The following is a 138,702-nucleotide window of genomic DNA, read 5'->3' as shown; positions in this document are numbered from 1 at the left end:
AAGGGGACTGTCCAGTTTGACTGGGATCTCCCTAGGAAGCACATGCCTAAAACAGGTCATTCTGGCAAATCCCCTGCCTAGGTGCCTCACCCAGGACCCAGGGGAGAAGCCCTGGTGGTAGCTGCACCCCCGGGCATTGGCAGGAGCAGGGGTAGAGCTGGCTGAGTGTGTTTGTTTGCAGAGGCTCCTTGTTGAATCAGGGAGTTAATGGCCCCCAGTCTTCCTGACCTCCCCCCAAACATTCTTTTTCTCTTTCTTGCCTCCTCATGGGAAGAAGCTCCGTAGCCGAGCTGTTCAGTAAATGACACATGTCCCCAGAGGCCATCGTGGACCATTTGCCCTCACTACCCCCTCCTCTGGGAAGGCAGAGGCAGGATCGAGATGGCTGCTCAAGCCTCGGTCGTTGGGCTGAGGACTGAGCACCTTTGATTAACGCTTCCGCAGCCAGGTTCCTCTGCTAGCCTAGCCTTAGGCGCGCTGAGTGATTGTCTGCATTTGTCCTTTCTTCTGACCACATCCCTCCCACATAATGCGTGTTTGTGCCTCTGGTAGGGAGGGGCCATGGGAAAGGCTTCCTGTCCACGGCAGCAGTGGCCTTGTGGTCCACGTCACTGCATTCTCCTAGCTTGCCTGATTTTTGACTTAACACTTTGCCCTCACCTGCCACCTGGGATTGTCAGCCTGGCTTTGGGCCAAACGTGGTCATGAGCCCTGTCTTCTGTACACACGATGGCAGGTCTGGGCGTCGTCCCCAGTAATGCTGGGCTGGCTTCCACCGCACCTCCATAGCCATCCTCCAGAGAGGGCTGAAGATGGAGGTTCAGGGGAACCTGACGGGTAAGAAGGTGTTTGAGGCAGGCCCTTAGCAGGTATGTTGAATCTCCACAGAAGCGCACATTGGCCACCGGCCACATTGTTGCCATTTCTTGAGGTGACCTGGAGTCGTGGAAGGAGCCTTGGACTTAGGGGACACTTGCTCTGACTCCCTAGAAGGAGCTCTGTGACAGTGTCCTCATCTGTAAAATGGGTATCATTTGCACTGTCTCACAAGGTGGCTGCAAGGGAAATGTGTTTGGAATTGGAGCTGACATCATGTTCGTCGCTGTCCTTCCTTCCCCATTGCAGCTTGAAGCTCCTTTTTGTCCGGCAGGCAGTCTTTGTGACCGCAGCCACCCTGCTGATGAGTCTTTCTGAATCTAGCCGGGATGCTTCTTGAACCTCACGCCGACTCAAGGCCTTTTCTGCTGGTTGTCCCCAGGGCCCGCCGCTGCCTCCCGCACATGGCTTCTGAGGAACAGGCAGGACTAATAAGGGCAGATATTGGTTGGATTGGGTTTTTACTCCCAAGTGTGGAAATTGGCATTATTGTCAGTAATTTTAGGAGACTTGAAGTAGGTCAGCAAGCATTTATGAAGTGCTTAGCAGCTTCCAGGCAGTGTGCGAAGCACTGAAGGCTATACCTGGCATCTTGGTGGTGCAGTGGGTAGCCTGCCAAGCCTGGAGTCGGGGCAATCTGAATTCAGATCTAGCCTCACACACTTAGTAGTTACTGTGACCATGGTCAAGTAGAATAGAATGGGGGTAATAATGCCACCTACCTCCCAAGGTTGTCTTGAGGATTGAATGAGATAATATTTGTAAAGCGCTTAGCACACAGTGCCTGACCCATCATAAGTGCTATATAAATGTCAGCTGTTATGGACAGCAAGTACATATCTAAGTCCAAAAAGAATAAAGATAATAAATACAAGGTAGTGGGGGAGGAATCAGAAGGGGCCAGTGTGGCTGGGTCAGGGAGAGCAGAGAGGAGCAGGCTGCGGGGAAAGCCAGTTGGTGAGACTGGGGCCAGGAGAGTCTCTGCGCCTCCGATGTCTGCGTCGGGGAATGCGGGCTTTGGTGTCTGTTGGGAAGAGGCTGAAGTGGGAAGAGCTGTGAGGCAGGGAGGCCAGCTAGGAGGCAGTGACCCACGTGGGAGGGAATGAGGGCTTGAACTAAAGCAGTGGCTGTGCGTGGAGAGGCATTGGGTGGGAGAGATGGCGTGCAGGGAGGATGGCCATGTCCTTGTGCCCTTAACTCCCTAACCACCCAATTCCTCCTTTGCCTTACATTGTATTACCTGGCCTTCTCTCCACCTTGATCAGGGAAGGGAGAAGAAGCATTTATGTAACACCTGCTGTGTGCCAGGTGCTCTGTGCAGGGCTTTTTACAAACGTCTCATTTGATCCTCACGACAGTCCTGTGAGGTGGGTGCTGATGTCATCCCCATTTTACAGTTGAGGAAGCTGAGGCTAACAGGTGAGGTGACTTACCCAGGTAGTAAGTATCCGAGGCAAGATTTGCGTTCCCGACTCCAGGCCAAGCACTTTGAGCGCTGTGCCATCTAGCTGCTGACCAGCCACCCACTAGATGTAACCATTACTTACAATCGTTCTGTTTCCCTAATTTAAAATATGGGCATTCTTCTACCCCAAACCTGCTCTCATTCCATTCAGTCTCTTCCCTCTGCCTCAGCCCTCTGGAACCCTGCGTTTGCCTTCATGTGACACCCCGCCCCCCCCCACCCCTCATGCTCAGTACTTGCTCAGGCCATTCCACGTTGTGTGCATTTCCCTCCTGCTCTGATCTCACGTCACTTCTGCACAGTCTGTCTCTTGCTCATTCACCCCTATGTCATGTCGCCTCTTGACCTCTGCCAAACCAGGACCACATTCTTCCCACCCTCAATCTCTGTGCCCTCCCCTCACCTTAGCCAACTTGAGCTGGGCCTGCAGTGCTTTCCTCTTTGATTCCCCACAGCTTTTCCAAGCCTCATCTCTCCCCCTTTAGCCAAGGACTTTGTCCCCCCTTTCTTGGGAAGGGTGAGCTCTCCCTTCAGTCTGTTCACAGCCCCTTGACCTCACCCTCATTTTGTCTTTCCCCCCATCTCCGTGTGCCCTTGATCCCATCCCCTCAATCCTTCTTTCTCAAATCCTGAACCTTTTCCAAGTACTGGTTCCTTCCCTGCTTCTTTCAGACTGCCACCATATCCCTGATCCTTTTCCCAAAAAAAAGTAAAACCACCTTGGTTCAGCCCCACCATCCCATGCCCTTAAACTTTCCTCCTCTCCTGCTTTTCTCAGTCAGACTTTTAGGAAGGAAAAACCTGTCCCTATATCCTTTTCAGTCCTCCGTAGGCTGGCCTAACTTCTCTCTCCAGAGTTGCCAGACTTCTTTGTTATCACATCTAATGGTCCTTCTTCGTACTTCATTCTTCTCAACCTACCGGCTACATTTGACCCTCTTGGCCATCTGTGGGAATTAATAAGGTCACTGAGGAGGGCAGTGGGGGAGAGAAAGAGAAGGGAAGAGAGGCTTGGACAGAGATGCTAGGAATAACCACTGTTAGGTGCTTTGATATAAACGCTGAACCAGGCAGGAAACCTGAGGAGGAGCAGACAGGCAGGCAGGATGACCAAGGGAGAAGTGTGGTGTCAGTAGAGGCAGATGTAGAAGGAGGACTGAAAAGACCAGCAGGTTTGCCAGGTAGGAGGTGACTGGCAACATCGGAGAGGGCAGTTTCAGTTGAGGAAGGAGGCGGGGAGGAATTTGGCTGAGAGAGAGAAGAATTTGAAGGGCTGACATGGGTTCTGTGGTAGCTTTGGGCATGGCTGAAGGTAGTAGTCAAAGAAGCCATCGATGGGGAGAGGAGGGAGGAGGAGGGTGGGATGATGGAGGTAGTGGTCCGCTAGGGAAGGAAGGGATGAGGTCAAGAGCACAGAGCTAGGGTGTGGCCTTGATGAGGATGAACAGGTGGGAAGGGAGGGAATGAGCTCCTTAGCTGGGGGGAGGGAGGGAGCACAGTTGCAAAAGTAGGATTGAGGTGTGAGATCTAAGGGAAGGAGGAGGAAGGTGAGAGGCCAAGGGGAAGTGGGTGAGGGGTGTCTGGTGATTAAGGAATACAGGGAGAGAGAGGAACAGATGGTTGGAGAGGTCTTTCTCAGTCTCAGAGGCTTATGAAGTGTCCGTGTGGAGGACACTCATTACCAATTACTGTGTGTTCATTCAGGGCACAGGATTCTTTGTCCTTCCAAGAATTCCAGAGTATCTCGAAGAGCTTTTTTGTTTGTTTGTTTGTTTGTTTTACTTTACTTTGCTATTCAGGGTTTTTAATGCAAAGGTTTTCTTTTTACTCTTCCATAAATCTGTTACAGAGCAGCCAACCGTGATTGTTAAGAATAAAAATGAGGCAGTGAGATGCCTTGTAGTAATGGTATGACTGTTCATCCGTTAAGGTATTCCATGTTGCTTTTACATTCCTTGAATTGATCAAATCATCTTAGACATTAGAGCTCATCTGGTCCCAGCAGGACTGCAGCCAAGGTCTCCTGACTGTTGAGCTCCTGCTTTCTCTTTTTTCCACTCCTCTGCATCATCAGCAAAGCAAAAACTTTTGTATCCTCTGTGTGATCCAGGGCAGCCTTCCTTCCTTGTCTGATACACTCTGCCTCCCCCCACCACACCAGAGTGACACCCCCAGGGCTTACCATGGCCTGGAGGCTTTCAGGGGAAGCCTAAGGAGGGGTCTGGCTAACTGCGAGAGGAGAAAGGAGCAGTCTCCATGAGTGGCACCAATACCCACTCACACTGTCCTTCAAGGATTAGAAGGCCATAAGCCCACTCTGTGTTAGGCACTGTGCACATGTTAGCTCATTTGCTGGTGAAGCCGTCCTTTCCTATTTCTGAGGTATGCAGCCTGGTGCAGGTGGGTCGCTTTATCCTTGGAGCTTGGGTGTAAATCCTAACTCCAGTCACCGTCCCTCTTGCTAGAGCTACCCAGCTCTGTGGTATTGGAGCCAAGGAAAGAAGCCAGCAGAACTTGGAAAGAAGATGGGACCATGAGGGCCCTGAGTGGGCACGGGAAGGACACAGAATGGGAATTTTCTTTAGCTTGTTGACTTCTTCATTCATTTGGTTCCTCCTGAAAGCTCAGGGTAGAATTCTGTCACCTGTTCTGTGTGTTGTTAATGAAGTCTTGGAGCCAGACCAGAGTGTAGATTTCTTAGCTTAGAATTAGTGCCCTCCCCCAGATCCCCTTGTGATGGAGAAAAATGAGTTTGGTAATAGAGTAATGATGGCATTGTTCTAGCCATCACCACCGCCAGTGTTGACTAAGCTTTTGGAAGGCTTTTCTGTATGGCCTTCTGATTCATCTGATATTCTAGTGAGATACTGCTAGGTCTTGATTAGTACAAATAATGAATCTCTTCATTCGAATTCACACTGAATATTTCCATTGGTCTGGAACCAATTAATTTATTTTACATAATTACAACTTCCAGTAGCGAGACTTTGAATAGATGCAGCCACTTCATTGGATTCCCGTTGGACCTAGCTGTAAAGGGTTGAGAGGGAAGGGGGCCGCCCCATCCTCGTTTCACAGCTGGGCTGACTGAAATGACATATCGATGGAATGAGAACTCGTTCAGTCAGCCTGGAATGGTGCTTGGGCCTTTGGATTCCTAGACCTGAGTGTCCTGACTTCAGGTGTCTAGAAATCCTGTTAACTATCCTCCTAAAAGCAGAGGCCATTGACTGGGCCCCTGGGGAGCTCCCTCCGCTGCTTAGAAGGTGGGCTCAGTGCTACTGTGCCCGGCCGGGGGTGGGCCCACTTGCCCAGGCAACATGGTCTTAAAATGCCTCGGTTCATTTCAGAAGCTGAGCATCTATGGAGACTTGGAGTTCATGAATGGACAGAAGCTGCCCAAGTGCCCGCCTTCCTCCCTTGTGGCGCTTCGATGCCAGGCTGAGGAGCGTGAAGAAGCCGGGCCTCTCCCTGCCAAAGTGAATCTCACTCATTCAGAAATCTAACGTTTTTTAAAGAAAAATTAATTTAATAGACATTCTAACTTTCCGTTCCTGGTGTGGCTTTTTTTTATTGGTTTCTTTGGATATGGGGCTTAAGAAATTAGCTATAAAATGCAAATAAAGTTACCGATCTGGGACAGTGGTATTGTCTGTCACTTCACCATGTATTCTCTAGTAATTGGAGAGAGATAGACATCTGGGATCTCACGACTTACTATCTGTAACTACTTTTCATTGATGTTTGCAGTGTGCTTTTATTTCTCCCTTGACTAAATTCTGTAAGCATGTCCTCTTGCCCTCAAACCTTCTACCATGATCCTGGCAAACATCCTAATTAATAGAAGGTATGTGATAGGATATAATGTCAGTGCTCAGAAATGGCTCCATAAACATGTGATTGGAAATTAGAAGTCAGCATGAGGAGCCTTTCTGAGGCCCTTAATTTTCAGTTGTAGCGAGCTGATGTCATTAAAGTTTTATTTGTATCACTCTGTGCATAAATGTTGTGTTAATACATTACAGACTCACAATGTTTTCCAGGGTTAAAAGAAACGTAAGGCCCATCGAGTATATAGAGTTTGTGCTGGGAGGGATCCCCTCTGAGAGGTGAAAAGGAGAGACTTGCTCCAGGCTATCTCTTTTCCGGAGGTTTGGTCCTTGGGTAGTATTGACTGCAACAGCTGGTGGGCACCATCGTTCAGGGGGGGATGCCGCATGGCAAGAATTGGCCGAGACTCTTGGGGAAAAGGCATCTCCAGTGCCCCTCGCCATGTTGACTGATCCTAGCCAGAGGGGTCATCCTTCCATCTTGCAGCCTGGGGCCAGTTTTCAGGTGCTGAATTATGCACTGTAAAGTGCTAACTAAGCATTCTAGGTTTCAGGCAGTTCCAAATTAGAGGCTCATGATTTGGAAGAAGCTGCTCCGTCCTGCTCAATCAGAAAGCAGTGTGGGCGATGTGTCCTAGGGAAGGAGGAGTCCAGTCTTTGGTGGGTTATAAGTGGTGAAGAGTTTACAGAAAGGGACTTGAGAGCTCTTTGAATCTGTCCCCACCCCCTCTCACCCTGCCTGGGGGCAGGAAATAACGCCAAGAGAAGCAACCTCCCTATCATGGCCCTGGGCCCAGGGGTTTATTCCAAATCCAGTTGTGGTTCTTGTTAGCACAGACTTACTGACCTAAATCATGCAGGAGGCTAATTGAAAAACCTTTTGTGACTCAGAACTTAGAGGCAAGAGTATGAGAGGCGATTTTTTTTCTATGCAGAGCTATATCTCAATTCCTCTTGAGGCTCATAAAGTCTTAGTATTCAGAGTCATGTAGATGGAAGTTATATGACTCATTGTCTACATGCAGACAGTTTCTTAGCTCATCCAGCCCAGAGAGGTAAGAAACTGTCTTGGGACCTGTCCAGTACGCTATCGGAGTAACTTCTGTCTTTTATTGCCACCTGGTCATTCTTCCTCTGGGTTTCAAGGATGCTAACGAATGTGTTTATTTGGCATTCATATGACATCAGTGTAGCTTATTCTCCATCTCTCTCTTGCTCTTTACACCTCCTTCTAGAACCCTGGTCATTGTTCCTCACGAGGCAGATCTAATCCAGCCTCTCACCTGTCACAGGTCCCCTCTGCAACCCCCTTATCCCACCTCTTCACACTGCTTCCCACATGGGGGGGTGGGAGGGGCTCGAGTTTCTGGGCTCACCAGGTAGCCTATCTGATGCCATTCTTCCAGAAAATTTCATCCTTTTGGCCAAACTAATTCCTTTCTGTTGAGCAGGCGTTTGTAATGTAAAGGACAATATTTGAACTTAATTCTTCATCGTTTGAGAAGAGCAGTTTTCTGTTTTATATCTATCCCAGCTATGCCACCTACTAAAGTCTATCTCTAGTACAGATGAAGGCCCAGCCCTCTAGTGGGGGCAGTACAGCTGTGAGCAGGTGCAGCAGCACTTGTCCATGGTGACAAATGGGAACACATAGCTAGTATGGAAGAGAGCCCTGAATTGAGCAAACATCTCTTTACTTCCATATCCAAAGACCACTTGAAACCCCTAGAAATTATCAAGTTAATAGTTAGACTTGAACTCATCCATTTTTGACTTTAGGATGTTTCTTAAGGGTCCTTGCAGAGAATACCTAATCTTTTTGGATACCTGTATCTAGGATAGTAGACCGTAAACAAAATAGAGAGCTTAGGGTCCTTCTAGTCTTCTCCTCAGTTCTGGTTTTCACTCTGTAGTAGAGATGTCCCCGAGGTGCTCAGTGCTTCCCCCTAGCCCGAACCTTTTTACAAAGCCGACTGTCAGGAAAACCTGAAACTCAGACTCAGCTAAAGAAACATCAAAAGAGAGTCCCCCTGGGGAAAGTATTTGATTTTCAGCAGGAGTCTAAGACTTTAAGCTAATTCAGTTAGGGAACCAGCCAACGGGTTGAGAGCTGTTACGGGTTGTGGGGCAGAGGGAAAGAAGAGGAGTACAGCTAGGCCCTCCCAGTACAAAAATACTTATTTTAAGTAGATAATCTAGCTTTTGCTTACTGCAGCGATTTTTTAAAAATGGTTTCTTGGACAAGAGGTCTCCCAGTACCTCCTGGATATGTGTGTTTGTATTTCCTCGATATAAATAAAGTATGGTGTTTCCTAGGTCTGGTTGAATGGATCCAGATCTGCTTGGATCCTAGTAACTGAGAAAAACTTGCAAAAAGTTGTTTGGAGGCTCTGGTTCATGTTGTTCAATAGTATAATTTAATGTTCAGATCATATAACTGTATAAATCATTGAATGCTGAGAATCTGTGGTATTGTTGCCATAATGATTCACTATGTGTTTATATTTTTTTGTGTGAAAGTATATTTGTATTAAACTCCAATTCCTCAGAGGCAATGGAGCTGGAAAGGACCTGAACAGATAATCTAGCCCACCCCACCATGTTACCCAAGTTTTCGTAAAAAACCAAGGCCCAGAGGGGAAAAGTGGCCTGCCGCCTCCTTCTACAGCATGTAGCAAAACTGGGATTCTAACCAGCCCTGTCATTTCTAATCCAGTGTCCTTTCCCTTATATTTCGGATTGGACTGAGAAAGCTTTAAAAAGCAACACTTCCCTCGAGGGTTTTTGCTTTGTCCCAAGAATCACTCTAAACTCAAGGAATGAAGCTCTAAGGGTAGAATTTGAGCAGTTTACCAAATACAGTGTGAAAAGCTTGGATTTGAAAGAGTAAGTGCAGATTTCTGTTCTTTGGATCTTTCTACTCTGTTTTGTATTCAGCCTCAAGCCTGAATGTCTCTTAGGCGCCATCTTAACCTTTGAGCTGGAACTCTGTAGGCATTGATGCCGTAGCATTTGAGCTCTGGGTCCCTGTATTTTGTCTTTGTTTTTCCTTTGCCTCCCTATGGTGGTAACAGTTTCACTCTGGGACAAGGCTTGGTAAGGAACAAAACCCGTTTAGCTTGGAGAAGAGAAAACTTTCATACCTTTAAGTGTTTGAAAGTCTCTTTCTCATGAGCAGGGAGAACCAGTGTTGTTCCCCAGGCTCCAGAGGCCAGAACTAGGACCAGTGGAGAGATCTGCAAGAGATTTACCAGCCCTGCTTATCTGCAAGGGAAGGTGCCACAGAGAGGGAGAGGGAGTCAGGGGGAGGGTGAATAAGCCTTGTCTATGAAAACAGTGCATCAATAATTTTGAAAAGAGAGGCAGAGTGACTCTCTGTGTTAGCAAAAACTCCCTAATCATTGGAGCCATCCCGAAGTGAAAAACTGGGGATGTCTTAGGAGAGGCTGAATGGCTCACTTTGTCCAGGATTCCTGTTTTAGTACAGGTTCCTCTAAATGTTCTGAGGTCCCTTCCAGTTCCTGAGAGTCTGATTCTAGACTTACAGGTTTCCTTCTCTTGTCATGGTAAACAACATTTCTGTTCAGTTCTATTCTGAATGATTTGGGTTAATTTTTACTGCCTCTTGTTCAGTGTTTCTAGTATTGGAATTGTTTTGAAATAATGGAAGGTTTGGATGGGAGGGAAATCAACAACTGATTGAGAAAAAGATACTTTGACAAAAGACCTTGATGATTGTTACCTTGAAATAAATCACCCGCAGTCTTTGTTAGAGGCCAAGGAATGTTAATTTCCCAATTCTGAAGTGTGATGGACCTAAATAAAATTTGGATTGCCTGCATCAGACTTGTTAATATTGTGATGTTAACCTCTAAAAGTAATTGTCTACACTCCTTGGAGCCACCTGGGCTCCCCGTTTTCCCTGTCAAATGAGAAGATTGGATCACATGATCTCCAGACTCCCTTCAGACTCTTAGTTTCTTTAGTCAACAAACATAAGACTTTAGCTCATTGCAACATTAATATAGATGAGTCAAGATTGTGATATGGCATCTGAGAAGATGATTAATGCAATTAAAAAAGGAATAGCACGTTGAACAAGGGAGATGGCAGTCCCCCTGCCCTCTGTTCTGGTCAGAGCACCATGAGGGTCTCATGGTGAGTTCTAGGTGCCACCAGCCAGGACAATGAAAGGCTGCAAGGTTATCTTGGAGAGGATCGACTGGAGAAGCTAGAAGTGAAAAGGGGAGACAAGACAGGAGGGTGCAGTTGGGGAGAGTGCATGGCCTTATGACCGATTTATTCATTGGAAGGGCAGTCATTTGGAAGAAGGACAGACTTGGTTAACCCCCGTGGCCCCAGAGGGAGCTACGAGGAAAAACAGGGAGAAGAAGCAAATTTAGGTTTGACCTTAGGAAAACGTCCTGCTTTGAGCATCATAGGATCCTAGATTCAGAGCTGCAAAGGGGCTTTGAGGGCGTCTAATTCAGCCCCCTCCCCCAGACGGCTTAAGCACCTCAAACAAGGTCACACAAGTTGTAAGGATTTGAAACCCAAGATCTTCAGACTCCAAAGCCAGGGATCCTTGGACTGGCCTGGAAGGAAAGGCTGGCATATGGGGCCCAGCGGATCATCTTCATTTGGATGCCAGTTTACTAAACGCTTTCACATCCACCATTTACAGATAATAAACCTGGGCCAAGAGGGATGGCTCATCTACTGCGTGATGGAATCAGGATTTTTTAAAAATCTTGAAATTAGAAAACTAAAGATAAAGTTGAGTAGGGATAAATAAATGTAGTCTCAAACAGGTTCAAGATTCAGTTTCACAAGTACAAGGCAGAAGCATGGCTAAACAACAATTTTTTTTTTTTTAAGAAGATTGCCGAATCTTAGAGGCTTCATGCCCAACACGGCCTCCAGGAAGGCTAATGCCATCTTAGGCTGTGTTAAGAGCAGCGGGCATTGCCCTGCACCAGGGCAGTAATTCAGTCTGGTTAGACTATGTTTGGAGTAGTATGTTCAGATCTTGGGGTCACATGATTGTCTAGATGTTGGATCTGTTGACCAGAGGAGGATAACCAGAATTATGGGGGATCTTGGTTTGCTTCCTTCTATGTGGAAGTTAGATTGAAGGAACTGAGATTATCCAGTGTGGAGAAGAGAAAACAGGGAGTGGACACAACAGCTGTCTTCCAACTATTTTAAAACCTATCATGTAAAAGAGGGATTAGGTTTAAGCTCAACATTGGTTAAATGCCTCCTCATTGCAAGCCCCTGCTCACATTCCAGGAACTCAGTTCTGTTGGAGGGATACTGCCCATGGCCGGGTAATTGCCATGGAAGAGCTCTAAGGACCGTGAGGTGGTTTGGGATGGGGGATGGAGTCAGAGAAGGCCTTCATGGACTCTGCTTCAAAGGAAGCCAGGCGTTCTAAGAGGTAGCAGTGAGGAAGGAGGGCCTGCCAGATGTGGAAGACCACTTGTGCAAAGACACAGGTGGGAGTGCAGAAAAGGAAGCAATAGGGGGGATTGCTGAAAATTTCTCTGGGTCATATGGTTACATCTATGTCAGGAATGTCATTCTTGGCATCTCAGGAAGACAGATGGCAGAAAGGAGAAACTAGAGGCAGAGTGACTCATTCTCTTTGGCTGGGCTGCACAGAAGTAAATTTAGTGTGAAGAAAACCTGCTTAAACCAGTAAAAGCAGAGAATGCCCCTGCCCCCACTGCAGATCTTCAGGCAATGGTCGTTTCAGGGCTTCCTGTTGAGGGTGCATCGATGGCCTCTGCCCCCTTTGAAAACAAGGTTCCAAGCAGGATCACTTTATCAGTTAGGCCAGCAAAGACACTGAGTGAGGTCTGAGAGGACCTTTTATGACAAGCAAGATGAGCAGGCAAACCTGAGTGTCTCTTCTGATGGGCTATCAGTGACATAGTCAGAAATGACATTGCATCGTTTGGACCTCTCCTTCTGAAACCCCCTTAACCACAGCCGAGACATGATTCAAGTCACAAGACAAAGGTTCCCAGGTGTTGGTAGTTGCTACGATAGGTTAAATGGATAAGATTTTACCTTTGAGATTAATCAGGTTTCTCTGGAAAGTGAGTAGTGAGTGAAGTTTACAAGGGGAAGGAACCTCCTTGGAAAGGGAGTTTTAAATCTAGTTTGATTAAGTCTTAGCAACATAGAATTAAAATCAAATTTTAATTTTACATCTCTGTACCACATCACACCTATCAGATTAGCTAATATGACAAAACAGGAAAATGATAAATGTTGGAACAGATGTGGGAAAATTGGAACACTAATGCAATGTTGGTGGAGTCATGAATTGATCCTACCATTCTGGAGACCAATTTGGAACTATGCCCAAAGGGCTGTAAAAATGTACATACTCTTTGACCCAGCAATAGCACTTCTAGGGCTATATCCCCAAAGAGATCATAAAAATGGGAAAAGTACCCACATGTACAAAAATATTTATAGCAACTCTTTCTGTGGTGGCAAAGAATTGGAAATTGAGGGATGCCCATCAATTGGGGAATGGCTGAACAAATTGTGGTATATGAATGTAATGGAATACTATTGTGTTGTAAGAAATGATGAGGAAGCAGACTTCAGAAAAACCTAAAAAGACTTATATGAACTGATGCTGAGTAAAGTGAGCAGAAGCAGGAGAATGTTGTACACAGTAACAGCCACGTTGTTCAATGACTAACTTTGATAGCCTTAGCCTTTCTCAACAATGCAAGGACCTAAGACATCTCCAAAAGTCTCATGATAGAAAATGCTATCCACATCCAGAGAAAGTACTATGGAATCTAAATGCAGATTGAAGCATACTATTTGCTCTTTTTTTTTCTTGTTTTGTTTCTTCTTTCTTGTGGTTCCTCCTATTGGTTCTAATTCTTCTTTACAACATGACTAATGTGAAAACATGTTTAATAGGAAAATATATGTAGAGCCTGTATCAGATTGCATGCCATCTTGAGGAGGGAGGTGGGGAGGGAGGGGGAGAAAATTTAAAATTCAAAAGCTTATGGAAGTGATTGTTGAAAACTAAAAATAAATTAATTAAAAAAAATTTTACACCTCTGAAGTTCTTTGACCCCCTCTAAACACACTACCAGAGAACCCTGGCCCTAGCCTGCCATTGTAGCCTTACTCCCTTTCATACACTCTGGTCCAATTATTATTTTTCCCATCTTTGTCCTTTTGCATTGGCCATCTCTCAAGCCTGGAGTATCCATGCTCCTTTCATTTTCACCCCTTAGAACCCCTAACTTCCTTCAGAAGCTCAGCCCAAGCACCACCTTCTACATGAAACCTTTCCTTATTCCCCACCCCCCAGCTATGAGTACCAACCCCCCATCCTCTTATATCTTAGGTATATTCTATAATAGCCATCTTTCCCAATACAATGTAAACTTTCCAAGGGCTGCAATTATTTTACTTTATATATAGACAGTGCAAGAATTATTTTCCCCATTTTACAAATGAAATAAGTCAGACTTTGAGGAAGGAGGATCACACAGGTTGAGTCAGAGCTGAGACTTGAGCCTAGATAGTGGTTTGTCCGCAACATCACAATGACTTCCTTTTAGTACTTCATACCTACTCCTTCAAGCACACACAGATAGCCTAAGGAAAGAGTAAATCATTTTCTATACTGGCCCTTGAAAGATGGAGGGAGTTCATATTTTTTTAACCACATTCTCAAGTTAGTTTTCCGTGTAGCAAACATATTAACTAGCTGTTGGACAAGTAAATGCATCGACTATGCCATTTCTTAGATAGGAGACACAGGCGAACTTCTAGCACCTTCCTCACTAGCAGGTTTGCTTTTGATCCAGTCAGACGGGAAGACAGGAATGGAGTCATAATAAGGGGTTAAATAAGCTTACTTTATTCTAGTCTAGTCTTCTCCAAGGGAGTTTGCTGATAATGGGAGCACCAACTCCTACAGCATTCCCTAACAACCCTTCTCGCAGGGGCCGGCGTGAGGGTCAGTCGAGAGCAGCACAACTTGAGCACTCCCCTAAATCCCCTCAAGTCTCAATGAGGGCTGGCTGAGGCAAACGCACAGATTCCCCCTCCCAAGCCTCGATGGGGGCCGATCAAGGCACGCACAGCATTCCAGCTTGTGCATTCACCCCTCCGGGGTCCCCATTCACTGACCAGTACCCACTTGCTTTTTGAGGAACAGACAAAAGAAGGCATATTGCCAGCAGTTGCCTCACAGTTGTGTATTACTTCACCCCTATATCTACTGTGACCGCGCAGTAGAACCTGTTTTGAACCATGATCGTGAGAACTCATATCTAACACCTCAGAAGTAGAAATTGTTATGGCTATGGATCCTGGGAAGAAACTCTAAGAATCACAAAAAATCCACTTTATACACACTAAAATTCACCTGCCTTACACTAGCAAAATACCTTTTCAAAGGAATATTATGTCATTTGCTGGTCCTTGGCTTGACTTTTCTCCTGGTGGTGCAAAGCAAGCATTTGCTCCAGAATAAATGAAGATTGCACAAGGTACAATGGACTGCAGCCTCTGGGAAGTGGGAGTTGGTTGAAGATAAAACCACTTCTGTGAGCAAGATCTAATCAGGAAAGCAGAGGACTCCTTGCCCTGACCCAGCAAATGGCTCTTTCGAGTGAACCGCCATGGGGAAAGCTACCTTGGACTCCTGGTGCTCCCACCACTTAACTGCCAGTCAGTCACCGGGTCCTCTCCAGCCATTCGTTCACTTTTTCATTCATTAAAGAAATATTCAACACTTGCTGTGTGCAGCTGGTGGGCACTTGCTGATTGAATGATTGATTGATTGATTTCGGGGCACAATGCCAAGCACCGGGATGGATAGAAAGTTTAGACACACATCCTAGTTACCAACGCAAACAGCTATAATACACAAAAGTTATATGATGTGCACGTTTCTAATACTAACGCCATCCTGGTGTTGCTATATGTAAGCAAGACATGGAACATAGCTACCTGAGAAGAATTATAAGTGAATTTCGTGCAGGGCCCTGAGGAAGCAACTGGATGTGAACAAGATGTGACAACCATGAGGGACTCCAAAGAACAGCAGCAAAAAACCATCATGGAAGAAGAAAAAACGGGCAAGAATGAGAGATGGCTGGCAGGTGGACAGCTAGAGTGTTCTCCACTGATACCCTCCCTAAGCTGGAGAGGACCTCCGATCCTGTGGCAAACTTCTGGGAGGATGTGGACAAGTCACAGGATGGAAAGACAAGCGTGGATGGGTTGCGATCTGCAACCAAGGAAACTCCCCATCTGATGAGATCACAGTTCAGTCTGAGTTGGTGTACTGTTGTCATTCCAATTATCCTACTTTATGATGTCCTACTTTAACATTCCACTCTCCTATGATGAATGTGGTTTTTTGGGGGGAGGGGTGTTATTTCTAGGAGATGTTGTAGGTCTTCATAGGACTGATCAACTTTGGCCTCTTCATCATCAGTGGTTGGAGCAGAGATTTGTATCACTGTGATGTTGAATGGTTTGCCTTGGATTCAAACAGAAATCACTCATTATTTTTGAGTTTGGCCTTAGATCGCAAAGTGAAGCAAGACAGAGACTAATAGAGTTTTGTCAAAATAACTTGCTGGTCAGAGCAAACTCTTTCAACAACCCAAAGGTGACTCTCTACCAGATGATCCATGTAGAAATCAGATTGATTCTATACTTTGCAGTCAAAGGTGGAAAAGCTCTTGGCAGTCAGTTAAAACAAGGTGACTCAGATCATGAGCTTCTTACTGCAAAATTCAGACTGAAATAGACCACATAGGTGTGACCTAAATAACAGCCCTTATGAACGTGAAGTGGAGGTGATGGATTTAGGAGATTTTATCTGGTAGACAGAGTGCCTGGAGGACTATGGACGGACAGAGATTCACAATATCGTACAGGAGGCAGCAACAGAAACCAAAATTTTTTCTGAAGAAAAAGAGCAAGAAAGCAGACTGGCTCTCTGATGAGGCTTTATAAACAGCTGGAGAAAGAAGGAAAAGGAAAGGAAAAAGGGAAAGATATGCCCCACTGAATGCCGAATTGCGGAGAACAGCAAGGAGAGATAAGATTTTCTTAAATGAGGAATGCAGGGAAATAGAAGAACAGGATGGCACCAGGTTATGGAGGAACTTGAATCTCAAGTAGTTTGAACTTTACCCAGGAGACACTAGAGAGCCACTAAAGATTTTTGGGTGGAGGAGAGACCTGACCAGACCTATGTGTAAGAAGGACCCGAGTTCAAATCCAGCTTCAGTGCGTGATCCTGGGCAAGTCACTTAACCCTGATTGCCTCACCAAAAAAAAAAAAAAAAAAAAAACCACCAGAGGCAACTAAGGTGATGCAGTGGATAGAGAGCCAACCCTGGAGTCACGAGGACCTGAGTTCAAATCAGACCTCAGACACTTGATACTTACTAGCTGTGACCCTGAGCAAGTCACTTAACTCCATTGCCGAGCCAAAAAAAAGGAAAAAAGAAAGATAATTCTGGAAGTGGTATGAAAAATGGATGGGATAGGAGAGAAGCAGAAAAACATGTTAGGAGGCTATTGTAATTATTAACTCAGTGTCTTCTGGGGTGTGGAGTGTGCTCAGGGAAGACTAGTACCTTTGGTGTGAGGGCTGCTGAGGGTGCTTGTTCTGTGCTTTTTAGCATGGTGTTCTCAGCAGCATTGTCAGACACCTTTGATGAAGATGAGCACGACATCAAGGTCAGCTACCACACTGATGGTAAATTATGTAACTTGAAAAGGCTACGAGCCTAGAGTAAAGTGAAGGGAGAGTTGGTGCATGATTTTTTGTTCAAAGATGATTGTGCACCTGAGCAGCCTGTGAAGCTGAGGTACAACAAAGCATGGATTGATTCTCTGCTGCTTGTGCTAATTTTGGCCTAACAATCAACACCAAGAAAACACAGGTGCTCCATCAGCCAGCACCACACCATCCGTATGTGGAACCATCAGTTACAGCAATGGAAAGGTTTTGAATACTGTAGATAAGTTTACTTACCTTGGCAGTGTACTTTCCAGGGACGTACACATTGATAACGAGGTTGACGCACACATTGCCAGAACTAGCTCAGTGTTTGGGAAGTTCCAAAGGAAAGCGTGGGAGAGGAGAGGTATTAGACTGACTACCAAGCTGAAGGTCTGCAGACTCATTGTGCTGACTTCATTGTTTGGCTTTTTGTTTTTGTTTTGGTGAGGCAATTGGAGTTAAGCGACTTGCCCAGAGTCACACAAATAGTCAGTGTTATGTGTCTGAGGTTGACTTTGAACTCAGGTCCTCCTGACTCCAGGTCTGCTGGTCTATCCACTTTGCCATCTAGCTGCCCCGACCTTATTGTTGTGTGCCTGTGAAGCCTGGACAGTATATCAACGCCCCGCCAGGAAAATGAATCATTTCCATCTGAATTGCCTGATTCTGAAGATCACCTGACAAGGTAAGGTACTGGATGGAGCAGCTAGGGGGTGCAGTGGATAGAGCACCGGCCCTGAAGTCAGGAGGACCTGAGTTCAAATGCGGCCTCAGACCAAACATTTGATATTTACTAGCTGTGTGACCCGGGACAAGTCACTTAACCCCAGTTGCCTAAGGGAAAAAAAAAAAATAAGGTACTGGACACTGAGGTGCTTTCTCAAACTAAACTGCCAAGCATTCAAACCCTACTGCAGAGAGTGCCGCTTCAAGGGGCTGGCCACGTTGTTCAGAGGTCAAATATATGCTTCTCTGAAAGACTATTTTACAAAGAACCCACACAAGGCAAGCACTCACATTATGGTCAGAAGGAGCGATACAAGGACGCTCTCAAGGTCTCTCTGAAGAACTTTGGGATTGATTGTGTGTCAAGGGAGATGCTGGCGAAGGACCGCCCAGCACGGTGTGCCCTCATCAAAGAAGGCGCCATGTTCTATGAACAAAGCAGAATTGAAATAGCTCAAAAGAAATGCGAGACAGGGGCAGCTAGATGGTGCAGTGGGTAAAGCTCCAGCCTTGGAGTCAGGAAGACCTGAGTTCAAATGTGACCTCAGATACTTGACACTTACTAGCTGTGTGACCCTGGGCAAGTCACTTTAACCCCTACTACTTCACCAAAAAAGAAGAAAAAAAGGGAAAAAAAAGAAATATGAGATGTGCAAATTTAGAGAATCCACCCCAAATATTAACGTGGATTATTTGTGCCCAACCTGTGGTACGTAGAGCCTTCCAAGCTCCTAGTGGTCTGACCAGCCATAGTTGGACACACTATAACTTGACTCTTAACACAGTGATGTCACTTTGGTCCTCTTTGAGAACAAAGGACAACCACCATCTCTGATCCCTTTCACACACTTCTTGCCTCAACTTTCTCACCTCTGGCTGATTTCTCAGTTCCTTGCACCCCAGACTAAATTCAGTCCAGCTGAAGGAGTGGTGCGGGAGGTGGGACTGATAGGGGTTGAAGTTCAGACTAGTTTCCCTTCCGTGGCCCTGACAGGTCACAGTGACAACATCGTTATTAGTGATACTCACTCTAGAGTTTTACCAGGAATCAAAGTCAAGCTCCCTGGCCTACAGTAGCTCTCAAACTCCATTCCCTCCCTTTGACAAAGAATCAGGACATTCACCCTTCTCAGAGGCAGCTTCAGCGCATGGAGCACTGGGCCTGGAGTCAGGAAGGCCGGAGTCCAAATTGGACCTCAGACCCCTACTAGTTGTGTGACCTTGGGCAAGCTAATTAACTTCTGCTTGCCTCAATTTCCTCATCTGTAAAATGAGAATAACAGTAGCACCTACCTCAGAAGGTTGTTGTGAGGATCAAATACGACACTTGTAAAGTGTCAGGCCCAAAGCCTGACACATAGTAGGTGCTTAATAAATGCTTGTTCCCTTCCCTTTCCACCATCACCGACATTGGCTCACATTAGTTCTTTTAGTAAAGGGGGAACAACTCAAGGAAACTGAGGTCCAGCCCCACAGCCAGAGATGGGATGGTGGCCATGCTGTGCTCCTGATGTAGAGGGATCATGACGTCGTAATTTCTAGTGCTCTGGCTGCTACACCAGGTGGACAGGTCTCTGTGGTGAGGCCCAGGCTAGCCCCCTGCAGCTGGGCAGGGCCTTGGAGAGGTGGCTGGTGAGAAGGGGCCGTGCTGCCAGACAGACCCCAAGCAGACCTCAAATTGTGGCTGGAAGATGGTCCAGTCCAACTGCCTCCCGTTACAGATGAGGAAACTGAGGCCCATAGAGGAGTACATTGCAGAAGGTTTTACAGCGAGTCAGGGTCAGAAGCAAATCCAACGCCCTTGACCCTACACCATGGGGCCTTTCTGGGGGAAGCCATCCCTCCTTCTACAGCCAGGCCCCAGAATCCTACATGAAGGCTTCGTTGACCCTCACCTGAGCCCTTCCCCAGCTGCACCTCATCACTTCTCCCTCCTCAGAGCTCCCATCATCCCTCTTGTTCTCTCCAGAGTGTGTTTGGTTCCAGTCTTATCCTCCAGCTAAATCTGCGGGAGGACAGGGCCAGGTCTATTTCTCTTTATTCGGTAGATGCAGAATTGCACACACAGAAGACACATTACAGGTTTTTGTTGAATTACCCAATATCAATCTCTTATATGCTTTGATGGCCAATTAAGTCACAGAACCATATAATGTAAGACGAAGAATGTCAGATCCAGGAGGGACATTAGAACAGAGAATGTCAGAGCTGGGAGGAGCCTTAGAATTGAGAGAAACCTTAGAACATCGGATATCAACATTCGAAGAAATGTTAGACCAAAGAAGGTTAGATCTAGGAGGGACCTTAAAATGTAAGAGTTGGGAGGGCCTCAGAACAGGGAGTGTCAGAGCTTGGAGGGGCCTTAGAACAGAGAGTATCTGAGGTGGGAGGGGCCTTGGAACAGGGAATGGGAAGAAATACAAGAGCAAGGCAGTCACAGGTGATCTTCAAGATGGCAGCCTTCAGGGCACTGTTGTCAGGTTGTGGGCTGCTGCTGCGAGGTTCCTTAGAGGGGCTGGCTCAAGTCAGTTGGGCTCAGCCTCCAGCCTGGGGCCTCTTGAGAAGATTGAAGGCCCAATCATAGAAACTTCCAAGGTGGCACCAGATCCTCCTAACCCCTCTGGCCAGTGCCCAATCTGTCTCTGGAATCTGAAACACAAGCATAACTGTGGATGTCGTTCTGCTGAGTCAGTTTATCAGGCCCGGTGGGGGAGTGCTGCCCCAGAGAATCACAGGTCTATGCTTGGAAGAACATCCAAAAGTGGAGGAGTACGTGAAGATGGCTCACCAGTCAGGGCTGCTACCGAATCGTAGGCTGAAGCTTCCTGATGGATTCGTTCCCAAGAAAAACCCCCAAATCAATCGGTCCCTGCCTTGTTGGGCTCCCCGCTCTGTCAAGCCCGTCTTAAAGAACGGTCCAGAATGGGAGCTGTGGGCTCCCCCCGGCTTAAGGATAATGTCAGCTACCAGGCAAACCCTTAGTGATGTTCCACTGAGGGGAGGGAGTGGTTTCTAAGATGTTGGCCAATGACCCCAACCCCTGCTGTTGGGAGCTGTCTCCCATCATTCCAACAAGAAAGGACTAGGAGGTAAAGCCAGCCTACAGCTGCTGCAGACCCAACTGTTTTCAGAACTGGTTATTCCTAACCAAAATGTGGACAAAGGGAAAGGCAAAAATAATATGATCCTGATTCTAATGGAACTGCTCATGGAGTTGTGGGGAGGCCATTGGCAGCTGCCATAAGATATCATGATCAGCTCTGACTGAACCCTTGAATTGGGTGATAGAAGTATTACCCAAGAAATGTCATAAAACAAGACGTATTTGCTAAAAAGAAAAAAACAAGAACAGGGAATGTCAGGTGTGGGAGTGGCCTTAGAATTGAGACAAACCTTAGAACATAGGATATCAACATTGGAAGAAATGTTAGACCAAAGAAGGTTAGATCTAGGAGGGACCTTAGAGTGTGAGAGTTGGGAGTGCCTTAGAACAGGGAAGGTCAGAGCTGGGAGGGGACATAGAACAGAATCTTTGTTCCTTGGTTTTGTTCTAAGCACAGACCTTATCCAAAAATCAGAGACTGGGGTCAGCTAAGTGGCACAGTGGATAGAGCACTGGCCCTGGATTCAGGAGGACCTGAGTTCAAATCCGGCCTCAGACACACAACACTTACTAGCTGTGTGACCCTGAGCAAGTCACTTAACCCCATTGCCTAGCCAGAAAAAAAAAAAAAATCAGACACTTCAGTCTCTGGCAGATCTAACAAGGAACTTAGGGATCATAATATCCCCTCATTTTATAGTAGAGGAAACTCCCCTGGAGGGAAATGACTAGTCCAAGGTCACACAGAGAATGAGAACTAGGTCTTCTGCCTCTCAGTCAAGCTTCCTCCCTTCTCCACTATGAGGTCTCCTAGCATCTTCCTCTCTCAGCGATATCTGCAGTTTTAACCTCATCTCCTGCCAGGGAATGAATTAGAATTTCAGGCATCACAGAGGTATTTGGAGCCTGGGGTATGGGAGTAGGGGGAGTGGGGAGGGGGGAGGAGGCTTCATGACAGTTCCTCTGTCAGGCCAGACTTTCAGGTATTCGATTCAATAGTTCAATTTCATCAGCATTTACTATGTGGCAGGCACTGTGCTGGGATACAAACAGTCCTTACCCTCACAGGGCTTACACTCTTGGTCAAGGACTGAGCTTGTGTAATTCTGTGACTGTCCAGTAGGGGTTAGGGCACCTCCACAGATGTCCCTTTCCCCTGTGACCTAGGAGATGGACCAAGGCTGATCTGAGCTAGTCAGAGTTGGGAAAGGAGGGTGGGTGGAGAGAAGGGCAAGGGAGGGGGGTGGGGGAGCAGTTACCACGTCACAGGTATGTGCCAGAGAATGAAAGAGCCTCCTTCCTTATTGTCCTCTCCCTTAGAGACCAGGTAACAACCCAGGTCCTGGCTCTTAGTCCTTGCCGAAACCTGCAGGACCAGGAGGGAACTTAATCTGAGAGTCCGGACAGATCTCCAAGCAGGCTTCGCCTCTCTCCACTCCAAGATTACTGCTCCAGGCTCCTGTGGACACTGAGGCAGCCATGAACAGAATCTTTCCTCAGGTAACAGGCATCTGTGCACTTAGTCTTAAGAACAGTCCTTGGGGTGAGGCAGAGAGGCAGTTTCTTAACGGGAAGGAGAATAACAGAGCTGTACCACATACCAACAAGACATACCAAGGAAGCCCAAGGAGGGTGCTCCACTTTGCGCCAGCAGAAAAGAAAACTCCGTCCACTCTAGTGAAGCATTGGCGTCGGCAAACTGGCCGGGAAAGGGGGAGGCAAGGGAAGCTCCCTTCTCTGTTAGAACATCTAGTTTGACAGTGACAGCCACCCCACTGAAATCCTGATTTTCCATTTTTGATGAGGAAGAGTAACTAAGGAGAAATGTGAGCCATGTGTGCTAACCATTAGGCAGCAGGGAGGGAACTGAGAACTTGAAATGCCTGGATTGGGAGGAAACACGTAGAACATGGAATGTCCATGCTGAGAGGGAGCCTAGAATATGGGATGCCCAGTCTGGGAGCGGCCTTAGAACACAAACCATGCAATGATAGGCTTAGGCCGTGAGAGTTTTTCTGCCCTACAAACCAGTGTTTCTCAGCCTCCATTCCACTCTCTTGCCGTTAGCCAAGGACCTTGGATGGAAATCCAGCCAGGGAAAGCAAGACCTTGGAAAGTGAAGAAGGTAAGTGCCTCTGGTGTCATTGTCTTAAGCAATCCCTGGAAATCCTCTGGGGGCCCGGGCAGGGGTGGGGGACGGCCCACAGCTTTCTTATTGCAGGGATGGCCCTGTTTATCAAAGAGATCAAACCAAGCTGTTGAAGATTAATGAAGATTAATGAGTCCCTCAGGCTTATCTTCCTTCTGACCTGCCTAGGGCTGGGCAGTGCTCCCGGGGTGGTACTGTTGGGTGGCAAGCATGGGAACTGCCTGTCCATCTCAATGTAACAACAATCCCTGATAGGGCCTAGCCCTCTGAAATTCACAAAGCATTTCACATTCATTATGTTATTGAATCACCATAGCAATCCTGGGAGGTAGGAGGTGCAGACTTATTCTTTTCTGCAGAGAAAGAACACTGAGTCTCAGAGAGGGGAGAGGACTCACTCAGGGGCCCAGTGCTGGCAAATGGCCAAGCCCCAGATCCACCCCTGGCCTGAGGACTGCAAGGCCCCTGCTCCTCCTTGCCTCCCCTCACTGCCCCATCCATCCATAGTACTCTGGTGATGTGGGGTCTGCTCTGTGTTCCTGGTCCCCCAAAATTGGGTCTTCAAGCATCAAAGCATCCTTTGATTCAAGTTCCTCTGATGGAAACATTTTCAGGATGTCTTTGAAGCATTAGAGCCTCAAGGGGAAACTGGGAAAGGCGTCCTGTCTTCTAGAGAGCGGCGCAGGCCAACCAACCTTCATTCCCCTCCCAGCTGTGCTTTTGACTCCATACTCTCTAGACTTCAACAATATGGCCCTACTTGGGCACCTCCGCACAGCCTCCTCTCGCTTTTCAGCTCTCTTCTCTGCTAGAGCTTAGCTCCTCGAGGGAACAGTCCTTTCTGTTTGCTTGTATTTTGTATCCTCAGCACTTAGCCCAGTGCCTGGCACATAGTAGGCACTGAATAAATGCTTCTTGCCCTGCCTTGCCTTGAAGAAGGGGGCATTTGAGCTGAGTCTGGAAGGCAGCCAGAGATTCTCTGAGATTCTTTGAGGCAGCAGAATATGGCGGGCATAACAAGGAGGTGCCACCGGGTTCTCCCAGGCTGTGCCCACAGAGCAAACAGGCAACCCGAACCAGACTGGAAAAGCTTGCCTCCCGTGTGTGTGTGTGTGTGTGTGTCTGTATATGTGTGTCCCAATCAATGAATGAATGGAGCATTTATTAAGCACTTAATGTGTGCAAAGCACCGGGGATACAAACAGAAAAGTCAAACATCCCCTGCTGTCAGTCCCAGGAGCTCACAGTCTAATGGGGGAGATAACACATAGGAGGGGTTCAGCTGCAAGGTCCCATGGTCCTCAGGGTGCAGCAGCCAAGCAGAGGGTCTGGGCTCGGGCCTCTTCTTCTGGGGCTGCTTCCCAGGATGGGGGCCGAGGGTCCCAGGCTGGAAGCATTGCTGTCCCTGAGGCTCTTGGAGTCAGGGTCCTGGGGATGCTAGGTGTAGGAAAGCTGAGGTTGGCCACATGGGAATGAATCGTTTCAGCCCGAGCAAGGGCTGCAGACTGCACACTGAAGCACGAAGGGGCTGGGCCTTGTGTCAGCGTAGGAATCCCCCCTCCCACCCCCCAGAGGAGATCCTGCCTTTGGCAAGGTGGAAAGAGAGTTGGAGGGGAAGCTTTCGACCCAGCCCTGGACTGATGTCATGGGGTTTTGACTGAAAGCTCCCAGAGGGTGGGATGGACCATACTAAGTAAACAAGAGATGCCACGGCCAGCATGGCACCCAGCAGTCACCAACGCTTCCCCGGCTCCCCTGGGCCTGTGACAGTCGCACCTTCTCCATGTTCCTGGACAGACTGCTGCGGCCCCTTCTCCTGCTGCACCCGCCGAGGTTTCTGGATCTCCGCCTGGACCTTGCTCCTCCTCACGTTGCTGACTTTCATCATCTGGCTGGTCAGCAGCTTCGGACTCCCGCCGCCATCTCAAAGTAAGATCCCTGGCCTGCAGGGCATGGCCCAAGGCTCCTCCCATGGAGGCTAGATGACCACATGTCAAAGATGCTATAAAGGGAATCCCTGCTCACATCGAGGTCAAATGAGGTACCCCCAAAGCTCATCATTGCAAACATGGCCTGGGGGAAACTGTAAGTGCTGGCCAATGTGGCCATCCCCCTGTAGCTTCCCTCTCTACGGGGTAGCATGTACCTCAAGGTTACGGGGTGCTTTGGTGCCCTAATGTGGGTCCCCTAACTAGATGATTCACCCTGTGGAGGTTAAAAGGAATTCCTGGTTTGGGTCAGACTTCCCACTCTGACATTCTACATCCTTGCACCATCAAGGACAAGACCCATGCCTTATTATTAGAAAGACTCAAGTTTGGTTGGGAACATGGAAGACACTGGCCTCCCAACTCCCATGTTTCCCACAAAATCACTGAATCTCAGGGCAGCTAGGTGGCACAGTGGATAGAGCACTGGCTCTAGAGTTAGGAGGACCTGAGTTCAAATACGGCCTCAGACGCTTGGCACTAGCTGTGTGACGCTGGGCAAGTCATTTAACCCCATTGCCTAGCCACCTTTTGAAAGATAAAATCATTAGTGAGAGAGAGAGAAGGAAAAAGAGAGGAGAGAGACAGAAGAAAAAAGGGAGAGACAGAGGGAAAGAGAGAGAAAGAGAAAAAGAGGCAGAGACAGAGAGAAATCTAATACATGTCTGGATAATTGAAGTTCCTCATCATTACGAAGATTATATCTCTATGCCAGGTTTGTGATTTGTTTCCTACACGCCTCATCAGTTTCTCTCTTCTGTCCCAGTGGTCTCTAGCCTAGTCTACTAACAACAGGCCTTCACTTTCTTCCTCTACTGTTATTTGTCCAAGTGCTCTCCATCACATTTCCTTTTATTAGCTCCTGGACTTCCTCTCATGAATGTTCAATGCTGTCCCAATCCTGTTTCTTCTGAATAAATTCTACTCATCAGTGGCATATTTCAGGCGTAGGTCTCACCCTACCAGTCTCAGGGTACCTGTGAAGCCAAATTGGACTCCTTGCATCAGAACCTCTAGTTTTTCGTTCTTATTGCCTTGACTTGGGGCATTTGTGTTTAAGCACCTGAAGTTATGGGTTCTATTACTGCCTCCTTTCTTGGCTTCTTTCCCCCTGTGAAGTCCTGGGTGTCTCTACTGCTACACTTCCTACCTTGTGGCTACTCGTGAGGGCAGTGGTTGTCAAAGGGTGTGTGTGTGTGTGTGTGTGTGTGTGTGTGTGTGTGTGCCACAAGTTTCTCTAGATGGGCCAGAAAGTTTTGGTTGCCATGATCTTGAAGATAAAATAAAATTTATAAATCTTTTGGTTTAGTAGACATTGTACTTACCCAGCATGCGTGGCGTTTTTAAAGTAAACACAATTTGCCCATTATAGGTGTGCACTAACCTCATGATACGTCAGAGGTGGCTGCTCTTAGTGAAGCAAAGATGGGCATTCTCCGAGCGTCCCGAGGCTTTGTGGTGGTGCCAGCTTCTGAGCTCAGTGGGCCAAAGAAGCCTGTGCCCTGAGCCACAAAGAAAGGCGCTGGAGATCCTCCGCTCTGTGGCATTGACCCTGAAAGCTCCCACTTCTCCTCGGCTCTCCCCACTCTCCTCCACAGGCCCTCCCTAGGCTCTGGAGCCCTGGAGCAGGAGTGATTAATGGGAGCGTCAATCACCAGGCCTTTATGAAGCCCCTCTGGGGAGCCTGGCTACAGCGCAGATGACAGGGCACCCTGGGTTCTGACTGAGCCATTTTGCATGGCTTTTCTTCCTCAGTGACCAGGGCCTGTGCAACCACGTCCAACCAGACAGGCTTCCTGTGTGATGACCGGGACACTTGCATTCCCGCCAGCCTCGTGTGTGACCACGTCCGTTCCTGCACACACGGAGAGGACGAAGAAGAAGCCTTGTGCGGTAAGTGTGGGCTGGCCCTCAGCTTTGGACTTTGGTGGTTTCTTTGTCCAGACCTGTGAACTAGGACCGAGGCTTCTGGGTAAGGAGACTGCCCAATCAGCCCCTGCTCTGTACGGGCTAGTCTCGGGGGCTTGGAGGAGCACCGAGGGGCTGGGTAACCCTAATGTGTCAGAGACAGGACTTGAACCCAGGACTTCCTGACCCTGAGACTGGTGCTCTTACCTACTTTCCCATGATGCCTCTCTTTAGGTCACACTGCCCCATAGCCCCGTATTATAGATTAGGAAACTGAGGCCCAAGGTCACACAGGTAGTGAATAAATAGATGACTTTTGATTTAAGATTCTCCATACCCAGGACTGTCTCCTCTCTTAGTGGCCATCAGGAGGCAGAGGGTAGAGCGGGTGAAGTATGGGCAAGTGGGATGGACGGGGAGGTGCTCAAGGCTCAGGCATCTGCAGAGGAAGTCGGGTCTGGCGAAATCACCACGGGCTACTCTGTCCCCAGATACTGGAGCCTCGCCTGCTGAACGAACTGGTTCAGAGTGGAACCAGCTGTCCTCAGGCCATGCCGTCCGTCTCTGCCTTCCCCCCTAGGCAATGTCCCCCACAGCCTCCCCAGTTTTTTGGTGTTCCACTGCAGCGACCCCACGTCCTGGGTCTTCGAGGATCGGAAATGTGACGGCTTCAATGACTGTGGAGACTGCTCTGATGAAGGCACCTGTGAGTCCTCCCCCGCGCCCCCAGGTTTGGGCTGGCGTGAGCCGCCCCGCTGCCCAGAATCTGCCCAGAATCTGCCCCCAGAGAAAGCTCAAGCGCCTTTCCCGGGAGGCGTCCCCAGCTCCCCACAATCTGCCACCAGCCGGGCTACGCCTGTCCCGTCATTCACTGTCTGAGGTATTCCGGCTGTATCCTGTGCCTAGAATGCCCTCGCTCCCCCCTTGTCACCTGACAACTCCCATCCATCCTCTGAAGCCTTCCTCCACCTCCCACGCCCAGGAAAGCCGGGCAATTTCTCTGGAGCGTGAGAAGCAGCCCCTGCGGCCCACTTGCTGGCAGAGTTAAAAATTCCTAGAGAATCTGATAAACTCGTGTTCCCACAATAAGCGGGTTGGGCTTTTAGTTATGATTATTACCCATTGGGGGATTATCCTAGTTACTCTTACCCTTGGAACTCTTGGTTTGGATAAGAAACAGTGGCTTGTTCCCAGGAAGCGAAATAAGGAGATCCAAGCTGCAGAGATGGGAAGATGCCTCAGAACACACAGGGGGGAGTGAATCTGCGCGGGATGGAGGGAGGAGACAAAACTGGGGGGTTCAGGGGAGGGCCTTGGGGGAGTGAGGGGTGAGGAGCTCGGCCCTTGTCCTCGGGGCCGGGAGCAGAGGGAACAGGCTGGACGTTCTTCCGTTGCTCTCTTCTCCCTCCCCAGTGGCCCGCTGCCCACCCTGCGGGCCTCAGTGGTGGAGCTGCCCCTCCACCTGGTACCAGTACTGCGGCTGCGTCCCCCGGGACCTCTGCCGGGACCGCGTGCAGCACTGCTCCGACTGGTCGGATGAGTACATCTGCCCCGGGCCCTGAGGATGCCCGCCTGTACCTGCTGTCACATCCGGACCCCCCCCATCTCGCCGCCTCCCTGTCTGCACATAACAGAAGGCAGGGGTCAAGACCCCTCCCCCCTTCCCAAGACCCGAGCTGGCTCCCCCCAACACCTGCAGCTTCACGTCTTGACGGCTTATGCCTGGGGAGGTGGTAAAAGACACCTGCCTTGGAGTCACAAGGCTTGGGTTTGAATCCCACTTCTCCTGCTTACTGTGTGATGTTAGGCAGGTCACCAACCAACCCTCCGAGCCTCAGCTGCTCATCTGTAAAATGAGGGGGCTGGACTGGCCGGCCTCTTCCAGCCCTAAATCTGGGGTGCTAAGAGTTTCTACCAAGCCACTAACAGAAGAAGGCTGCCTGGGGTTGCAGACTGGAGTCTTCCTTTTCCAGACACAAAACCTGACAATGACGGATCTGTTGCTGACTTGGAAATGTAGACAGCCATGGAGGTAGGGTGCCTGTGGGCTGGACTGCTCTGAGGATCCATTAGCATCACGGAGGTCAGTGGACTTCGTCTACTGAAAGGTTCTTCCTGTGGCCCACCTACTCCAGGAAGGCCTCCAGCCCTCAGGGATCCTCCGACTCGGGGCTATGGTGTCAGTCCATCAAGGTTTGCTGGGTGACCTTGGGTGAGTCCCTGATTCCCTCTCTGGACCTCAGCATCATCATCTGTAAAATCACAAGGTTGGCCTGGGTGACCTTGAAGTCCTCATTTCTATGGCCACCTGTCCAGAAGACCATTAACACAGGAGCTGCCATCTTCCCCCTGGACCTCAGGAAGCTCTTGGTAAGGACGTCCCAAGGCCATCTCCTTGGTGCATTCACTGGGCATTCACCAGTCACTGCCCTGCCAACTGTAGCCAGGACACGGCCACACTGGGGGCACAGAGCCTCCTTGTTCCTGTGGTGTTCACAGAGCGGGGAGGATGGGGCAGCCCACGTCACAGAGAGGCTGCCGTGGCAGGCCGCCCAGCCGTGTGTCAGCAATCAGCTCCAGGAGATGCCTGGCTCTCGTGGGGTGGACGACTCCTTCCTCCTCCTCCTCCACCTCCTCCTCCCCTCCATTCATTCAACACCGGCAGAGGATTAGGTGCAGAGAGGACAAATGGGGCCCCCGGGGCGCTGGGTGCCCACTGTCAATATTTACCACCCCTTCGCTGGGCCGGGCCCCGGGTCCAAGATCAGGACGTTAAGCACACACACACATATGGTATTCAAACAGGAGGTAGCAGATTAAAGGGACTTAAAGTAGGCTCAGGTTATGCTCTTTGCTTTCAGCTTGAAATCTATCCCATTTAACCCTTCTGGTCCTGGCATCTGCCTTGGACTCTTCTTTGCTTGCCCTCTTAACCCCCACCTTCCCACTTCTGGACGTGGATCACAGAATCAGGATGGAGAGCTGGATCGGGGGCCTTGGGGACTCCTATTCTACAGATGGGAAAACTGAGGCCCCAGAGGGGATCTTGGAAGGGCCCAGAGACGCCATCTAGCCCAACGCCTTAGTAGGATGTCAGAGCGCGATGTACGTTGTATATTGCGTGCATCCCTGTATGTTGTTAGGTTGTCGTTCAGTCGCTTTCAATCCTTTCTGACTGTCTGTGACCCCACTGGGGGTCTTCTTGGCACAGACCCTGGAGTGGTTTTCCATTTCCTTCTCCAGCTCATTTTAGTGGGGATGATGGAGGGGCCGACGACAAAACACTCACAGCAACTCTGTCCGTAGCAGCAGCACCGGCCCTTGGCTGACCCGATCGTGGTCTGAGAATGCAAGGGACTGTTCTGTGGAGCTGACGCCACGACGAAGCCAGAGAAACACAGGAAGGAAGGTTTGCATGAGCTTTTCAAGAGGCCCAACGACATCACGGAGTGATGTCCTGATTCACGCATGCACCAGGTTTAAGTGAGGCAGAACTGCCCAAAGCCATCCGCCTCGTTCTCTCTGCCAGTCATCACGTCCCGATGCAGGACCAAAGTCAGGACGGCTGGTGACCGCCCAGGGTGCAGCGGATGGCCTTGGCGTCTGCCCTGTCGCTCCACAGCGCCTGCTTCAGCCGCCTTCGTGGCTGTTGGAACAAACTGTTCTCCTCCCCGCATCCAGCCGTGCTTGGGGTGCACACCCCCTAACTCACCGCCGGGGCTGGGGCCTGTCATTTACCCTGGTTTAGTTTGTCTGCTAGACTGTCTACCGGGGTGTGGCCACTGCACGTGCAACAGCTTCACGGAGCCACTGGCGAGTTGGGTGAAGGGGGACCCCAAAAGCGGATGAGTAGCCCTCATCCCAGGGGTGCTCCCGCTCCTAAATGCCCCCTCCATCCCCCTTGTATGAGCTGACGTGGAGAAGAAAGCACTGGGAAAATGGCTCATAGACTTTAACCGCATGAGTGGAGAAGAAGTCATTAGCTGGGCCCCGACTGCAGGCAGGGATGATTGTTGGTCAGAGCACAGATGCTAACACTACTTCTCTCCTCCTCTGGGTATCGGGGGGAGGTTGGGGGCAGAATGTCTGTGGGGCACCTACCCTCAGAGCTCTGGGGGCTGCAGTTCACCAGGCAATCTTCCTCCCCCTTCCCAACTTCCCCACTGCCAAGGGCACCACCATCCTGCGCTGCAGGACCATGAACTCGGGGTCATCCTCACCCCACCCCATGTCCCGTCTGCCTCGAGTCCTGTGGAGCTGCCTCCAACCCATCTGCCACGCACACGCACACACATGTGTACACGTGTGCACATGTGTGTGTATATGTGGGCGTATATGCATACACATGTATGTCCACGCGTTTTCATGGCATGTACATGCATGTACATTTGCATGTGTGTGCCCGCACGGCCGTCTTCCCTGGTGTAGCCCCTCCCTCAGGACTCCACAATTGCAAGTCTCCGTCTCCCCTCCCCACTCCCCTCCACCTTCCATTCAATGATCAAGTTGATGCTCTTCAAGCCCCTCCTTACGCTCAGTAAACTCCAGGGACTCCTGTTACCTCCAGGGCCAAATAGAAGATCCTCGGTTTGGTTTTAAAGGGCCTGTGAAGGTCCCAACCTTCACAATCTGGCCTCTCCCTTCTTCCAGTGACCCTTTTCCATATACTGTATAATCCAGTTACACGGGCCAGTTTGGGGTTTCTGGTACACAACACTCAGATCTCTGTGCTTTTGTACTGGCTGTGCCCCACCCCTGGAGCACCATCCCTCCTCACTTCTGCACCCTGTGCAGGAGGCCTTCTTGATCCCGTTACTCCTAGGGCCTTCCTGCTGAGATTACCTTCTGGTTACTCTTTGTGTGTTACACATATTCACACACACATACATATTACACGCATATATACGTATATAGGTTTATGTCTACATTTATGCACACACATATATACAAAACACACACCCGTTGTTTGTACACGATTATGTTTGTTTGCATGCTTAAAACAGTGCCTGGTGCATAGTAATAATCCGTGTTGGCTAAGTAGGCGCCCGCATAGGGATTTCTCATTGCCGTAAGAAATGTGAACAGGAAAAACGCAGGGAAGCAAGGGGGACTTACATGAGCTAATGCAGTGAAATAATTAAGAGCAGGAAAACAACAGACACGATACAGTGATGTACATGGAAAGACCAATAAAGTGAAGATGAATGCTTTGATAAGTGTCATGAATTGGGAAGAGCCTTCGCTGCAGAGGGAGTGGGGGAGAGGGCGGGGTGGGGGGAGGCGGGCCTCGGTGGAATAGCCCGCAAACTTTCAGATGCAGTTGACGAGCCTAATGGTTGGTTTTATGAACGTCTTTTTAAAAAATCTTTGTTACAAGAGAAGGCTCAATGAGAAGTCGAAAGTTAGGATGTTTTCAGAAATGAAGACGATGTAAAAAAAGGCATACATTCTACAAGTTTTGATTGAGACCTTCGTTAGAAATAAAAATCAAATCTACGGGGCCACGGAGAGAAGTTCAAGGCCAGAAATCTCTCTTCCACCAGTCCCAGAACCTGGGAGCTGGAGGGGGCCTTCAAACCCTTTTCTGCGCCAGCTGACATCTGAAGGTGCTGGAGGCCAGGTTCTCTGGTTAAAAATTAGCTTCTCCTAGTAAAGCAAATCCCCTTTGCTTTAGACCTGTTGTCGAGTGGATGCTTGGAAGAACACCTCCCAGGCTTCCGGCTGCTCAGGACACATGCTCCTGGGATTAGGCATTTTCCCTGTAATCGGATCATGGCTGAGACTAGTGTCCCTTCACTGACAGCTAACTCAGACGCCCCTCCTCATCTTGGAAGACTAGACAGTGAGTTACGGCCAAAAAAATATAATCTCCCATCCTCTGATGACTGGATGCCTCACACTTAGCCAGGTTGGTTGTCCCACAGGAGGTTCATTATCTACAGACTAAGGGCTTTGAGAGCAGGGCCGACTTCATTTTGTCTTTGTACCCCAAGAGCTGAGCCCAGTGCCTTAATGTCAATTGGCAAGACTGCTATGTGAGACCAGGCCAATACTTGAAGTCATCTGTCAAAGTTTGTATCCCATTAGCACAGAATTCAAAGGCCCCAAGTTATCGCTTTAGCACAGGGAGATGCTAAACCTGGGCTTCAGTGAAGTAGAGGCAGATTTACCAATCTGAGGTAAACTGAGGCACAGAAAAATGAAACGACTCATCCAAAGGTCAGGTGAATCAGACAATCAGCCAGAAGCAAACTTAGAGAGGACAACCAGGAAGTTCTTATTTATTTTGTAGAAATCTAATCATCACTAAGTCAACAGATTATCCTGCTCTGAAGATTAGTGGCAAATACTCCAAGATCACCTTCATTCATCAGGACAAGTGAGAGCCCAAAGGAGAGGCTCAAAACATAAACCTTACCTAACTTTGTATGAATGCAACATTCAGTACCACCACCCAAGTCAGCACTTCTGTCGTGAGAATATAAGAGATCAGGGCAGCTAGGTGGCGCAGTGGATAGAGCTCCAGCCTTGGAGTCAGGAGGACCCGAGTTCAAATGTGACCTCAGACACTTGACAAGTACTAGCTGTGTGACCCTGGGCAAGTCATTTACCTCACCAAAAAAAAAGGCAGAGAGAGTACAAGAGATCCTGAGACTCCAGGCAGGTGATGCTAGAGTCAGGAGCCTTGTGCTTGGGGGGCTCTGGACCCTGGGGCCACAAACCACCCCCCACCACCTGTCAAGCATTCCCTGCATAGAGTTCAGGGGGCCCAAGATCTGGGGTGGAAAAATAGTAACATTTATTTCACTTATAATTGATTTTCTTTGTAATCCTGTGTATTTTATTTTACTTTAAGCATTTAAAAACATGATTCTAAGAAGGGGTTCCTAGGTTTGACCAAACTTCAGTTTAAGGGGTCCAGGACACACAAAAGGGAGAAGAGCCCCCTGGTCTACACAGTGTTTACAATAATGCAATTGGAAGGAACCCTAAAAGGCAGCTGGGTTTGGATGAACTGCAATGAACCATCTTGGTTCTGGAGAATAAAAAAGAAACCTCATCCTTCTTCTCAGTGGAGAGGTGGGGGACTACCGGCACAGAAAGTTGCCCACACTGTCAAATTGGGTGGCTTTTCGGCTCATCTGAAAAGCAAACGCTTTTTATTTCTGTGATCGAGCAGGGGAGGGCCGTAAGTAGAAGAAAATGAGTGGGAAGGGAGGGGCACCCATTGGGAAGATGCTGACAGGAGAAAGGGAAGAGACAAGTCGCTCTCGGCTGTGGAAGTCTTCTCTGGGAGCCATCCTCAGAAAGGGCATGTGCGGGGTGGCCGGAGGCCGTGGCTTCCTGAGCCCTGCTGTGGAATGAGCCCGGGCCTTGGGTCACCTGCGCCATCGTGGGGCAGCTGTTGGGCCTCTTTGGGCCTCATTTTCATAATCTGCAAGTGAGGAGACTGGACCAGGTAACCGAACCACTAAGGACCCTCTCAGCTCTAGATCTGAAATTACGTGCCTGTGTGTATGTATGTTATATATGTAAGAGAGTATTTAACTCAGAGTCGAGAGTCTTGGGTTCAAATCCCAAGTCACTTAACCTCTCTCTGGGCTACATGATCTCAGAGGACCCTTCTGGCCCGAGGTCTATGAGCCCATGACCGTGAATCCGCCAGCCCCAGTCACAAGGCATGCTAGAGGCCTGTGGGCAATTGGGTGACTCCACGGGCAAAGCACAGAAGGTGCGTATTCAAATGCAGTTTCCGATAATCACTAGCTGTGTGACCCTGAGCAAGTCACATCACCGCATTCTGCCTCAGTTTCCTCCCCTGTAAAGCAGGAATATTGGACATCCCCCTCACAGGGCTGCCGTGAGATCAAATGAGGTGACCTGGGTAAAGCATTTCACTGGCCTGGAGGAATTCCCAGTGAGGAAACTCTCTGCCACGGCAGATGAACACTTGCTTTGCCTCCTCAGTCAGCAGAGGCTAATGGGGAAGTCAGGACTCTTGCAATGGCTGCTGGGAGACAGGGAGGGGGTGGTCTGCCTGCCTCGAATCTCTCCCCACGCATCCATCCTCCTTCCCTCCAGTCTGACCGCAACACTCCCCCACTCAAGAACCACCAATAGCTCCCTATCACCTCCAGAGCCCTTCAGGACCTGGCCCCCTCCCCCATCTTTCCACCTTACACCTCACTCCTGGCCAGCGACAAACAGCCCCCAGACTGTTCCTCAAACAAGACTCCATCTCCAGACTCCAGACACATTCCCTGGCTGTGCCCCACACCTGGAGCCCTCTCCCTCCTCACCTCCATCTCCCGGCTTCCTTCAGGTCCCCCCCTGCTATAAGAAGCCTTTCTCGATTCCTCTGCATGGATTTTGTTTGTCCATTGTTATTTGCGTGTTGTCTCTCCCGTTAGACTGTGAGCTCCAGAAGGGCAGGGACTGTCTGCTGCCTTTCTCTGTAAAACCCCCAGTGCTCAGCACAGTGCCTGGCACATAGTAGGTGCTTAACAAATGCTAAGTGGTGGATTGAATTAGACCTAGAGTCAACACCTGAGTTCAAATCTGGCCTCAGACCCTTCCTGTGTGACCCTGGATTTATTAATCAGCCTCAGTTGCCTCGTCTGTAAAAGGGAGATGATAATGTACCCACCTTGTCAAGTTTTTTTGAGGCTCAAATGAGAAGACGTGTCAATGCTTCAAAGACCATAACGCACCAAATAAATGCTAGTTATTACAGCTGCTGCCTGAGCGATCCGTGCTCCAACCTCCCGGGGGGGGGGGGGGGGGGCGCGGCTAGAGACGTGGAAGCCGACCTCTGTCGGGGGCTCCAGGACACCCCTCCAAAGCTGTGGCCCCACCTCAAATCTGACAACGCCAGCTAACAACAGCAAAAAGGTTTATTTGAAAAATTACTATGTATTGAAAATATACAGTAGAAACGCTGGCCTCCTCCCACTCCGGATGCGAGCGCCCCGCCACCTTGGCTGGCTTGACCAGGCCGCGACCCAATCCCAAACCCAAAGCCCAACGTCGCCCGGCCCCTGGCGCTCCGTGGCACAGCTGGGGCCAGAGGCCACCCCCCCCCCCGCCCATCAGTAAGAATTAAGCAAGTTCCAGTCCTCCACGGTGAGGCAGACATACTTCTGCCTGGAGGACGGTGAGCTCGGTGCTTCCTTCTCGGGCTCCTCCCGCACTCTCTTCTTGGCGCTCTTGAGTTCCTGGCTCGTGGCCGCCTCCCGTTTCAACGACGGCCCGTGGCATTCCGCCACGGCCTTCTCTTTGTAGAACTGCAGTTTCTCACCAGAGTTTGTATCTGCTAAGGGACACTTGGAAGGGGCTTCCGTCCGAGGCCGCTTTCCATCTAGGTCAGAAGCAAAGACAGAGATTCAGTCCGCTGTGAGAGTCTGAGGGGACATCAAGGCCCACCCTACCCAGTGCGAGAACCCTGCACAGGGCTCATCTATCTCCACTCCACAACCTCCAGTGACAGTGAGCTCACTACCTGTCACAGCAGGCAATTCCAGGTGGGGATGGCTCCAAGTATTATGACTTTCCTCCACACACCAAACAGCCACCGGCCTCCCTGTGACTGCCCCTACTCGGCCTGGTGCCCAGGGTTCGCTGCTGGCCCCTTTTCATTTCAGTTTGTTGTAGAGAGTATTAAGGAAGGGTCTGGGTACCCTCCAGGTCACTCTGACACATGACAGGCCGTATGGACAGAAGGCCGCCTGAGGCATCAAGCCTCGTGGACCAAACCCAGACCACGCTGGTGCCTCTGAGTGCAGCAGGCCCCACACTCCCAGAACAAGCCAGTCCTCTGGTGGGAAAGCTCTGGGGTCCAAGACCTGGGTGTGAGTCCTGGCTCAGCTACTTACTAGCTGTGGGGGCACCCTCGGGCACCCACTTAACCTGGGCCTCAGTCTCCTACATGGTCCTGGGCGATCATCTCTAGATGACCTCCCAGCTCTGACACTGTGCCTCTGGCTTTCCTGCTGAGCACAATAATCAACAGGTTTAATCACAGGGCAGAGGCGAAGCTGCGGCCAGAGGTACGTACAGAAACGCGACGCCGCCGTCCGGGGCTTGTCCTGGCCTGCGACAGCTCCAGAGATCACGCGCTCCCACTGCAGGACAATCTGGAACAGAGAACACCATGGAATCCACTACCATCCCACCAAAGGGGTCCGGCAGGCAGCACCCCACCCCACCAGGGACCCAGAGTACCCCTGCCCCCAGATGGGCATGGGAGCCTCTCAGAGACCTCCTGGCCTGGAAGGGCCAGCCACGGGGCCCTAGGCCCACTGAATTGAGGACAGCAAAGCTCCGGGAGGGGCGTCACTTGTCCAGGACCGTATGACCAGCCAGAGGCAGCAGGGGAGGCCTCCTGACGCCAGGCCCGGAGCCTTAAGATCATGTGGTTTGTCCTCCCCCATAAGATGTAAGCTCCTGGAGGGCACAGACTGTCTTCAGCCTTCACACCTCCTGGGCCCAGGACAGAGCCTGGCACTACAAAGTGCTGGTCCCCCATTCTAAGCTTCCGACGTCTCCTATCCACCCTGGTGGCAAGCAGCCAAGTGACCCAGTGGGAAGAGCACGAGGTCTCAGATGCTCACTAGCTGTGTGACCCTGGGCAGGTCACTTCACCTCTGTCTGCCTCAGTTGCCTTATCTGTAAAGTGGGGATAATAATACCCCTCCCTCCCAAGGCCGTTGTGAGGATCGAATGGGATGATACTTGTAAAGCGCTTAGCACAGTGCCCGGCACATAGCAGGTGCTACATAAATGTTAGGTGCTGCTCTGCCACAAGGCGGCACAGTGCAAAGGCGATCACGGACGTCCATGTGCAGCAGCAGCACTGGTGCAGGGGGGAGAGTGCTGGCAGCATTTATGAAGTGCCTACTGTGTGCACGGCCCAGGGCTAAGCACCGGAGACAGAGAAAGGTCCATGATATTCCTTGCCCTCAAGGTGCTCCCATCAAAAGGGGGAGACACATGACAAAACCTATTTACAAACACGGTACAGGCGGGAAGGGGGCCTGGGAGAGGCTTCCTGGAGAAGGCAAGGTTTTAGCTGGGACTTGGTGGAAGACGCAGATGCAGGAGGCAGAGATGAGAAGGGAGAGCACGAGGAAGATGGCCAGAGGAGGGCGTGTCCTGGATCACGTGGGGGGGGTGTGTGTGTGTGTCTGTGTGTGTGGTGGAGGAAGCCTGCAAAGGCAGGAGGGGGCCAAGCTATAAAAATCCAGACTGAGGATTTCAGATTTGATCCTGAAGGTAATAGGGAGCCATGCATGGAGGGAAGGGAGGGAAGGGAGGAAAGAAGGGACAAGGTCAGAGCCAGGAGAGCCTGGGGGGAGGCTCCTGCACTACACTAAGCAGGAGGCGGTAAATGAGGTTCTGAACCAAGGGGGCTGCAGGTGAGAGGACATCACAGGGGCAGAAATGGCCTGACCAGCCCTGGGTGGCCGGCAGGATGGTGGCGCCCTTTCAAGTGAACAGAAGAGTCAGGAGAGGGGAAGGCCTGAGGAGACAAACAGGTTCAGTTCTAGACATGCTACATTTGAGATGCCTGTGGGACACCCAGGTCAGAATGTCTGAAAGACACCTGGAGGTGGGGAGGGAGATCTGAGAGTCACCCACATGGATGTAACCGAAACCATGGGAGCCGAGATCACCCAACGGAGTCGTGGAGAGGGGCCAGGATGGAGCCATGAGGGACTTGTTTCCCCATCTATAAAATGGGTATAACATGGCTATGAAGAAAAGACATGTTCACACCGCTCTGCAGAGGGTCCAACGCTCACTCGTTAAGCCTTCAGTGGGGGCCAAGTTCGTGCTGGGCCATGAGAGAGACGCTAAATCCCGCTCAGATGAGGTCCCCGCCTCCCGGGGCTCGCGGTCTTGAAACACACTAAGGCTATGTTCAGAGCACAAGATGAAGGTGTTCCCCAGGGTACCTGGTCTGCCCAGCCCTCCGTCTTACAGCCGCTGTGGTCGAATTCCTTCAAAGGCACTTTGGAGTGAACGAGGCCAATGTGAGTCTGAAGCTTGTGCATGACGGCCTTCACGTCCTAAGGAAGGGAGACACGGGTCAGTACGGTGCAGATTGCCCCCGCCAGGGCATCAGCTGACACGCGGACCTTCCCCCAAAGGAGGACCGCGCTCTCACCTGAAGGCCGGTCCCAGAGATATCCAGACAGTTCAGTTTTCTGAAAGAGAAGAGGTAGCCGATTCCTGCATCGGTGATCTCCGGATTACCTAGAAAGTGAACCACAGGGGCCCATTTCTATGAAAATCAGACTTTGGGCCAAACGCTAATCACGAGTCCAAGAACTACTAGAAAACACAGTTAGCAAGCAAACACTTATTGAGCACCTACTGTGTACCAGGCACACAAAAGGCAACAAACAGCCCCTTCCCTCAAGGAGCTCTGGTCTAATGGGGCTGACAACATGAAAATAACTAGGTGCAAACAGGAGCCAGTCAGGATAAACTGGAGGTGGCCAATACACGACGATCGTCAAAGCCCTCCTTCATGCCCTGGCCCCTTCCTCACTGGTCCACCGCTGCTCCTTGCACCTGGCACTCCCTCGGTCCCTGGGATGCTCCCCATAGCTCCCCCTGGAAATCTCTGGTCTCCTGAAAGGCTCGGGTCAGATCCTGGCTTCTTCAGGAGGCCTCTCCTGCCTCCCCCAGACGCTCCAGTGCCCCTCTGAGGTGAGCTTCCATTCACTGTGGATAATCTGGACTGTGGCCCATCCCCTTTCAGATTGTACGCCCCTCGAGGGGCATGGCTGTTTCAGGACTTTCCTGGATCCCCAGGATTCTGCACAGGCCGAGCATAAATGAGTGCCTGCTGACTGGCTGACATTAAGTGACAGTGTCTACTTTGGAATCGTGTAGGGAACAAGAGAACTTCCCCTGCACCTCTGCCAGTCTCTGGGGCATCCATTCAAGCTCAGCGGCAGAATCGTGAACATCTGACGGAAACAAGGGGGGCTGGTGGGGGCAGTGGCATCAGGAGGCCCGAGTCCCAGCTGCGATGCCCTCCCTAAGCCTCACTCCTCGTCCACAGCACGGGACGCGCTCTGCGGACCTGGCGGAGCGTCATTCACAGCACGGGACGCGCTCTGCGGACCTGGCAGAGCGTCATCCACCACCGGAGATGGTCCTTGGCTGGGGCTTACCGCCCAGCAGCCCCACAGCTGGACACAACGTGCCCGGCAGGAAGCCCAGGGTCCGACAGGTCCAACACCCACCAAAACAGCCACTGCTGGCCCAGGGTCTGTGGGCTCACCACCCTACGGATCCACTCAGCCCTCAAAGGCACTGCCAAGAACCAAGTGGAATGGCCGAGCGATGACTGGTGCTAGCGGATGAGAGCGGGAAGAGGAGTTCAGGGAACCTCGAGATTACCCATCCGAACACAGGCAACACCCAGAGAACAACACGCCCAGGAAGCCGAGGAATGAAATCAAAGACCAAGGTCTGGCCGGGGGGAGCCTGGATGGAGACAGACGATCCTACGCCAGCAAGAAGCCAAACGGACACCGGAGAGATCAACAGCTGAGCTCCCACCAGGGGGCAGCAGGGAAGGAGGCAGGGCTGACACGTGGTTCTCCAGGCCGCTCCTCAGGACGCTCCAGGGGGTAGGCCCTCCAAAGGGCCAGGGAGCAGCAGGGCCTGGCCACAGGGTCACAGGTGCCCAATGCAGCCACAAAGTCTGGAGAGGAGAGGAACCTAAGAAGACCCCAACCCCTCTAAGCAATGACTGGAGGCTCTATACGATCTCAAAAACAGGGCCAACAAAATTGTGGATTGACTGAAAAATAGCAGAGTTTCTAGAATCTCAGCACTATTGTTCTCTATCAGATTCATTTCTCATTCAAACATGCAGTTTTTCTGACAGCAAGATTAGATAATTGACTCAGAGTGGGGGGATGGGGCGTGGGTTCAGGCTACCAAACAGAGACCCACACCTTCGCCAGTTCCAACCTTTGGCATGAAGGCACATGGAAGACACCATCCTTACTGCCACTGGGACAAGCTGCTCATGTACTTTTCCATCGCTTAAGGGTCTTCTTCCCTGGGGGCAGGTTTGTATTGGGATTTTACATTTTAATTCTCTGGCTCTTTGCTGCTGCTATTTACCTATAGCATTATTTTAATAAGCATTACAATACCAACAAAAAACATAATTAATGACTCCAAAAAACTAACCTAGAAGGAGAGCCTAACTCCCTAACAAAGAGGGCACACAAAGGAAAAAACAGAATTTCCACCAGGACTGCAAAAGCCCCGGAAGAAGGAATTGTAAGGAGAAAGAGTAGGAGAGGAGCTGGTAATCTCAGCCAAGCAGTGGACTCCCTGACAACCTAAAAGCCTGAAGACTCTCTTCAAGAATTCATCAAGGAGGGGCAGCGAGGTGGCACAGTGGATAGAGCACCAGTCCTGGAGTCAGGAGGACCCGAGTTCAAATCTGGCCTGAGACACTTACCAGCTATATGGCTAAGCCACTTAACTGCAATTGCCTCAAAAAAGAAAAAGAATTCATAGATGAAAACTGCCCAGATCTCCTAAACCAGGAGGCAAAGTGAAGACAGAAAGAATCCACTGATCATCTCCTAAAAGGAGACCCAAAAGGAAAAGCCTGGAATGTCACGGCCACATTGCCAGAGCTTCCACACTGAAGAGTAAATATCCAAGCAGCCAGAACTAGAGTCCAAGGAAGACTGTGCCTGCAAAGTTGAGCACACTTCTACAGCAGAAAAATGGACCTTGCATAGAAGAGAAGACTTCCAAGCATTTCTGATGGAAAGGCCAGAGCTGAGCTGGGATTGTGAAATGCAGAAGCAAGAGAAACCTAGAAAGGTACATTTACTGGAGCAACTGGAAGGAGCAGTGAGATAATGAAGGCCTGACATCCTAACTGGGGAGAAGAAACACGTGTCACCTCAGAATCTTAATGTCTTCAAAGGAAATTAACAGAGTTAAATGAGAAAAACAGGGCGTAAGGGTAGAGGGGATCTGTCCTAAGGGTTCTAATAGGGGCAGGAGAAGGAAGGGTAAAAGGAGGCATCCTCTAGTGCAGAAAGGAGGAAGGGGACACAAACATGGGGGGGCTTCATTCTTCTCTAGCACAGCCAAGGGGAGGTGGAACACTCCACCCTCACCCACCCTTATAAACACAGAAGGAGGTATGCAAGCTCAATGAGCAGACGGGCAGGGATGAGGGTGGCATCAAGAAGGCGGCCACTGTGTGGGCAGAGATTAGTCACAAGCAAAACAAATTTTCTTGTCCTCAAGGAGGGAGCAGAAGACAAAAAGGCTTAGAACCTAAGGGAACGTCACGTATAAATGTAACGAAACATTACTGGGCTGGAGGAAAGCACCAGGAGACCATGCCAGGGACCCCTGACACAGAGTGGTAGGAGCAGGGCCGGGAGGACCCTGCTACAGATTCCCTGATGGAAGGAGGAGCTCTGGCACAGCGTGGACATTACCAGGGGTCTTTCCTGTGTTTAATTAGGGGAGGAGTCTGAGGGGGAGAAGAGGTAGTGATGGGGAGAGGAAAGCAGGAAGCAATGAAGGAAAGGAAAAGAAAGGAAGAGAGGGAAGAAAAAAGGGAGGAAGGAAGAGAGGAAGGAAAGGAAAAGAAGAAAGAGGAAGGAAGAAAGGGAAAGAAAGAATGGGGGGGGCACTAAAACATCTGAAAAGGGTGCAAGGAGAGAAGGAAGCTCAGACAGGAGCAGGGCAGCTTTGAATGGACTCAGGAGAAAAGAGATTCACACATCACACACACCAGCCCTCTACAAATTCTACTTTGCACCCAGAAATGCTCTTTCTCGGTGTTGCTCAAGTTCAGAATAAAAAAATCCTAACTGGTTCATTAAAAGTTGACAGAACGGAGCCCAGCCTGAGCTGCTGCATGAGCCAAATCTGGTCCCAGAGAATGGACGATGCACACGAGCCCGGGGCAGACTCCAGGCCGGCGGCCTCCCACTGTGACATCGCCCAACTTACAGGACAGGTCGAGTAAGGCCAGGTTTTCCAGTCCTCTTCTCATCACCCGAACGGGAGCCGTCATTCTCCGCACCCCGGCATCGGAGAGGCAATTGTCCTTCAGGCGGAGCTGGGTCACGCTGTGGGGGCGAGGCCACAGACGCCAGAATTTACTTGGGGTTGTGCTCGCAAGGGGCTGCGCTGACCCACCTCCCTCGAGTGGCCCCAGCACTGGCTGGACAGGCATCTGTGCCCTGCCCTCCCGGACTCCTTGAATTTACTCTGCAAACATTCATTCCACACACGTGCGTTGGTCTCATTCAATGTCATCCGCTTTTCTGTCTTTATACCCAACTGCCTATCATGGCGTCCAGCACACAGGTGGAATGAACCAAACTGACTGAATTTTTTTTAACGAAGATTCTCAAAAGTGATGTTTTTGGTTACGTATAACTAACTGTTCAAACAAGGTAAAAAATGACGCCCCTCCCCATTCCTTAAGCCCTGCCCGCACAGTCGTCTAGGCCATGTGAGCACTGGACAGCTCTGCTAGCCCACCGAGCAGTGGCAGGTCAGACCAGACTGGAGGGACACTGCCGCGAGACCAGGACGGCTGAGTTCAGCAAAGCTCCATGCCACGCTAGTTGCAGGGCTATCAATTTTCCCCCAAGGAACTCAAAGATAATTTGCCAAGAGGATGAGTGGGAGCCAGCTCCCCAAAGCATCTGTGTGGTCTACGAGAACAGCTGAGTAGCTCTGTAGCTATGGAATGGACAGGAAAAGTCAGCACCTAGCACAGTCATTCTCTGCGACCTCACACAGAACACCTCCAGTGGCCAGCCTGGCGTGCATGGCAGGTGACCTAAGGCATGGTCTTGCATTTAGTAGCACGGGCAGGAGAGAATGGACACAGCCCACGGAGGCCATCAGAAAGCACCAAGTCCTCAACAGACGGCATGGGACAATGCAAAAGGCCCTGGATTCAAAATCCGCCCCTGCTACCTACTCTCCGTGTGGGACCTCGATGGCCCCCGAGGTCCGAAGACTCAGTGGTCTCTGGGGCCTCTGTGTGGCGCGGATGGCAGGCCCTACCTGGACAGGGCCTCGTTGGTGAGATGCTCCAGGAGCTCATGCTCGTCCCCAAGCTTACAGCAAGAAAGATCCAGGCAGGTCAGCTCCCGGAAAGACTTGATCTCTTCGAGCTTTTCCGAAATCACCAGATACCTGCCGAGCATGGAGAGGGGTGAGCGTGCATTCTCTGGGCCCTGGCAGATGCCAGGCCCAAGTGCTGGGGGAATAATGGCCATGCTGCCATGCAGCAAAGGGCCTGAAAAGGTGGTGTGCTAGGACCAGCCCTTGGAGTGCGGAGGGCTGAGGCCTGCAGGGCGTGGCAGGGGAGGAGGCAGGACCCAGGGCCAGCTGCTTCCCTCCCCCAAGCACCAAGAGAAGTGCCCCAGGGGCAGATGGCTCAGGGCCTGGAAGCCCCTAGCAAATGCTGAATCAAAGATGACAGGCTCAGCTGGGTACACAGAGGAACCTTATCCAGCCAGTCACATTTTAATTGCGCTGTAAATAAAGCTGCAGTTTTCCATCTTCCAATAAGAGTTAATGGGGATTTGGGGGATTACTGGGCAATCAGAGAAAGAAAACATGCAGCCTCCGAGAAATTAATCAAGAGATTTTTGTAGTTCTAGAACAAGGATTGTCAGTGAAGAGCATGAGAGTGGGCAAACATGATTATGGGGCTTAGCAAAGTCAAGGTCAGGAACCCAGCCAGAGAGGAAAGGAATCCCTGTTGGGAACCCCAGGCGACGGCTCCCCATATGAGAGGCCCAGAGGGAAATCCGGGGGTGGAGGAGAGGAGATGACTGGGCAGGCCAGAGCAGCTCAGACTCCTGCTGGACAGCGAGCCTGGGCTACGCTGTTTCCTGCACTACAAAGCCCCCGTCCTTGCAATTCCCTTCCTAATCTGGCCAAAAAACCTCGTCCCTTCAGTATGGGATTTTCATGATGTCACCCCAGACCAGAAATACCTCAACACGACCTTCACAAATAAAACTAGAAACCTTTGGCCCCTTCCGAAGAAGAGGTTGACCTCTCTTTATAGATAGCTGTTGAGGTCCCTCTTAATTCTGGCTTGAGAAACCTACATTCCTAAGTCATTTTCTCTCCCTGGGCCTCAGTCTCTCACCTGTAAAATGGGGGGCTGAACGAGGAAGGCAAACCCATCCAAGAAGCTCAGCATCCTGGGGCATCACCTGAACCAGACTGTCCTCCCTTGATGGGGAGCTCACCCCATCTCCCGAGAGCCACTCTCATTCTTTGGGAAATCATCCCTAACCAAAGCCTACGTCTGTCGCCTCCCTGAGTTTAGGACCCCCACTGACCTGTTCCGAAGACAGAGCGAGCAGAGCACCAGACGCCCGTAGGCCTCCGTAAACTTCTGCAAGGCGCGCAGCCCCGCACCCGGCTCCGTGAACTTGTGCCTGGCTTCCGCGGCACAGAAGAGCTTCTCGGCGATCTGCTCGGGGAAGCCGATGAGGGAGTCGATGTGGTCAACGTTGTCGGAGATGAAGCCCAGCACGAGGCTGAAGAGAGACTTGGCTGAGTACCGCAGGTTCCCCTCCCTGGTGTAGGTGAAGATGAAGTGGTCCGTCTTCTCCTTCCGGGCTGCGTCGTCTTCCCGGTTCATGCAGAGCTCCACGGAGAAACCTTTGGGAAACAACCTCAAAGGCCTTGGCTCCCGCAGACCGCTCGTGACGCCATCGAGGGCAAGGCTTACCATGTGCAGGCGGCCATTTTCCCTGACATAGAGAGGACCCGGGTCCGGGCAACTTCGTGATCTGAGGTAGCAAGACATTCCTCTGGCTGCACCTACAAAAAGTAAGACCCAAGGGAGGAGGCTGGCCCCAAGGGAGGAGGCGGGCCCAAGGGAGGAGGCTGGCCCCAAGGGAGGGGGCGGGCCCCAAGGGAGGAGGCTGAATCGAAGGGAGGAGGCGGGCCCCAAGGGAGGAGGCGGGCCCCAAGGGAGGAGGCTAGACCCATGGGAGGAGGCGGGCCCCAAGGGAGGAGGCTGAACCCATGGGAGGAGGCTGGCCCCAAGGGAGGAGGCTGGCCCCCTGGAAGCCATAACTCTATAGCAGGTATGGTCCAGAAAACATGTCCTATGCAGGACAAGGGGAATCATGCTCGGGTGCCAGGGCCTCTCTCTCTCTGAAGCCAATGACAAGCTGTTCTAGTTGCGTGGGCATGTGGTAACTGCACGTTTCTGATGCCCCGTCACAGCAGTAAAAGCCAATTCCAATCAGGGCCTTGTCAACAACATCCTTCAAGCCCCATCCATGTGGCAGGGAGGGAGGGGAGGTACAGAAGCACACAGGCAAGGCCCTTACCCTCAGGGTGCTTACAGCTCAGCTAGAGATGACCCAGACAATCACTAAACAGACATTCGTTAAGCTCCAGCTGTGTGCCAGGCCCTGTGTCAGGTTCCAGGGGAGGGACAGAGAAGACCTGCCCTGGAGACACGTACAGCTCAGAGGGGCGAAATAGAAGAGACACAGGCAATCAACAAGCATTCATCACATCCCTAAAGTGTGCCAGGGAACAGAGATGAAAAGACAACAACCTAAGAGATGACGCCCACACAACAGGATGTCTGGTTAGGTCATTTTAGTCTTATCTGACTCTTCATGATCCCATCTGGGCTTTTCTTGGCAGACATACTCGAGAGCTTCACCATTTCCTTCTCCAGCTCATTTTCAGACGAGGAAACTGAGGTAAACAGGGTTAAGAGACTTGCCCAGGGTCACACAGCTAGTAAGTATCTGCGGGTAGATTTGAACTCAGGAAGATGAGTCTTCGTGACTCCAGGCCTGGCACTCTATGCACTGTGGCGCCACCCAGCTGCCCCAATAAGTATATAAACACTGTATCCATAAGACCTGGCGATTCAGAATATGATGTCCAAACGGACTAGATGTTGAACAGGCCTCAGAGGGAAAAAACAAAGCAAGTGTCAGCCCTGGACGTGGCTCTGCTGCTGCTCCACCATGTGACTGTGGGCAAACACTTATGCGCTCTGTGCCTCAGTTTCCTATAAAATGAAGGCGTGGGACTTGGGGGGGCCTGGACACGGAGGTCCCTTCCAATTCGAAATCCTAGCGTTTTACAACTTCGGCAGCATCCAAAGAAGAAATCGCCACTCAACCCAAAAAGGTGGCTCCTGGGAGGAGACCAGCCTTGCTCCCAGGCAAGACTGACAGAGTCGCCGTGGAGCCAAGGGCCACGCTGAAGGCTGAAAACCCCAACCTTTTATGCACACACAAAACTCGACTTTTTCTCCAGAGGGGCTGTGCTTCTTTCCCACTCCCGGCGGCTTCTGCTAAAACAGCATGGCGGTGGGCCTGAGAACTGCAGCACGCACTGAGATCTGAGGCCCCGCAGAGCCGAGATCCCTCCGGCAAGGACGTCCCCGCTGCCCTGCCCGGGGCAGCTGGAGACGGCCACGCTCCTGCCAGACACAGGTGTGCGAGTGAAAGGCGCTCCTGGGGGTGGGAGGGGGAAGCGCCTGGGCTGCCAGGGAACAGCCCTGCTTCAGCAGCCTCCCCTGCTACTGGCTGAGCAATACTCCGTTGAGGAGGGAGCCGCAGCTGCCTCCCGAGCCTGGGAGCTTCAGCCTAGTGGGGACTGAGGGAGCACGAGGGATCCTCAAAGGCCTATGAGCTCCACTGCCCGTCAAAGGAGGGATGGCGACAATTCGGTTCAGCCCAAGCGTTTACTAACAAACTGCTGTACACACAAGGCTGAAAACGACCCAGGCCTCATCTTCCAGGAGAAGGCAATGTAACCCAAACCAAAGGACCCCTCTTCCTTTCCAGCCCGACACCTCACTCCCTTCCACGTACTCTCTATGACGCAGGGACAGTGGCCTTCTCGCTGCCATGAGCCACCTCCCAACTGGGGCCTCTGCAGTGCTTAGCAGAGTGCCTGGCATACAGCTGGTGCTTAATAAATGAGTGCTGACTGATCAACTGTCCCCTATTGCTCTGATGCTCCCCCCCTTACCTCTGCCTCCTGTCTTCCTTAAAGACCCAGCCCAAAGCCTGCCTTCTGCAGGAGTCTTCCCTTCCCCCTGAGATGGCCTCCCATCTACACCGCACAAATCCCGTGCACACACAGTTGCTGTCCGCTGGAGGCTAAGAACCATGTGTTTGCCTTTCTCGTGTCCCCAGTCCCTGGCACAAAGTCAACACTTGACCAGCACTTGCTGACTGACCTAGAAAATGAAGAATGACACCAGGTGCAGTGTGGTGGGGACAAAAGAGAGCTCCAGACACAGAGAGCAGACTCTTTGGGGATAAAAGGATGCTTCAGTTTTGGAGAGGCTTCCTGGAGGAGGCGACCAATGAGGTGGCCCCTGAAGGGGAGGCTGAAATGGCCCCAGCCTGGGTTCTAGCACCGACTCGGCGTCGGCTCCCTCTGGGCCTGGGGTCTCCAGCCCTCTTTGGTGTCCTAGAAGAGCAGGGGCCTCGCTCTCCCGCCCGCCTGACCCCTGCCAAGCGCACACGCAATCAGACGGCTGGGGGTGGGGGGTGGGAATTCAGGAGGAGGCCGCCATGGGAACTGTGGGTAATGCAAAGGAATGCATTAAGAAGCCGGATGCCATGGCCCAAGGAGTGCTGGGCCCGGGGCTGGGTTCACTGTCTGCAGGGCAGACCACAGGGCCTGGGCTCTTTGGGGTGAGCACTGAGAGTCTGACTGGGCCCAGGGACCCAAGAACTGGAAATCCTGGAAGTGCCTCACAAGCCTGAAGGGTTCACAGAGTCCAACTCTCCCATTTTACAGATGAAGAACAGAAGTCCACTGAGGCTCAGTGACTTGCCCCAGGCCACCCAGGCAGTAAGTGGTGGAGCTAGCATTCGAACCCAGGTCCTCCAATCCAGCACCCCGCCAGTAGGGTCCAGGTCTGGGGGTGAGTGGAGCGGGCGGCACCTGCCCGGGCTCCACACCCAGCGCTCCTCACACAAACCTAACTGGCAGAGCTGGGCCTCTGGCTGCTTGCTGCCCTGGACTCCTGCGGCCCAGCAAACCGTCTACATGAGCAGGAAAAAAAGACAAGTTCCTCCTGTCCTGAGGTTCTGGGCCCCAACAACATGGGCCATGCTGTCCCACACCTCAAAGTCCAAAGCGCCTCCATCCTTCTCCAGGATCCCCTGGCTGTGCGGCAGCCCAGCGAGCCTGGATCTCTCCAACTCACGCACTCCCCCAAAGGAAGCTCCGGGAGCCAGTGAAGAGGAGGGCCCAGGAGACTGCAGACCTGCCCGGGGGCTCGGGCAGGATACCTCGGCTCCCACGGCTCCCATACGCAACTCAGTCATCTCCCCACCAGAATCCAACCCCTGGGCTCTGGCCCTGACTCCCCCTGTGCACTGCAGAGCTCAGAGATTCAGTGCTGAGAGGGCCCTCAGAGGCCTTTACAGGTGAGGAGACGGAGGCCTGCCCCAAGGGGGCCCCCCCCAGCTCCGTAAGCGTCTGAGGCAGATCGACAGAGAAGGGGAAGAGAGAATTGTGTCGGTGTCCAAATCCATGACCCACACTTGGACTTGTTAAAAATAATATCACTCTATACTTAGTTTCAAAGCAGCACTGCTTGTCTGGGCCTCTCTCTGAACCTTCCTGTTCTCTTCTGTGCGTTATGACATCTGAACCTATGCAAACCACTCCAGGACCGCACAAAATGCTCATTTTGGAGGCAGACAACCCAGGTTCAAATCCCAGCTCCAAGAGACCTCAGCCTCGCAGGGAAAAATAAGGTGGGGGAGGGGTAGCCGGACTCCGGCTGTCCAGGGACCTCCCTTTGAGCTCTAAGGCCTATGGCCTGGCCTCTCCTCTGACAGTCCTTCACATCCTCCACGCCCAGGACAGGCAGGAGTCACTCGCTCATCCTGACAAGCTCAGGAACCCAACAATGGTCCAGGCCAACTCGCATGTAAAAATCAGGCCCATCTTACTCCCGTGGGGGCGACCCAGAATGTCCGCTGTGGAGGAAAACAAACATTGTCCCTGCCTCTCCCTTGCCTTGCTAACAACCTGCTCTCTCCACCACCATCATTTAAAAAACTCTCCACTTGACCCTGCCAACCCCTCAAATCCCCCTGTATCCCTCCTCTGTCACTGCCCCAAGGGGAAGGGGCCAGAGGGCATGAGGTCCAACAAGGGGTCAGGCAGCCTCAGCTTCTGTCTCACTTAGCACAGCGGTAGAGAGCTCTTCCTGATGTCCACTGGCCTCTTTGCCACTGCCCTGCTGGGTTCTGCCCCGAGGGTCCTTCCACTTCCAGAAGGCTGCTCCCATGGCCTTGCTCAGCCTTCTTCTCTCCAGGGCCAGGGCCTGGAAGCCCTTCACCATCTTGATCATGCCTCTGAATGCAGGGCCCCAGAACTGAACACAAGACTTTGGAGCAGAGCCCAGCAGGACTAGTTCTGGATGCTCCAAAGGCCACCTGAGCCTACCTTCACACCTAAAGGGGGACAAGGACCCCAGACCTAGACCAGGAAGGAACCAGAGACACCGTCTGGACCCCCCCCCTTTGCATTTTACCAGGAGCACAGGCCATCTCCTCTGGGAAGTCTTCCCTGATGTCTGACCAAACCCCTCTCCATCTGACCAGGGGCTGTTCTGCGGGCTTTGCCTCTGCCCCCATCTCGTTCTGTCCTTTCTTATGGCTCTCAGTAGATGTGCACAGGCCCTGTGCCCTCGCTGCTAAGAGCCGAGAGCCCAGGGGCCGGGGACCAAGTCTTATTCATCTCTGTAGCCCCAGACTTGGGCCAAAGTCTGGACAAATGAGGCGATGGCTGTGAAAGGTCGTGACCCCATATCTTGCTGCTGCTGAGAGTGACAGAGAGTTCCTGGGCCTCATCAGCACTCTCTGCTGCTCACTCAGGCCCATCCTGCAGTGAGCGTCTCATCTCTGAAGCCCCACGGCCTCTTCTCGGGCCTGCTCTGCCCTGACACCTCCGCTCTCTTGGACTCGAAGCCACTGCTCCAGCCTTGCTCTGGCCCCTCCACCTGATGGGACCCATCCTCCCAACCCTCATCAGGGGCGTCCCCCAAGGCTCTCCTCCTGCTTCTCTCTACACCACCTTCTCTGGGATCGCGCGGGCTCCCGGGGCTTTAACAGTCACAGCCACACAGATGACTCCTGAACCTGCAGCCAGCCCACAAAGTCACCAACTGCCCGCCTCATAGGGGACTCACAGCTGGAAGGCCCCTCAGAGGCTCCCAGACACCCAGTGACTTGTTCTAGCAAAGCCAGGACGTGAGCGAAGGCCTCTGGCTCTAGCCCCCATGCTGCTTCTCCTTCTCCATCTGGATCTAACAGCATCTAAACCCAACATAAAACCTGCAGTGTTTCCCCTAAACTGGCCCGTTTCTGAGGACACCGTCCTCCTCCCTGGCACAATAACCTGGGAGGCATGCCTGATGCCTCCAATCCAGTCCCAAGGCCTATGGATCCTACTTTGCACTGCCCTGCTGGGTTCTGCCCCGAGGGTCCTTCCACTTCCGGAAGGCTGCTCCCATGGCCTTGCTCAGCCTTCTTTTCCTCCAGCCTCCAATCCCAAGGCCTGTGGATCCTACCTCCATGACACCTTTCACATCTTCAAGGAGCACCCTGGCCAACTCACTTGACCTCTCTCTGGGCCTCAGTTTCTTCATCTGTAGTACCTACTTCCCAGAGCTGTTATGAGGATCAAATTGAGATACATAAGCAAAGCACCAAAGAAATGCTGGCTATTGCTATGGCCGGTCTCATTAATGCAGCTCAAGCCATTCGAGGGCATCTCGTCTCTGTCTTCCTGAGGTTGACCACGGCACCTACTCCACCTCCTGGGGGCCTGGCTTATCCCAAGGACACGAATAGAGCCCACAGGCTGGCTGGCCACGGCCAGTCGTCTTTGTTCTAATGCTTCTCTGACCACATCCTTTATTCTTTTTCTGCCTCACTGCCCCACCCACCCCCACCCCGTCTGCCCATCCCAGGCCCCTTGGCCACTCTTTGGCTGAGCCTTGGCTTCCATTCTTCAGAGGCTGCGTGTCCCATGACTGGAAGCCATCAGCGGTGATAGACAGAATAATGCTGGGATGGAGGAGATGAGCCGCTGTTTCAAGGAGAAGCTCGGGGTCATTAAGAGAATTTTGCTATTTCCCAAAGGCCAGTTGGCCAGCCCATTCTGTTCAGCTCCGGGGCCAGCTCCCTGTTTACTTCAGGGGTCGCACTCACACACACACACCAGGGCAGCCCCCCAACTTTAGATGCCAGTCCAGACAATAGGCCCCCCTCTCCAACCACCGCAGATTGCTCAGGGGGTTATGTGTTTTTGTCCTGGTATCCCCAGCCCCTAATTCATCGACTCAACAGCAGGCACCGAATGGGTCTGTAAGGGAAGGAGCTAGGCTGTCCTCTCCAGCCCCCACCCCACTCACTACTCTAAAACAATCCCATTGTCCCATCTGAAGAGAAAGCAGACAAGATACCTTAAGGAACCCACTATTTGAAAGAAAACATGCCTTCCTTCTCTGCCAGCCACCCTGACTTTCACCTAGCCAAAAACTACTAGGGCTGAGGGTGGGGCTGGGGCAGGATGCAAGGAAGGCAGCAGTGACACCCCTCCAGGCCTCAGTCTCCCTATCTGTAAAACGAGGGTGTCAGATTCGATGGCCTCTCAGCTCCCTTCTTCCAGCTCTCCTTCTCTCTAAGGATGGAGGCTCCAGGGGCCTTACTCAGCTCACTCCACCAGGACAAAAACGGGCCACGTTGGCACAACAGGAAAGAAGGGCTACTAGCTGCAGACTCATCACCCAGAATTCCAGGGAGACTGTCTCCCACTGACCCTGTCAGGAGGGGAGTCAGTCCTCTTTCCATGAGCTAACAGCAGCGCCCCCCTCCCCAGACCTTCCAGGTCCTGCAGCCCTCCTCCGCTCCGGCCTCCCTTGACCTTGCAGGTTTCTCACCACTTTGCTTTCCGGTTCTCACACCCCAGAACCTTCAGGGCCACCCCCTTCTCCTGGGCCCAGCTGCTCCCCAATGGTCAGTTTGAACTCAAAGCCCCGGCTTCGGCACTCATACCCAGCTCGGGCCCAAGGCCTGCTTCTTTTACCAGCTCCCCCCCCATCCCTATACCCTGCCCCCCTCCCCAGGACAACCCTGAGCCCACATCCTGCTCCCAGGCTAATCTCCCCCTCCCCTCCCCCAGTCCCCTGGGCCTCCGTGCAGTCTCCCAGAATGCCAGGCACTCTCAGCTCAGGGAGGGGGCCCGTCGCGGTTCCTCCACATTCTGGGCTCCCTCCCCCCTTCCCCCGTCATTCGGGGGTTACTTTGTATCCACTGTCAGGTCTCAGGGCTGCTCCCCCTGAAGTTGCCCGGGGGCAGGGCTTCCGCCGCCAAGCTCAGCACACAGTAGGTGCTTAATGAAAGGGGGCTGAAAGATGGTCACGCCATTTTCTGCTCATCTCCCCACTTCTCGGACCCGATTCTCCTTCTTTTCCCGCCCCACCCCTCCCTTTCCAAATCGCCACACCCATTCCCCTCCCCCAGGCCCTCCTATCCCCAGCCTCTCTCAACGAATACTCGTGGACCCCCGTAGATCCCCCTCCTCAAACCCCAAGGCAACCGTGCGTAAAGTGCCGCCCCGCCCGGTACGAGCGAATAACGAGGCCCGGCCTCAAAAGACCTGGGTTCAAGTCCTACCTCGGAGCCCTACTACCCGTATGACCTTGGGCAAGTCATTCACCCTCCCTGGGCCTCAGTCTCCCCATCTGTAAACGAGGCGGTTGGCCTCCCGCTGGCTGGGTGGGGAGCCCCCCGCCCCGCGAAGCTGCGCCCCTCCCCCCTTACCTGCACCCGGCCGCCTCGGGGGCAGCTGCTCGGACCCCCGCTGCTGCGCCCCCCTGCTCTTCCTCCTCCTCCTCCCGGCTCCGAAGGCTCCGCCAGCTCCGACCCCCAGCCTCCCGCCTCGGGCTCGCTCCGTCAGTCCCTCCGTCGGGCCCCGGGACCCGGCCGAGGGCAAAGGAATAGGGGGAAGGCAAGGGGAAGAAGGGGGGGCGCGAGCCCGAGAGCGCGGCCGCGCGAACCGGGCAGGCGCGGGCCCGGGAGTGCGCGCGGGCGCGCGGGCGCGGCAAACGCGCAGGCGCGGCAGGGGCCTGGGCGAAATGCCGAAGACCGCGGGCAAGGAGAAGAGCGACCACGGCCGCGGAGACGGGGGCGGGGGCAGGGCGGGGACCCGGCGGGGACAGCGAGGGAGGCGGGGCGGGCGTGCGCGTGACGAAGAGTGCTCCCTTCTCCCCCCACCTTTCTCCTGCGGGCGCGCGCCCGAGGGGCCGGTGAAGAGGGCGAGCTTCCCACGGGGCTTAGCGGGAGATGGGGCGGGGCTGGGAGGGGGCGGGGACGGACAGCAGGCCGGGCGGATCGAGCCTAGGGTTCGCGGCAAGGGCCGGGACGTGAGGAAGACCGGGGTCTGGCTAGGGGCGAGTGGAGGGATCTGATGGGGCGGGTTGGAGCGACTCAGGACGGGGAGGGGCAGAAGGGAGGGCCGGGGTGGGAACAGTGGGTGCCCGGGCATGGGAGGAAGGGCCGGAGGGCGAGGCACAAGCCCTGGATCCTGGGGCGGGAACCAGCCAGGAGGGAGGGGCGGGGGGCGGAGCGAACGAAGGGAGGTGCCTCCAGGGAGCGGGTAGGGGATTGGCGAAAACGACTAGGGGGCGTGGCCAGGGAGGGATTGGTGAAGACGGAGGGGGCGGGGCGAAGGGGAGGAAGGTGCGCGCTGAGTGGGACAGGGCGGAAATCTAGGGCCGCCGCGAGGGCGTGTCTGTGGAGCGGAGGGCGGTCATTGGCGACGGATACTGGGGGCGGGGCGCAGTCCGACGACTGCTTTTAGCGTGAGCCTAGTTGGGCGGGGCAAGGTGTAGGCTCTTGCCTTGGATGGGCGTGGCGAACGGCGTGGTGTGGGAGGATACTGAGAAACCGTTGAGAACCTAGGACTGCACAAGGGGGGTGGGGAAAGGGGGGCCGAGGCGCTGCGGGGTGGAAGGGGGAGGGGCCTGAAGAAAGAAGGGGAATCCAATGAATGAATAAAGGGAGTATGGATTAAATGCAAGTGCTGTGCTCCTAGGGTTATGTGCTGCTGGCTGCGGATGCAAACAGAAGAGTCCCTGCCCTCAGGGAGTCCGCCGTCTAATGGGGGAGACGATACGTATAGGGGGTCCCCTGGTCAAGCTGCAGGTCCGGCTTTCGTGATGCTGTCACACCCTTGGACATGAGGGCCAAGGATTTTTGGAAGAGAACCTTCCTTTCCGGGTCTTCTCTAGCTGTGGCTGCATGGGGAGGGCCAGCAGAGGGGTGCCGAGCTCCTCTGAGGCTGGGTCCCCAGGGGTGCACCTTCCTGGGTTGTTGAGCAACTTACTCTACCCCTCCCCTCCTCCCCTGTCTCTTTTAGTCAGGACCCACCCCCCATCCCCATTTGTGTTTTGTTGGCAAAGCAACTGAAGTAGTTTGCTATTTCCTTCTCCATCTCTTTTTACAGATCAGGAAACTGAGGCAAACAGGGCAAAGTGACTTGCTCAGGGCCACGCAGCTAGTAAGTGTCAGAGGCCAAATTTGATCTCAGGAAGATGAGTCTTCCTGACTCCAGGTCCATCTACTTGGACACCTACTCAGAAATGGAAAGTGTTCTTTATCAACTTCCACCTTAGGAAACTGAGGTCCTGAGGGGTTAAAGTGACTGGTCAGGGCACAAGGGTAGGGGATTCAAATCTAAATCCTCTGAAGCCAAAATCATCACTTTGCTCTGCTGCCTTTAAAAGGAGATCTGGAACTGTCTTTCCCATCTCTTTGTGTCCCCAACCCTTAGCACAGCATCTGGCACATAGTAGGTACTTAATGAATGTCTGTTTATTACCAAAAGGGATCCTGGTATATTGGAAAGAGTCTTGGATTTTAAATCAGAGGACCTGGTACTGGCTTTGCTTAGTTACAACTGTGTGACCTTAAGTAAATAGCTAAATCTTTCTCAACCTTAGTACCTCATCTGGAAAAGGTAAGGGAGTGAATGAGAAGGTCTCTAAGGCCCCTTCAGTTTGAAACCTCTGACTATTGTCACGCTTCCCTCCCTTAGTAGAACCATAGGAAGCCCATAGAAGCAGTCATTCAAAAGTAAACTAAGTATAAATGATTATTGAATTCTTTTAAAAGGCTCAAAGAGACTTTGAATCACTGGCTGAAAGCAGGCATGCATTTGGCCCTACATCTAACTGCAAGCCTGTTCAGAACCCCAGATTCCCACAGCAGTTCAATTGAGTGGTTGTCAGTGAAAGACTCCTGAAAAGAGGTTGCCTTGAGGGAGAGAGGATGGAGTTTCTGTCCTTTCCCTTCCCGTTGACTTGCTGATGTCCTTGAGAACCTCTGGAGGTCTAGTAAGCGATGATAGCAGTGGACCTAGGGCAACAGTGCCTGCATGGGGAGCTGAGATGTACAGCTCGAGCAGACTGGACACATTGAGGGCACGGCTCCACAAGGTCACCAAGCCTCAGAGCCCCGCAGCGTTCACAAAGGGGAACTCTAGGACTCTACAAAGGGACAAAAGGATTTCCAAGAGCCTTGAGTTTATACTTTGGCCAAATGTGCTCTCTAAGTTTGAACCCACTCTCCCCAAGGATTTGTGAATGCAAAGGGAAAGTACATTCCTAGTTGGGGGAAAGTTTCTGTAACAACTTTTTGCTGTACCTGCTTCGTAAAATATCCTTTCTAAAACCTAATTAAGCCTGGCTGATAATCTGTGTGGAACACCCCCCTCTCACAATGTGAGGGCTCAGGAGCAACTGTAGTAGAAACCCCAGCCCCTCAGAATTGTCACTGGAACATTGAAGAGAAAATAGTCAGCCACCCTCTGGGCACCTAGCTTACCCACTGGGGTAGGAGTTGGGGAATTAGCTGTAGAGGACATGCTACATTATGAGTCAATCACACCTTGATTTAATTTTCAAGTGCGTGGATGCAGTAGCACCTCTCCAAAATATTCAGAGTTTTGGGTGGGTAAGAAGGTGTGCTGAGTAAGAACAAAGATGTGAAATAGAAGGGCATTGAGATGATGATCAGCAGAGGGATAATGTAAAAGTTAAACAGCAGAGGGTGAGAGTGGAATCTTGGAGTCACCCTTGCCTTCATTTAGTGTTACCCATTCACTTGTTTGACAGACTTTACATCCCTACTGTATACAGAGCAATGGGGACCATCTCCAGTCAGCCTGATCTATAGCTGGCCGCTGGACCCTGATAATCATTTAAAATCAATTGAGCCCCAGTAAGGGCCAAAAACCTGAATTAATCTTTTCTTTCTGAGTGAACTAAGAATGCCCCTTCCTGTGTCAGCAGCTAAAGTTGATCAAGAGCATTCTTATGTTTATGACCACTCAGGCACCTTTGACCCAGACACTGCCTTGATGGTGGTAAAGGAAACACAGATATCCTGGATCTGACGTTTGCCTATCTTGTTTAAATTTCCTTTCTCATACTCTGGTGAAACAAATGGAGATCATAAACTGAGTAACACGGACATCCTGGGTCAGGGTTTCAATGTCCTCCAAAAATTGCTTGATTCCGTCAGAGTTAAAGCTCTGCCTCCATATAACATGTTACATGCTGCTAACTTAAGGGAATAAAACAAGATGAATTTACTTATCACCTAGTTTGTCGTCTCTTTTACCAACTTTCAGGTCGACAACCCACATGGCTCCAGAGGAGAAAGTGAGGCTGGTGACCGTGTATGGCCCTCCCTGACTTCCGTCCAATTCACTTGCACATCACGGCTTCATCTTCCTGATGTTGGGATACTCTTCAAGCAAGAAGGACAGACATAAACACCAGAGGCCTGTCCCGATCATTGAGGGGAGATGCAAAGTTTAAGTGAGATTGTTCCTTCTGTGGAGGTTAGAGTCTGGCCAGGGCATTTGACCAAAACAGAAATAATAGAGTGAAACATTCCATGATGAGTGTATCAGAGGGGGCTTTATCCTTCCCCTCCCTCTCGTTTCTGACATCCTTCTCCCACCAGCTCCAGGTCCTCATCACCTCAGTCCTGACCAGTCTCCTCTCTGGTCTTCCAGCTTCTAGTCTGCCTCTCCGATTCCTCCTACAACACTATGGCTGGATCTGGGTCAGAAGCCGTTCTCCCCATGTCTCTCCATTGCCTTCAGATGAGGCTAGCCTAGTAACCTATGAGGTTAGCCCCTTAGCCTAGTATTTAAGGTCCCTGGCAAAGCATATTGCCCTGTGGATGCTGTTTGCATTCATTCTTAAGTGCAAAGCACTGTGACCATCACCAGTCACCAAGGGGGATATAAAGACACTCCCTGCTTTACCTTCCCTGCCTTAGCTGGGAGGCAAACAGTTAAAAACATTATCTATCAGCATCATCAATCACCTGTGACAATTAACAAAGTTCAAGAGACAGTTTCTGGATAATTTAATGATTTTATTCATAAGGCCAGCAGGTTATTAATAAAAGGATGACTCTCCTAGACACTCATGGTAAAGGGCTCCCAGTTTATATACCCTTCCAATGAGGAGCTGATGTCACATTACCCTTGCACGGAGAAAATCTCTCTATACCAGACCACTCCCAGCCTTGGGCTCTCTCCAGTGCTTCTTAAACTATGAGTCAGAAGCCCAAATGGGGTCCTGACCCACAGTTTAAGAAGCCCTGAAAGGGTCAAGAGCAGAAAAAGTTTAAGAAGCCCTGATCTAGACTAGGGCTTCTTAAACTTTTTCCACTGCTGCTGCTGCAGATAATCTTTGGAAAACTGGACAAAAGAAGAGGTGCCCTAGTCCTGGAGAAGAACAGATCTCCTGATTTTCCAGAAAGGGAAGCCTGTGTGTGTCTGCAAACCAGTGGGTTTCCTTTGTAGTTCTGGTCAGCATTTGAGCAGGCACCGCTAAGGGGAAGCTAGTGCTGAGGTGCTCACGCCCAGGTCACGGTGACTCCCCTTATTTCCTTGGCCCATCATGGAAATGTGGTCAACTTCACCAAGGCAGCTGACAGCCTCGTGCTGCAGAGCCCACACGGGGCTTGATTCCCACTCACTCTATTAGTGAGGGCCAAAGAAGAGAGAAACATTTAAAATGTGAGTAATTATCTGGAAAAGGAAATGGTGGTCACAAAGCCCAACTTTGTCACGAACAGGTCATGCCCAACTAACCTCATTTCGTTTGTGGACAGTTAATAACTATATATATAGTTTTAAAACATCATAACAGAAATTCAGAGTTTTATATGCAGCCCTCTTTTTTGTTTTTTTATTTTCTTAATATTGAAATGCTTAGGTTAATAATAAAAAGTTATTCTTTTGAAAATTGGCTGCTCTAATAGGGATAGATTTACTTGTTATTCAGTTGTGTCTGACCCTCTGTGACCCCATTTGGGGTTTTCTTGACAAAGATGTTGGGGTGGTTTGACATTTCCTTCTCCTGGTCATCTTACAGATGAGGAAAGGCAGAGTTAAGTGACTTGCCCAGGGTCACACAGCTAATGAGTGGCAAGTGTCTGAGGCCACATTTCAACTCGGGTCCTCCTGACTCCAAGGCCAGAGCTCGATCTACTGAGCCACCTAGCTACCGTTATTTAATATTTTTTATCGGTGACTTGTACGGCATGTTTACCAAATTAGCAGATGACACAAAGCTAGGAGAGATTAACTAATATATTGGCTGACATAGGATCCAGATATTTTGGCAAACTGGAACTTTGAGTTGATTTTTTTTGCTCTGGACCTACAATTTCATAGGGAATTCGCCATGTGGAAACCTCCATCCTCCAATGGAACTCGATCAGTTAAACAGCAAGCATTTATTGAGTGACTACTGTATGCTCTAGGTACTGAGGTTACAAAAATAAAAACAAAAGCAGTCCTTGCTCTCAAATTGCTCCCATCATTCTATCAGGGGAAACAACTTGATCACATATAAATCCAGTATTGTGGAACCAGTGATGGTCCCGATGGGGTGCTTGGGTGCCTGTGCTTGGACCCCAATTCCCAGACCATATTTCTCCCTAGCCTGAGAAACACTGTCCTTGGCAATTTCTCCCCAGCCCAAGGACACTATGCCTAGCAATTACTCATGACTGAGCCTCAGCAACACATTTCTCTCTCTCCCTGGTGCAATTACAAACCACACCTGAAGGAATTATTAGTTTGAACTGCCTTTGTGGCTCATAACGATATTCGTACCCACTGGACTATCTGTACTAACTCCCTACCTCATTATCTACATCCTGGTCTCCTCATTACTTGTATTCTAGACTTAAGACATACATACACATGCGTACAATTTATCTTGTCAAACATGACATTGATTGGCGGCAGACTGAGCAATCCTCAGTCAGCCCGGACTGCTAGTTAACTTAAGTGATGTGGCAGGCTAAAAACCCCACCTCCATGTGGCCCCACCTCGGGTATTTCCTGGTGAACTCTGGGTAAAATGCCTGCACAGTAGATACAAAAAGTGCATGTTCCTTTAAGAACTGACCACTCTTTAACTATGCCCTAATCCCCTGCCTCAAATCACCTAGTTAGCCTATTTGGCACATGTTTTACTATAGTTTATTCTATATAAACTTTAATTGAACCCCTCTAAGGTAGCAGGTTCTTTAAGAACTTTTGCCCGCTGAATAGTGTAACAATAAACTTTTGCCAACTTGACTTAAAGATTGCTTGAGTCAGGGAATTCATTTTTCGGTCCTCGAGGAGTCTCTAAACCTCTCAGACCATCATAATCCCAAGCGCCTATAGTGCTGCACCACTCCCTTCTGCACTAAGGGGCCCTTTTGTTTTAGACCCAGGCTTCTTGTCTGAGCCAAGATCAGTCCTGGGGGAACTTGGCCTCTAATGAGATTGGGGCCCCTTTTGTCATCCCCATGGGTTCATTAAATCTCCACCTTTGCACCCCAGAGACAAATAGGGTTGTGGTTCACATCTAGGGTTTCCCCAAAAGGGAGTTGTTAGAAAAAAGAAAAAAAAGGTACTGAATGTATAACATGAATCAGGTATGAGACAGGTGATTTCTTCCTGCGCACACAGAATAAAATGTCTCAGGGCCATCTCCAGAACCAGGTCCAGGTGGCCCAGCCGGGAATAAGACTCTTTCCACATTCTACCCTCCAGGGTATCCTTCAGCAGTAGGCCAGGCCCTCTGCATCCTGCCCAAACTCCCACACCTTGTCCAGGTATGTCCAGCTACAAGGTAGGTCCTCCAAGGGCTCCACAGGACGCAACATTGCCACCTGCCATGAGGCTGGATCTCAAGGATCATCTTTCCTTAAAAGACCTCTCTCCAATCCCCGACACACTTGAGCTCATTCCTCAATGGTTAGAATAGGCATATACTCTTCTCATCCCAATGATCCAGAACCCTCAAAGTCCCACTCCACATCTGCCTACGCTTCCACTGTGCCCTCTGGAATTCCTGCTCCATAATTAACAAACTTCCTTTCAGCTTAAACCTCTTCTTTTCTCACTCTTTCCATCTCTGGCATTCACTGAGACCTGGGTCCTCCACATGATGCCACTTCCATTGCCACCCTTTCCTGTTTGTCCCCCTGGCGCCTCACTGCTTCCCTTTCCTGCCTCTTTTTCTGTATTGCCTCCCCCTTTAAATTGTCAGTTCGTGGAGGGCAGAGACTGTCTTTATGAATTGTGTCCCCAGTGTTTAGCATAGTGTCTGGCACATTGTAGATGCATAATCAATGTTTACTGGATTGGAAGTGCTAACCCATTGCTAAAAAGGACTTGGTATTTTAGTATGTATGACACAGGAAACCTTGAGTGGTTCCTTGCCTCTGTCCTACGGCATCTTGTTCAGTGGGGTTGAGTTCAGTGGAGGCAGGGTAGCAGATGTAAAGTGGAGCGAGCTGAAGTCCAGTGCCTGCCCTGCATAAAAGAAGGCATTGGGGATGTCTGATAATCAAGGCAGAGGAGGCTGAGGGAGGTGGCATCAGTCAAGGCTTGAGTGAGTGGCGAGGTGGAGTATTTAGAAATGACCTTGTCCTGCGATGGGCATCTTGTTCAGTGGAGCTGAAACCAGGCAGGGCAGCAGACGCAAAGTGGAGTGACTCAGGGAGAGGCAGGCTGCCCAGCTCTCCCATGGTTACCTGGGACCAGGTGGTTCCACTCTGTGACTCCTCCCTGGGATGGATGAATGAAGGTGTTGGGTGAGGGGCAAGAGAGAAGACTCCAGAAGAAAAAAAATATGTACTCAACACACTTTAAAATTGAATCTGCTTATTAACAGTCTCCCCATCATATTTGTGTCTAGGCAAGCAATAAAACAAATAAAAACAAACAAAACAATAAAAATAAATCAGTCAAGCCCCGATTTGCTGATTTCTGAAGTGTAAATGCTCACAGTGGAAATTTAAGGATTGGTTAATATGAAAAGTTCTAGAACACCCCTGAATTAAATACATAGCAATGGTAAATTTTAATATGAGAATAGGAATAAACAGTAATTAGGGAAAGATGAAAGGGGAAAGGGAACGGTTCAAGGGCATTCGCAGACTACAAGCTTCTCTCAACTCCACTTTCTCATGGGGAGAAATTGAGGCAATCGTTTCCAAATTAGAGGAGAAGGGATAGTGTCTCTCCAGGACAGCTGGGCCATTCACCTAACCTAGTGTGATCAGCCCATCACATATTCGTAACCTCAGCCACAGTCAAAGCATTTGGGTCTCAGTCCCTTTCTTTGAGTTGGGCACTGGTGAGTAGAATCTTCTGACCCAAAGGCCCTGGTCACATGGCCCCAAGAAGGACCTGCTTCTCTTCTGGCCTCTTTCTTCCTGAATTCTTCATGAAAATTCTCTCATTATTCCTCAGTACAACAGTACTAATGTTGATGGATTCTGGGGGAATAGCTCCATCTCTATGGTGATTGTGATGTAGGGTTACATCTATATAGTCAGTGAAATCGACAACAAATATTTAATAAGCAAGCACTTATGTACAAGGTCATATACTAATGGCTGGGGACAGAAAAAAAAAAGGCAAAGACAGTCCCTGTTCTCAAAGAACAACGATGTACAAACAAGATACAGACAGGATAAATTGGGGGTAATCTCAGAGGGAAGGCCCTAGCATTAAGGAGAACTGGGAAAGGCTTCCTGTAAAAGGTAGGAGACTTTAGCTGAGATTGAAGAAAGCCAGGGAACCCAGGACGCAGAGACGAGGAGAGAAAGCATTCTAGGCAAGACTGGAAGCCAGGGAAAATACCTGAAGTTTAGAGATGGAGGGTCCTGTTTGGCCCAGGAGGCCAAACTGAACTTCAGAGTGTGTAGAGAGGGGTATGGTGAAAGAAGACTGGAAGGGTAGGGCTTTGAATGCCAAACAGAGGATTTAAAATTTGCTCCTGGAGGTGATGGGGAGCCAATGGAGTTCATTGAATAGGAGATGGTGACATAGTTAGACCTAAACTTTAGGAAGGTCACTTTTATAAATAAGTGAAGGATGGACTGGAGTCCCGGAGAGTCATGAGGCAGGCACACCCACCAGCAGGATACTGCAATAGTCCAGGTGTGAGATGACGGGGGCCTGCACTAGTGTGGGGGCAGTGTCAGAGAAAAGGGAGCACATTCAAGAGATGCTGCAAAGGTGAAACGGACAAGAAATCCTGCAAAGGTGAAACGGACAAGAGATGCTGCGCAGGTGAAATCGACAAGAGATGTTGCAAAGGTAAAATGGACAGGCCTTGGCAACAGCTTGATTGGAGCGGGTGTGTGAGAGGGAGGGAGGAATCCAGGCCGACTCCTAGGTTGTGAGCCTGAGGGACTGGGAGGATGGTGTTACCTCTGCTGTAATAGGGAAGTTTAAAGCGGGGAGCTTGGGGTGGGGAAACATAAGGAGCTCGGTTTGGGACATGTGGAGTTTAAGATGTCTACTGGACATCCAGTTCCAGATGTCCAAAAGACAGCTGGAGATACGACATTGGAGGTCAGCAGAGAGGTAGATATGGGAATCATTAGCATAGATGGTGATTACATTCATGGGAGCTGATGAGATCAGCAAGCGAAGTAGTAGATGACAAGCTGGTCCGGTTCAATCCCGCGGCCCAGGCAGGGCACGGAACGCTGCTGCGGATGGGTCGGGGCACAGCCGGAATCCCTTCGCTGAGGCTCCAACCCTGAGACCTCCCCTGGTCGCTAGGTAACGCCCCTCCTCCCGCTTTGGGCTGAGGGCCTCCCAGTTGCTAGGCAACGCTCCTGCCCCGCCTTCTAGCTCTGGCACCGCCTCCAGTTGCCAGGCAACGCGTCTCCACCTCCCTTCCCTCTGGCCTCGCTCTGGCGCCGCCCCCTGGTTGCCAGGCGACTGCCCCCCTCCCGCACCACCAGCCCCCCTCACCCTGGCGCCGCCATGCGCATGGTGGATTTGTGCCTGGCCTCCGAGGGCACCGAGGTCATCTTGGCCACGTCCAGCGACGAGAAGTACCCGCCCGAGAACATTATTGATGGGTGAGGCCCGGGGTGCGGGGCAGGCGATCCCGGGGCTGCCGCAGGGAGGGCTGCCCGAGGTCTGGGCAGGGAGGGAGGCCGGGCCGCCATGGAGAGGGCGGAGAAACTGAGGCCGGGCTGGACCACGTAGTCCCAGAGTGCTAGAGCCAGGGAGGCAGCCAAGGCTCATCGGCAGATGGAGAAGCTGAGGCCGGGGAGGGGTCTGACCAAGGTGCCTCAGACGGGGTCAGTGGTAGAACTTGAACCCAGAGCCCGCTGCCCTCCTTCCGGCTCTCACATCCCCTGGTGAGCAAAGGTGACCCTAGACTAGAATCGGGCGGATGAAGGAGCCCTAGCCTTGGGTCTCAAAGGGGCGGAGCAGCCCTGACCTCTCCCTTCATGGACACCCCCGCCCCCATCGGCCTTCTCTCCCCCTTCTCACCACTGAGTCCCATCCTTGATGGGACCATTTTACAGAAAAGGAAACTGCAGATGACTGCTGCGATTAGAATAACGGTAATAACACAGCTGTATGCGGCACTTGAAGGCTTGAAAGCACTTTACATAAACCATCCTATTGCTGTTACACTCACTTCATAGGGTTCTGAGGATTATCCAAGAAAAGGCATTTTGTAAATTGTAAAGCACTTTATAACGTTAGCGACTATTATTTCAGTAGCTGAGGCTGAGAGATACTAGATGTTTTGTGCCCAGCGTCACAAAGTAGCCAGGCTGGGATTCAACCTTCCCCTTTCACAGATGACAAAACTGAGACCCAGGGAGAAAGGACTTTTAGTCATTTTGATGGGCCACGGATGCTTGTCCCTCAGAGAAGGGAACCTGGCCGGTGAAGAGGAAGAATTCCTGCAGACCACCTGACCTGAAGGGCCTAACTGATGCTTTTGGTAAATAGACCACAAGCCTACCGTATCCATGTTATGCTAACAATGAAGGATTTCAGTTTTTCTGCCATGTCCCAGAGCTTTCTATATTTGCCAGGAGAAGAGCAACCAATAATTTCTTGGCTTGTCTTAATGAAAGGTAGAGGAGGCAACAAGGGGAATGGGGGGTGTAGGCTGAACCACAATGACCCCAAGAAAAATAGGCATCAGGCCCAGGCACAAAAATGACATCCATGTTATGGAAAGCATTGGTTGGAGGAAGTGCTGAGCCACCTAAAAGTGCTCAGCTAGCTCATGTCTTTCTTTCATTTTAAAACTGTATTTTAATTCATTTTGTTAAATATTTCCCACTTACATTTTTTTAAATTTAATGTTCTTTTTTTAAAAAATTAGAGTTCCAAATGTTTTCCCTCTTTCCAGCCCTTCCACCACTCCTTGAGAAGGAGAGCAATCTGATGTCACTTTTACACACGAAGTCATGCAAAACATATTTCCCTATTAGCTGTGTTGCAAAAGAAAACACACAGAAACCAAGCAAAATTATAAAAAGTAAAAGGGCTTAATCTGCACTCAGAGTTCAACAGTTAGCTCATATCTTTCACCTTCTTCCACAAGGATATCGGAAGAGACTTTGTCAGATTCTCTGCCAAAATCTGAGACCTGTATCTATAATCTGTAAAATTCCTCTGATCTATCAGTCAAGTTGCCCAGTTGAAAAAGGAAATTGGATTATTCTGGTGTAATGAAGGGATATTGTGAGGGCTCCCTTCCCCCCATCCGCAGGTCTGGGACCAACATGGTGACCAAGACTGTGGTCTTAACTTACTTTAGCAAGGGGTCCTAGCACAGGACCGCCCCTACACAGGCTCCCCAGGCCTTTCCTGGAGCCCTCTGGGCCAGCAGATGGGAGGTGGGAAGAGGAGTCCTGTTCTTGATGAAGCCAGATGGCTCTTTGGTGTTTATACCTTATTTATACCTGGTTCTGTTTGCATCCCATCTCCTCCACTAGATTGGGAGCTCCTTGAGGACAGGACCCTGTTGTTCCTTCCTTTCTTTAGGCTCTGCTCATTCCCTCACTTATTCATTCATTCAGCAAGCATTTATTAAGACCCTGCTGTATGCCAGGCACCATTCTAGGTGCTAGGAATACCAAGACAAAAGTGAACCAGCTCTTGTACTTGGGGAACTTACAGTCTAAGGGAAGGAAACAATTGACTTGTAGGTGATGGGAGCCATTGTCGTCTCTCCTTTTTTGAAGATTGGACCATTAATCCTTCTCCCCTCTTGCCAGTCTCTTCCCTCTTTCTGAGATCACTGATGGGGGCTCAGCTCTCACATCCACAACTTCTCAGTTCATTGAAGGTGGTTCTGGGTCTGGCAAATTGAACTCATCAAGGGCAACTCTCTCCTTTCAAGTTGATAAAGCCAAAAAAAAAAAAAATGAACACACAAACCACAATTAGAATATTCTCCCTGAAATCAGTTAAGCAGAGCAGTGATGTATAAATTTTAAAACTTCTGTATAATCAGTGAGTCATCTTGCATTTATTAAGCACCTACTATGTGCCAAGCACTTGGGATACAAAGGGAAGCCAAAAAAAAAAAAACCAAACCATGGGTCCCTCCCCTCCAGGAGCTCACAGTAACGAAGTTCTTGCAGTTAGAATCAGAAGAGATGCCTTGGAGGAAAAATCTTCCTGTTAAATGCCCTTGATAAAAGTCTGTATTTGAGAGGTAGCATGGCGGAGTGTCTGGGGAACAAGGCCAGGGCCAGAGCTGGGGGATCAGGGTAGGGACCTTCGGGTGGGCAGAGTCCAGCACTGCAGGGTAGGCAGCCAGCCAAGAGCCCCAGGAGTGAGAGGGGCAGTGATGGGCCCCTCCACCAAAGCGGTCAGTGTCTGGTAGAGTCAAGCCTTGAACCCAGGCCACTCTGTCCTTGAGGCCTCACATGTGAAAGCACCATGTAAATGGCCCCGTGGTGGTGGTTAGGGGCAAGGAGGGAGTGCTTATTATCTGCAATTTGTCCTGTTTATACCTTATTTATACCTGGTTCTGTTTGCATCCCATCTCCTCCATTAGATTGGGAGCTCCTTGAGGACAGGACCCTGTTGTTCCTTCCTTTCTTTAGGTCCTCCCTGCTTAGCACCATGTCTGGCACGTGGTTGAGGCTTAATAAATGTTTATTCACTGACTGACCATTGGAGGGTGGGCAGGAGATGCTCCCGAAGGAGCAGCAGGGTGGGCACTGGAAGGGTTCGTTGAAGTACTTGGGACCTACTTTATAACTCAGAAAGGACAATTAAATGAAATGAGCTAAGGGGAGAGAGAGTGGCCAGAGCCCTGGAGAGCTGACTTCTAGTCTGGGCTTTGTGACTGCTGGCTCGTCCACAGCTGTGATTGTTGTTCGTCCTTCATTCTAAAGAGGACTGATGACCGCAGGGGTGACTGCTTGAGTGAACTGGATTTGAGTGAGGCAGAGCTGTTCAAGGTTCTCAGTCTCACTCTCTCTCTCAGTCATGGGAGTCCATCGGCAGGACAGAAGGCAGGATGACGGTGATGGCCTGGGGTACGACGAGTGTCCAAGCTCTAAGCGCCCCAGAACGTCTGCTTCAGCCGCCTTCCTGGCTGTTGGAACAAATTGTTCTCATCCTCCCATTCAGCTGGGGCAGTCCTCACAGGCTCGGGGTAGATATCCCCTAAGTCACTGATGGATTTGAGGCCTGTCAGTTACTCTGAACCTGGTTTAGCCTTTTGTTGGGACAGTATTACCCGGGTGTGGCTGCTGCATGTGCTCCAGCTTCTTTATGAAATGGGGATAATAATATCTATCTACAGGCCTCCCCTGAGGGGAAGCGTAATGGGTAGAGAGCTGGGCCCTCCCAGGCCCCCTCTGTGGTTAGCTGGTCAGCCCCTCATCTTCTCAAGGACCCAGGCAGCTCTCCAAGACTTTTGAGTGGAAGAGAACGTAGAGGTGGTGATCTGTAGTGGTGGAGGGAGTTTCCTCTTTAGGAATTTCACCGGCCAAGAAGCCCCAGGACAGTCCCCACGATGGATATGAAAGTCCTTTGTCCCCCGGATACGTCTTGTGATTTGGTGGTCTGTCTTTACAGTCATCAAATAGAATTGAATCATAGACCTTTCTGGCTTCGACTGGCCTCTGAAAAAAGCCAACTCCCTTTTATCTGCAGGAATTCAGCTACCTTCTGGGCCACCACGGGGATGTTCCCCCAGGAGTTCATTATTTGTTTTCACAAACACGTGAAGATCGAAAAGCTCTCCCTCCAGTGCTATTTTGGTAAGGGGACAGGGTGAGGGGGGCAGAGTAGGGTGGCAGGGAGGGGCACAGCTGAGTGGTTCCCAACACAGACCTTTGCCTGAGCACCTTCAAGGATACAGGAAGCTCCATGCAGCCCACTCTGTGGCGGTGTTTGCCAAGAGACCTTATTAAAAAACACACCAAGTCAGTTTAACAGAGCCCTGAATGCCACGGCATTTTTGCTGAGGGTTCATTTGGCATCAGCACCAAATTCCTGTTTAAAACAGAGAGCCTGGCTCATTTACTCTGGAGTGTTCTGACCTCCATGGACACCCTTTTGTCCTCATGAGGGCCCCAGAAAGAGACCTCACCAGAAGGGAATGTAGCCAGGAAGGCACATATTTGGGGAGCCATAGAATTCCTTTGGGGGATATGGGGAGCAGAGGGGAAAGGCTGCGACCCTGGATTATCCCTTGTTCCAACTGCTTCTGCCCCTCCAGGCCACACTGCATTCCAGAGATCACCCCAAGGGTTCAAGTACGGGAAGCTAGGTGAATGAATGTGGGACCCCACAGAAAAATAGGGGCTTCAGGAGGAGAACCGGGTTTGGGGGAAAGATACTCAGCTCAGTTTGCAACCTGGGGCAGATCCTGTGGGCGTCAGAAGGGGGGTCTCTGGGCTCCAGACTAGCTTGGAGAGTTGTCCCCGAGGGGTCGTGACGTGATGGGAGCAAATGAGATTCCCAAGGGATGAGAGGGAGGGCCTGGGGAGGTGGGGAAGGAGTCCCGAGAGGGGCCTCGTGCACCTCCATCCGCAGCCGTGATTTGCAGGTGCCCCAATGCTGTGGGGAGTCTAGCTTCTTGTGTCCTCCAGCGTCACAGCCAGGCCCCTCTGAGGCAGGGTCTGCTTCTTCGGCTGCGCTTCCTCCCGAGCTGAGTTTGAGTTTTTCAGAAATGCTTTACTATATTTAAGGAGCAAACATTCCTAGTCAGGGGGCCCAGAGCCTCTTCTGGCCCCAGAGGTTGGCACAAGTCTGATCACGGTGCCAGCTGCTCCCTCAGAGGGGCAGAAGCAGGGCCTCCCCTTCCACCACGGGAGCAGCCCGAATCAGTGAACCACCACACCCCAGCTCCTGATTCAGGGTTCTGTGGTTGTGTGGCCTTAAGAAAGTGATGGAGTTCAGTGTCCTTGGGGGTGCCTCAGGGTGGGCTCTGAGACATTGACTAGCCCCCCTGCCTCCAGCTGAACCCCTAGGGCCTCTCCTGAGGCCACACTGGCATCCCTGTCTCTTGGCCCTCCCTGCTCACTTCTCCCCAGGACCCCACCTCCTGCGGTCTGCCGCCGCTTCCCTTCCCCAGCTCGTGGTGCCATCCCTACCCTCATATACAGGAGAGGCAGCTTGAGCTTTGGAGTCAGGGAGAATGGATTCGAGAACTTCCTCCAACACCTGTTTACTGTGCGACCTTGGGCCTCCCTTGGCTTCCTCTGGGTGAAGCAGCATAGTGAGGACCCAGCCTCTGTATGTACTGACTGTGGGACCCTTCACTTAAGACCAAAAGGAGAGGCCCCTGTGCAGACGAAGCCGCAGACACGCTGGCCTGACGGAGTTGTTCTTTGTCACCTGTAAAGGGGCCTTCCTGGCTACTGAGGATCCTCGGTGAGCGGTAAGGGGGAGGCCCCGTCACCCCTCCGCTCACAAGTGCACCTGCAGATTCCGTTACCGGCCCCGAAAGCCTTCCAGGAGGCACGTCCCAGGCACGGGCGCGTTGCTTGTGCTCCCCGGGCCGGCCCCAGGATGGGTGGAGGGATGGGAGAGCAACGTGAACCGACGAAGCATTGATGCAGCTCTTGGTCTCTCTCTTTGCAATGTTAGTGCGGAGTATCAGAATTGATAAGAGCAATGCCAAAGAGCCAGTTGACTTTGAACGGTGGGTGGAAAGAGGTAAGTGCATCATTGCCCGTGTCGTGAACTGCGTGAGAAATTGGTCATTACTTTATGTCCTTACATTCCTGGTCTGGGTGAAAAAGGATGAAGACCTTCTGGGTCCTTCTGACCCCTCTTATTAAGAATTCAGTTGGACAGGAGACTCTACCTGGTGTAATAGAAAGAGATTCCAGAATGAGTAGGCCCAGGTTCTAGTCTCCTCTGCTCTGTAAAATGAGGGAGTGGGTGAGGGCCAAGGCCCCTTCAGCCCCAGACATTCATTCTCTGTCCTAAGTTCCTTCTTAACTCTGGCATTCTGTGCCAGTTCTGGCATTTAGGTTCTCAGCTCCCTCTCATCTCTGTCCCAGCTTTGACATTTCCCCCCACTCCAACATTAGGTTCTAAGGCCATTCCCAGCTCTGACATCCCCTGTTCTGGAAATGCCCATAAGTCCCTTGGGTAGCATATTTAATGGGCTTGCTTTTGATAGGTTGAATTAACACATTCAGATTAAACTTTTTTTTTTACATGAAAATTTTTTAGATTAAGCTTTTAAAATTACCCAAGTGAAGTTTAAAAACACTCCCAAGGAAAAGAGATCAGAAAAGATCATAGGCAGCTTTGGAAATCCAAGTCAAACTCACCCTGAAAATTCCCCTGTGGAGGAGCTGGGTTTGGTCCTTAATCCAGGGGTCAGCAGGAAGGGCACAGTGGGAGGCAGCTCTGGTACTTTGGTCCTCACCACTGAGCTTTCCATTTCATCTGGGATCCTCTTTGATTTGGGAAAAAAACAAAACAAAACATCATTTGGCCTTTGAATTTCTTTTGACCTGAGCCAACAGAGGATGCCTTGTGGAGATGGGATGTCAGGTTTTAGCCGGAAGGACATGGATCTAAAAGGAGGCAGAAGCAGGCCTGCTCTGGGCTTCGGGCGGGGCTGCGGGTTAGATCCTTCCTGGATCAGTGGCCTCCTCCTCATCCTTTGATGGCAGTCTGTCCATGACCTTGGATGACCTCCATGACCTCGATGGGCAGTGGGTATGGGGCGACAAGCTCAATAACTCCGTGCTGTTGAATTTCTCTTGTAGACCTGGTGCACACCGAGGGACAGCTTCAGATGGAAGAGTTTATGGTAAGCGCTTACATGCACCGGCCAGTTCACAGGCCTCCATCATAGCCCTGGAAAGTCCACCTAAAGTTCTTCATGAGCCTTAGCAGGGCAGCCGCTCTTCACGCCTCTCTGTCTTGCACCAGGGAGAGCTCCATGCAGAACGTCCCTGGCACAGGTCACTCCAGGAAGGGCTGCCCGCACTAGCCGCAGCATAAAATAAGCCCAAGGACAGAGGGTCCTGCTCACAGGAGGTCATCTCAGTATAACAGGGAGTGGAGCTTTAGTCCAACCCAGAGAATTACCACAGAACCTCGTTTTGTTCAGTCTCTGGATACAGCATTCTAGAGCTCTTTGGAACGGGAGCTGGGGTGAAGACACTAGATTTGGGTTTGGAGGCACTGGCCTAGAGTCTCCACTCTGTTCTCTGTGGGGCCTTGCATAAGTCACTTCCCTTGTCTGTGCCTTAGTTTCCCCATTTGTCCAGTGTGAGGACATCCTGTGACCCCATCAAGGGAGGGGAGTGAACGGTCAGAACCATGCAGGAAAGACGCAGGTTGAGGGAAGCAGGGAAGGTCCAGAGCTTCTGGGCCAGGAGAGCTCACAGGATCCCCCCACAGGATGGAGGCGGAGCCAGGAGGTACATCAGAGTCCAGGGGCCGGCCGCGTGGACAGCCGTGACCTGCCCATGGCCTCCTGGCAGGCACAGTCTTTCAAGGGTCATCTTTAAAATGGGTGGGAAATTTGGGGGGGCTGGCAGTGCTATGCCCATCCCCAGCTGCCATCTTTAGTCAACAGATTGTTGAACAAATAAGTCTACCACTATGGCACTTCCCAGTGATTCTCTGTCTCCCACAGTTCCGGGACGGCTACGCCACTCACTTGCGGATCGTTATCAAATCGGCCTTCGATCACTTTGTGTCAGTGCACAGAGTTTCTATAGAAGGACTCGATGTCTCATCCCTCACCTAAGAATTCCTGAAAGCAGCTTGTGTGTGATTTTGTACTGATATTTGTGTAAATACACAGTTGTCCTCTTAGCATATTAAAGGGGTTTGGGTTCACTTGTGTGTCTCTGGCACTTTCGTTTCTTCTCCTGTCATCGGCCTGATTCGCCTTTATCAGCCTATGCTATGTACAAGGCTTGGAGTGGGAGTGGGGCGTCACACAAGGGCCAAAGGGACCTCAGAGGTCACCCCTGGAAGCCCACGCCCAGCCTGGTCTGGAATTCCTTCCGTTAACGGGGCCTTCAAGTGGTCATTCATCGGCCACCTTCTGAATACCTCCGGGGACAGGGGACGCGCTCCACTTTTCAATAGTTCTTAATGTGGGAAGTTTTTCCTTAGCTCAGCCTCTTGGCAACTTCATCGCTAGTGATTCCACAAGAATTTACTAAGCACCCAGGCTCAGCCAAACACCATGCTAAGCACTAAACATTCTGGGACAAGACATTAAGCGGCCCTTTCTCAATGGCACGTTGTGGTCCATTGGTGAAAACAACATGTATGTGTGTAACTAATGAAAGAAGGAAAAGCATTTCTTGAACTTCCTGTGTGCCATGCACTGTGATGAGTGTTGGGGTTATAAATGCAAAAGGGAGACAGCGCCTGCCCTCAAAGAGCTTACTTTCTTTTTTGTTTTATTTTTATTTTTGAGTTCTAACTTCTCTCCCTCCAGCCCCTCCTGCACCCATTGAGAAGGCAAGAAATATGATACCCATTATACACATGCCATCATGCAAAACATTTCCTCATTAGCCATGTTAAAAAAAATAAAGGAAAAAATGCTTCCGTCTGCACTGCTGAGCCCATAGGTTCTCTGTCTGGAGGCGGACGGCATTTTACATGAGTCCTTTGGACTGGTTGTGGGTCACTGTGGTGATCAGTTACCAAGACTTTCACAGTTCATGAGTGTTGCAATATTGCTGTTACTGTACACAGTCACTGTTCTCCTGGTTCTATTTTGTATCGGTTCATACAAGTCTTCCCAGGTTTCTCTGAAACTGTCCCCTTTATCATTTCTTATAATACAGTAGTATTCCATCACATTCATATACCAGAACTTGTTTAGCCATTTCCCAGTTGATGGACATCCCCTTGGTTTCCCATTCTTTGCCACCATAAAAAGAGCTGCTATAAGTACTTAAATATGTACATGTGCATCCTTTTCCTTTTTTTTTTTTTAAATCTCTCTGGGGTATGAACCTAGTAGTGGTATTGCTGGGTCAAAGGGTATGCACAGTTTTATAGCCTTTTGGGTGTCGTTCCAAATTGCTCTCCAGAATGTCTGGACTAGTTCACAAGGAGCTTATATTCTTTTTTTGTTTGTTTTTTGTTTTATTTTTGTTTTTAGGCAATTGGGGTTAAGTGACTTGCCCAGGGTCACACAGCTAGTAAGTGACAAGTGTTTGGTCTGAGGCTGGATTTGAACTCGGGTCCTCCTGACTTCAGGGCCGGTGCTCTATCCGCTGTGCCACCTAGCTGCCCCAAGGAGCTTATATTCTAACGGAGATGGGCCAATGGAGAGGATTTTGGTCTGGGAGTCACAGAAATAGTAAGTGGCGCCATATTGCAGTTTACTGACATCTTCCCAGGGGCAAGGGTAGCAGTGATTTGATTACAATTCCTAGAGCCAGGGGCAGGGAGGGTGGCAAGAAGATGACAGGGGTGAACAGCTCTTTGCCATCATAGTCTACCGACCTGGGCTGGCTAGAGAATGGACTCTGCATGAGAATGAGCTCATTGCCTCATTGTTAACAGGGTGTCCCAAAAGTCTTAGTGCAGTCTGAGGTAGGCGCAACAGGAACAGCAGCTGGGGAGATGAGAGAAGACCTCACGTGGAAGGGGCTGAGCTTTGAAGAGAGCTAGGGATTCTCAGGCAGAGGTGAGGAAGGAGAGACAGCCTAGACAGCCCAGGGGTGGGAGATGGATTGTCACGTATGAGGCCCAGCAAGCAGGTCACTTTGGTTGGAACACAGGGCACACGAAGAGAAGTCACGTTGAAAAGGTCCCCCAGGGTTTTTTGTTCTTTTGTTTTCAGTAAGGGAGGTAGAAATAGTGTAGAAAGGAAGCAAGAAAGAAAGGAGGGAAAGAAGGAAGGGAGAAAGAAAAAAGGAAGAAAGAAGAAAAGGGGGGAAGGGAAGGAAAGAAGGAAGGAAAGGAAAGAAAAAAGGTCATTAAACTTTTTTTAATGGACACAGAAGAGAACAAGAGGACGTCTGGGCAGTGGTGGAAGGTTACATGCTTAGTTTATTACATATTTAAAGAAAAGCAAGAGAGATCTACAGTCCATGTACAATCGTCTTTTTCTGTTCTACTCTGTACATGGAAAAACTCATTTTATTTGGTGTTTGTTAAGTTCAGAATTTTTAAAAATTAAGTGACACAGTCAGATTATACTTTTAAGGATTTCAAATTGACAGTCATCCAGAAGATGGACTGAGTGCAGAGGGACTAATTAGGAGGCCATTGTAACAGTCCAGGTGGAAAGTGATAGGGTCATAGATTTTAAGCTGTAAGGGACATTCGATGCCATCTTCTCCAACTCCCTCATGAGGAAACTGAGGCAGAGAACAGCGTAAGTGACCTGCCCAAAGTCACACAGGCAGTTAGTGACTGAGATGGGGGCAGAGTGGTTATGTTGTGAGTAGAGATGAGCCCCAATGGGTATTGTTACTACTTGTGTCTTCTCCTCCTTGTAGGATGGCCCTTGAAATACGGCAGTTATAATACAGTTTCTTGACATCCCTGCTGGCTAAATGTCCCCACGTCCTTCAACTGATCCTCGAGACTGGCTGTGAATGGTCCGTGCTGCTGGACTGTGCCCTTGTCCTAAACATCTGTCCCTTTTGAAGTAAAGGGCGGGCTTCAGAGTTCATGGTATTTTATTTTTTTTATTAATTTATTTTAATTTATCAACAATCACTTCCGTAAGCTTTTGAGTTTTAAATTTTTCTCCCCCTCCCTCCCCGCCTCCTTCCCCAAGACGGTGTGCAATCTGATATAGACTATACATATAGATTCATATTAAATATATTTTCACATTAGTGATGTTGTAAGGAAAAATTAGAACCAATAGGAGGAACCACAAGAAAGAGGAAACAAAACTCAACAGAAGAAAAAAAAGTAGCAAATAGTATGCTTCGATCTGCATTCCAACTCCATAGTTCTTTCTTTGGATGTGGATAGCCAGAGTTCATTTTAGATAAAATACAGCAGGACATGCCCGTGACCTTTGAGTCATGCACTCAGTTAAGGCACATCTTTGAACAGGCCCATTTTGGAGTGTGGCTTATCATCTGAACTGTCTTTCTGGCATTAACCCACACTGCCTTAAATTGTTGTTTATCTTGTAATTTGCGTGTCTATCTCCCTAGGCAGAATCATAGACCAGAGAATTTTAGATAGGGAAAGAACCTTGTAATGATGACAACAATGATGATGATGATTTCTATAGTGGTTTAAGGTTTGCAAAATACTTTTAAAATATCTCATTTAATCTTAGATTATGATAAATAGAGGCAGAGCTGGAAGGGGTCTTGGAGTATAGAATATTAGACTTGGAAGTCACCTTAGGAAACTGACTCTCAAAGAAATCCCACCCCCACCCTGAAGATAGAAAATGCTAGAGCTAGGAGAAGCCTTTGAGACCCTCTGGTGCAGCTCCCTCATTTGACAGGTGACCGGGAAGCGTCCATTGGAGTACTGATTCCAAACTGTTCTGGAAGTGTTGGAAATGACCCACCCAAGGGGAAGGAGCGGGAAGGAGGAGGTAATAAGCATTCATGTGGCACCTGCTGTGTGCCCGGTGCTGTGCTAAGTGCTTTACAATTATTATCTTTGATCCTCACAATAATCCTGGGAGGCAGGTGCTGTGATTATGCCCATTTTACACTTGAGGAAACTGAGGCAAACAGGTTACGTGATTTGCCTGGAGCTCCACAGCTAGGAAGTTGTACAAGGGGAGAGTGAACCTTCAGCTTGGGGAGTGGGGATGTTTCTGCAACAGTTGTCCTTACTACTCTTGGCCAGGAGGGTACAGGCTGAGGTGAGAGAAGTGCTAACTAGCTGTCTAGTCTGGCTGGACATAGAACACGTAAAGAAGAACAGAATGAAAGGAGGTCGGAAATGTAGGTTGAGGCTGGGATCTGGTGACATCGTGGTTAATTAACTAGCTCTTCTTTTCTCCTGTGAGCAATGTGGAGCCATTTGAGGTGTTTGAGCAGGACAGTAATGGAGTGACACCAATACATTAAGAAACCTTTGAGACTTAATGCGAAGGCAGGACTGGTGAGATCAGAAACTAAAGCCATAGGGACCAGTTGGGGGACTGAGATCATACCCTGGGGTAATGAAGCCACTCACCTTTAGAACTCCTTTCCTGGCTGTCCCAAAGGCTGAGAGCCCAGTGTCTCCAGCCAGCCCCAGAACACTGCCTTTCACCCCAGCCATCTGCTCCCTATCCCTCCCCGTTATTTCTAGAAAGGCTGTGCCAATAAATCGCATGATTGTTTCACCCACTATTGCTGTGACTGACTTCCCATTCCAAAGTGCCTTTCTCCGGCCACTATCCCCGGTATGTGCTAAGTGCCTGTTAGAATGTAAGTTCTCCGAGGGCAAGGACTAGCTCACTCTACGTTTGTATCCTCAACGCTGAGTACAGTGCCTGGAACATATTAAATGCTTAATAAAAGTTTTTTCAATCAATCATTCATTCACTCATTCACCATGTGCAGAACAGAAAATGAAAAGGCTACCTCCGCTGAAGTATCGTTAGATCTTTTTAATCATTTCCATGTGCACTCAACTGCCTCTTACAAACATTTTCTCACATCGAGTCCCAGCTGGCCTGAGCTTTAGGCTATGACTCTCATAAATAAATATTCACAGAAGCAGGACTGAAACACACAGGGACGTACCTACCGGATCCTTCCAAAACCGGACAGAATCCGCCGCACGTGATGATTAGAAGGCTTGCAAAGACATCAGAAAAGCAGATTTTTCTTAAATGAACTTGGGAGTAACCAAGCAAGCTGAGCCGACTCAGCGTCTGAGATGAGGACCTTGGGAGCCAATGATCCAAGCGCCTTCCAGCCCAGCAGGTATCTGGCGCATGGGGGAGGCGAGAAGCCTTAATTTCCTCTGCCACTGGAAATGCAGAACTTCCTTGTGGTTTATCGGCTGAACTTTTCCAGGACAGCCCGGACTTCTTCTGGGTGGTAATTCCAAGGGCCTGGGTCACCCTGAAAGAGAAAAAAAACACAACATCTTTGATGGGCTTTGACTGCAGGATCAATCTTCAATCCTTACTACACATTTGATACTTGAAACTGGAAGGGACCTTTAGAATTTCACTGGCCAACCCCTTTCTTTTACAGGTGAGCAAATGAAGACCAAGAGAGCAGAAGCAACTGGCCCGAGGTCACACAAGAGGTTGGCGTCAAGGCCGGGACTCCAACCTAGGTCTCCCAACTCCCAGGATTCTTTCCACTGTGCCAGGAGAAGCCAATCCACCATGCTGATAACGAACGGGGTGTTGGCTTGTTAAGGTGTCTCCTAGCTGCCCAGCCCTATGGGCTCATCGGCTTTAGAGATAGAAGGGGCTCAAGAGAGCATTGATCTTAGGCCAGCTCTCCTCATCCATGCTACATGCTTCTGAAACACACGTCACCACCATCACGTCAGAGAGAAGCAACATGGCGGAAGGGCAGAATGCTCAAGGAGAAGCCCTGGGTAATAATTCTCTGTGGGGCACTTACTAATTGTAGCAAATCATTCAGCTTCCTTGAATCTCATCCCTTACACGTGTAAAATGAAGATAACTGTAACTGTAGCCCTACCTCAGAGACTTATGATGGAGCTGAATGAGATAATGTACATAAGGGTTTGTAAGACCCCACAGAAATGTTTATTGTTTGTTCTTGCTGTTCAGTTGTTTCAATTGTGTCCAACTGTTCGTGACCCCATTTGGGGTTTCCTTGGCAAAGATACTGGAATGGTTTGCCATTTCCTTCTCCAGCTCATTTTATAGATGAGGAAACTGAGGCAAACAGGGTTAAATGACTTGTCCAGAGTCACATAGCTAGGGAACCCATTAGTCGGTATTTATCTTAATGCTTCCCAAGATTATATTAATGTTCTAGATAACCATGCCATGTTGATTATTCACCCTGAGCTTGTGGTTCCCTAAGACCCCCAAGTCTTTTTCAAAAGCCCACTCATACCTTGAAGAGGATCTTCCCTTCCAGGAGAACATAGAAGCGCTCTGGGAGTGCAGCATATTTCTTGCTGGTCTGGTTGTCCATGGTGTCTAAAACAATGGGGCACAGTGGCTTCCTGTCCATTAATAGCTGGGCAGCCTCCATGCGATTTTGGAGGGTGCGATGCTGTTTAATGTCTATATTGTTTGCAAAAGCCCAGCCATCTAGAGGAGAAAGACAAGTCAAGTCAAGTCAGCAAGCGTATATTAAGCACCTCTATGTGCCAGGCATTGTGCTAAGTACTGGGGATACAAAGAAAGGCAAGAGCCTAGTCCCTGCCCTCAAGGAGCTTATATTCTAACGAAGATACAACATGCAAACAGGTACAAACAATATACATACAGGGTAAATTGGAGATAGTTTCAGAGGAAGAAAAAAGGGAAATAAGCACTTATTAAGCATCTACTGTGTGCCAGCCACTGATCCTTGAAACAACCTTGTAGAGTAAGTGCAATTATTATGCCCACATTATAGATGAGGAAACGGAGTCACAGAGAGGCTAAGTAACTTGCTCAGGGTCATGCCTCTAGTCAGCTTCTGAGGCTGGACAGGGAAGGCACTAGCAGTTGTAGGTACCAGGCAATGGGAAAGGGAAGAAGAGAGATGACTTTGGGTGCGATGGATGATAATGATAACATTCTTTGATGGAAGGTTTTGAGGTGGTTAATGAGGGATTCAGGCTCCACAAACAGGTTCAGGATGTGCTCACTACGGCCCGAAAAAGAAACCAGGCCCAGCCCTGCAAGTTACAGGTCCCCATCCTGAGTCCCCTAGGACATCTCTAGCACAGCAGGCAGCTGAAGGCCAGCTGCAAGGGAAGGCTCACCCAGAGGAGCCGCTGATCCCTCACTCTGGGAAGAAGAAAGAGTGACTTGCAGCATTAGGAGTATGACAGTCACTGGGCTCAGCCACTTGGTGAGAAATAGGTAACGGAGCTGCCCTGTTCTCCCAGAATCGGGATGAGAGGCTGTGAGCAGCAGGGGCCTTGGGCTGTCAGAAGACCAGTCACTGATTTCAACATGGAAGGGACCTTTGGGGTTCTCCAGCTTGGTGTTTTTAACCTGGGGTCCCTGGATAGATTTCGGGGGTCTACGAACCTAGATACATAAATCATAAGAAATCTGATCTCAGTCCCTCCTCTTGGCAGACTGAGGAGTCTGGGTTTGAGTCTGGGCCTGAAGAAAGACCAAGTTGTCCTGGTCAGTCAGCAGGGACGTTGGGCCGCATGGGCAGAGCACCCAGGATGGCGGCCCTCTGCTGTGCTTAGGTCTCACGTGGAGACCTGGGCTCGGTTCTGGGTGCCATTGTTAGGAAGGATGTTGATCAGATGGCAAGCCACCAGAGGAGGGTGACCAGGATGGCAAAAGACCTGGAATTAACGCCTCATCAATCAATCAATAAGCATTTATTAGGCACCTACTATATGCCAAGTACTAGAAGTCAGCTGAAGGAAGTGGGATTGTTTAGCTGGGAAGAGAAGACTCAGGGGAATGTGAAGGCTGTCTTCAAGTATTTGAAGGGTCATCATGTTATTCACAGAGCACCCAAGGACCGAAATTGGAAGATTATGGCTCAACAGGAGGAAAAATTTAACATTTAATCTCATCAAATATGGAATGGGCGTTTCTGCCTCAGGGACAGTGGGTTCCCTATCACGTTTTGGAATGAATGTATCTTCATGTATTTGAAATGTTAAAATAGATTAATACCACCACATATTTGTGTATGAGGGGGGAGAGGGAGAGAGAGAGAGGAGGGGGGGAGAACGACAGAAAGAGAGAGAGAGAGGGAGGGGGGAGAGAGAGAGACAGAAAGAGAGAGAGAGATACAGAAAAAGAGAGAGAGTGTCATATGTAGGTAGGGATAAAAGGCCCTGTAGACAGAGAGAGAGCAAAGTGGAATCAGACATTTATCATCAAGAATCTTGAAAAGAGTCAGGGAATAAGGTTTATATAAGTGAAGCTGTACTCCAGTGAACTCAAAAGCTACAAGGAAATTAAGAGATCTATCAGAGGGTCTTAACCTAGGGTCTGTGGATTTCAAAAAACAGATTTTTCTAACTGTATTTAAAATTTGAAGCCAATCTAGATGACCCTGAAAGTAGCTTCTGTTCAGGGCTGGGTAGGAATGTGCTAATAGCTAATCAAAGGCAGCTACATGAGCTAGTATTTATTTAAATTAGATTTTATTTTTTCAACCAGTGAAAATCCACCTTGTCTCCCTCCCCCTCACTACCCCCCCAATTGAGAATGAAAGAAAAACAAAACCCCTGTTATAAACATGTATAGTTAAGCAAAACAAATTTCTGCAAAGGTCACGTCCATATTCATCGTTCAGTCATTTTCTATGACCCCATTTGGGGTTTTCTTGGCAGAGATACTGGAGTGGTTTGCCATTTCCTTCTCTAGCTCATTTTACAGATGAGGCAATTGAGGCAAACAGGGTAAGGTGACTTATCCAAGGTCACATAACTGGTATCTGAGACCAAATTTGAACTCCAGACCAGTACTCTATCCACTGGACCATCTAGCTGCCCAGCATGTCTATATACACACACACACACACACACACACAGAGGCAAATATATACATATATGTACATATATGTATGTATATGGGCATATACATATATTGTGTGTATATACATGCACGTGTGTGTGTGTGTGTATGTATGTATGTATGTATGTATGTTTCCTTCTTTACCTTGAGTCTCTCTCACCTCTCCAGGAAGTAGCTTGTGTGTTTCATTATAGTCTTCTAGAATTGTAGGTGTGATCACGCTGATCAGAGTTTCTAATTTTTTCCAAGTTGTTTATCTTTACCATATTGTTGTCACTGAACAAATTGTTCTCCTGGTTCTGCTCACTTCACTTTGCATCGGTTCATCTGCATCTTCCCAAGTTTCTCTGAAACTATTCCCTTCATTTCTTGCAGCACAATAGAATTCCATCACATTCATATACCATAACTTGCTCAGCCATTCCCTAATTTATAGGTCCCCCCTCATATTCCTATTCTTTTTTTTTCTTCCAGGCAATGGGGTGAAGTGACTTGCCCAGGGTCACACAGCTAGTTAAGTGTCAAGTGTCTGAGGCCAGATTTGAACTCAGGTCTTCCTGACTTCAGGGCCAGTACTCTACCCACTGCTACCACTGGCTGCTAACATTTCACTGCAGTGTTAGTTGGACACAGTCTGACAGGTTCCCTAGACACTGTGAGAGCAGATTTCTAAGAGTTTAGGGAAACGCAAGACCGAATCACTAAATTTCTATAGATGTGAGCCCATGAATGATGCAGACCTATCACGAATGAAATTTTATATGTAACAGCTAGCATTTATTTGAGGCGGGTAGGTGATGCAGTTGATAAGAGTCCTGGCCCTGGAGTTAGGAAGACAAATCTGGCCTCAGACACTTACCATGACTGTATGACCCTGGGCAAGTCACTTTACCTTGTTTGCCTCAGTTTCCTCATCTATAAAATGAGCCAAAGAAAGAAACAGCAAGCCACTCCAGTATCTCTGCCAAGAAAACCCCAAATGGGGTCACCAGGAGTCAGACACGACTGAACAACAACAATGCAACTTGGAAAAGAAAGGCCTTGGGTTGGGGGTGGGGTCTGATAGTAGCCTTTAAGTATCTGAAGGGCTGTCATCTAAGAGACAGATTAGCTTTATTCTGCTTGGCCCCAGATAACTGAAATAGGAGGAATGAGTGAAAGTCACAGAGAGGGGGATTTCAGTTTGGTTCAAGGTAAAGCTTCCCAATATTCAGAACGATTCCAAGTGCAGCAGGCTATTTTGGGGGGCAGGGAGGTCTTTCTTTGTTGGAGGTCTTCAAAAATGGCCGGATGACCACTTGCCAGGTATTTTGTAGAGCAAACTCAAATAGAAATGATCCCTACTTGCCACATTTTGACCTAGAATACTGCAAATTAACATTATAGATGTTATATTGTATTTTTATTTGTTTTGTTCAATATTTTCCAGTTACATTTTAATCTGGTTTGGGCAGCACTCTGGAACATTGTGGGGCCCCCCTGCCTGCCTGATGCCTCTGTTATAAAGGGTTACTCATTGGACAATTTGGATTCTGGGTGATGAAGGAAGGAAATGAGAAATGTTGGAGGGGTTCTGGGAAGACATTGTTGACAAAGCTATGACTTGCCCCAACCAATAGAATTATATGAGGAAAATGGTGGCTGTTCCATCTTCCTTGATCCAGAGATCCCTTTACTGGGTTCACCAAGAAGGTCAATGAGAGGGAAGATCCAACATATACTAAAATATTCAGAGCAACACGGGATTTTTTGGTAGTGAACAACGAACACAAGGTGGGCAGCCATCAGTCAGGGACTGGCTGAATGGCCCGTGGTATATGAATGCAATGGGATATTATTATGCTGCGAGAAAAAATGAGGATTCAAAGAAACTCGGGAAGACTCGAATGAACTGGCATGGAACAAAGAAAGCAGAGTCAAGAGACCAATGCACACAATGAACACAACTGCATACAGGAAAAAGACGCTGAGAAGACATCGGAATTCAGATTAGCGTTACGTCGAGAGGTGGTGGACGACGGGTGCAGAGGGTTGTATATGCTATCAGATGTACTGAACATGTTGAATTGTTTTACTTAACTATTTTTCTTCATAACAAAGGAGGTATTATATGGGGAGTATTGGGTGACGATAGTGGCATATTTTTAAATTTTTAAATTAAAATTTTATCAGTTAAACCTTTCTTAAAAAGAATCTCTGGGAGTCCATACAACTCCGAGAGCAAGATGTACAAAAGCCTGACAAAAAGGAGGAGGAGAATCAGGGGAAAGGCAATAAGCATTTATCGAGCTCCTACTGGATACCAGGCACTGTGGTTAATACTTTACAAATATTATCTCATCGGATCCTTACAAAACTCTGGGAAATAGATGCCATTGTTATGTCTGTTTACAGCCGAGGGAATTGAGGCAAACAGAGATTAAGTGACCTGGCCAAGGTCACACAGCTAGTAAGTGTCTGATCCTAGAGTTGAAGCCTGGTCTTCCTGACTCCTGGCCCAGCGTTCTAACCACTGCACCACCAGCTGTCAGTGACAATCTTGGAGTTGGAAGGGACCTTGGAGGGACTCAGAAACCATGTGTTCCTCCTGGGGGGCATCTAGGCTTTGTTACCATCGTGGAGGATACCCAGCCAGCCACCCATTCAGGACCACGGCTTTGTACCTGTGGCATGAGCTTCTTCAATGTAAATGATGAGAAAATCTGCTATCGAGCTGAAGTCTTCAATGAGTTTCTGGAACTGGTCGAATTTGAGGATAAATGAGGGTCAGGTGCAGCTTCCAAAATTCAACACCAAAGGCCTGCTGCCTGCAACAGAAAAACCACCATGAAAACCCTGGTGCCCATTAACACAGACTCTAGATAATGAGACAGCTCCTTGGGGGTGAGACAAATAGTGTTCACTGCTATGGATGGGAGAGGCCTTAGAACAGGGGATGTCAGAGCTGGGAGGGCCCTTAGAACAAGGAATGTCGGAGCTGGGAAGGCCCTTAGAACAGATGATGTCAGAGCTGGGAGGGCCCTTAGAACATGGAGTGTCAGAACTGGGAGGGACCTAAAACAGAGAATGTCAGAGCTGGGAGGCACCTTAGAATAGGGAATGTCAGAAGTGGGAGGGGCCTTAGAACAGGTAATGCCAGAGCTGGGAGGAACCTAGAACAGGGAATATCAGAGCTGGGAGGGACCTAGAACAGGAAATGTCAGCACTGCAAGGGAGCTTTAGAATAGGGATGTAAAAGCTTTGCGGGAATTAGAACAGAGAAAGCCAGAGCTGGGAGGAGCTTAGAACAGGGAATGCCAGAGGTTGGAAGGCCCTATGGAACTCGAAATGTCAGAGTTGTGAGGGAGCTTAGAATAGGGAATGCCAGAGCCAGCAAAGACCTAGAACAGGGAATTACAGAGCTGGAAGGGAGCTTAGAACAGAAATGTCACAGCTGGGAGGGCCTTAGATTGGGAGGGGCCTTAGAACACAGAATGGCAAAGTTGAGAGGGACCTTGGAACAGAAAATATCAAAATTCGATGGGACCTTGGGAGACAGAATGGCAGAGCTGTAAGGGGATGTTGGGTCTGGGCGGGACCACAGAATAGAGAATGCTAGAACATACAACATTGAATGTTAGAGTGGTAAGAACCTTAATTATCTTTTCCAATCTCTTTGTTCTACAGTTGAGGAAACTGAGGCTCAGGGAGGAGAGGTGGATTGCCAGTTTGTGGCATAGCTGCTAATGAAGTATTCTCTATCCTATACTGCGCATGTCTGGCAAAAATTGGGAGGAGATTAGGCACCTATCAGGGCAGCTTGGTGGGGAAGTGCATAAAGTGCTGGGCCTGGAATCAGGAAGACTCATGTTCCTGAATTCAAATGTGGCCTCAGACATTTACCAGCTGTGTGACCCTGGGCAAGTCACTTCACCCTGTTTGCTTCAGTTTCTTTATCTGGAAAATGAGCTGGAGAAGGAAATGGCAAACCTTTCCAGTATCCTTGCCAAGAAAACCCCAAATGAGGTCACAGAGAGTCAGGCACCACTGAAAATCAACTGACCAAACACACGCCACGTGAAGTTAATCAGTTCAGTTTAATTCACGAAGTGGCCACTTGGTGCGAGGTTCTGGGGACACAAACAAAATTGAAACTGTGTGTCCGGCCCCAAGGAGAAGTCAAGGGCAATGGGGGACAGAGTGGGCTCTGGCCTGGCCAGCCCTAGGGGATTCTAACCACTGGGCTACCCAGTCAGTGCTTGCTGATGCAGAAGTGGATGTCCCCAATAGGTCCCAATGACCAAATCACAGAATTAAGGTAAGCGTCTTTACTCAAAGCAGCAATGGAACATTTTGTCCTGGTCGGGCTTAGTTCTGAGAAGTCCCACAGTTCTCCAGTCTTCAGTTGTACCTCAGGTCCACCCTGGCCGCCTGCTGGAAGGGAAAGGGGCCCAGACTTGAAGTCTAGAAAGCTGGGTTTGAGTCTGGGCTCCTCACCTATAAAGTAGGGGTGGGGGTGGGCAGTAGGCTTGGGTGAGATGACTTAAGGTCCACTTCCAACGAGAGGCTAGAATTCCCCCCAAGTCAACTGACAACCACAATTCAATTTAACTAAGCGTGTCTTTATTAAGTGCCTACTATGTGGCAGATTTCAGAGACAAAAAGGAAAAGAAGTTTGCCAACCGTTTTACAGCCCACAGGAGGTTTTCATAGACATTCACTCACAGGACTGTTCAGACAGCCCACTGAAGCAGGCAGTCTCCCTAATTTGAAATTGGGGAAACAGGCCCAGATGGGCCTGCCTCCCCCCCCCCCAGCAGCCTGGGACAACTGAGATCCGGGCCAGTCTCCACTCACTGACTGATGCCCAGGGCCACATTTCCTGCTCCCCAATTCACTGACCATGCATGAAGTCCCAGATGTGGTGACTCTCCCCCTTGAGGGTGACCACAGGAGAGTTGGGGGCCAGGCCCCCCGGTAGCGCCTGGTCCTCCAGCCGCTGCCACCGCACCTTCAGGACAAAGAAGAAGTACTGGAGGCTGAAGAACGTCGGGCCCCAGTTCTCATACACAAACTGAGTGTTCTGACTAATGCTACTCCTTTGGCCCAGGCTCAGGATGTGTTTCTTCGTCATGTCCGGGAAAAGGGTCTTCAGCAGCTTCCCCACCACCACATGGCAGGCCACCTGCACCAAGGCCCAGAGCCGCCTGACCCAGAGCAGCAGCCCAGCCATGGTGGAGATACAGCCCCAACCGGTCAGGCAGGACGGAGGCTGCAGACAGAGCGGGGAGAGACAGGAGGACAAAGGTCAAAAGGACAGCGTGTGAGATCACTTCCAGCAGGCTCGGCCATCCCAAGGAGGTGTAGAGCCAGGAGGGCAGGAGGCCCAGCCATGTGCCTGGGCTGGGAGGGGTCAAATGGGCTATGTCTGTAGTTCTAAGGGAGGGCAGAGACATTCCCCTCCCTCCTCACTGAGAAGGCAAGAAGTCAGGCAAAACACATTTTTCAGATTAGTCATGCTGTGAAAGAGAACACAGACCCCCCCCAAAAAGTCTAAGAAAAATAAAGAAAGTTTAAAAAAAAAAAAGCATGCTTCAATCTGCATTTAGTCTCTATCAGTTCTATCTTGGGATGGATAGCATTTTTCTTTTTTAAGGCAACTGGGGGTAAGTGACTTGCCCAGGGTTACACAGCTAGTAAGTATCAAGTGTTTGGTCTGAGGCCACATTTGAACTCAGGTCCTCCTGACTTCAGGGCTGGTGCTCTATCCACTGCACCACCTAGTTGCTCCCTATGGATAGCATTTTTCATCCTAAATTCTTCAGAATTGTCTTGGATCATTGTATTGCTGAGAATGGCTAAGTCAGCCACAGTTGATCACTGTACAATCTTGCTGTATACTGTATACTGTATACTGTTAACGTTCTCCTGGTTCTGATCACTTCACTTTGCGTCAGTTCATGTAAGTCTTTGTAGTAAGCAAGCATTTATTAAGCGTCTACTATTTGCTAGGCACTGTACTAAACAAAGACACATATGGCCATCCCTAGGCATGTGAAGGCTATCCCTAGGGGGTATGTGGCCCAGGGTTGTCCTTAGAGGGATGTGGGACCCAGCAATGCCCCACAGAGTGTGTGGCCCCAAGCTATCCCTAGCAAAAAAGAAAAAAAAAGCCAGTGTGATTTTGGGCCGAATTAAAAGAGGCAAAATGTCCATTTCTAGGGAGGTGAGAATACCACCGTTCTCCTCTCCAGTTAGATCGTGTCTAGAGTATGTGTGGCTCAGTAGCTGGCAGTGATCTGCAGTGACCAGTGGAGTATTTGTGAATGGCAATCCTTTAGAACCAGCAGGAACGACAGGGATGGAGCAGAGAGCTTCAGTGCCCTACAGAGTAACAGCCTGGTTACCCTGGTTCCCTACATGTCTTCACTTTCCCCTGGACACTGTGTGTTTAACTGGGGCTTAGCCCTTTCGCCCCCAAACTGGCATGAAACCAAGCACTCTGCACATACTTCTAGGGCCAGACTCAGTGGCCGATCTCTCTCGTCACGTGCATTTGTGGGATGATAAGCCCCAGGTTTGTGGGGAAAATAGTATTGCTACTCGTCTTGCTGCACTATTTCAAAGTCTTTGCTTTGAACTCACTGTATCTTCTGTCTGACTAGCAAAGGGAAACCCATCACTGGGGGCTTGTGAGCAGTGGTTTTGAGTAGATGCAAACCCACAGACTATCTTGAACCTGGGATAGCCTTGTCTGGGGGCTACTTGAGATGCCTCTAGGACTTACTACCCATGGAACGATAATTCTCATACAGATTTGCACAGATGGGTAAGTGGGCATGTGAGTTGGTACTTGCTGAACTTTATCATTTTTTTTTGGGTACTATTAACATCTGTGATTGTTTCTAAACATTTAGTATTCTCCCCCCCTTTTTTTTTGCTTTTTTTTTGGTGAGGCAACTGGGGGTTAAGTGATTTCTCCAGGGTCACACAGCTAGTAAGTGTCAAGTGTCAAGTGTTGGATTTGAACTCAGCTCCTCCTGACTTCAAGGCCATTGCCCCTTCTCCCTTTTTTTCTAATATCTAGAAAGCTGATCCCTCAGCGCTTTCAAATGTGTTTCCTTGGAAGGGCGCACACCCCATTTAAAAGGAGCAGCATCAGTGCAAAGGGAGCAGAGAGCAGAGATTTCTCAGCCAAAAACCAATCACCAAATAATAATAATTTCTTAATGATAATTTTCTCCTTCGAAGGGTGTAGGAATCATCAAGGGGAATGTTATTCTGGATGTGATTCTGGGCAACAGCAGGGCTGGACAATGGAGGGGAAATGATGGGAAGCTAGTGGGAGTGGTGGAAAGAGACCCTAGGAGCAGCTAAGTGGCACAGTGGATAGAGCACTGGCCCTGGAGTCAGGAGGACCTGAGTTCAAATCCAGCCTCAGACATGTAACACTTACTAGCCGTGTGACCCTGGGCAAATCACTTAACCCCATTGCCTAGCCAAAAAAAAAAAAGAAATTAAATGAAAGAGACCCCTTCCTCCTGGAGCTAGTGACAGAGGGCAGGAAAGCCAGACATAGTGGGATGGGCATCCTGGATGTCGGAAGAATACATTTCAAAAGGTTCAGAGAAAAATAAGAATTTAATTTCTTCGGATAACAATAGCTCTTTATCCCATTTCCCATTTTTTTTTTTTTGTCTCTCAAAACCTACATTTGCAAGATATCATTAGTGTCTGTAGTCGGTTGGCAAATTCAGAGAAAGGGTCCAAAAAATCTGAGAGTGGCAGGCCCTTCAAAGCCAAGTTTATACACTGGACAAGTCAAGGCGAGGTTGGAAAAGCACCAACATTCTGGGACACATGTTCATTCCAGGGGATTGACTAAGCCATACATAGTATTTGCTGAAAGAATTTAGCTTCAGAGAAGTTAATTATCTGAATAACAAGTCTTCAAAGATACCCTGCTTTTATTTATTTTTTATGGTGAGGTAACTGGGGTTGAGTGACTTGCCCAGGGTCACACAACTAGTGAGTGTCAAGTATCTGAGGCCACATTTGTACTTAGGTCCTCCTGACTCCAGGGCTTGTTCTCTATTCACTGTACCACCTGGCTGCCCCGACATGAGACTCTTAGGAAAATGATATCTAAAAGTAGCTTTATGCTGTCCCCCTCCTATGTATATTTTGTTTTAATAAATTAGAAAATAATAATAAATCACTGTTAGGAGAAGACAGTGGCAGAGCCCCCTTCCAAGTTCTTTGGGAGTTATGAGATTTTCCTGGCCCTGGGGCCAGGGTATTGTGAAATTCTGCAGCACTGCCCCTTGAGGAAGGGGGACCTTTCCCAGCTGAAGTGGGGGCTGTTTAATATCCTTTGGAAACTCATGCAATTGTATCTTTTCATGCTATTATTCACTGTGTATGAACTTGTGGGGGAAAAGTAGAAATAGCAATGCAAGGCTAAACAGGTGTTTTAGGTCTGGGTGACTGAGGAAGGTGAGCCACTCCTCCCCAGAACTTCTATCACTGAAAAAAACTAGACTGTGTGATCCTGGGCAAAGCATGTTACCTCCTGGGCCTTACTTTCCTCATCTGTAAAATGAGGGGGTTGGAGTAGGCCATAGATAATTCATCTGTTCTGCATCACAGACCCCTGTGACAGCCCAACAAAACCTACGGACTTCTCAGAATAATGCTGTTTTGTTTTTTTTTTTTTGGCAATTGGGGTTAAGTGACTTGCCCAGGGTCACACTGCTAGTAAGTATCAAGTGTTTGGTCTGAGGCCGCATTTGAACTCAGGTCCTGCTGACTTCAGGGCCGGTGCTCTATCCACTGCGCTACCTAGCTGCCCCAGAATAATGTTTTTTAAATAATTGAAGGACATGCTATATTTCAGTCAGAGGTTAGTGAAATTAAAGAGGTAATTTTTTTCCCCATCCAAGTCCATGGACATCCTGAAATCTGTCCCGGAACGGAAGACAGAGTGTGAGAGGGTATATTGGAAGGCTAAAGTCAATACCTCTCATGAAGATTTCATGATGCTCTGCAAAAATTACAACTTTGTGCACTCCGAGGCGCGTGCCCTTATAGTAACACTTGTTCAGAGACACATGGCACCACTGAGGCGAGGTGTAAGAGTCATCCAATTATTCTGAGATAGCCTATAGCAAACCCACCACAAATTACACAAAGAAAAATCACCCGTTGTAGGACAACTCGTCTCGTCCCCCCTCATACAGCTGCCCAGTCTCTGACACATCGTCCCATGCATCCTGTAGCCCTCTGGAGATCTCTCCTCTTAGAAATACTGGAATGCATGGGGCTTCAGAGCAGCCTCTGCTGGGTTTGCTTCTCCAGGTCTGGTTACTTGCACAGATCCCCCTCTCTGTGAAAAATCTCTGACAAAACAGATCTTTTTTTTGGGGGGGGGGCTGGGCAATGGCATTAAGTGACTCGCCCAGGGTCACACAGCTAGTAAGTGTTATATGTCTGAGGCTGCATTTGAACTCAGGTACTCCTGAATCCAGGGCCAGTGCTCTATCCACTGTGCCACCTAGCTGCCCCAAAATAGATCTTAATACAATTCTAGTTTGCTATTACAATAATCAGGTCAGGTAGTGAGAGCTAGCCCAAACCTTCATAGTACTAATATAAATATCACTAGATCACAGAATTTACATTTTTAGGTTGGCAAATTCAAATAACTGAAAAATTAAAAAATTCTGAACCCAAATTTTATATTTGTTATATATAATTACCTAATCTTATCACAATTATTTATTAAAACCAACCAAAAAAAATCTTTCACTTCAGCCATTTTCCTTGGGCTGCTCACTCCTCCCCTAGGAGGATAGTATTCTGTTAGGAAACTATTACCACAACACCTTTTTTTAATAAGATGGTGACCTCTGCTGCACAACTGAATTCCTTTAAAAGTTGCTAAAATAATTTCAATTGTGACAAAAAGTTCAAAACAATAGGGTTCATCCTCTTTTACGCTTGGAATGTGCTGCGTGAGGAGGAAGGCAGGGACATAGCATTGGTTCTGTTTGATATCAGGTACCGGTAACAAGCAGCCAAGTGTATGACAGGAGTCATAGGCAGGCTCAGAACTAACCAGGTGGGAAAATGGCTTATTTAGCAAGCTGGGGATAGGTCAAGAGAGTCCTACCTTCACCCTCATGAGGTCTTTCTCTTGACGTTCCCAGGGACAGATATCCACCTGTGGCAGTCCTTAGACTGCAGGGGCACATGGCATTTCCCTTGAATGATGAAGCAGCAGCCTTATGAGGGGTCAGACACTTAACACACCTAGATTCAAGACTTAGAATAGCAGCAAATTAAGTCCCAGAAGACTCTTCCTCAAACTGCAAAATGTCGCTAATTCCAGCTCTGGGCTAGATAAGTGTTATTTTTCTCTTATATTAGCTTCAAAATTTCGTCTAGAATTTTTCAACTATTCTTAAATTTCATCTGTTCACAACTATCTTCCCCCCTCCTTGGTTTGCAGATAAAACCAAAGGGAGGAAGTCAGACCATTTCTAGAATACAACGGCATGAAAACGAGATGTGATTCCCCCAGTACAGCAGACTGTAGACAAATGGGTCACACCAGGGCACAAATTCAAGGACGGATTTGGGCACAATAATATTTTTTTTTTCCTGCAAGTGCTCAAAGAGGGGTGTAAGCTAGCAGATGGCCACCAGTAGATGTGACTTGAAAGGCCAGCTGATTAAAAGCACACAAGTTGGACCACTGGGGTGGTGTCAGGAGTAACCCACTCTTGCTTAATTAAATCTAATATCCCTTGTGTGCCACAATGACCCCCCCTTATGAACTAAAAAAGTATATCTGGGGAGCAGTGGCTTACCTATTCCATTCACCCAGACCCAAGAGACCTGTTCAGCATGTTTCTGATGCTGTTTCTACTTTTTCACAAGTTCATGCACAATGAACAGTTGGTTCAAAATAACAGCACTAAAAGACACAATTACATGAGTTTCCAAATGATCCCAAATGATCCCCACTTATTATTCAAAGGTTTCCTTTTTCCCCTTTGGTTGGGAGAGTTCCTAGTTCCTCAAACAGCAGTGCTGCTGAGTTTCACAGCACCCTGTCAGTGGGGCTCATCCCAAAGAACCTCACAAAGCTCTCCTAAGAGGACATTACCATGCTTTTCTCCCAACAGTAAATCATTTACTAGTATTACTATTATTATTATTTTCTAATTAAAATATATACTCTGATAATCATGTAACAGACATATTTATAATGTAACAGCATGCAGATTGAAAAGAGGAAGAAGTTTGTTTAACAGCTTCTCTTAGCCTTCTTGTGCTTAAAACATTCGGGTGATGATAAGTTAGTTAAATACCTTTCAAATTTATCAATTCATAGAAAGTCATTTATCTTATTACCCCTGGCATTTTCATGGTGATCATAGTAGTTTATGTAGTGCCTACCATGTGCCAGGCTTTTTATATGTCTTGAAAGTTACTTAAGTCTGTTTTTTTAATACTTTAAAATATGTAGTCTATAATTTTTAGATTTTATTAAATTCCATGCCAATTAGGAAAAAAAGTACCTATAAATGTGTGTGGGACAGCGATGACCCTTACCCAAATTAATTCAGAGGCTTCTCCAAGGTAGAGAGTCGAAAGGATTTTACTCCGATCTTGGGAGAAAGGGCCACTTGCAGGGAAAGGTAGCTCAATGCAAGACCGCGGATAGTGTGGGCCAAACGAGCATTTTTATAGGTTCCAAGCGCAACCCCTCCCTAGCCCCTACCTCTTATCGTATTGGCTGGGCTTCAGAGGGCACAATCTAAACCTGGCAAAACTACCCAGCAACAGCAGTGCAAATTACAGAATCATCACATTGTTTTCACCTGCCTTCCCCTCCTTGAAGTATCCTCTTGGTACATCCTGTTTGTTCATTTCAGTTACTGGAACAATTTGTGGTTATACTTGTCTTTGCAACAATCTGAACATATTTATCCGTGCTATTTACAAGCTTCCTGACCTGGATACACATAGATTATTATTAGGGGCCTTTACCTTATTTTACTCATTGAAGTTTAGAGTTTATGAGAGGTCTTCACCAATCTCACTCCAATGGGATAGCATTTTGTTCAACTGTATTCCTACAAAGTCTGAATAGCATAGTGCTCACCATTTACACAAGCCAAGCACTGTGTTAAGGACCTCACAACTCTGTTTCTCCAAACGATCCTGGGAGATGGCAATGTTTATCATCCCCTTTGTACATATAAGGGCTGATGAGATCTTCTCATTTACTACCATTACAATGTTTTCAGCCCAATCAATTTTGATTTACACTGACGAGTGGCAACTTCATTTTGCACAAGGTTCCATTATTTTGAGTTGGCTTCTATTCAAAAACCATTCATGGAATCCCAACTTCCCATCCCTGATGCCTTGTTTCTTTGAGCTACCCAAAGAGCCAAACCAATTCCTTTAAATTGTCCAAATTACTAATCCTTTAGCATGACTATTTAAACCAGAGCAAAGAGATAATCCTTTCTCTATAATCAATTAACATGCATTTTATGAAACTGATTTTGTAGTCTTATATTGATTAGGGAAGGAAAGGGGGCAGCAACTATCAAAGAGTCATTACTTTTAAAAAATTCCTAAATCTTTTCTACTTCGATGGGATTAACACCCTCTCTGAAATCTCCTTTTCAAAACTCCAAGGGCAGCTAGGTGGTGTAGTAGATAGAGTACCAGCCCTGGAGTTAGAAGGACCATAGTTCAAATCTAGCCTCAGACACTTGATACTGGCTGTGTGGACCATTACTTAACCTCAACTGCTTTGCCCAAAAAAAAGCAGCAAAACTCCAAACCCCTTTATTTTTTCAAACCCAGAATTTACCCTGTGTTAGCGCAAATAGATGCCAACTTTCTATATTCTTCTACTCATTCTTAACTTTTCTTATTTCTTTATGCAACATTACTTTTTCTTTCTTCTACTTACTTAATTCCTCTAGTAAACCCCTTTTTTGGTTCTTTAGTGGTTACAAATGCACTGTTCATCCCAGTTTTTTTAAGGGCCTTTGGGCAATTAGAATTAGTCATAACCACATAGTTTTTTCTAAGTGATTCAAGAAGAACTCACTCAGTACAAGGTCCTCATTGTAGAGTGTCACAGATTTCAGTAAGCAGGATGACTTTGGGGAAGAAACCACCCATCACCTCAAAGTTAATCTCTTTTCTGCTGGAAAAGCATTCTTCCAGCTATTTTAGCAATATCAAAGGGGAATGGTCAAAGCCCAACTATGGCACAGGAATTGCACTACTGGAAAACTATCTGATAGAGACTGGACTTTTCTGAAGACCTCAGGGTATAACTTTTTCCCTATTTCCTTTCAAATCACTCAAAATTAAGTCCATTTATTTTTTTTTAACCTGTCTTATTGGAAGGTATCATTTAGTAGAGATTGCAAATTACTGTTTTTGTGTTATGACTTTGCAAACTTCCAAATGATAAGCATTTCTTTATATTGTAAGCTTCCTTATTTTATCCTATAAAATGTTTATTTGTTCTGAAATAATTTTTAAGTTCTGCTCTTCCCTCTCAAAATTTCAGTTATTATACTTTTATAAGCCATATGTTTATTTTAATTTGCTCTTTTATAATCTGAGCACCCTTGATGACTATGATCATTTCTGGCTTTTCATGACTTTCAGATGACTACCCTTACTTTCAAAGCCACCATCAGTGAGGGATGCTCAAAATGCCCTTGGTGTAGCTATAATCAGCCCTCATACCATGAAAGCTACTAGGGACCTTTCTGTCCTATTAAAGGGTATCACGGTGCTCAGCTCCTCCAGTCACAGGTGGGTGGCCAGCAGCGTTGCCCTTTCCCCCTTTCCCTTTTCTATAAACTAAACTATTCCTTATATTTTTAGGATTTGGGATATAGGAGGGGTCCCTGTCCTGACGAGTCACGCGGTTCAATCCCTATCAGCCTTTATGAGAGGCTTCAGGAGATCTAGTCACAGACTTGGTGTACAGGCTCATAAGACTAAGACATTCCCAAGGAGGCCCTACCTGGTGGCACCTCTATTAGGTGTGCATGCACTTCATTTATTCCTGTATCTATCCTTTTTATATTCTTGTTTAATTCTATCTTCGGTAATTCTTTCCCTAACTTACTACAGCCTTATTTATACAATTTGAACTTATCTTCACTAATCAATTTATTTCAACACAAGTTTTACTGTGTTTTAATTTACCTGAACAATTGACTTAAACTGCTGTAGTATCATTCGATTTCACTTACCTTAGGTTGCTTTCTGATTTCAAAACAAGTTTCCTCTTTCTGGGAACACTTTGGGATTCACCTTCCTTCTGCAGTCCTCAGGTTGATTGTTTAAAAGCAATCAACAACAGAATGGTAAAGGAACTCTGATTCTACCCACTTTGATTCTTTTCTGAACATGGTCTTGTGTGGGGTACAGACACCCTTACCAATAAATCGGAGACTCAGAGATATTAGCAAAAAGAAAGTTTTCTTTATTAGCTTCCTTGAGAAAAGGCACTCTCCGTCTGCCTAAGATGGCTCTGCTGGGAGAGTGCCAGGGTGTGCTCAGCAAAGACAGATTATATTGATCCCTAACCCCAACTCCTCCTCCCTAACCCCCTTCATCTCAACTCTTTGGTGCAAGCCTTGAGGGCACAATCTATGCTCGGAAATTCTACCCCAACAGAGGAGAAACAGAAAAAAAAAAAAGTTGGCCAAAGACAAAAGAAAAAAAAAGGGGGGGGAAGTTTTTGCTAGAGGAGGAAAGCAGTTTTAAGAGGGGGGGGTGTTATTCCTCCTTGCTGCGTGCCTAAAAACAAGTTTGGGAAGGGGGGGGAGGGTCTGGTAAAGTACAGGATGTGTTGACAAGCATGTTTCTTTACAAGGTCAAACGATTAACTCTTTGAGGAGGCTTCACTCCTGAGAGATCCTCAGAGATCATCTCTCACAGTCTGAATTTCCTTATTCTCCTTCTAATAATACAAATTCCTTCTTACCATAAACTTATCCCAACTTTAAGTAGAATTTTTAAGTATACCTTTATTCTACACTAAAATGAAAACCCATTTCACAGATTGATACCTGAAAACTTCAGATTTAGAGATTGGCTAGCTGAAACCTCCTCAGGCTTAGCAAATGTGTTTCCTTTTTAAATGCTGAGTTGTGAAATTATTTGAGCTCACAAGAGTTTTATTCTTAATTCACCTATACTGTTCCCTAAGTTTTTCTTATTTTAACACTCCCTGAATTCCTCTTTCACTAAATCTCTCCTGAACATATCTCATGATTAATAAGACAGTGATTAAAATTCAACTACAGCTTTAAAACAATTCCTAGTCATTTTAAAGTTCCCTTTTAAAGAATAACTGATCTATGAATTTATTGTTGTTTTCATGAAACTACAGAGTTTGCCAATACCCCATAAGCTCATCAAAATACTTTATAAAGACATCCAGATTATAATTTAGAAACGAAAGAAATTTAATTATTCCTTTCTCACAAAATCGGTTTCCAATCATGTTTAAAAATCTTCTTAGTTTTCAGTTAATCTCTGTACCCGTCTTTCATTTCAGCAATCTCCAACATGGCCGGTGTTGGAAACGGAGAAAAAAGAGAGATTTGTCCTCTTATAAGTTTTTTTTAAGTTTATTTATTTATTTTTTTTACAGCCTTTTTCTTTCGGCTGATCACGCCAAAAGAAAAGGCAGAGGTAAAACACCTGTTAGCTATGAATTAGCACAAAGCACCAATAGCACAGCACAGACACACGCTTATTTCCCATTCTCTTAAAGATTTTCCTAATTGTATAAGGTGCCTTTCTATCTGAAGTAAAGAACCCACTATTCCTAAACTTTGTTTCATCATTTACAAAACAAACACACACAGAAAATATGACAAGACACAGCATTCAATCAGGCCTGAACCTCTAAGTTTTCTCTAGGAGATTTTGAAGTCAAGATTTTACCTGTCTCCTTTACTGACTTAAGGCCATTTTGTAGCAGGGGTCCCACTGTCAGCCTAAGATAATTCTTCCATTTTCTAATTAGGTGAATTCTCTTATAATCTCATAAAAAATGTAATTTAACAACAATACAAAATTGCTTTAGTCTAATTTGTCCATTGTGTTTACTCACCCATTTAAAGTGCACTTTGCATTTAGAACAAGTCTCTAATAGTTGGTTAAAATTAGACTTTTTTGCTCTAGACTTTTTGCCAAAGTATAATCACAGGAAGAAAAATTAGGAATGATGAAGAATTTAGCAATATCATTAGTTCATTTGTTCTAAGCTGATTTGGGGAGATGGTGCAATAAATCTCGGTAATTTTCTAAGTAATTAAAAGTTCCCCACTTTGGCCAAAACAATTCCCTAATCTCTTTGTATTCTCAAACCCAACTTTACTCAGCTTAATATCTCATTCTTTAGTCATCTCAGGACTGGGAGTCCACTCTTGTCCCTAACGGGAGACTGTAGGATGCATTTCTCCTCTTATGCAAGACCCCATGTCTCCTGAAGGTATCTCCAACCAAGAGTGGCAGTCCTTGGAGGAACTTGTGAGAGAATTGGACTAGATTCCTTAAGTACCACCTTTTGGCTTATCTGAGAAGATCCTCATTGAAGATTGTAGAGATGGTGACCCTTCTGATTATGAAATGTGGGCGGCAATCCTCTATTCGCCTGAGTTCCACCTATATGGATGTTGTTTTCCTACAGTAACACTGTAATATTCAGGGATTTAATTCAGGATTGTAATATTCAGGCAAATTCTCCAATACTTCCAATTATTAATTTCTGGGCTTAACCTCCAGGGTCCTAACCCCAGTCAATAGGGCCTAAAGGTCCTTTATAAGTGAATATTCAACATAATTTATACCCACTTTTCTTTAAACCTTCCTGAAAATTTGGCTCTGATTGTCAGTGATTGACTTAATTCTAATACAATAATATATATTATATATATTGAATGTATTTTTATATATATATATATATATATATATATCAATTAAAACCTTCCTCACTAAATGAAAGCCTTCTCCTTTCCTTATTTTTGTAAAACTAAAACGAGCCTTCTTTTCAGGTCAGAAAAGGGTGGGATTCTTCCCAGGGTGGTCCCATGCCTGCAGAGTTTACCATTGAGGTGGGAGATCTCTCCCCTAAGGCTCTCCAGTCTGGCCGAATTATTGTTCCCTCAAGGTGGTGTCAGAGAGAGCACTCAGTGCAGAATCACTCCCCGAAGCCCTACCCATCCTGGTCACAGGGTCCTCTTCTAGATGGGTTCCTTGCCCTCTGTGAGCCACTGAAAGTTCCCCCTCAACCAATTGAAGAGATTTCTCTACCAATGACAAGAACGATTTAATTTCTCTGCGATAAAAGAATTTAAAGGTAAAAAATGATTTTAACCCTAGCTAGGTGGCTAGCGGGCTGAAAATGAGGAACCAGCAACTCCACGGCTGTGTCTCCCTGATCTTAACCAAATGAAAGTAAATGGGGTGGGGGGGGGACCCACAACAGTTGCCTATTTATAAAAAGTTAATATTATGGCCGTATAATTTTTATAAAAATAGAATTTGGGTGCCCTGGAGCTTATAAATTTAGACAGATTAGTCATAAATTCAAACAATCCCTCTTAGCCCAATTGGGGACACTTCTTAAAGAAAATGAATTTAGGGTAAATCAAGGTAGACTCACCAATCTTAAATAAACTTACCTCAGGCTCAGAGAATTTGGGTGCAGATGGGGTAGGGGGAGCCCAACCTCCCAGGGCTGGTGTCTGTGGGGGAGCCATTGGGGAAAATTTGACCCAGTGTGCACTTCCTTGCAGGGGCCAGCCTAATAAGGTTGAGGTCCATGCATCACAATCCCATCTTGGGGTGCCATTAATGTGGGGATTAAAGAGACAGAGGCAGAGTGCTGGGCCAACGGCACTTTATTAAAGGGTCCATGGTTCCCTTTAATGAAGTGGACCTCAGATCTTCCTCATGGTCTGAGATGTCCCCTTTTTCCAGCACCTTGTTTTTATATGGTTTCCAAATACACAAAAGAGGCATGGTGAAATACAGGATCTCATTGGTTGATAGACTTTGCTCTTGAGGGCCAAAAATGACCGATCAGCAGTGGGGTGTCATAAGTTGGGGAAAGTATGGGGCATGTCCACTGGCTAAGTGGGCATAAGATGGTCACTTGCTCATGGTGGACAAGAGAGAATGGTCTGCAGATTCAAAAATAAATTGGGGGACTTTCCAAAGCATCAAGGCATCCCACCCATACTGGATTTGGACATGGAATTTGAGGAAAACAGGATGGAGATATCTTTGGCAGCATCCTTGTGGGCACACAAGTGAGCCTCACAACTTTAGATAAACAAGTTGTGAATATTACACAAAAGTTGGAGGCCCACGGTAAGAACCTGTCTGTCCCTATATGATTTAGGTAAGATATCAAACTGACTGGAACACAGTGGGGGTCCAAAAGAATCATTTCTCACATTCTCCCCCTCATCAGAAGACCTTGGAGACCTTTCCATCTGATTGCAAGTGAAACCCACCCTATGTGATGTCTCCTCACAGCGGGCGTGGGAGCTTCTGGAGAGCAGGAAATGTCTTACTTTTCTGTTTGTGCTCCGCACGTAGTCAATGTTTAATAAACGTTCTCTGTGCCCATTTGCGGGATCACTCCCATGGCGGGAGGCTACAGTGCCAGTTATGGGGTTAATTCCCTGCTGGGCTGGATCCTGCAGGTTGAAGCTGGGCCGTGCACGGATGCCTCACTTGTCTGCCCTGATCTCCTATCACTGGGCCTCTGGTGGCTTCTCCAACTGTTTGATGTCAGTCATTCCATCTTCAATACTCCAAGTAAGAGCAAGATGAGATAGACACAACAGTACCAGAAGTGTCCCAAGTTCCACGAAGGGGACTTTGGGAGGGGCTCTCACACCCGGAGGTTTACAGCATTTCTTCTTCACTTGAATCGTCCAGGAGAGAGAGAAGTGATCTGACCAGTTAGTGCCCTTTGTACACAAACTCAGTTCTGGTTCAGAAGTCAACTAAAAGGTTTTTCCTCACCATCGAGTACACAGACAAGGCAGTCACAGGATGCCTGTACATAGCGCACCAAAGTAGAGAGCCAGGACCCTCCACTCTGCGTCATCACTTACTCACACAGCAGGCTCAATAAACAGCCGAGTGGGTCCTTTGCTCATACTCCCAGGACCGGGCCCACACTGGCCAGTTTTGTGTTTTATGTTTACATGTTATATTAGTCTAGTAGAATGTAAGCTCCTTGAGGCCAAAAATGATTTCATTTTCTTCTCTGTATCTCCAGCACCTAGCAGGGTAAAAACTTTAAATATGTAAGCAGATAGATATAGACACAGATAGAGATAGAGATATAGACGTGTTCTGGAATTTTGACAAGAATAGAAGTTGAGTTCACTGGCCTACAGTTTCCAGACTCCATTCTCTTACTTCAAAAAAGCCTGGATATCACTCATCCTGAGCCATAATAGGCGCTTAATAAATGCTTGTTGAATTGAACTGAAAAAAGATGAATGAAGAATGAACAAGTGAAAAAAGAGAAACCTACCTTAGAAAGCTATTATGATGGCAGGGAAATTCAAGACATAAACCTAGAAAAAGAAAATGATTCCAAAATCTTCACAAGCAAGACCTCAAAGAAAACACAGCTTGGGCACAAAGTCTAACTAGAATTCCTAGAAGGGATGAAGCAAGAGATTTTTTTTAACGAGCTAAAAATACACCAAAAAAAAAATAAAGAGCTAAAAATAATTTTATAGATAAAACAAGAATGCTAGAGCAAATCATTGGAAAAGAAAAGAGCTCTAGTGGGGAAAAAAAAAGTGGAAATGAGGGTATGGAAGACAGAACTGGGACAAGAATTAGCAACTTGGCACAAGAAGTACAAAACTTTACCCAAGCAACAGATGCTTTGAAAATCAGAATGGACCAAACAGAAGTCAATGACTGTAGGAAACAATAAGACATATTAAGAGAAAGTCAAAGCATTGATAAAAAATAGAAGGTATTTCAAATCAAAAAGAAACTGACCTGGAAAACAGATGGAGGAGAGATAATTTAAAATCACAGGACTATGTGAAAGCCATGACCAAAACGAGCCTAGACATCCTATTTCAAGAAGTAATAAAAGAAATCTGCCTAGATCTCTTAGAACCATAGTGCAAAGTGAAAATAGAAAGAACATACCAATCATCTTTTGAAAGAAATCCCAAAATAAAAAATTCCAGGAATATTAGGGCCAAAATCTAGAGCTTTCAGGTGAAAGGGGAAAAAAAAATATTTTCAGTAGCCAGTAAGAAAGAATTCAAGTAGCAAGTCACCATGGTCAGGATCACACATGATCTGACAGCCACCACTATAAAGGAACAGGGAGCTTGTTATTTGATAATCTAGAATGCAAAAGATACAGGTTTACAACCATGAAAAACTTACTTAGTAAAACTGTGTAAAATGCTACAGGGGAAAAATGGATCTTCAATGAAATGGGGACTTCCAAGCATTCTTGGAGAAAAGACCAGAGCTACATAGAAACTTTGATATACAAAATACTGGTCAAAAGAAACCTAAAAAGGCAAATATGAATGAACAATCATCAAAGACTAAAGAAGGATGAACTGTCTACCTTCTAAAACGGGGAGGTGATCCATGGATCCCTTCAGAGCCCTATCCGCATCAGGGGTCATGGAAAAAGTCTAGTAAGATGGTGGGCCTTGGAGTGGGTTTTTTAATGTTTTGATGATCTTAAAAGAAGAAAGGAACGGGAGGGGAAAAGAAATATATTAGGAGGCATAAAAGAAGAGGAGGCGTGGGGGAAATCATTTCATAATTGGAAAGCATGGAAGACTATACAGACAAGGAGGAAAGGGTGTGGGCACGCACAACAGCTGAACCTCACTTTCATGTGAACTGGCCAAAGGATACCCACTCAGTTGGGTGGGAGAGGGGGGAATAAGAGGGAGGGTGATTAAGCAGAGGGTTCTAAGCAAAACAAACTCTAGTAGAAGGTGGACCGTGAAGAGCTGAAGAGCAGTGATTTAAAGGGGAAGGAAAGAATAATAAGAAGCTGTGATTGGCTCTAGGTGGAAAGAAAAGAGGGGGCAGGGCAGCCAGGGCAGCCTCAATGAACCCTAGAGCCTGGCAGCTGGGTGTGCTCCTTCTTTCTCACCATCCTCTTCTTTATAGAGAAGTCCATGGCAATGACTAATCATTTAGGACTGATGGTGAAACATGCCACCCACCTTCTGACAGACAGGTGATGAACTCAGCGTGAAGACGAATATTTTTTTTTTTTAACGACCAAATCAGAAATTTGGCTTGCTTTACTAGGTGTACGTGTTAAAAGGGTTTTGTTTTTCTTTATCTTCCAGTGGGGATGGGGTGAGAGGCAGAGAAGGAAGATTTTTGGTCAATTGAAAAAAAAAATCTAATGAAGAGAAGGTGCAACAGATATTGTTTTATGGAGAATTCCCTGACCAATTTAGCTTTTAAAAACATGTTTACAAGTTGGGAATAAGGGCTGGTAACAGGAATGAGTGCCAAACTTGTGGCACTGTCTTGTAAGGATCACGTCTAAGCCAGGAAGGTGAGGAGAACTGATAATGCAAATGTCTGGGTTTTCTCCCCGATATTGAGAAGGAGAAAAGTTACAGAAAGGATAGGGCTGCTGCTAGGGGTGGATGGGATAATGACATCTGGCGGCAGGAAGAAGGGAGACATGCTCAGTTTCTCCTTTGCTTCTGTTTTGTCACAGGGAATGATCTTTGGACTGAAAAGAACAAAAACCAAAATGGCTCACAGGGAGGCGAAACCCCAGGGAAGTAGGGAGCATAAGAGAGTTCCTGGCAGTCCTTGTTAAGGTCGCCTCTGGGGTCCCAGATTCCCAGCAGCTTTGGGTACAGAAAGGACTGAGAGAAGGGACTGCTGATTGATCTTGGAAAGATCCTGGAAAACAGGAAAGGAATCACAAGATAGCACAGGGCAAACTCTGTTTGTTTGTTTTTTAGTAAAAGAACAGGAGTCTGAAAACTACAGGCCATTGAACTTGAATTTTATTCTAGTCCAAACCATATTATTTAAAAAAGTTTTAAATGTTTTTATATCAATTTAGTTTCCAAATATATCCCACTCCTTCCTCTTCAGAGAGCCATTCTTTGTAACAAAGAATAAAAAAAGAAAATGGCTTAGCAAAACTGATCAATGTGTCATCTAAATCTGAGCACGCTTAATAGCAGCAGCAAACATGCAGCCCAGGGCACCCGTACTGCCGGCAAAACTCTCAAGTGCTGCCCAAACCAGATTATACTATAATTGGGAAATATTTAATAAAATAAATAAAAATATAATAAAATACTGATGTTAATATGTGGTTTTCTAAGTCAATATGCACCCACAGAGTTCTTTACTACGGTTTAGTGAGCCCTGTTTCGATTTGAATTTAACAGGGATGGTTAGTGACCATCTAGAAAATGAAGCAGTGATGACAAAGAGCAAGCATGGTTTCATCAAGAAGAGATGAAACTAACTTATTGAGGTTATTGACCTTCTGTTGACAGTGACTAGACTGCTGGATTAGGTGACTGTAGCTGGTATAGCTTAACTAGATTTTAGCCAAAAGAAAAAAAGGAACAAAGTCTCATGCTATTCTTGTGTACGAGTAGGAGAGAGAAGAGCTAGCTGATGGTCTAGTTAGGTGAATTCGGAAGTATTCTTCAATGGTTCAATGTCAGCTGGGGATGTCTCCCCACCATCACCCTTTCATCTGAGTGAGATCAGGTCACAAAAATCAGGGCAAGCTGGAAGGAGACGGCCCACAGCAAATCTGAGGAGGGGGCTCACAGGATGTGTCTGAGGGAAGGGAGGGATCTGGCTGAGAGAGGGAACAGTATAAGTCTTGGGGCTTTCCAAACATTTCCAGGCGGTGTTTCTGATGACATCTTCCCCAGGCACATTCTTGAGTCAATACCTGGGGCTGCCAGGAGGTCCACAGGAAAGAACTGTTAGTCCTGGAGGTAGTAAAACCAGAAAGGCAAGCCAGGTAAGTAAAAGGTCAAGTGCATAGGTACTGATAAATGGCCAGGCCAGGCCCATCCCCACCCAGGGGAGCTTAGGCATTGCCCAGGCAGGGTAGCCCTAGGCACAAACCTTGGAGGAGGAAAGGCTTGGGTGGGCTCAGGCTCAGCTGCTGGACTCTTTACCTGGACCATGACCACCACTCCTGCCCTACCCATCCCTGGGGATGGGTGCCTAGCCTGGAGTTCTACTCCCTTACCCAAACCCTTGCACCTTCTCAGTTTCCAAATTCAACACTTATTAAAAGCCTACTGTTTGCAGAGCAGCATGCTGGGGGAAGATAAGAACTCAGCTAAGACAGGGTGTCTGCTCTTGGGGGGGGGGTCACAGTGTAGAGTGGGTGCGGGGGAGAAGTAAGTCCCAAACGTTGAAAGAACAATAGCACCAAATGACAAGATAAATGCACTGGAGCCAGATAAATAAAGTTCTCTATTAGGGTGAAGGTAGGTAGGGGCCAGAATGGCATTTGACTTGGACCTTAAGGGACTGGTAAGAATGCAGCCATCACAGAGAGAGGGCACTCTAAGATAAGGGAAAAGCATGAGCAACAGCAGGGAGGGAGGAAGGCGCCTGTTAGGTGGCTATCTATCTCATTCCACCTTTGTTTCCTTGGGCCCCTGGTGCGTAGGCTTAGGCCGGGAGGAGTGACGGAGTAAAGGCGCGGAGGTGGGAGATGTAAAGGTAACCACGTGCTGCAGGATGCCCTAAGGATGATCGCGGCCAAACAGGATGTTGCCGATGGGGAAACTGAGGCCCCAAGAAGGGCTGGGGCTTGCTCAAGGTCACAATTGTTGGACTAGACCCCGGCACGGGCAGAGACTTGATTGGATTCAGAGTCAGGGGCCCTGGTTTCGAATCCTGAGTGACTCTGCGATCGAAGGAAGTCGTGGACCCTCCCTGGGACTCAGTTTCTTCTTCGGTCAAAATGACACAGTGGGATTGGGGGAGGGGTCTCTGAGGCTCCTCCCAGCCCACGTGGAGGAGGCCGCATTCAGGGGACCCCCGCCCCCCCTCCCTGCTCGGAGAACCCTCCCCTCCCCTCCGCCTTCTGCTCCGGGCAGGCGTCCCCAGCTCCGTCCCCCACCCCTCCCCTGAGGTGGGGTGCCTGTCTCTTTAAGAGGGGAGGGGCAGGGAGAACCATCTTTCCGGCTCCGTACTCCGGGATCCGCCATTGCTTGCGGGGGTGGGGCTCTGGCTCTCCCGAGGGGCGGGGCGGGAGGAGGAGGAGGAGGAGGACGTCTGCTGCGCTACAGTTTCCTTAAGAGTCCGGGTCTCCCAAGGGGCGGGGCGCCTTCCTCTGTCCAGTCCCCAGGATCTTCCTTGGCCGAGCCTCCTGTCTCTTTAAGAGGCCGGGTCTCGGGAGGGGCGGGGCAAAGAGGGGTGGGGTGTCTTTACTTTCCCAGGCCTGCGCAGTGCTCCTTGAAGGACCCAGGGAGGAAGACGGAAACGAGGCCCACCCCTGCCCCGCCCCGCGCCCCACGCAGCGTGAGCTGGAGGTGGAGGCGGAGCCAGAGCTAACTGAGGCCGAGGCTCCCCCCCGCTCCGCTCCCCCAGCCCCCCACCCCATCCCGCCCCTCCCTGCGGAATCCGAGCCGGGCTGGTAAGAGGGGGCCCCGAGGGGGAGGAAGAGCGACCAAGCCCGAGCCCTTCCCCCATCCTCTTTCTGAACAAGAGTCTCTCCGCAGCCCCCGCCCCAAATCCCCCAATTTCCCTCCCTTAGCTACGCAGGGCCTTGAAGGCCGTGACCATTTCCCTTCCTTTCTCTCACTGGCAGGATCAGCTCAGGTTCTTACCAGAGGGGTGGAGGGAGTAGGGGTGGGGGGCTTCTGACCATCCGGTCCAGGGGTCTGAGGACCTGGGTTCAAATCCCAGCTCAGCCTGCAGGTCATTTCACTTCTCTGTGCCTCAGCTTTCCCATCTGTAGGAAGAGAGGATTGAACTAGAGGGTCTCTGAGTCACCTTCCTGGTCTGGATCTGTGATGTTATGGAGCATAGAGGAACCCCCTCCCACCCCAGCTCCTTGAGGACTAACGATGATAAATGGAATCTCAGGCCCTTTTAGGTTTGCAGAGCACCATGATCCCCATTTTACAGATGAGTGTGCTGAGGCTCAGGGTCTAGGGGAGCGACCTCCCATCTTAACCCCGCCCCCTTTGCCCCTGTTACCTCCCCCTCCCCCAGTATGCCTGGATTGCATCCCCCCATGCCTAGAATACCCCCCCCCACTCCCAAGGAGGCTGCACTCCCATGGCCCCTCCTCCAGAGGCCTTCCCTCCCCCATTGATGGTGTCTCTGCTTAGAAGATACTTTGTATATACTTAGTGGCAGCCTGTCCACTAGCCCTGTTGTTAGTGCTTAATAACAATAACAATAACAATGATAATTCAGGAAGAATTTAGGGCCCCATCCTCCGGGAGCTCACGGTATCAGCAGGGGGCAGCTGCTTTTGCTGGGGCTGGGAGCAGTTTCAGAGGGAAGGCATTGGCATGGAGGGAGGGCGGCTTCATTATGGGGGATCTGAGTGAAGGGCCCAGCAGGAGTTTAGTGTGATCCTGGAAGTCATAGGGAGCCAGTGAATATTACTGAGGGAGAGGGAGGTGAGAGCTGCTGTGGAAAGTTTGGGGAGAGGTGACATCATTTGGATTAGCATCAGTGGAGAGGTGGAGAGTGAGTCCTTTAGGCAGGATTGCCTGGCCACAAGAGGGTCCGGTTGAGATTGTAGAAGGTGAATTTGTAGGGGACCCAGTTGCTGGGGTTTCCTGGTTTTCCTCAGCCGCGGGTGGTGGGAGTGGCCGAAAGTTGGGGTTCAGCAAGGTGTGATCAGTAGTAAGACAGAGGACGGGTGTTTGAAGGTAGAGCTCAACTGGGAGGGTCGAGATGGGGAAGGGAGGAGGGGGTTGCTGGTCAGGAGTCATGGCCCGAGATGGAAGGGAGGGAGGGACTGGTGGGAGGTAACAGTGGTGATGAAGAACAAAGCAGAGGAAGGGGTGGGATGGCACCTGATTGTGAGCAGGTGAGGAATTTCAGAGCTGGTGAACTGGCGGTGCAGGTGGTGGCAACATCAAGGCTGTGGCTGTCTCTGGGGTGGAGGGGGTGGTCCTGAGAAATGAGGAAGCGGTGGTCCTGGGAGGTTAGGGTCTTTGAGGGAGCACCAGTATGTGGGCCCTAGGGTGAGAGCAGGAGCTGGGGGGGAGAGAGACGGGGAGCCAGTCACCAAACTCATAGATGGCAGAAGGGCAGTGCCCTGGTGACCAGCTTGGATACGGGCCCGAGGAGGAGGAGAGGTCCCTGAGTGATGCTGGCCAGGGGACAATGGGGAGCAAGGACCGTTCAGACTGCCCACCAGGCCTGATGGGTGGGGATGAGGGAGGGAGCAGCCAGTTCTGCAGAGGGTGGTCCTGGAGCGAGGTTGTGTTACCAGGGAGAGCCGGAATGTGGAGGATGGACCAAGGGAAGGGTTTAGATGAAACCTGGCTTGGTTTTTTTTTTATTTTTTTTTTAGTGAGGCAATCGGGGGTTAAGTGACTTGCCCAAGGTCACACAGCTAGTATGTGTCAAGTGTTTGGTCTGAGGCCGGACTTCAACTCAGGTCCTCCTGACTTCAGGGCCGGTGCTCTATCCACTGCGTCACCTAGCTGTCCCGAAACCTGGCTTGTTAATGATGGAACAGGCATCCCAGAGAGCACAGAACATGGGGTGAGGAGAGCTGTGTGGGACGCTGGGGGAAACTGGACTAGTGGCTGCTCAGTACAGGGCAGAGAACAGGGTTTAGGGGTTAGTGTGAGGGGGTTCAGACTCACTGGGGTGGACAGTTTGCTCTCCATCGAGGAACACGTGAATCCAGAAGAGACTCCAGCGGGGAGAGAGTCCTAACGAGGTAGGCAGGTGGTTAGACCATTCGTGGGCCTTCGTGAGGACCAGCCTCCTGGTGGGGGTGACGGGTGGTCCTTCGAAGCCCAGGAGGCTCCCCTGCAGCAGGAGAAGATACGGGGTTTAGGGAAGGCCAGGCAGGAGCCAAGAGATGGCTGGGGCAGTGGGGGGGGGAAGGTGGCTCAGGTCCAGGATGGCCCCTGGACAAGGCCCTGGTTGGAGACCATATCTCAGAGTGTAAGCTCTCTGAGGACAAGGACTGTTTGATTTTTGTTGTATCCCCTGTGTTTCGTACAGTGTATGGTCTAGAATAACATTTCTTGAATTGAATTGAGATTCACACTCAGGTTTCATCTGGGCCTCTGGGACACCATGAGGTTTCCCCAATCAAGCGTAAGCCTTAAAGGTATGATTATTTCAAGGGGGGAACCACAGAATGGGCTGCCTGGGGGGCTGGGAGGAAGGCCAGGTCGCCCCTAGGGGAGTGTGGGGCATATAGATTCTTGTTGCAGTGTGGGCAGGACCCTGAGCTCCCTTCCATCTCTGAGATTCTGTGATCTTCCCAGCAGTCAAATTGTGCCAACTGGAGCTTGTCCATCTCTGAGTTTGGAAGGGGAAGGGGCCTCAGAGACCCTCAGACACTCCAGGGCTTCTTAAGCTGGGGGCTGAGAACCTGTTTTTTAAAAAATATTTTGGTAACTTTCGATATTATGAGAGTCCTTTGGAATGAATTTTATTTTGCACATTTAAAGCCTGCTAGAGGAGGCTAGGACACAGTTGTCCGGTACACAGTAAGTACTTAATAAATGCTTGTTGACTGACATAAAAAAAAAGACAAGAACCGCTATTCCAGTCCACCTCCCCCCATGTTTTTTACATATTAGGAAACTTGACTAAGACAGAAGAAGAAATGACCACACGACTTCCTCTTCCTTTCCCTCCTTGAGCCCTCTCAGCTACAGGCCTCAAACTGAAGCCCCTTAAACCGAAGCTTTCCTGACAAGGTGACAAGCCCCCCTTTGGAAATTCAGGTCAGCCACCTCAGTAGAGAAGGCCCCGCAGGCCCTGCCCTCCACAGTTGACGCTTTCTTGGGGCAAGAGTGTAATCACAGCAGAGAATGAGGGAGATGTTGGGAAAGCTCTGTGGCTCCCAACCACAGCCCCTTGCCTGCCCCCCAGCTCCTGGTGCATCCTCACCGCTGGGGCCTAGACCTCCCCCGTTCATTTGGCTAGATCTGAAATGGAAGGACAAGAGGAAGCAAGGAAAGAAACAAGCATTTATTAAGCACCTGCTGTGTGCCAGGCACTGGGCTAAGTGCTTTACAGATACAGGAGGTGGATTGGTGAAGGGAACACGCAGGCAGTCAGAGCTCTGCCATTGGGGATGCCCGGGGCATCATCAGCTGCCCAGGGAGAGCTAGAGACCCTGGGGATGTCCTTAGGGTTAGGGATTAGGAGAAACCACCTGGTCTGGGACAGCGAGGGCTCCTCTGGTGACAGCTCTGCCCTTTGTGGTACTGAGCCCCCCACATCGGAGGTCTTCAGGCAGAGGCTGGAGTGTTACACAGGGGGTACTTTTTAAGGTGTGGGCTGCCCAGATGGCCGCTGGGGTCCCTCCCAACTCCTGGTCTGGTTTTGTGAGGGCGTGGGCTATGGAGCTGGAAGGGGCCTTAGAGCCTAGAATGTCAGAGCAGCAGAGACTGTGAAAGATGCAAGGGCCCCCCCACAACACAGGATGTCAGAGCTGGCGGGGAGGGGACTCCTTCTTCTTTCTTTCATCTAGTCCAGTCGCTTCATTTTACAGAGGAGGAAGCACTGGTCTAAAGTAAAGTGACCTATCCAAGGTCATTCAGTGGATTCTCGGCAGATGTTGAAACTCAAGCAGGTCTCCAAATTCAAGTCTAGAAGGTTGTTGCCCTGCACCCCGCTACCCCCCGACCACCGTAGCTTCCTCATTCCGGGCCACTGTGGCCCTTTTTGGAAGTCTGGTAAAGCCTGTGAAGGCCTTCTTTGCATCATGTTTTTAAATGCGTAAAATAACACATGTAGGATTACAAAGAAAACCAGTTACACCGAAATGCAGTTTGCTGAAGCCAGCGTGATGGACATTGGAGCCATGGTCAGTCTTTCCTCGTTAATTTGGGGTGGGTGGCACCCTCAGCCCTCACCCTCTACTCTCCAGCCATCTCCTAGACAGCCTCTCGCCTCGCTCTTGCTGCCCTTGTATTGTCCTTCCCCTCCCCCAGTGTTAGCCATTGTTCCTGGATGGGGCCTGTCAGTCTACTCTTCTTGTGTTGTCTTTCCCATTAGAATATAACCTGGTGGCCAGAGACTGTCATTGCTTTTGTTTTTATATCCCAAGGGGGCAGCTAGGTGGCGCCATAGTGCACAAAGCACCAGACCCAGAATCAGGAAGACTCATGAGTTCAAATGTGGCCTTAGACACTTACTAGCTGTTTGACCCTGGGCAAGTCACTTAACCCTGCTGACCTCATTTTCCTCATCTGCAAAATGAGCTGGAGAAGGAAATGGCAAACCATTCTAGTATCTGTGCCAAGAAAACCCCAAAGGGGGTCACGGAGATTTGGGAACGACTGAATCACATTCATTCGTTCATTCAGCCTCCTTCCCTCTTCTCACAGTTTTTATAGTAGTTATTGAAAGGAGGGGCCAGTGCATATGGGAGAGCTAATTCCTTGGGATCCCCATTTTAAAGACAGTACTTGGGGGTCTCAGACTCTGGTTAGAAATAGGCAGAACACTGAATGATTGGCCAGGAGGTTTGGCCGCTGATTGGGTGACCTTGGGCTGGGCCTTCTCCGGCCCTGTTTCCTGGTATGTGACGAGACTTTGATGGGTTGATGACACTTTGCGGTTTGCCACTTTTTTCTCGATTACTGTGCTAGAGACAGCCGCGTGGCTTGGGGCAGGGGACCAGGAGAGGCCTGGGGTGGGACTGAGGCCTGGGCCAAGGTTCGAGGGCGCTCGGAATGCCTGGCAGGCACCAAATGGGACTGAGCTGGTGTGGGCCTGTGAGCGCAAGTCCCTGCCTAGGGCAAGCGTGGCACAGAGCTGGCCTCCCAGTGGGCACTAAGTGCCTGCCGGGTGATCGTCAGTTGATTGACCTTCCTGAGCCTCAGTTTCCTCTCCAGGGAAATGGAGATTAACCATGCCCCCTCACAAGGCAAATTCGGTCAAGGCATTTTATCAACTTCAAAGGATTCCCCAAATGTCAGCTGTTTTAACTCGGTCCTTCGATGTTCTGGACCATTTAAACACGTTTGCCTTTCTTTATTTAGACCTCCCTGCAGCTGTTCCTTTCGATCACTGGACAGGAACCTGCTGGATGAATGGCGGCTGCAGATGACTTAAAATTTGAAGGTAATGACCTCCCAGCCACACCCTGCGGGCCCTTGCCCTGGAGCCTGCCCACAGGCAGTGCCTGTTCTCTTAGCCCTGCTGTATGCAGCTGCTTCCTGGGAGGTGGGTGAGGTTCGGGGGTGAAGTCAGTAATGACCTCCCAGCCACGCCCTGCAGTCCCCCCTGCAGTGACTGTGCTTTTAGTGAGTGCCTGTTGTATGCAGCTGCTTCCTGGGAGGTAGGCGAGGTCAGAATGACCATGATGAGGTCCCTGCCCTCCTCGAGCTTCTCCCCTAGAGGCTGAGAGAGAAGGAAATTCAGCTATTCTAATCTGTATCAGATTTGTTCATTGGTCAAGAAGAAAAACAGCGCACTTCCTCGTGGAGGTCCTTGCCCTTTACTCTGAGGCAGGCCTGGCCAAGGTTGCCTCCTCCCCAGCATCCTTCGGGATTCCAGGCGCAGAGCTGACATGCCCCTCTCTGCTGGGTTCTCGTCTGCAGAATTTGGCGATGGGGCCAACCTGCTGCCGGCCCCGCAGGATGCCACGGCTGTGACCATGGAGGAGCCCAGCCTGAAGCCCCCGGCCCCGAGGGGCCTCCCAAGAGGCTCAGGGAGGGAGGAAGATGAAGAGCTGCTGGGTCATAGTGACTCAGATAAGACGGAGGTGAGAGGGGCCATCCCTCCCCTGCCCCACTCTGCCTTGTAGCGGTGATGGCCACGGTGGGGCCTGGCAGATCTATCCTGAGAGCTCTGTGGGTGTCCCAGGCAATTGGTATTTCAATTTTTTTTTTGGTTTGTTTGTTTGTTTGGCTAAGCAGTGGGGTTAAGTGACTTGCCCAGGGTCACACAGCTAGTAAGTGCTATATGTTTGAGGCCGGATTTGAACTCAAGTCCTCCTGAATCTAGGGCCGGTGCTCTATCCGCTGCGCCACCTAGCTGCCCCCTCAATTGGGTTTTAAAACACTGAATTATACTTAGTTAGGGCTGTCGAATCCAGCACTATCTGGACCATCTCATGTTTGTTTCCTGCGGTGGCGCCTGAAATTCTCCTCTTAGGGAGTCATTCCTTTGGCTGAAGTATCCCAGGCCTCTCCTTTATAATTCACATTCCCTAGGTAAAAGGAACAAGGCACTGACCCTTAGTGTAAACTAAGTATCTGGAGACACATATTCAGCTTGGAGAAAAGAAGATTTGGGGGGGTGACGCAGACTCGAGTATTTGAAGGGCAGGGAATCTTCCCGTGGGACCTTGGCCAGATCACTTCCCCTCAGTGTCTCATCTTTAAAGTGAGGGGAGTGGGCCTGATGACCACTGAGGACCCCCCTCACTCTGCATGCATTCCTTTCCTGTGTGACTGACGGTACAAGGAGTCTGGGGGAATGGAGGCTTGGGAGGGCGTGTCTGCAAAAGCCGGGCCAAGAGCTGCGGGGTGGGGAGATTTGGGGGTGGGGGCCCAGCCTGGGGTCACACTTGTGATTTGGCCCAGGTGAGCTGGCCCCCAGAACAAGGACCCTTCTTCTTCATGTTTGTGTATTCAGCAAACCCATAATAAGGGCATTCATCGAGTACGTATATTTCTCCCTGGCAGCTCCTGGCTGGACAGAAGAAAAGCTCCCCCTTCTGGACATTTGAATACTACCAGACCTTCTTTGACGTGGATACCTACCAGGTTTGTGCATCCGTCTCACCTCTGGTTATGGGCTGTGTGTGGGGGGGGCGCTTAGGGGAGTGGCCGTGGGCCTTGGGCACAGTTGGCCATCCTAAGAAAGGCAGGGCCCTGACCAGACTGATGATCGGTGCTTCCCTTTAGACCAGGGATTTTTCAGGGTTTTGTGCCCTGGCCCCCTCTGGCCAGGATCTGGGGGAGCCCATGGAATCTTTCTCAGAAGGATGGTTTTGAATAATTAAAGGAAAATGCTCAGTTTCCGTTAGGAGTTGGTGAAAATAAAGGTGTCCTTTCGCCATCCAGCTTCCCAGAGTCCCTGGGCGGTTGTGGACCCCAGGAGAAGCAGCGCTGGTGTAGACTTGACTGCCCTTGGCCCTGCACTGGGGTACTCAGTCACTCTCGGCCCCAGGTCCCCATGTATAAAATGGGGATAGTAAGTGTACCTGCCTCTCAGGGCTCTTGGGAGGATCAAATGAAGATGAGGCAATATTTGTGAGGTGCTTTGTTACTTCTTGGCCTTGAGGTTCATCATCAAGCCCCCTTCCCATTGTATTCCACATTGCTCCCACTTCCCTCCCACACAAGCCCTCAAGATAACAGGGCATACTGGGCATAGGCCAGCTATCGTTCCCTCTCTCCACAAAATTGCCCCAAACACATAAATATAAACAGTGGTGATGCTAGCCTCCAGACCGCTGCCAGGAGTCTCCTCCTAGGCTCCCTGCCTGGTGAGCCCCACCTTCTGCTTGGGGCCCAGAGCATTTCTCCAGCCTTTGAGAACCTCTCCCCCATGGAGGGGAGATGGAAGTGGGAGTTGCTAGAGAAGTGAGCCCTCCAGTGTGAGGTGAAACCCTCCTTCACCCTCGCAGACCCCCACAGGACTCTGACCTGAGAACGTTACCCTGAGGGTTTTGCTACCCCTGGAAAGGCGAGGCGCTTGGGCTTCCTAGGGAGGCCGCTCCCCCTTCTCCATCCGAGCTGCTTCTGGTCACGGTGGAGAGCAGAGCACGGGGTCTGCTGCTGTCCTCACTTGCTCCTTGCTGGTTTCCCTGTTCCGGGGTCAGGTGCTGCCCATTCCTCTTCTCTCCTGAGACCAGCAGGTGCAGCCCTCTTTGAGGGGCATGGTGGAACTCCTCCAGAAGGCGGGGACCCAGGCCCTGCCACCCTGGGCCCTGTAGCTCTTCTCTCCACAGCCGTCCTTCTTGGGGCTGAGAGGTTACGCCACTCTCGGGGGCTGGGGCCAAGACCGTAGAAATTTGCTTCTTGGGTCCATTGAAACATGTGCTGCCTGCGCCCCCCCAGCTCGTGCCCCAGGTCCCTTCTTAGCTCTGCTGCTCCTGGGGCTTTCTGCAAAAGGGTAATAGAGTTGACTCTGTAATTGCAACCCCGTTTTATGGCCCAGAACAAAGGACTGATTTTGACCCCCGATAGTCCAAGCCAATGAACTCATTCCAAGAAAGGAGATCCAATGCAGTCCCACGCAGTGGCCGCCGCAGTGGGTGAGTGGTTTGCCATTTCTGTGGGGCAGGGAGAGGGTGCCCTCCCACATGCTTGGGGGAGTCCAGAGAGAGGCTCTGAGTCCCGACTCACTCAGCCAGCAGGAAGACAGAGCACTGTCTCAAGGATGAGATCACTCCCTTGAACGGCAGCTTCTTGGATGACTCTTTGTGACTTAGTGGCCGGTCCTCTGTGAAGCAGCCATCCCTCCCTGCTGCCCTAACAGGGACCAGAGTGATTCATCGTCATCCCAGAGTGCCCAGTCCTTGAGTCAGGGGTATGCTGGAATCACTTCAGCTCCAGAGAGCTGACTGTTAAGTTTTCAGTGTGAGCATTTATGTTTCAGAAAGCACAAAGGTTTCATTTATTGTTTTGTTGATTGTTTCAACTGAAGAAAGTGATTGAGAAAATGTTAATAATGCAGATTAAACTTTAAAAATGTGTCAGGCAAATTTTTTTTCATTCTGGAGAGCTGATTGTTAAATATTTGCCCACCTACCCTTGCCTGCAGCACTAAGCTAGCATACTTGTTCCCAGAAGTGACCAGACTGCAGGTTCAGTATTCCATGGTTCTGCCACGATTATGAAAGTTTTGATTCAGTCTGGGCCCATGCAGTGAAATTCAGATATACTTTTAGAAATCAGAGCACATTGTTTTTACATCGACACTAATAACTTTTTTTTTTTTTTGGCAAGGCGATGGGGGTTAAGTGGCTTGTCCAGGGTCACGCAGCTAGTAAGTGTCAAGTGTCTGAGGGTGGATTTGAACTCAGGTCCTCCTGACTCCAGGGTCGGTGCTCTATCCACTGTGCCACCTAGCTGCCCTGACACTAATGACTTTAATAAAAGCATGATACATGTCTTAAAACAAAGGAATAATTCCTCTTAAGGGACGTGTAGACAGGATCCTCGCGAATGGATTTGCTCGTAATTGCCCCTAGTGTGGAGCGCCATCTCTTGGTGGTGGTTTATGGCACTTCATTTACGGCATGGTCAGTTTCTCTTTCTGACCTTGGGAAGTGCAGCTTGTTAATTCCCCGTTTGGTTTACTTTGGGTAATTTGTACTTTTGTAGATATTCTCATCTAGACTTCCTGTTCTGTTGGCCATGTCTCAGGGTGGTGGTCCCTCCTCTACTCTCCTTTTTATTAGGTTCTTGGGGATGCAGCCACCCCTGGAGAGACAGGCCTTGTGCCCCGAGGAGATCCCATTCTCCCGAAAAGAAACCCCAGAGTGGGGCCGCCAGCATCATCATCTTCCATGATCACATGGCATGGCCACGAACACTCCCTCTAATTCCCTAATAGACGTGAGATTTTTATAACATGATATTCTCCTTTCTGCAATCCACTTATGGCTGTCTGGCGCCTCGTCCACGGACATTGAGATCACAGTTCCCCCGGGAGTTAAGTGACCTCTCCAAGCTCACACAGCTTGACCCCAGGCCTTTGGATTCCAGGCCAATGCCTTTTTCACGCTATCCCTAGTCAGTCAGCCAGCTGGCCGTTTTGAAATGCCTACTGTGTGTCAGGCCCTATGCTCGGCTCTGAAGATACAGAGAGAGGAGCTCTCGCAGTGCCTGGTCACCTCTCTGATCTCTGACTTCTCCATTGTCTTGTTTCTAGGTGTTTGACAGGATAAAAGGCTCGGTTTTGCCTATCCCTGGGAGAAACTTTGTCAGGCTGTATATCCGAAGCAATCCAGATCTCTATGGTGGGTGCTGCGTGGTCCAGGCTCATTTCTGTTCTGTGGGCGGTGTCACCTAGGGTGAGGGGGGGACCCAGAGGGGGCTGAGGGAGGGCGCCTGGAGGAGAGTGGCTCAAATGCCCTTCTCCAGCTGCTCCTGGTTCTGGCCTCTGGGGCCAAGCAGAGCCTGGCTTAGCTTTGGTTCAGCCTGAGCCTGGGAGCTGCCTTTGGGTGCTTAAAGGGCTTTCGTGTGTGAGAGGGATTGGCCTTGCTGTGCTTGGCCCCAGAGGCCAGAACCAGGAGCCTGGAGGGGAAGTGCCCTGTTATCCCTCGAATTGGCTGATCTCTCTGCCCTCCCTGCAAGGGGTGTTCTCCCTCCCAGAGGCCCTGAATCCACAGGCTCCTTCAAGGCCCAGCTCAGAAGCCTCGTCCTAGGGACCCCTTACCGCTTCTCATGGCCCTGGACCTGGTTCTGTTTTCCATTCTGACTTTAGGTCCCCAGGGCCTTGTCCATATTAGATACCTGGGGCCTGGACTTGGAGTCAGGAAGGCCTGAGGTCAAATCCTGCCTTGGATACTGTACTAGCTGTGTGATCCTGGGCAGGTCACTTTACTGGGCCTCCATTTCCTTCTCTGTAAAAGGAGGAGGGGGTCTAGGTGGCCTCTCGAGTCCCTTATGGCCCAATGTCTGTGACCCTCTGTCAGATTTAATAAATGCTGGTTGGATTGGCATGGATGGGGAAACGCTTTAGAGGTAAATGGAGGTCCAATGGAAGGAAAAGCCATTAGGGTATTGTCTAAAACTGGATCGAGCTGCTCTTGTGTCTGAAGACCTCCAAGCAGAGACCTGTCGTCCCGTGTTCTATGGTGGGAATTCTGTGGGTCACTGACTACTGGAGGTCCGTCCCTAATCACACAAGTCTTTAATCCAGCTAATGGCTGATGGAGGATCTGGTCTTGAAAAGATAATCACATTAAGCAAGTGTTGATTTTGTCTGAAATTCTTTCTTCTCTCTTGGGCCAGTCCAAGGAGAGGGGAAGAGGATCTTTGCAACCTAAGTCTGGTGTTGACTTTGTGTGTGTGTGTGTGTGTATACGTGTGTGCGTGTGTGTGTGTATATACGTGTGTGTGTGTGTATACATGTGTGTGTGTATACGTGTGTGTGTGTGTGTGTGTGAATAAGTGTGAAGGCACGCATCCCCTCTCATCCCCTCTGCGCCCTGTGCTCTGTCTCCTTCCCAGGGCCCTTCTGGATATGTGCCACCCTGGTCTTTTCCATCGCCATCAGTGGGAATCTCTCCAACTTCCTTATCCACTTGGGGGACAAGACTTTCCATTATGTACCAGAATTCCGGAAAGGTCAGGACTCACTCTTGCTGTTGGTGTTGTCGGCTGATACCCGCCTGCCTGGGGTAGAGAGGGATGGGTGCTGTTGATGGAGCCCCATATGGGGCAGCCAAGGCAATTGCTCATGAGAAAAGCTGGTGATGTCAGTAGGGCTGGTACACAGCCTTGATGTGCGCTGGGCATGGTTTGGCACTCAGGTTGCCCGTGGGCTTGTCTATGGACGCTTTAGGCCTTCATCTAGGATAGCAGGATTTCTCAGTTGGTCAATCAATAATCATTTATTAAGCACAAAGGCAGAGAACGAGCATTTACGTATGAAGTGATTACTCTGTCAGGTACTGTACTAGGTGCTGAGGATGCAGAGACAAATAGGAAACGGTCCCTGCCTTCCAGGCATTCCTCCCCTCACCCGTTGGAGTGATCTTCTCAAGGTGCAGGTCTGACCAGATCACCTCCCCTGCTCAGTAAACTCCTGGGGCTCCCTATTGCCTCCAGAATCCATTACAGCATCCTCTGCTTGGTGTTCAAGGCCCTTCACCTGCTAGCCCCACTCCCACCTTTCTAGTCTTCTTACGCCTTACTCCCCAACACCTCTCTGTGACTTTGCTTAAAAAAGATCATTAAATAAGCAGCAGACTGGGATTTCAACCAAGCTTGTCGTTGATAACAGAATGTTTCCTTTTTGTCCTTGTATTTACAGTGTTTAACAGAGTGCCTGGTACATAGTAGGGGATTAATAAATGTTAGTTGGTTGATTGACTGAATGAAGGTAGGGATTGTGTCTTAACTTTGACTCCCTCAGCACAGTTCTTTGTATACGTTAGGTATGTAATGTTTGTTGATTGACTGAATGACTCTGCCATAGGCACTGGGATTTTTTTACATTAGAAATACGCGCATTTATACAACAGCCCCTTACTGTGGCCTGTCCTGAGTGTGGTGCCCTAGTCCCAGTTCTGGTTGGACACTGACCCAGACTTGTTATGACCACTGCTCTTGCTTCTCCTGCCCGAAACATAAAGTAGGGGGGGCTACATCTTGGGTTATTTCAGCTTTGTGAACCTGTACTCCTAAAGAGAGGGAGGGAGGGAGGGAGGGAGAGAGACAGAGAGGGAGAGGGAGAGCGAGAGGGAGAAAGAGAGAGAGACAGAGAGAGAGGAGAAAGAGAGACAGAGAGAGAGACAGAGACAAAGACAGAGAGAGACAGAGAAAGAGAGACAGAGAGAGAGAGAAGGGAGGAAGAGGGAGAGGAAGAGTAGGGGGGCGGAGACAGAATGCAGGAGAGTGCTTCCTTCCCAAGCCTTCTGTGACTTCAGGAAGAGAAAGGTCAAGTTCTAGGTCATTCAGACGAGTCACCGAACAGTACCTCAGCCACTAAGGCAGCATTATTTAGACAAGAAAGGGACACTGGGCATTATTTCCAGCAATTCATCAAAGAACTCAAACACCCATTTCCCAGACAGGAGAAGCATTCAGTAACGTGGTAAGAAAGTTAATTTGTATTCAGGGCATTTTAATAAATTTGCTAAAAAAATTGCCGTCAGCTCTGGTGGGGAGCGCGGTCCGTGGTCTGCGCTCTGTGGTTGACGTGCTTGCCCGCATCCCTGCCGCACATCGCTCTGGCATCTTCCCTGGGCTAATCTGGTTACTTACTTGTACCCTCCTCCCGTGAATGGATGGGACAGTGCAGTGAGCGCTGGAGTAGAGGCCGTTCCGGCCGCTGCTGGGATGCGCCGGGGCGTTTAGACGGCTGTGCTGTCTTCCCCAGTGTCCATCGCGGCCACGGCCATCTATGCCTACGCCTGGCTGGTCCCTCTCAGCCTCTGGGGTTTTCTTCTGTGGAGAAACAGCAGAGTGATGAGCATTGTCAGCTATTCGTTCCTGGAGATTGTGTGCGTCTACGGCTATTCCCTCTTCATCTACATCCCCACAGCGGTAAGTCGGGCCCTTGGACGAGGGGCAGCTGGCCTACGGGTGGTTCTCCTAGGAAGGGGAAGAACAGCATGGAAGCGGGAAGGCCTGGGTCAGCCCGCCTCTGCCCCCTACTACTCGTGTGACCCTGGGCGAGTCAACTTCTAGAACGAGAGCTGTGGAGCTGGCTGAGACCTTAAACGCTGCCTCCTCACCCGCCTCATTTTACAGATGAGGACACTGAGGCAGGCAGCGGTTCAGTGACTTGCCCAAGGTCACACACCTAGCGAGGCTGAGGCCCCCCGCGGGTCAGCATCTGTGGTTCTTTGTTCCGCACGGCCAAGACGTGTCAGAGTTGTGACGCTGCAGCCGCCCCGCTGCCCCTTGAAGAAAGCTCCCCCGAGGTTCCCTGAGCCCTTCTGCCCTCTGAGCCTTCTTAGACTTCGGTCCTTCTCCTCGAGGGGGGGCAGATTCTGCGAGGGGGCGTCATCACTGGCATGCCCTGCCCGGGCTCCTTCCCCACGAAGCCACAGTCGTGGCCTTGGGCCGTGGATGTGTCTCCATCCAGCCCTAAGGAGCGGGCGGCTGACGGTCGTTAGAGCAGCCCTTAATCGTCCTCCAACTGTCCATGCCAGGGAAGACTCTTGAGGGTCATCCGTCCCGTTACTGTCGGCAGTCAGAGCTGTGATTTCCTCACTGGGAGACTCCCAGGGTGAAGGCACGCTCCTCTGGCGCAGATTGCGCCTCATCTCCAAGTTATGGTCCGGAAGAGCTGCCTGAGTCATTGTAATGTCACGGCTAAGTGGTAGGTTCTGAGAGCTGGCTGGAGCCCTGGTCTTAGTGTCTCTAAGGCCAGGTTCTCAACCTGTTGGTCAGTCACTTCAGTCATAGCTGACTCTCCGTGATCCCATTTTGGGTTTTCTCGGCAAAGATATTGGAGTGATTGGTCATTTCCTTTTCCAGCTCACTTTAAAGATGAGGAAACTGAGGCAAACAAGGTGAAGTGACCTGCCCAAGGTCATACAGCTAGTAAGTGTGTGAGGCTGGATTTGAACTCAGGTCTTCCTGACGCCAGGCCCAGTGCTCTATCCGCTGTGCCACCCAGCTACATTTCAATCTAATTGGTTTCCTCTGTAATCCTGCATATATCTTATTTATGCAGAGGGGAGGCACTGGCAGCCGGGGGGATCAGGAACGGCTTCATGTCAGAGCAGGTGCTTGAGTTGAGCCCGAGCCAGAAGGCTGCCGGGCGTTCTGAGAGACAGCAGGGAGAACGTTCCAGGCCTGGCCGAGGCAGAGACGGCGATCTGCGAGGATTATCGATTCCATTGTACAGATGAGAAGATTGAGGCTGAGACGGGCGCCACTTGTGGTGGCAGGAGGCTGATCGGGGGGGCTCCTGACTGGTTGTCGTGGATGCCGCCGAAGCCTGGGGCCCATTTCTCAGTCATTTTGTGAGCAGCTGGAGGCAGCGCTGCATTGCAGTCAGTGAAACTGAAGAGGGTGGGTTTGTTTTTGCCGTCCAGGTTCATGGAGCCCCAGAGAAGGATTCTTTAGGCACCAGCTTAAGCACCCCTGACCTAGTGCAGGTTTGACTCGTGTTTCTTGAGAATGGTGATTCCTAGCCTGATGAGATCTCGGGTGGCATAGCCACTCAACCCCTGAGATAACGGGGGCCAGTGTTTGTTCATGTTGCCCCGAGACCCCGCCTGCCACGGCTTCCTCCAGAAATGCCCCTTTCTCCCTCTAGGTCCTGTGGATCATCCCCCAGAAGGCTGTGCGCTGGGTCCTGGTCATGGTCGCCCTGGGCCTCTCGGGCTCTGTCCTGGTGATGACGTTCTGGCCCGCCGTCCGTGACGACAGCCGGAGGATCGCCGTTGCCACCATCGTGACCATCATCTTCCTTCACACGCTCCTGTCTGTGGGCTGCTTGGTAAGGACTGGTCCTGCCCCTTCGTGGTCACTGGTGGTTGCACGGACCCAAGTGGGACCATTGAGTGCGTTGGTGTTTGGGATCCTGGAATGTGAGAACTGGAAGGGTGCGTGGGGGGTATCTCTCCCGACCCAGATGGGAGGCTGCTGCCCAAGATTAGTGATTGAGGTTGGAATTGAACCCAGGTCTCTTTTTGTCCCGGGGCAGAATTCTCACTACACTACAATTCCCTTCTGGTAACACGCGGGGCTTCTCTGTGGGCTCTAGGAGTTGTTGCCCCATCCTGGGAGGGTGAGGAGGGGGCAGATTTCAGCTCCTAACACTGAGAGCTCTCTATCCCAAAATAGAACGGGGTGTGTCATGAGAGAGTGAGCTCCCCGCCATAGGAGGGCTCCCAGGTTGAGGCTGGGTATATTATAATGGGGATTCCACCCCCCCCACCCCCAATGTGCAGATGTGCAGGACGCTAAGCAGGGTACAAGGGATGTGGAGATAAAGCCCACATGGTCTCCTGCCCTCTGGGTGCTTACCGTCTGGCCTAGTAAACAAGGCCAGGTGACCGTAATACAGAAGAGAGCGTGGCCTTGAGTCAGCGAGGTCGCAGGGTACGGTGGAGGGAGTGTTGGATTTGGTGGTAGGAGACCTGGTTTGATTTCTGACTCTGACCTGTGCTGTCTGTGTGACCTTGGGTCAGTCCCCTTCCGTCACCAGGCCGGTGCAGGACCGGGTGTGAGGTGGGAGAGCCTCCTAGAGTTTCTTGACCTGGAGACCAGTTTGGGGGTCAGAGAAGACTGTGCTCCTGAGTGCTGGAGATGAGGGAGGGAGTCTGTGTATAGCACCTGACAAACCTTAAAGTGCCGTATAGATAAGAGGTAATACCTAGTAATAATAACAGCTAACATTTATACAGCCCCTGCTATGTGTCAGGCACTGCCCTAAGTCCTTTACAGTTACTATCTTGTTTGAGCCTCACAACAACCCTAGGAGGTAGGTGCTGTTATCAACCCCCTTCTATAGATGGGGAAATTGAGGCAGACGAGGTTTAAGTGACTCGCCCAGGGTCATGCAGCTACTAGTGTCTGAGGCTAGATTTGAACTTGGGTCTTTCAGACTCAAGGCCTGGAACTCTGTCCGCTCTACCAGTTAGCTGCCTCTAATTATCAACATCTTCATTATTATTGCTTGCATTTAAGATCGAGGAGGAAGCCCCCTCATTTGCTGTGTGACTTTTTAAAATTCCCTGTCTGTGCAGCTGTGAGTCCTGACCTTGGTTCACCCCACACTGGGGTCTGCCAGGGCAGGCCTACACTTTCCCCGTATCTGGCCCCCATCAACCTGAATGTGGCTGATACTCGGCATGTTCTGTGGGTCTGGTTTTGTGAGAGGTGGAAAATAGAGGGGTGGCCTCGGAGTCAGGAAGACCTGGGTTCAGATCCTGCCAGTGACACATACCAGGCAGGCGTCTGCTTCCCAGGCTGCTCTGCGTCCTCTTTGGGTCCCAGGCTGTTCCTAAGTGACCGACGAGTGGTCAGCCTTTGTCAGTGGGAGGAGGTTTCCTCTCTGGAAGTTCCTGCCCCCATGATAGCGTGGCTAGGACCAGAACCTCTCTGCTTCCCTTATGGGGAGAGAGACCCCTCCAGCCCCCTCCTTTTACAGACGAGTCAGCCAGGCCCATGGAGGCAGAGGGAAAGTCTCTTGCCCAGGGTCACACAGGTAAAAATCACTAGCATTTACACGGTACTTTGCACAGTCATTAAACATTTATTAAGTTCCTACCATGTGCCAGGCACTGATGCTGAGCCCTGGGGATACAAAAAGAGATGCTGCCCTCGAGGAGCTTACAATCTAACGGGGGAGGGGGAGACTGCATGCAGACAACTGTACAAACAAGCTACCACAGGAGAAACTGGAAATGATCTCTTTTGGTCTTCACAACAACCCTGGGGAGTAGATGCTGTCATTAGCCTCATTTTACAGATGAGGCACCTTGCTCTGAGTCCCATGGCTAGTAAGTGTCTGAGGCAGGATTCAAACTCAGGTCCTTTTCCTCCAAATATGGGCCCCTTTCTTCTCTACCGCCCTCCTCTTTGAAGACATCTCCTTTGTAGATCTTTGCAGAGGATGTGGGAGCAGCCATTGCAGGAAGGAAGCCCAAAGGAAAGCAGTGGAGGAGGAGCTCTAGTGGTCTCACACCTCCTTTGGTGTGCTCTCCCACCGCCCCCTGCTGGCTGACTGGTGTGAGGCAGCCCTGCTGTCCCGCCTCTGTCCAGCAGCTGCTCCCCGATGGGGGAGGGGGGCCTTGTGAAGATGCTGGCCCCTCCAGGGCAGGCTCAGAGGTTTTCTCCCTCCTTAAAAGCTACTCCTAAGACGCTGGTGACCTGAAGTTGACTGGAGTCAAGGGTCTGAGGTCAAGGATCTGGCAGAATGGTGCAGTGGACAGGTTCTCATCCCTCACTGGCCACCCTGGGCCACCCTCGAAGGTGCCATCTGCCTTGGGAGAGGGAGTCTTCTCACTGAGCCAGTGAAGAGAAATCACGGCTCCACCGGTCATCCCTCGTCCCATGCAGCTCTCATGTCTAGTTTGGGCACCCCTAGTCCCTCTGGAGCTTTCCGACATAGGCTCACAGGGGAGGATTTGAAGCTGGGTGCTACTGTGGAAAGAGTCCTGGGAGCCGAGGGATCTGGGTTTGAAATGGGCTCTTATGCCGACTTGTGTATGTCTGTGGACAGACCCTTCCTTCAGTCTTCAGGACCCTTACCTTTAGATTGAAGGGCCAGCTTGGACCAGATGGTCTAAGAGCCTCCCACATCTCCCTGGAAACTGTGGGAGTCAGCCTGGGATTGGGAAAAGAATTCTGGATTTGGAGTCAGAATACCAACCCTGACACTTCCCTCTGTGACCTTGGGTCCAGGGCTTGGCCCCCCTGGGCCTCTGTCTCCTCATCTGCCGAAAGAGGGGGCTGGACTGGGTGTCTTGATCCTTTGATCCTTATGATAATAAAGCAGGTACTGAGCGTGGGTGGGGGTGTGGCAGGCCGCGTGGCTAAGGAAAACAGGAGGGTTGTCTGTCTGAGGGCAGGGGGTCTTCACCTTTTCTGAGTCCTAGGCTTCTCTGGCGGTCTGGGGAAGCCTCTGGACCCCTCCTCAGAATCATGTTTTTAAATACATAAAATAAAAGATATAGGATTATACAGGAGACCAGTTAGAATTTAAAAAAAAATTCATGTGTCCTAAATTAAGGACCCTGGACTTGGCAATCTCGAAGGTTTCTTCCAGCTTTAAGTCTTACGGTTCTGGGTTTTAGATCATACGGTTTTTTTTAAAAAGCAAGTTTTGTTGAGGACACTTTCTAGTCAATATCTGATTCTGCCCAACCCCTCCACCCATAGAATCCTCCCTTATAAGCAGGAAGTGGAAACAGCAACGCTGGCCGGTCCGTCTTGGGAGGATCTGACTTAGGACACCTCTGCGTCTCTTCCAACCCTGAAGCTCTGACCTTTGTAGATTCCTCTCCCAGGCTCCCCATCATGGTCTCCTTTTCTGCAGGCGTACTTCTTTGATGCCCCCGAGCTGGATTATCCTCCTGTGATCACCCCTACTCCTACTCAGAAGCAAACAGCCGCATCAGTCAAAGCCGGTTGAAGAGGACCCACCTGGGCTGGGTGACGAGGACCGTAAGTCACGCCCTACTGTTTCAGTGTGCTCAAATAACCCAGATGACTTGTGGGCCACCAGGAACCCGGTCTGTCGGACTGGCTGATGGCCATTTTATCTTTTCAGAAGGGAACAAATTGGGCAGCTCACTGATGAGGGCGTGGGGTGGAGTGTGGAGACTATAGCTGAAAGAATAGTTTTTATTCTTAAAACCAGATGTCCCTTTGGCACTGGCATCTCTCCGGGTCACATTTGTTAGCTCCCAGAGGCACCTTGTCTTTCTGGCCTAAGCAGCATCGCCCTCGTAGGGATTGCTTCCTTGTTTGCCTCTGACTTTCTGATCTCAGCACAGTCCTGGGCACAGGACAGTGAGTTGGGTCCCCTGCCCCACCTGCCCCACCAGGCTGTAAGCTGGCTTGTTGGGATCTCCCAATGAGAGAGTGATGTAGGGCCCCTCCAGCCCCGCTGTGGCAGAGGCATCAATCTCCTTGGCGATGAGCAGGGGGCGTCCAGATCCCGGGCTGCTGGAGATTTATGGCCTGTTCAAGTGCTTTACTGTAATCTCAGGCCAAGCTCTCCTGGAGAAATAATAGTTCCTAACCTCTCTGCTCGCCAAGATAACCTTCACCATGTAAATCAGCGGTGCTGCCGGAGCTGTTAACCCCTTCCCTGCCCTGGATTCTGCGCTTCTTCCTGGAAGCGGCCAGCCTGAGCTGGCATGAGGCGGGAAGGCCATCTGGTCCAGCCCCACCCCCACCCCCCTTAGAGATCAAGGGGCTCAGGCCCAGGCCAGCCAGGTGGTAAAGCTGAGCCTCAGACTTAGGACCTTTGACTCCGAATCTGAGTGCTAAAGGCAGAGAAACATCCTCTCCCTTTCACCTCCCCAACCCCCCTAGAAAAAGAAAGGTCAACCAAGCCCTTGTGACAGACACGAGCAAATGCAATCCTGCCTCGGCCCCTTCTTCTGGCAGGCTCTGGGCAGCCTCTTCATCCTGAGCCATTGTAATCCTGGCTGGTCATTGTGTTGATCAGAGTTAAAAAATTTTTTTAAAATAAGTTTTATTGTTATCTTTTTTTTTAACGTCAATGTAATCTCACCCCCCCCCATTCTCCTCCCAATGGGCTGTCTCATATAGCAAAAATAACATTTTTTAAAGAAAAAAAAAACAGAAAAATTAGAGGGGAAAAATTAGCATAACTGGTTGATGCATTAAAAATGTCTGAAAGTATGTGCCGTGCACCACTCTGGGGTCCTGTGCCAGGGTTAGGTGGGGCATCTTCTCCTATTTCTTCTTTGGAGCTGGGATCTTTTTTTGTAGTTTCGCCCCGTTCACTTTGGATGAGTTGATTTTCTGTCTTTTCCTTGGCTTGGCTGACCTCCCATGCATCAGCCCCTCGGCTTCTTTCCCAGTTATTTATCTCCACACGGTCTTGTCGTGGCCTTTATTACCCACCTGGTTCTGCTCACTTCCCTCTGCATCTGTTCAGATGCGTCTTCCCAGGTTTCTCTGAAACCTTGCCCTTCGTCATTTCCTTTTTCTCCCCTGCTGTGATCTGTGCAGCTGTTCTCCCCCACCCCCAGGCTGGGCTCTCCCCTCAGTTTCCAGTTCTTTGCCAGTGTAAAAATTGCTCAGGGCAGCAGGTTTTCAGAGTTAGTCAAGACTGGAAACAAAGGAGGATGCCCGTCAGCTGGGGAATGATGGATCTCATTGTGGGACACAAATATGGTGGAATGTTACTGTGCTGTAAGAAAAGATGTGGGAGATGAATGCAGAGAATCCTGGGAAAACTGATGGGAACCGATGCAGGTAATAATTAACAGCCAGCTTTCGTAGAGCTCTTAAGGTCTGTAAAGCTCTCCCTTCCATATCACCTCCTTTGGTCCTTGTGACAGCCCTGGGAGGTGGGTGCTAGTATCATCCCCATTTACAGATGAGAAAACTGAGTCTGGGTCTGAGTCAGGCCTTGCAGACTCCGAGTCCAATGCTGTATGCATTGTGCTGTCCAGCTGCCCAACTGATGCCAAGGGAAGTCAACAGAACCAGGAAAACAGTATGCACATGGACTGTCACGATGTCAGCAGAACCCGCAGTCCCCAAAACCATCAACATGGGTGGTTGGCAAAATTATAAAGACGAATAAACCGCCTCCCCCTCCCCCAACTCCTCCACAGAGGTCAGAGGCCACAGCCAGGGAATGTGGCACATACTTAGATCACACTTATTCGGTGTGGTCATTGGTTTTCATGAATTTGTTTTTCTCTTTTTCCTCTTTTTTGACTTTTTAAAGAAATTCTAAAGGCTGCCTCTTGGGGTGAGGGTGGGGGGAGAGTATAGGAGGAAATCAGGCCATATGAAAACAAAAGCTGGATCCATGAAGGTATTCTTTCACAGTGTGCAAGGAGAGCCCCCAGGAGGGCAGAGACCCAGATATCTGCAGTGGTCCTTTTTGTGGCAGCAAAGACCTGGGACTACAGCAGGTGCCCATCTTGGGCAGCAGAAGCAGCTGCCCGGGGCACATGCTGGGAACCTGGCTGTGCCATAAGGGAGGCGGACCCGAGTCATTCCAGGGAGTGGGGGAGTGTCCTGTGAACCGACGCAGAGCAAAGCGAGGAGAGCCGGGGGCCGAGTAAACCATTCAATAGGAAACCACCATGAAACGCCCCGTAATTACTGTGATCGCTCTTGTCCTCAAAGAGGAGGAGAGAAAACTCACCTCCCTCCTTCTCCACGGGGCTGGCTTGATGGGCAGGAGAGGGGTGTTTGGGGGGGGGGAATCTATCTGGAAATAACAGGGATGTAAAAAACAAGTCATCAGTACAAATTCAGAACTGAAAAGACCCCAGGAGCGGGCTTCCTCTCTGGCTGGGGAGGAGGAGGACGGTATTAGGGAGGGCTGCATGTGCTGGGCCTTGGGAGGATGGGCCACAGCATCCAGGGTCTAATGCGAGTGAGAATCCCCCTCGTTTTACAGATGGGGAAGCTGAGGCCTGTGGAGGTTAATGACTGGCTTGCCCAAGGCCAGCCAGGTAGCAGGTGGTACAGCCAGGATTGGGCAGATGGCAGTGAGATATGCTTCTTGGGAGCCTGACGTAGATGGGGTTCCAGGATCATGGAGGGGGTACAGGGGTGGTGAGTGAGGGGGGGAGTTCAACTTGTGAGCTTTCCTCCTCCATTCTGCCTTTTGTACTTTCAGGTCTGCTGTCTCTTTTCCTGTATTGAAGACTAACGGAAGCCCAAGAGACGGGGACGGACCCACCTGCAGACCCCTGGTCTCTGGAGACCAGCCAGCCCTGGAATAACTTAGATGCTGTGCAGTCCCCGCCCCCGCCCCGTCCCCTTCCAGGATGGGCTTTCTCTTCCTTCTCATCTTCCACATCCTTGGCGTCATGGCTGGACCTGGGCATCTGTCCTGACAGCCGTCTCCTGCGGTCCTGTGACCTCGATTGCTGGTTGGAGCTGTGTCTGCAGCACCTGAATTATTTATCATTCTCGCTGGCGGGTGAGAATTCAGCAGTGCTGAATACCTAATGCCATGCTTCCTGCCCAGCATCTCCAGGCTGGGGCGGGGGCCGGGGTCTCGCTTCCCTCTTCCCCGTGGGGGATTCTGAGGCGCTCACCGTAAGGCCAACTCTTGTGGGTGACTAGATTCCGGGTCATTGACTCAAACGGTGGTGCAATAAATACCTCGCAGAAGGCCCCGGCTCTCCACACTCATCTTTTGCTTACGTGCCCGCCATGGGACGGGAGCGGGAGGATGGCCGAAATGAGGTCAGCGTGTCCTAGGCCTGGGGCCCGAGGCCGGGACGTCGCCTTCCTGCTGGCCCTGTCACCACGCTGGGGTTGTTTCTCACACATTTTTGTCCTGTGGCTCCGCTCTGCCTGGCCCTGGCCCCTTGTGCTTCAGCCTCACACATCAGTCACAGTCTGCCTCGTTCCCTCGTCATGGGTATGGGTGTCTTCCCCGCCACGTGACACACTGGAGGCTTTACATCCTTGTAGGAGATGAGTCAGCGTGTGGAGGGGAAGGAGCCGGGGCGGGTGCCCCAGGACATGGCCCTCCCCAGGGCTCTGAATGAAAGGGGCTCGAGGAAGCTGCAGCGTCGGGCCTAGAAAGCCTGGTGGAGGGGAGCGTCTGAGAGGACTGGGAGAGTGTGGGCAGCCTCGCTCCCCTCGGAAGCCCCCTCCCGCTCCCAGACTTCCTGGTCATATTTCTGTGTTTCTGAATGTCCGGAGCCTCTCGCAGTGCTGGCATCTAGTAGGTACTTAGTAAATGCTTGTCGCTTGGTTATAATGATGTTATTAATTGATCTCGCAGGATAGAGAGGAACGAAAGGATAGGATCTGAGAGGTGGGTGGTAACTGGGGACATCAGGACGGGCTTCCTGGAGGCGGCAGCAGCATTGAAAGGATGAGAGAATCTGTAGGAAAGGTGGGATGGAGGACGTCAGGCATGGAAGTGGAGGGGGCAGGTGAGCTTCCCGACTCACAGGAGCTGAGTTCGAAGGGAGCCCAGGGGACCCTCGAGTCCAAGCCCAGGAATGAACAGGAATCCCTTGGATAGCATTCCTGACAAGCAGTCATCGGGATTCTGCTTGGCAACCGCAAGTGGGGTCCCAGGGCCATCCGTTCTCAGCTGGCAAAGCCCCTTCTTAGGATGGTAACAGTTTCCATAATGCTTTAAGGTTGCTCATATGGTGTCTCATTCAGTCTCCACACCAGCCCTTGAAGTAGGTATTTATCCCCATTTTACAGATGGGGAAACAGAGGCTGAAGTCAAGTCTAGGGCTGCCCAGGGTCACACAGCTAGTGAGTATCTGAGGCAGGATCTGAACCCTGGTCTCGCTGACCGCAAGGTCAGTGCTTTTAGCCTCTGCATCACCCGGCTGCCTACAGGTAAGAAGTTTTTCCTGATATCAAGCCGCCATGGACCTCTGCCACTTACACCCCATTCTTCTGCCCTCTTTGGCCAACTGGGACTGGTCCTTGCCCATCCCAAAGTCCTGCATCCGCGGGAGGCTGGGAGCCCTTGTGGGCTTCTCTCCAGGTGAAGCGTTCTGAGCTGCTTCAGCAAAGCCGTGAGGCCCTTCCCTGCCTCGCAAGCTTCTAGGTTAAACCAGCTCGTGTCTGGGGTTTAAAGCCTAGCTATCTGGCCTCCACCCATCCTTGTAATCTCACTACACATTGCTTCCCGGTACTGCCTCCATACCTGACATCCCAGGAGCCATCATCCCGCCTTTGCGTCCTACCCAGACAGCTCCCTCCCTGACCTCCACCTCTCAGGGTCTGGGGCTTCCTTCAGGGCTTGGCTCAAGGGCTCTCCCGATTCCCCCAATTTGGAATTTGTCCATATTCCATATTTGTCTGTTTCCTCTGCAGTAGAATGTAAGCCCTCTAAGGGCAAAGGCCGTCTGGCTTCTGGCTTTGCGTCTCCAGAGTACTGCACACAGTAGGCACTCAATAAATGCTTGTGGACTGATTGATCCTGGCCACTCTCTTCTGAACTCTCTCCAGTGTTCCTAAACTTGTACCCAGAACTGAACGGGGTACTTCAGATGTGGTGAGACCGGGGCAGAGGACAGGAGGGTAAGGCTCTCCTTCTTCCTGGTCATGGCATCCCCCTCTACAAACCTTTGGCTCCACGCTTCTTTGGCACTCGAGGCTAGATGCCCAGGGGTACATCGGTATTCTCCATCACTGGGGAGTGTGGGAAGCCAATGACTTTGCCGCTTTGCCGGGGTGGCCAGGTGGGTCTGGAGGGGAGCCATAGACGGTTCCTGACTTCAAGGATGCCAGTGTAGCTGGGGAGACAAGAATCCCCTGGGGATGTGGTACATTGTGTGAAGGCTCCCTCCCCCTCCTCCCAGGGCATCACTGTCATCAGGGGTTCAGAGAACAGGGACGGTGGGAGGCTGGGCAAGGTCAGGAAAGCAATTTCAAATCAGCAGATGCTTAGTAAACACCTACTGTGTGCCGGGCTCTGGAAGATCTGATTTAGCTTGTGGGATTGAAGTTGTGACAATATGCCTTTGCCCTCATGTCTGTTCAATGGACAGATATTCTCTCCCCTCCCCTCAGATGTTTCCCAGTACTTCCTGAGCACCCCCAGTAGGCTGAGGATTGGGGTGTTCTGGAGGAAAACGTCAACCTTCCCCCTCGCTGGACCATAGGACCATGGATTTAAGGTTGGAAGCAATCAGAGTTCATCTGTGGGCCCTGGTTTTACAGATGAAGAAACTGAGGCTCAGAGAGGTTAGGGGACTTATCTAGCGTCCCAGCTCTGACTCCACACCCAGCCCTCTTCCCACTTCAGTCTTCCATGAAGCTGCCTGCATTCTGCTCACATTTCCTGAAAATCTAGGATGGTCGAGAAAGCCCTGTGCTAGCCACAAAGCGGGGAGAAGCAAAGGCGATCTGCCCTGGTAGAATGTAGGGTCTAACTGGGGGTGACACAGATGATGTGCTAGGACAGGCTGGAATGTCCAGAAGGCATGGCAGGCTCCAGAGCGGGAGATGTGTGCCTTCTGGTACAGTCCCAGCCCTGGGCGCAGTGCCTGGCACAGAGCAAGTGCTTGCATCTATGCTGGGTCACTGGCTGTGTTCTAAGGATCTTACAGATGTGGAAACTGAGGCCCAGAGAATGTGATTCACTTGTCTGAGGTCCCACTGGAGCTGAGAATGAGCAGAGATTTGAATGCAGGACCTCGGACTCAAGATTCAGCAGGTCTTTGCAGTAGATTGTGCTATGCCTTTAGTAAAGTGTTTTTTGGTGTATGTGGTATAGGGAGAGAGAGGATGGGGAGGGAGGAAGATGGGAGAAGAGAAAGAGAATGAGGGGGAGAGAGAGAGGAGAAAAGGGGGGAAGGGAGAGAGAGAAAAAAGAGGGAGGAGAGAAGAGGGAGAGAGAGAGGAAAGAGGAGAAAAGAGAGAAAGGGAAAGGAAAGAGGAGAGAGGAGAAAAGGAGGAAGAGAGACAAAAGACAGGAGAAAAGAAAAGAAGAGGGAGAGGAGAGAAGAGAGGAGGGAGAGGAGAGAAAAGAGAAGGAGGGAGGGAGAGAGAGAAAGAAAGAGACAGAGAGAAGAGAAAAGACAGAAGGAGGGAGAGAAAACAGAGTGGAGAGAAGAGGGGGGAGAGGACAAGAGAGAGGGGAAAGAAAAGAGGTGGGAGGAGGTTTGTAGGGGCTTGAAACCCTAGTCATTTGAGCTTGTAACTCGGGAAACTCCAAGTCCCGGCGTGCATTGCGCCGGCGGGCGGGATGGAGGCGTGCCGACTCGCTTCTCTTCCTCTCCCCTCCTCGCTCACCCCACTTCCCAGCATGCCAGCTAGTGCTTCGCGTGCCCTCGAGAAAGCTCCGAGTGCTGCGTGCATTGAGAGCCTATGCGAGCCGACAGCGCTCTCATTACCCCTCTCCCTCTTGCTTCTTTACCGGCTGGGGACTCCAAGTCCCGTCATGCACCGCGCGGCGGCGCAGACTACAGCTCCCGGCACGCCGCTTTCGGGCGGCTGGAGGCAGGCCCCGCTCTCCGCCCCCGCCACTTCTCCAGTCAGGCGGCGCCGCGGGCAGCCTCATCCACGTCGGGGTCCTCGCGCGGCCCGGCCTCCTTTGAACGGCCGTGGCGGGCGCGCAGGGGACCGGCTGCGGCTGCTGCTGCTGTTGCTGCTCCTGCCGGCACCATGGCCACGACCTCTGCCTCGGCGGCCGCCGGCGCCCCGGCGCCCCCTCCGCCCCCGCCGCCCCCGCCTCCGGGCCCCGGGAGCGCCCGCTCCGCGGCCAGCGTGGAGCGAGACCTGCTCTGGCGGGTGAGCCGCGGGGGCGCGCGGGGCGCGGGCACGTGGGGCGTGGGGTGGAAGCCTGGTCGCGCGCCTTCCCCCCCTCCCCGGGACCCCCTGCCCCTCCCCCGGGCCTCGGCTTCCCCGCTTGGGCTGGCCGGACCGGGGGGGGGTTGGGGGAGGGGCGCTTTTGCAAACTTTAGGGTCTATCTGCTCCCCCTTCCCCCACCCCCGCCTCCAGCCCTGACCTCTCTCTGGGGCTGGCTCGAGGGCCCTTAGCTCTTGTCCCTCCTGCCCCTCCGGTCATCTTCCTGTCCATCCTGTCCTTGCTCTCTTCCAATTCTCTGCCTCTTTTCCTCACTTTGGCCCAAGGACCTTGGCCGTCATCCAGACCACTGCATGTGCGGGGGCGGGGGGGCCTCCACCCCCATTTAACAGGGGAAGAAACTGAGGCCCAGAGAGGCTGACTTGCTCACTTTATACAGGTAGCCTCTGGAAAGCTGGGGTCCAGACCCTGGCCCTCTGCTCCTTTTCTGTTGGATGCTCTCCTTTTTGTCCACACTCCTTTCCTTAGAACGCCCCAGCACTTTGGAGGCCATCTGGTCCAGCTGAGGGCCCGGGGAAGGCATGGCCAGAATTCAAACGCAGGCCTGTCCCTGTCCCTGACTCCTGCAGCCTCTGGGTGGCCCTTGTACCCTGGTGACTCCCGGGTCTCTACTTCCAGACCTCTCTTTGAACCCCAGACCCTCGGCCCCCCCCACCATAGCCTATTCATTCATTTGATTGACATTTATTAAGTGCCTACTCTGTGCCGGGCCCTTTGCTAAGCTCTGGGGATTCAAAAAGAGGCCAAAGACAGGTCCTGCCCTCTAGGAGCGTACGGTCTAGGCTTCAGTCTGCTCTCACCCCAACCGCAACCTGTTCCGAGCTGTCTCTTTGCATGCAGCCGTCCTGCGTGGCCCCCTCGCTCTCAGTCTCCGGATGCCCTCTCATCTGCCCTCCTTCCACTTGCATGTCATGGCGGTAACCAGGAATGGTCAGCGTTCCCTGCTGCACGTCTCCTCCCTCCCCGTCCCTCCTCGGCTTCCATGCTTCTGCCGGCAGGACATCCCTGCCATGTCCGGCCACATCCTTTGCTCCATCTTCAGCAGCTCTTGCTGGCCTTCCCGGGCCCTGTCCTGAGTCTGGGTACCTCCCCGCATGGGGCATTTGGCCCTGGGTAGGTTCAGTGACGCCCAAGTTTGGGATGGGAACTTCAAGGCCCTCAGGCCCCTTGTACAGCATCCCAGGGGTCGTCCAGCCCCCCACCTCTCTGCCTCCATCTCCTTTTCTGGCCTCCTGTGTAGAAACCTTCATGTGCAAACACATTCACAGGAAGTTTTACACCATTTCACATGTGTGCAACCAGGTGCATGTATACCACCCCTGTGGCTGCTTGGGTGCTCATGCCCCTATGGGCACTGCCCGGCATTGCTGGTCACCCCTCTGGGAGGGCCTCAGATGAGGCTCTCTGGAAGCAGAGACTCCAGGCCATGCTGGACACCTCCGCTGTGGCCCGAGGCCCAGCTCTCTTCCCTTCCGTGTGTCCCCCTGCAAGCCCAGAGCCCAGTTCCTAGTCATGTCCATGGTCCCCTGGAACCCCCCCAGAGCCCTCTTAGGCTGATGTGCCTTCTGTGACAGGGAAGAGCGCCCGCCCTGTTCATGAATTGTGCATCTGTTTGCCCTCCTCCTCTCATGGCCAGTTGTTTAGAAGGGAGGATTTGAGTGCATCCTGTGGTAGGGCTTGGGGAAATTCTGGAGCAGTATTGAGAGAGGGAAGGCTGTGGTCTGTTCAGTGGGTTTGGGCAGTCCCTCCGCCCGGGGTCAGTTAGTACTGGGGGGCACCTGTATGCCCGGCCCTGTGGAGTGCTCTTCTTTCCTCCCGTCGTGGGTGCCGCGGGGACGGCACACTGCTGCCCTCACTCAGGGATTGTTGGTCCTTCGGGGGGGGCAGTTGTGTGGGCAGCAGGGCTTGTCAGGTGGCAGAGTGTCCCTCAGAAAGGATGGTCCTCCTCCTGGCAGCCCCAGGCCCTGGGCCCCTGGCCCTGTGGCCCCTGACCTGCTACGGAGCACCTCTGCCAGCTCCTGGAGGCCCTGTGAGCTTTCCTTGGGTTGGCGGGTCTGCTCCGGGGCTGCAACTTCTCTGGGTTTCCCTGGGAGATTTCTATGAGAACACTTCGAAAAGGAAATGGTTCTGATGCTGTGCTCTGTGCTTCTGTCTGCCCTTGTAGATGCCATGTGTGTCCATCGCTGAGCTCATGGGCACAGGTGGCATCTGGCCGGTTGGTAAAGGGACAGATGTAGCCATTTAAAAAGGACACTTTTTTTGACCTGGCAGTGAGCTTAGTTCTGAAGGAGGAGGTCAGAGGGCAGGCTGCTGTCTCCTGTCACATGCTCCACGTTCTATTTTTGCCAGGTATTTGTTTAACGCTCGCGGCCCCGACTCCTGGCACCTGGGCTTGCTGGGTGAACCACCCTGACACGGTCCTGTAGCCGTGTGTCCTATTATTAGTTGTGGCTGTTTGACTGATGCGGAGCTGCCCTGACGGGGCACTTGGCTGTAAAGGCAGTAGAGCTTGGGGCTGCGCCACCTGAAGGGAGAGGATGCAGGCCCCTCACCCCCCTCGTGCTCACGTCCCGACTCAAACCTTGTGGTTTCTGCCCTAGGTTCTCGGCTGGAGGATAGCCACCAGTGTGGTCTGCTCTGTCCTGCTTTTGCCCGTCTGCACCACGGCCTTCGTCGTCTTCAGCAGCCTCAACCTCCTCCATCCCATTCAGTGGATCTCAGGTGGGTAGGTTTGCAGGGGGTGAAGCAGCATCGTGGTGACCCACGGCTGACCGGTGGCCACGGAGAATGGAGGTGGTGTTGGTGGTTCTCTTCCACCTGCCGTCCTCAGCAGGCGGTAGGGAGGACGTGGCCTGGCCCGTAGAGAGCTCTGGGCAGCCTGGAGTTTGGGGGTCCCTCAGCATGGGAGCCACTGTCAGAGGTGGTTCAGGGCCCTGGCTGGTGCTGCTGCTGCAGAAGGTTCTGGTCCCTGGAGCTTCTCCAGGGCAAGTCGGAGGCTGTTTTTGGGGGGGTGTGGTGGGAGGTTTTCAGGCTTGGCTCCCACTCAATGACTGTGATTTTATTGTGACCTTTTTTCTTCCAAGGACCTCTGGAACAAAGGAAAAATCAGTGAAGGACAGTTCATAAAGGCTTTTCTGGTTGTTTTTTTAAAATAGGGAGACCTAGAGTACTCCACTTTTTCTCTTTTCAGATACAGAAAATGTAAACCTCTTCCCCAAGTGCGTCCAGTCCAGACGTGCTTCCTCAGGGCAGAGCGGGGTGCCCGACACACTGTCCTCTCTCTCCTGCCGGTCGCCCTGGGAGGCGACCCCTTGCTGGGCTTGCTGGAGGGAGGGCTCCCTTCCTCTCACATGCTGTGACAGTTACCCCTCTTTGACAAGGAAACCGCACAGCCTGGGAGGCTCAGATTGCAGCTCTGGGACCCCTCCATAAACACCTGAAGAGCAGAGAGCATGATGGGAACCAAAGAGAAAAGAGGTGCGGCTGGCGAGCAGGACACGGCGCCTAAAGGAGAGGCAGACGGAGACCAGGCTCAGGGCTTTCCGCACCCTCCAAGACAAAGATCATGTTGTTCACTCAGGCCCAGTCCTGCTTTTGTTGGGAAAAGGAGGCCTTGACAGGGACTCAACCCAGAGCATAGGAGCCAGCCCCCAGGAAGGAGGGACAGGCGTGCAGCTTGGGCTGGGAGCAGAGGGGCAGGGGGGCTTCGGTCAGCCCATCTGCCTGAGATCCAAAGGAAGACATCGGAGCGGTCCCTGCAAGGGGTCCAGGAGGGCAGTTGAGTGCCTGTGACCAGGTTATTTCTTGGGCCGTAGAGAAGGGTCAGGGGGTCGCATGTGGCCGGTAGCCTCTTTCCTCTTTGTCCATTCAGTTCAGGTCCCTGTGATGTGCCAGGCACTGCTAGGCACAGGAGATACTCAGACAGAAACCAGTATTGCCAGTCGGGGGCTTGCTGGGCAGGTGCAGTGGGGGCCGAGGAGCCCTGGGAGCCCCACAGGGTGAGCTTCCCTGCGGGTTGTCTGAGGCTCTGGCTTTCCGTGCATTGTTGTAGCACCCCCTTCCGTATACGTGCTGATGGCGAAAGGAGGGGTGCTTGTGCTGGTGGGGGTGGGAGCACGGCTCTGGAGGTGGCGGGGCTCCCCTGGAGGGGAAAGCAGCCCTGGTTAGGCACAGTGTTGTTTTCTTAGGCTAAGGAGGAACCACAGACAGTCTTGGAAATCTCTTTTTCCTCATCCCTACAAAAAGGAAACCGTCCGCGTTCTGCTCTGGAAGATGGGGTGTGCTGCCTCTCATTTTAAAGAGCATCGGGGCTTCTTGTCCAGTCCCTTCTGTGTCCTGTGGCCTCTGCGGCTGGTTGTGCAGCCAAAAGCGTCAGGGAGCTTACTTGGCCTGTGCAGAGCCCGGGACCCGGGGCCAGCGCGTGGGGAAGAGGGGCCTGCCCTCTTGTGTCGGCCGCTCATCGGCTTCCCCAGGCAGCCACCAGTCAGCGTGGGACGTCCTGGGGGGTTTCCACGATGTGTGGTCTTGAGCACTGCACAGACCTTTTCTCACACCCTTCCCTGCTTTCACAGCTCTTTTCTGCAGCTTTACTCCTGTTAGATTTGAACAACTTTGTCCTGTGTTTGGGAAGGACAGCTAAGTGCGAAAGTGATTTTAGAAGAACCTCTGCCCTGTGAGGTCATTCGTTTTTTCCAGGGAAATCCATCGAGGCTGGTTTACTTGGTTTAGAGAGTTTCTTGTGCATCAGACTTTAGTTCTAGGGACCAAAAGCAGCGGAGAGGGGTAGAGGGCCATGAGACCTCGCCCAGCGTGGTGGTCACTCGGCGTGTCTCTGCTCGGGGCACTGCCGGGGGTGGGGTGAGGCCCGGCGGGCCCTCGGCATCTCCACCCAGTGTCACCAGGCTCTCCCCATTCAGTGCCGTTGACTCCCTCCCTGTCGCCTCCTGGATCAATTAGAAAGTCCTCTGCTTGGCCATGAAGCCCTCTATGCCCTGCCCCCATTCTCCTCTGCCCCCTCCCCTTACACCCCTCTGCATTTGCTGAGATCTGTGATATTCATAACAATAACAATAATAGCTACCAGTAAATAGCCCTTGCTACGTGTCGGGAGCTGTGCTAGCACTTTGCAGTGAGTATCTCATTTAATCCTTACAGCTCTGGGAGGTAGGTCCTAGATGGGGAAACTGAGGCAGGCAGGGTAAGTGACTTGTCCAGGGTCACACAGCTAGGAGTGTTTGAGGCTGAATTTGAGCTTGAGTGTTTCCGACTCCCGGCCGCGCACTCTCCCCACGGGGCCACCTGGTAGCCTTTCTGCTGTCGTTCATCACGCATGGCGCTCCGTCTCCTGACTCTGGACATTTTCATGGGCCGTCCTCCACGCCTGGAACGTTCTCCTTCCTCATC

At 50.2% G+C, this 138,702-nt stretch overlaps 8 protein-coding genes and 1 pseudogene across 13 annotated transcripts in view; 7 read left to right on the top strand and 2 right to left on the bottom strand.

Moving 5' to 3' along the window:
• The window catches only part of TMEM59 (transmembrane protein 59), a 28,357-nt gene extending 18,345 nt beyond the window's left edge, over positions 1-10,012 (top strand). The window contains exon 8 of the mRNA XM_027852744.1: positions 5,692-10,012. Within this exon, the coding sequence (XP_027708545.1) occupies positions 5,692-5,847 (156 nt within the window). The 3' untranslated portion in view covers positions 5,848-10,012. The remainder of the gene's footprint in view (positions 1-5,691) is intronic.
• Positions 10,013-17,587: 7,575 nt separating this feature from the next.
• LDLRAD1 (low density lipoprotein receptor class A domain containing 1) lies at positions 17,588-28,436 on the top strand. 2 transcript variants are annotated; one of them, XM_027852756.1, is made up of 7 exons: positions 17,588-17,657; positions 22,122-22,301; positions 22,869-22,926; positions 24,748-24,879; positions 26,694-26,831; positions 27,427-27,552; positions 28,260-28,436. In XM_027852756.1, the coding sequence occupies exons 2-7, from the start codon at positions 22,281-22,283 to the stop codon at positions 28,406-28,408; spliced, it is 624 nt and encodes a 207-aa protein (XP_027708557.1). In that variant the 5' UTR covers positions 17,588-17,657; positions 22,122-22,280; the 3' UTR covers positions 28,409-28,436. The 2 variants fall into 2 exon arrangements, with proteins under 2 accessions (XP_027708557.1, XP_027708556.1); XM_027852755.1 differs by lacking the exon at positions 28,260-28,436 and having other exon boundaries at positions 27,427-28,096.
• Positions 20,151-20,694, top strand: LOC114036266 (annotated as a pseudogene).
• Positions 28,437-28,541: 105 nt separating the features above from the next.
• LOC114036304 lies at positions 28,542-29,526 on the top strand. The gene is made up of 2 exons (XM_027852753.1): positions 28,542-28,878; positions 28,982-29,526. Exons 1-2 carry the CDS (start codon positions 28,565-28,567, stop codon positions 29,517-29,519), a joined length of 852 nt encoding a protein of 283 aa, XP_027708554.1. The 5' UTR covers positions 28,542-28,564; the 3' UTR covers positions 29,520-29,526.
• A 6,196-nt stretch (positions 29,527-35,722) lies between these two features.
• On the bottom strand, positions 35,723-53,927 carry LRRC42 (leucine rich repeat containing 42). Its single transcript, XM_027852757.1, has 8 exons — positions 53,738-53,927; positions 45,233-45,719; positions 43,938-44,069; positions 42,867-42,985; positions 39,013-39,101; positions 38,801-38,914; positions 36,901-36,979; positions 35,723-36,204 (listed from the first exon to the last, which is right to left on the bottom strand). Exons 2-8 carry the CDS (start codon positions 45,703-45,705, stop codon positions 35,936-35,938), a joined length of 1,275 nt encoding a protein of 424 aa, XP_027708558.1. The 5' UTR covers positions 45,706-45,719; positions 53,738-53,927; the 3' UTR covers positions 35,723-35,935.
• A 10,318-nt stretch (positions 53,928-64,245) lies between these two features.
• Positions 64,246-72,604, top strand: HSPB11 (heat shock protein family B (small) member 11). Of its 4 annotated transcripts, none has more exons than XR_003568325.1 (6): positions 64,246-64,387; positions 68,457-68,563; positions 69,025-69,075; positions 70,076-70,181; positions 70,398-70,466; positions 71,537-71,557. XR_003568325.1 is itself a non-coding variant. In XM_027852838.1 (6 exons), exons 1-6 carry the CDS (start codon positions 64,290-64,292, stop codon positions 72,526-72,528), a joined length of 483 nt encoding a protein of 160 aa, XP_027708639.1. In that variant the 5' UTR covers positions 64,246-64,289; the 3' UTR covers positions 72,529-72,604. The 4 variants fall into 4 exon arrangements, 3 of the variants coding, with proteins under 3 accessions (XP_027708639.1, XP_027708640.1, XP_027708641.1); XM_027852838.1 differs by lacking the exon at positions 70,076-70,181 and adding an exon at positions 72,415-72,604 and having other exon boundaries at positions 71,537-71,580; XM_027852839.1 differs by lacking the exons at positions 69,025-69,075; positions 70,076-70,181 and adding an exon at positions 72,415-72,604 and having other exon boundaries at positions 71,537-71,580.
• Positions 72,605-77,322: 4,718 nt separating this feature from the next.
• On the bottom strand, positions 77,323-95,974 carry DIO1 (iodothyronine deiodinase 1). Its single transcript, XM_027852836.1, has 5 exons — positions 95,658-95,974; positions 86,254-86,623; positions 84,036-84,179; positions 78,779-78,978; positions 77,323-77,797 (listed from the first exon to the last, which is right to left on the bottom strand). Exons 2-5 carry the CDS (start codon positions 86,582-86,584, stop codon positions 77,729-77,731), a joined length of 744 nt encoding a protein of 247 aa, XP_027708637.1. The 5' UTR covers positions 86,585-86,623; positions 95,658-95,974; the 3' UTR covers positions 77,323-77,728.
• Positions 95,975-105,997: 10,023 nt separating this feature from the next.
• On the top strand, positions 105,998-129,128 carry YIPF1 (Yip1 domain family member 1). 2 transcript variants are annotated; one of them, XM_027852720.1, is made up of 10 exons: positions 105,998-106,099; positions 111,669-111,750; positions 112,230-112,393; positions 113,319-113,399; positions 116,518-116,605; positions 117,822-117,938; positions 119,695-119,861; positions 121,588-121,770; positions 125,317-125,444; positions 128,620-129,128. In XM_027852720.1, the coding sequence occupies exons 2-9, from the start codon at positions 111,720-111,722 to the stop codon at positions 125,410-125,412; spliced, it is 927 nt and encodes a 308-aa protein (XP_027708521.1). In that variant the 5' UTR covers positions 105,998-106,099; positions 111,669-111,719; the 3' UTR covers positions 125,413-125,444; positions 128,620-129,128. The 2 variants fall into 2 exon arrangements, with proteins under 2 accessions (XP_027708521.1, XP_027708522.1); XM_027852721.1 differs by lacking the exon at positions 105,998-106,099 and adding an exon at positions 106,336-106,561.
• Positions 129,129-132,770: 3,642 nt separating this feature from the next.
• NDC1 (NDC1 transmembrane nucleoporin) overlaps positions 132,771-138,702 on the top strand; it is a 43,058-nt gene continuing 37,126 nt past the window's right edge. The window contains exons 1-2 of the mRNA XM_027852816.1: positions 132,771-133,223; positions 135,900-136,020. Of these exons, the coding sequence (XP_027708617.1) occupies positions 132,801-133,223; positions 135,900-136,020 (544 nt within the window). The 5' untranslated portion in view covers positions 132,771-132,800. The remainder of the gene's footprint in view (positions 133,224-135,899; positions 136,021-138,702) is intronic.

The sequence above is a fragment of the Vombatus ursinus genome, unplaced genomic scaffold (genome assembly GCF_900497805.2).
Source record: "Vombatus ursinus unplaced genomic scaffold, bare-nosed wombat genome assembly UNPS02009824.1, whole genome shotgun sequence".
NCBI classification, from domain to species: domain Eukaryota; kingdom Metazoa; phylum Chordata; class Mammalia; order Diprotodontia; family Vombatidae; genus Vombatus; species Vombatus ursinus.
This window is presented reverse-complemented; position numbering and strand designations above follow the sequence as displayed.

Coding starts and splice junctions, on each gene's coding strand:
- HSPB11 (XM_027852838.1), top strand. CDS start 64,290: ATGCGCATGGTGGATTTGTGCCTGGCCTCCGAGGGCACCGAGGTCATC. Junction 64,388..68,456: donor CCCGAGAACATTATTGATGG/GTGAGGCCCGGG, acceptor TTTTATCTGCAG/GAATTCAGCTACCTTCTGGG. Junction 70,467..71,536: donor TGAACGGTGGGTGGAAAGAG/GTAAGTGCATCA, acceptor TTTCTCTTGTAG/ACCTGGTGCACACCGAGGGA.
- YIPF1 (XM_027852720.1), top strand. CDS start 111,720: ATGGCGGCTGCAGATGACTTAAAATTTGAAG. Junction 111,751..112,229: donor AGATGACTTAAAATTTGAAG/GTAATGACCTCC, acceptor TCTCGTCTGCAG/AATTTGGCGATGGGGCCAAC. Junction 112,394..113,318: donor GTGACTCAGATAAGACGGAG/GTGAGAGGGGCC, acceptor TCTCCCTGGCAG/CTCCTGGCTGGACAGAAGAA.
- LRRC42 (XM_027852757.1), bottom strand. CDS start 45,705: ATGTCTTGCTACCTCAGATCACGAAGTTGCCCGGACCCGGGTCCTCTC. Junction 44,070..45,232: donor TCGCTCTGTCTTCGGAACAG/GTCAGTGGGGGT, acceptor CATGCTCGGCAG/GTATCTGGTGATTTCGGAAA. Junction 42,986..43,937: donor ACCAACGAGGCCCTGTCCAG/GTAGGGCCTGCC, acceptor TCGCCCCCACAG/CGTGACCCAGCTCCGCCTGA.
- LOC114036304 (XM_027852753.1), top strand. CDS start 28,565: ATGCCTGGGGAGGTGGTAAAAGACACCTGCCTTGGAGTCACAAGGCTT. Junction 28,879..28,981: donor AAATGTAGACAGCCATGGAG/GTAGGGTGCCTG, acceptor CACCTACTCCAG/GAAGGCCTCCAGCCCTCAGG.
- LDLRAD1 (XM_027852755.1), top strand. CDS start 22,281: ATGAACAGAATCTTTCCTCAG. Junction 24,880..26,693: donor ACTCCCGCCGCCATCTCAAA/GTAAGATCCCTG, acceptor TTTCTTCCTCAG/TGACCAGGGCCTGTGCAACC. Junction 26,832..27,426: donor CGAAGAAGAAGCCTTGTGCG/GTAAGTGTGGGC, acceptor CTTCCCCCCTAG/GCAATGTCCCCCACAGCCTC.